General features: G+C 44.0%; 5 protein-coding genes across 12 annotated transcripts; 3 read left to right on the top strand and 2 right to left on the bottom strand.

The window, feature by feature from the left end:
- The first annotated feature begins 6,004 nt into the window (after positions 1-6,004).
- On the top strand, positions 6,005-18,942 carry POP4 (POP4 homolog, ribonuclease P/MRP subunit). Its single transcript, XM_032230269.1, has 7 exons — positions 6,005-6,119; positions 8,006-8,058; positions 10,658-10,881; positions 12,489-12,566; positions 14,752-14,813; positions 16,542-16,643; positions 18,206-18,942. The coding sequence occupies exons 1-7, from the start codon at positions 6,113-6,115 to the stop codon at positions 18,340-18,342; spliced, it is 663 nt and encodes a 220-aa protein (XP_032086160.1). The 5' UTR covers positions 6,005-6,112; the 3' UTR covers positions 18,343-18,942.
- Positions 18,943-32,297: 13,355 nt separating this feature from the next.
- Positions 32,298-45,721, top strand: PLEKHF1 (pleckstrin homology and FYVE domain containing 1). 2 transcript variants are annotated; one of them, XM_032231306.1, is made up of 3 exons: positions 32,298-32,715; positions 41,792-42,132; positions 44,291-45,721. In XM_032231306.1, the coding sequence occupies exon 3, from the start codon at positions 44,304-44,306 to the stop codon at positions 45,111-45,113; it is 810 nt and encodes a 269-aa protein (XP_032087197.1). In that variant the 5' UTR covers positions 32,298-32,715; positions 41,792-42,132; positions 44,291-44,303; the 3' UTR covers positions 45,114-45,721. The 2 variants fall into 2 exon arrangements, with proteins under 2 accessions (XP_032087197.1, XP_032087198.1); XM_032231307.1 differs by lacking the exon at positions 41,792-42,132 and having other exon boundaries at positions 32,300-32,478; positions 32,598-32,715.
- An 8,435-nt stretch (positions 45,722-54,156) lies between these two features.
- C14H19orf12 (chromosome 14 C19orf12 homolog) lies at positions 54,157-57,511 on the bottom strand. The gene is made up of 3 exons (XM_032230947.1): positions 57,107-57,511; positions 55,815-55,990; positions 54,157-55,323 (listed from the first exon to the last, which is right to left on the bottom strand). Exons 2-3 carry the CDS (start codon positions 55,972-55,974, stop codon positions 55,058-55,060), a joined length of 426 nt encoding a protein of 141 aa, XP_032086838.1. The 5' UTR covers positions 55,975-55,990; positions 57,107-57,511; the 3' UTR covers positions 54,157-55,057.
- Positions 57,512-76,879: 19,368 nt separating this feature from the next.
- On the bottom strand, positions 76,880-105,591 carry LOC116517875 (uncharacterized protein F13E9.13, mitochondrial-like). Of its 6 annotated transcripts, none has more exons than XM_032231049.1 (7): positions 105,503-105,585; positions 103,457-103,532; positions 101,804-101,886; positions 93,384-93,564; positions 83,630-83,780; positions 80,851-80,978; positions 76,880-77,828 (listed from the first exon to the last, which is right to left on the bottom strand). In XM_032231049.1, exons 2-7 carry the CDS (start codon positions 103,530-103,532, stop codon positions 77,638-77,640), a joined length of 810 nt encoding a protein of 269 aa, XP_032086940.1. In that variant the 5' UTR covers positions 105,503-105,585; the 3' UTR covers positions 76,880-77,637. The 6 variants fall into 6 exon arrangements, with proteins under 6 accessions (XP_032086940.1, XP_032086941.1, XP_032086942.1 ...); XM_032231050.1 differs by lacking the exon at positions 105,503-105,585 and adding an exon at positions 105,298-105,388; XM_032231051.1 differs by lacking the exon at positions 105,503-105,585 and adding an exon at positions 105,280-105,354.
- A 187-nt stretch (positions 105,592-105,778) lies between these two features.
- CCNE1 (cyclin E1) lies at positions 105,779-123,541 on the top strand. 2 transcript variants are annotated; one of them, XM_032231047.1, is made up of 12 exons: positions 105,779-105,867; positions 107,091-107,142; positions 108,531-108,624; positions 109,831-109,899; positions 112,368-112,507; positions 113,480-113,615; positions 115,754-115,900; positions 117,501-117,596; positions 118,918-119,052; positions 119,905-120,016; positions 120,115-120,272; positions 122,885-123,541. In XM_032231047.1, exons 2-12 carry the CDS (start codon positions 107,129-107,131, stop codon positions 122,999-123,001), a joined length of 1,218 nt encoding a protein of 405 aa, XP_032086938.1. In that variant the 5' UTR covers positions 105,779-105,867; positions 107,091-107,128; the 3' UTR covers positions 123,002-123,541. The 2 variants fall into 2 exon arrangements, with proteins under 2 accessions (XP_032086938.1, XP_032086939.1); XM_032231048.1 differs by lacking the exon at positions 105,779-105,867 and adding an exon at positions 105,911-106,064.
- The last annotated feature ends 19,067 nt before the right edge of the window (positions 123,542-142,608 follow it).

Here is a 142,608-nt window from a genome sequence, read left to right as displayed (position 1 = left end):
TAAATTTGAAATTTGTACAGTTGAGTTCCTATTATCATGTTTGATATTTTTCCTCTTCCCTTCTTCATCCATTTATCTCCTTCCCTTCTCTTTGCTCCCCTTCCCTAACTCTTCATCATCTTTTGAAGAGACATATAATAAAAGAATAAGCCAGCCTCAAACCATCTGAAAATTCTAAACAATTTAAGACATTGTTTCTCGTCTGTGGTTCGAAAATCATGAATTATGAAATACACGATACTAAAGTTCTGATTTTTTTTAATGGAAATTGTTATCAATCAGACTGCTTAGAAATGCATCAGCTTCACTCTTCAATGTGCTTTAAATCATATTTTCCTCTCCCACCTCCACCCTTGGTGCCTGGATTTTTGCAGAAGTTTAAGTAACCTATAACCAATGCATTTCAGTTTGGGCGGTGTCCAATTATTTGTTCAACTTGCAAAACTTATCACACTCTGCCCTCTAGTGCAAAATCACAATGGCTGCACTGCAAATTAAAACCCAGGAACACTTTGCTTAAAGACAAATGAAAAATGAGAAACAGAAATACGCAGTGTTTTCAGAAAAAGAGGCAAAATGCCTATATAACACCTTTTTAGTCCAAATTACAATTCTAAAGGCAAGATTGTGGAAAAGTGACATCCTTAAAATGGCGAAACCATGCCTCCTTTTGTGGACTTTTATGTTGCATAGAATGTCTTTTGTAGACACATTTTTACCTGCATTGCTGTGACAAATTCAAAATACGTAGCCATAAACACTGATATTCAGCCTTGAATAAAAAAATCAATAATTTAGAACCACTCCACCAAATCTATTTTCTTTTTCCATGAAGGCTTTGTATATAGTATTTGTAACAGATGGGTTTGTTCGTTTGTTTTTTGCTTTCCATCTTGTTATAAATGGAATCTTGATTTTATTACTGTATCTAATCCACTAGAGATGGGAACATTGGGCTTTGTCTAGCTCAATTCAGGCCCCCATTAAACTGTGAACCTCTGCATGAATTCAAGAAGTTTTTATTATTTTATTTTATTTATTTTATTTCATTTAGTTTATTAGTTTATTGTTTTATTTTGCTATTTTATTTTGCTTTATTTTGTTTATGTATTTTTCGCCTCTTTGTAGTGCCCATGTCCCTCAGACAGGGATTGTCGGCAGTATAAAACAAAGGATTGAAATATAAGAAGAGTACATACATGTTGTAAAAAAATAAGAAAGTGACAACAATGGAGCTAGACAGCAGTGAGGCAGAGGAACAACTGGAGCCTGTTCCCAGAGTGTGCATGCACAAAGCTGCCAGAAGAAAAGAACAGCTAAGAAATCAGGGTTGACTTGGGAGTAAAGCCACAGGTGGAGGGTGAATGGCTCCTCCCATAGGAAATAAAAGAGGAGCGAAAGGGGAGTGGGCTTTTGCAGAAAACAATTCGTTCATTCATTTGTTCATTCATTTCAGGAGTATGAAGATCTGTCTGTGAATCTCAGAGACTCTGTGCCAAGTCTTTCCTTGCACAGCGCTGCATTTGGAAAACATTTACATGGCAGTTTTCCAAGCTAGATAAGGTCTGTGGTCATAACTTCACCTTTCAAAGACTATTTACCAGGCCTTGGCTGAATGTGAATGAGAGGAATTAACATTCGTTTAATAAAAGGGGTTTTGTCAGGACCAAGAATCTGCTTTGTGCTTTTTGGGGAAACCTAGGTCAGAACAGGCATCCTCCATTCTTTTGAAGTGAAGACACTATGATGCTTTGCCACCCACCACTTCATCACTGCTTTCTGGCTACAGAGAGAACCATGCAACCACACCCTATGCTTGATCCTTTGTTTTAGTTTCCTTCTTTCCCAACATATAAAAGATGTTGATACTCTAGAAAGAGTGGACAGAGCAACAAAGATGAAGGGTAAAACATAGGAAGAATGGTTGCACGACTTAGGTATCTTCTTAATGAAAAGAAGTACCAGGGGAGACATGATAGCAGTGTTCCAATATCTTAGGAGCTGCCACAAAGAACAGGGGGCCAACCTATTCTCCAAAGCACCTGAAGGCAGGACAGGAAACTATGGATGGAAGCTAATCATAGACAGATCCAACCTAGAACTAAGGGGAAATTTCCTAACAGTGAGAACAATTGATCAGTGGAACAACTTGCCTCCAGAAGTTGTGAATGCTCAAACACTGGAAGTCTTTAAGAAGATGTTGGATAACCATTGGTCTGGAATGGTATAGGTTTTCCTGCTTGAGCAGGGGGGGGGGGTGGACTAGAAAACCTCCAAAGTCCCTTCCAACTCTTATTCTGTTATTCTCTCTCCTCAAAAAAAAAAAAGCAAAACCCTTAAGAAAAACTCAACTGGAGCATCAGCTAACCTGTTTTTAGCACTTCCTCTTTTGACAATTCAAGGGATGGTGGCCACTTCTGAAGAAGTTAGGAATGAAGCCGGTAACTATGAGGACGTGGCCTACAGTATTTTTATACTCTTGTGTCCGTCAAGAAAGCAAGAATTTTCAAATGAGATTTTCTTGGCAGATACAAGCTATGGGTTCCCCTACCGTTATCCAATATGTGATTGCTTATGTGAGTGACAATAAAGACCTTGCATTTATCTCTGACTGTGCTTCATCTCTCGCGTGGAATAATCCTTCAGGGAGAAGAGAAGAGGACATTTAAGCATCCTTCATCCCATGATAAATTCTAGCTCATCTGGAAAAGAATGAAGATGTGAAATTGCTGGAAGAGATTGGCTTCCCCCAGGCACCAATTTAGTCTGGATCATTGGATTTACAGCCTGGTATTGCCAATACTGATTTGACTGCTAATGCCTTAAATGCTTCACAAATTATGACATAAATCCAATGAAGGAGCACTCATATGACTCCAAAGACCAATCTCACTTATCTTGATTTTCCATTCATGAAAAATGCTGCTGTTCTTCACGGAGGCAGCCATTCAAGGGGTTAGATCGAATTAAAAGGAAAGGGAATAGATTGCAGATTTTTGGGGTGGTGGCAAGTAGCAAAACGTGGCACAGAATCCAGAAAGAAATTTAAAAGGGAAGAGGGATGGATTGACCTCTCATCTTCTATCTATCTATCTATCTATCTATCTATCTATCTATCTATCTATCTATCTATCTATCTATCATCTATCTATCTATCTATCTATCTATCTATCTATCTAATATATATATATATATATATATATATATATATATATATATATATATATATATATATATATATATATATATATATATATATATATAATGGCTCTGTGTGTGTGGTGTGTGTGTGTGTGTGTTCGACCATAACTCTAAAATGCCTCGAGCAATTTCAATCAAACAGTACACAGATGACTTACCCTCTGGAAACAAATAATGTGGGGGTAAGACACCCCTAACACCTCTCAGGGTGTGTTTTTTGTTAAGATAGAGCCTGTTGTGCCTTAAAATGACTTCTACCATACTGTCTTAAAATGGTTTCTACTGTACAGCATTGTGGAGTTGCCACAGCAACAGCTTCAAAATATTCTACAAGGGGGCTCCCTCTGGTAAGGGGAAAAATGTAACATTAGAAACTGCGGCGACGTTCATGGAAGAGAGTTGGGATAAATAAATACCCAGGCCGTGCTGGATTATCAGTTAGTACCACAATAAAGCCTGGTCTTTTCCATGGGTTAGTTTGGAGAACATTAACCAATACTTCATTCTGGATTTAGAAGCAATCAGACAAAATGTACCCTTTTCTAGGAAGGTTGGAGAAGACAGATGGAATCAGTTCAGGTGCAGAATCTGACTATGATAAACTGGTTTGCTTGATTAAATATAAATCAATAGGTACTTTAATTGGAAACCTTTTATGGACTCTTTGCTGAAAATGATAAAAAGGAACTACAGGTACTCCTCAACTTATTATCACAATTGAGCCCAAAATTTATGTTGCTGAGTGAGAACTTTTTAAAGTGACTTTTGCCCCATTTTACGATTTTTCTTGCCCCATTTGTTCAGTGAATCACTGCAGTTGTTAAATTAGTAACAGTTGTTAAGTGAATCTGGCTTCCCCATCGACTTAGCTTGTCTGAAGGTCGCAAAATGACCTTGGGACACTGCAACCATCATAAATGTGAGTCAGTTGTCAAGCATCCAAATGTAAACTTCAAATGGTCACTAAGCAAGCTGTTGTAAGTCGAGGACTACCTGTAGTGATTTCTGGATCAATTAATTAAAAAGGGTTGAATATGGGAAGGAAAACAACTACATAATGTAATTTTAAAGAGAGAGAAATGATAAAAGCATGTTGGTATCTGGTCTTAACTTCAGATTTGTTTAGGTTTTTTTCCATATTTGTATCTAGCACTTTTTTTTCACATATTGTTTATTTTTAGTATTTGTCTGTTTATATTTCATACTTTTTAACTGCCCAGCTCATAACTGGCTAGCTGGGTGACAGCCCATGCCAAAGTACTTCATATTGCAATATTTTGCTGCAGACACTGTAAAAACAGTTTTCCTTAACACATAGAACCAACAGAAAGACTGCAAAAATCATGAAAACAAACACTTCTGAGCATCTTTCCCCTTCCCAGTTCTTTGCATCCCTCCCCTGAACAGATACGCATGCGCCAATCATTTAAAAAGCTAGAGGTGCATCAGCAACAGAGAATTGCAATTGTTTTGTAGAGGGACAAATACCGCCATGTTATTTTTGAATGTGCTTTTTCCAAGAACATAGGAAGGGAAAATTTAGGAGTGGCACAGTGGCCTGGAGGTGGAGCTCTCGCCTCATAATCAGGAGGCTGTGAGTTCAATCCTAGGTAGAGGCAGATATTTCTCTCTCTGGACACAATGAGAATATATCTGCTGAACAAAACTCTGCACTGGAGACAGGGAGGGCATCCAGCCAGTAAACATTCAGTTCCATTCAGTTGCCCAGACTCCACCCCGCAAAGGATTATGTAGTCATTAAAAGAGGATGATGAGGATAAGGGAAAGTTTAGGATAGTATTTCTCAGCCTTGGAACCTTTTAAAACCTGTGGGTTTTGACACCCAGAATTCCTCAGCCAGAATTCATGCTCAAGTTCAATATGTTGTTCATTGGCATCACAATTATTCCATGCAAAGCTCCCTTTCTTTTCTTTTCTTTTCTTTACATTTTGTTCCATTTTTCCATTTATACATGCAAGCCTTTTTGAACCACCGAATCGTTTTAAACATGCCCCATTCCCCAGATTCCTATGCAGAAATGCAAGGGAGATTTGCACACAAGACCCATATGATTGCATACAGATTAAAAGGCCACTGCCCAATCTCTGTCATGAAAAACCAGGGCTGCAGACAATCCTGTCCACTTTTAAGATGCCTGGACTTCAATTCCCAGAATTCCCCAGCTAGCCAACGTTGAGAAATACTCCCATAGGCCTTCTGAGGTAAAGCAGAGATGGGGAACGCTTTGGCCCCTTCACGACTTGTGGACTTCAACTCCCAGAATTCCTGAGCCAGCACATTGGCACAGAAAGGGAGACGTCTCGAATTCAGGCTTTCGAAAGATTTACTCTCCATCTCCGTCAAAATTTATCCTAAAAAGCCGCAATCAGGCTGAAGAACGACCCCCACCTTCCCCTGTCCTCATCCCGAAGTGAATGAAACGCGCGTGCGTCACGAAGGGAATGAAATGCGCGTGTGTGGCCGCCGCTCTCCCATAGGCTCAGAAGGAAGAGAGGCGGAGGCAAGAAAACCGCCACTAAGAACAAAGTGCGGCGCGAGGGAAGGCTAATTCCATTTACGCGTGCGCGTTTTGATCTTTAGAACACAGGTTGGGAAACCATGGCTCTTTTATGACTTTGAGGACTTCAACTCCCAGAATCCCTGAACCGGCATGGAAGTCCCACTTCCCACCTCTAACGTACTGTATTTCCCTCCCTCCGCCCTTCATTCTTATTGGCGCTTTTGTTGCCTCCGCCTCTCTTCCTTCTAAGCCTATCGGAGAGCGGCGGCCACGCGTGCGCTTTTCATTTTACTTCGTGAAGCGGACAGGCGTGAGAGGCTCTTCAGCCGGGGGTTGATTGCGGCTTTTTTCGCGTTTTTAGGATAATTTTTTTTTTGCCGGAGACGGAGATGGAGAGTAAGTCTTTCGGGAGCCTGAATTCGTGGCCTATTTCTTTCTGTGTTGGCTTGGACAGAGGGGAAAAGTAGCGCTTAATCCGAAGTGACTCCGGTTTGGGTTTAAGAAACGTTTTTTTGGAGAAAAGGAGCCTCGTTTCTCCAAAGGGATGCAAAAATGGTCGTTTTATAGGGTTGAGCCATTGTCTTGGGTGGGGCTTTTCTCTTCTTTTGTCCCTTAGTTGGGGAGACTTAATCCGATTTAATTGACATTGCAAATGTAATTTTTAGAAGCAGATTCTTTCCGTGGGCTAATTAAAGTGGGAAGGGAAAATTAGGGGAGAATTAGGATTAATGAATCCAGGCACGTGTTTGGTCTGGAAGAAGGCACTGCAGAATGTGATCTGCTAGCACAGGGATGGGGCACCACTTGGAAAGCCCAGAATTGTAAGCTAAATTCAGGAGAAAAAAGTGGCGACCCCATTTTTTTGTACTGGTTTTCTACAGGTAGTGCTCAGTTTACGACCACAACGGAGCCCAAAATGTCTTCTTGTTGTGTTGAGATCTTTTTGTTAAGGGAGTTTTGTCCCATTTTGTGACGTTATTTGCCACAGTTGTTAAGTGAATCACCGCAGTTGATAAATTACTAACCCGGTTGTTAAGTGAATCTGGCTTCCCCATTGACTTTGCGTGTCGGAAGGTCGCAAAATGGGATCACATGACTTTGGGACACAGCAACGGTCACAAATATGAACCAGTTCCCACGATCATGGGGTCGTGACTATGAAAAACGGTCATAAGTCCCATTTTTCATTGCCGTTGATCAGTCACTGTTGTAAGTCGAGGACTACCTGTATTATGTGCATTTTGGGTATCTACATATAAGGAGGAGCCCAGCTTGGCTTGTAAAGAGTGAAGTGGTTTGCAATCTTGAATATAATCATTTTGTGCTGCAAATTTGTGTTGCATCCTTCCAGTTTATTGTAACTCAGACATTTAGAGAGCTCAGTTGATTTGAAATCCTCCAAAGGAAGAGGTAAATTTAAGCATAGCTCTAAGGCCAAGAAGTCAACTTGTAGGGGAGATAAGGCAGCATAAAATGGAAGAAGAGGAAGGGAAGAAGGAAAGGAAGGAAAAGAGAGAGAGAAGGGAGGAAGAGAAAAAAGAATGAGGAAGGAAGAGAGAGAAAGAAGAAAGAGAGAAAGAGAAAAAGAATGAGGAAGGAAAGGAAAGGAAGGAAGGAAGGAAAGAAGGAAGGAAAGAAAAAGAAAGAAAGAAAGAAAGAAAGAAAGAAAGAAAGAAAGAAAGAAAGAAAGAAAGAAAGAAGGAAGGAAGAAGCTTTTAGGTGGAATGATGAGGCTATCGGAGATTACTGTGAATAAAACTGTCACCCCCTGAATGCTGGAAGACTTAAGTATAAAAAGAGAGAAGGTAATAGGATATTAGCAATAGTCATTTCCTCAATTGAAATTCTTTTTTTGCTACAATTTTACAAGTTACATTTTCTGGTAACTTTTCAACTGAAACAATAAAGTTGCCTTTTTTGTTTGTTTGGCCTTTTTGAAGACTTTTTTGGTGTTTCATGTTGCAACCTACAGAAACAAAAATGCATATGTGGCAGGAAACATCTTTGTACCAAAACAATTAGCTTCTTAGGCTTGTAACAAAAATCATATTTTGAGTTGGCTTTGGCCTGCGTGCCTCATCTTGAAAAGTCTGGCATAGCTTGTTAGATGTCACTTATACCATAAGAGCAAGCATCTCATGTTCCCTAACTGTTTTGTCTTTATAACAACATGGTTTAGGTTTGTGTTGTTTCATAATTTCAAACAACTTCTGGAGAAAATGGACGTATCCCTGGAACAATATGCTTTGCTTTTTAAAATAAACTATATTTTTATTTTCCAGAGGTGTTATACAAGCAGCTGCCCGAGTCGACAGCAAAACTCGTGAACCTTCAGGTATCTTTATTCTTACTTATTAATTCAATTTATAAAGTTGTCTGATCTCAATGCATGACCCTGGGCTCTGAAATAAATGTATTAGTGGATAAATACATGTGGTGTGTACTTTTCAGTGGAAAGTGGGACATTGATTATGGTCATTATGAAAACAAAGCGAATCAACAGAAAGTCCACTCAAAATTAACTTTCCAGATTTCCTGGGATTTTAGAACCCTTTAAAGCACCGGTCATCAACTGGTGGTCCGCAAGAAAATTTTGGTGGTCTGCAGAAAAATTATTTGCATTTTTTATATTGCGCTATATCAGGGATCCTCAAATTACGGCCCTTGGGCCAGATACCTGCAATGAATGCTTGTGTTGCTGCAGAGAGTCTTTCCCCTTCTGGGTCTTTTTGTGCAGGTAGGAGGGGGGCAGAAATTCCAGCTTGGATCTGCTTCAGCCTCCTGGTGAGGGGCTTTGGGTGAAGGCTGGAGGGAAGCGCTACTGGTGGCGAAGAGCCGGAGGGCCTTGTTCCAGTGGGACTGCATCATGGCCTGGAACTGGCTGACCATCTCAGCCCGCTGAGCCTCCAGGTGCCTGTACCTGCCCTTGCACTCCTGCAGGTCTTCCCTCTGCTTGGAAAGCCTATGCTTCTAGTCCTCAGTGAGGTGATTCTGCTGAGCCTCCTTCTCAGCCAGATCCAATTTGAGCTGTTTTGCCAACTCTTTCTCTTGGTGGCTGCTTAGCTCCAGCAACTGCTTCCGGTTGGGGCCCTAAGGAGCCCAGGCGGGCAGGCAAGGAGTGGCGAGTAGAGGCTGGCAAGGTGCCCCTCAATGTGAGTGACATCAAGTTGGCCATCCCCACCCAGTCACATGACCACCTTCCCACGCCCACCCAGCCGGTCATTAGGCAGATCATATTAGTGGTCCGCGGGATTTAAAATTATGAATTCAGTGGTCCCTGAGGTCTGAAAGATTGGTGACTCCTGGTTTAAACCACAAAATACATGGAGCGTCCATTAGGCTACACGTGATGTTCAGTACTCCTTGGTGGTGGCCCCTTTAAATCATGCCTTGAAGCACACAAAATGGTATTTCCCACTAATTCCTGGGGGAGGGGGGGAAGACATCATTAATGTGTAGGCCGTTTGAAGAATGGCAGGGCTTATCGTAATAGTATGGAAGAAATTCTCGGTGGGATTTTAAGAACATTAGAATTTAGGAAAAGGCTCACAACTCTCTGGAAGGCCTTGATTGGAGTTGACAATTCCTAGTCACTTCAGTAGCTGACTGCACTTATATTTTGGTCAATTATCCATGTATCCAAGGTGAAGCAATGCATATGTTTCACTAATCCAAAATAAATAAAATGTTAATTTGTCCTCATCTTGCTCCCTCGCCTAAAATCTCCTACAAATGTAGTGGTGAAGGACAACTGTGTGTAATTTCTACTGCGGACTCGGGTTAGGATGAATATAGAACCCCTGCTCGTTTGTAAACATTAGGGTTGCTTTGAATTGAATTGAATTTATTGAATTTCTATGCCGCCCTTTTCCCCAAGGGGACTCAGCGCGGCTCACAATCCAAGTCAAGGGGGTGGGGGTACAAATAAGGAATAAAAAGACGAACAGAACAATACACAATTTAAAAGCACACAACAACCATATCATTCGAGGGGGGGACAAAAGCTCATTAGCCCCAGGCCTGTCGGAACAGCCAGGTTTTTAGGGCTTTGCGGAAGGCCTGGAGGGTGGTGAGGGTTCGAATCTCCACGGGGAGCTCGTTCCAGAGGGCCGGAGCAACCACAGAGAAGGCTCTTCTCCGGGTGGTCGCCAGTCGGCACTGGGCAGCGGATGGAATTCGGAGGAGGCCTAATCTGTGGGATCTGATCGGTCTAGTGGAGGTGATTGGCAGCAGGCGGTCTCTCAAGTACCCAGATCCAATACCATGAAGGGCTTTATAAGTGACGACTAGCGCCTTGAAGCGTATCCGAAGCCCAATAGGCAGCCAGTGCAGCTCGCGGAGGATAGGTGTAACGTGGGTGAACCGAGGTGCACCCACAATCGCTCGCGCGGCTGCATTCTGGACAAGCTGAAGTCTCCGAATGCTCTTCAAGGGCTGCCCCATGTAGAGCACGTTGCAGTAGTAGTTTTGAGTCCAGGCAATCAATATGGTTTTAATATTGATTTAATATTGATAATATTGAACCTGAGCAGCATGGTGATCTATTGGAGGAGCTCTAGCCTCACAATCAAGAGGCTGTGAGTTCAATCCTAGGCAGCAGCAGATATTTCTGTCTCAGGGCTCAATGAGTTATTGTCTGCTGAGAACTCCACATAGGTGCCAGGAAGGGCAGCCAGCCAGCAAACGTTCAGCAAGCTTCCTTCAGTCACCCTGACTCCGCCCCCGATGCAAGGGATTACAAAGTCATTAATAGGGGGGGAAAAAACATTGATAATATTGGACCTATTATTACCAGGTTGGAGTCTGCTTGGAGTTAGCAGCCTTAACAAATCTAATAAAATAAAATATTTTACATGGGAGTAAATAATAACTAACCCCCCAAAATAGAACTTGAGCTTTTGCTCAAAGATGCTTCTTTCCTTTCTCTTTCTCAGCCACAAGGATCCAACAAGGCGGAGGCCTTTGTAAACGCCTTTCTAAAACGCAGCATGCCCAGGAAGCGTGAGGAGGACATCGAGAAACACTTCGACCGGAAAGCGGTGGTCCTTGAGCATCCCCAACCGAGGAGTAACAAGCAGCGGATCAAACGGAGGAAAGGATTGTCAGCCAAACAGAGGCGAGAAATGCGTCTCTTTGAGATTGCTCCAGAACAGCAGAGGTGAGAAAGGCAGGCTGGCTCTCCTGTGACTTTGAAAGCCCCCTAAAGGCTCTGCACGGCCATTTTGGTGAAGGCGGCAGGGTTTCGGGAAGCAAAAAATGCTGTATTCAGTGTGTAAGACGCACCCAGATTTTCAGCCTCTTTTTTGAGGGAAAAGGGTGCGTCTTATACTCCGAAAAATACGGTACACAGTATACTATGAACCGAGGTGGCGCAGTGATTAGGGTGCAGTACTGCAGGCCACTTCAGCTGACTGTTATCTGCAGTTCAGCGGTTCTAATCTCACCGGCTCAAGGTTGACTCAGCCTTCCATCCTTCTGAGGTGGGTGAAATGAGGACCCAGACTGTGGGGGCGATATGCTGACTCTGTAAACCGCTTAGAGAGGGCTGAAAGCCCTATGAAGTGGTATATAAGTCTTAACTGCTAACTGCTATTGCTAGCTGTTGTCTGGCATACCCCTGATCTGCAATGGCTCATTTTGAGGGTTATTTTTTGGAATGGTAGTTCACCAGAAGAGGGCAGCAGGGGATACTTTTTTAAAAAAGAAAATATTCCTTCTTTTAAAGCTGTGGCTGTTTTTGCTTTGTTTAAAAAGATTTGAAGAGGTCTGAAGTGCAGTTTAAGGGCCTGCACTTGGCTGAATTTAGAAAGGAGGAAGAGGCTGGAAGCCAATCAATTTGGATTGAGTTGTCCCTTCCCAACAGTCAACACTGCAGGGAGCAAGTGAAATCCAGTAGAAAAAGAAAAAGAGTCCAGAAACAACATTAGCAGATAATTAGCTCAATTGCCATAGAGTTAGAATAAGGGTCTAAGGCCATAATGGCAAGCCTATGGCACGGATGCCACAGGTGGCACACAGAGTCCTCTCTGCGGGCATGCACCCCATTGCCCCAATTCAGCTCTACTGCACAGGTGCACGTACCTCCCCGCCAGCCAGCTGATTTTTGAGACCCTGCTGTGCATGCACAGGGAGGGCACATACAGGAGATATGCACGCAAGTGCGGGGGACGGGGGCTCACGTGCGCATGAGCGGGTGTCGTGTGCGCAAAAGCAGGGGATGTGCACACACACCCGAAGGTTGGGGTGCAGGGGGGGTGGCCCACACACATTGTATTATGGGTGCGCGGGGGGCTGTGGGGAGCCCAGGTGTTACGTGTGCATGCGCAGGAGGTGGAGCGCAGGGTGGAGTCACACGCTCATGTGCAGGGATGGGGCACACATGGGAGGGCTCCGTGCATGCATGGGGGGGGGTGAGTTGTAAGGGGGCGCGAGCGGGCACTTTGCGGCACGCAATGACCAAAAGGTTAGCCGTCACTGGTCTTAAGGTGTCAAGCAGCCTAAATTTTCTTTTCTTTTTTTCGTGTTTCTTAGCAGCCTAAATTTCCAAAGGAAAACTAAAAGCCAACATTAGCAACTGATTATGTTTATTAGTCATAAGTCACTTTTTGCAATGCCATTGCAACTCCGAAGTTCGCTTAAAGGACGGTTGTAAGTCGAGGACCACTCGTAGTTAAACCAGGAACAAATTCCGTTCCAGTGAAATGCATTACAGAAGCCCTGGACAATCGTCCCATAGGGTTCCTTGCTTTTTTGCTTATTCTGCAGGTACGAGATATTCATCCCATTGCACGAGCTTTGGAAGCAGTACATTAAAGAACTCTGCAATGGATTGAAACCCGATGCGTAAGTTCAGTTCTCTTCATTCATTCTTTCTTTTTCTTTTTTGCAAACCGGTTGCTTGTTTAGTGGGAGATGGCGTGACCCGTCAAAAGCGCGTTCCACAAAAGCGCGGTCGACGAAATCGCGTATGTGACGTCATCACAACGCGACGAAAAAGATCGAAAAATTGAAATAAAAATTAAATTACAGCAAGCCGATTCACATAAAGGTAAGGGTTAGATTAAGGGTTAGGGTTAGGGTTAGGTTAAGGGTTAGAGCGTTAGCGTTACGTTTAGCGTTAGGTTAAGGGTTAGCGTTAGGTTTTTCGTTACGTTAAGGGTTAGGTTTAGGGTTAGGTTAAGGGTTAGGTTTAGGGTTAGGTTTAGAGTTAGATTTGGGGGGGTTAGGGGAAGGTTTTAGCTTTATTTTTACATTTTTCGATCTTTTTCGTCGCGCTGTGATGATGTCACATACGCGCTTTCGTCGACCGCGATTTTGTCGTCCGCGGTTTTGTGGTAGAACCGGGAGATGGGGGCCATCCCTGAGAAGGCTGGCGATTTTTTTTTGCGGTGGAAAAAAAAACCTTTCAATAAGACCAAATTTAGTTTAGTTGACTTTATTGTCATTGCGCCTGGCACAACGAAATTAAATGCCATCTTCAGTGTACATTAGACATTAAAAAATAAAACAAAAAGACAATTCTATACAATTGAATTGAAAACAAGTATATTGCATTAATATTGCACGATACCGTAGAATTCAATATAGTCACTGCCTTGGGATAGAAGCTGTTTTTCAGCCTATTCGTCCTTGTTTTTATTATCCTGTACCGTCTGCCAGATGGTAATAGTTAAAAAAAAAAAGGGTGCCCAGGATGAGATGGATCTTTAAGAAGGTTTTGAACTTTCTTAAGGTGGTGGGAGCTCTAAAGCTCTTCCAAAGAGGGGAGGGGGCAACCAATGATCCTCTGGGCAATGATGTTAACCCTTCGGAGCACTGTCCTATCTGCCACAGTGCAATTGGCAAACCATATACAGATGCAGTAAGTTAAAATACTCTCTATGGTGCAGCGGTAGAAGGTCACCAGCAGTTTTTCATTCAGTTGATGTTTCCTGAGAAGTCTCAGGTCGTATCATCTCTGCTGGGCCCTTTTAACCAGGCCTGCAATGTGAGCACCTCATTGGAATTGGCATTCTAGAATTGTTCCCTTTCAGAGCTTGAGAAAGGAAAAGTTTATAACGAGGTTTTCAATTTTTTTTACAAACTTTGAAAATATGGCCATTGAACTTTTTTTTTTTTTTTTTAAAGCACACACATACGCACAAACACTCTTTCCTGGAGTCTCTACAGAACTGGCTGCATTTGAGCGTAGATCGTCTTGTGGGAACAAAACGATCTTTTGGCAAAACACATTTTTAAAAAAAAAAAAAAAAAAACATGGTCTCTGTGAACACTTCCTTAAGTCAGATCTCGTTTATATGAAAACCTAGCTGACGGGGAAGTGTTGAATCGTAGGTTTGTGTGTATAACTATGTTATATAGAAGAATATTTAAACCTGGAACCTCTTAATTCAGAATCTGACCTCAAATAGTTTTGCTAAGCCAGGCACTGGAAGTTGGTTTATTTGATTACTGGGTTGGGGTTATGCTCTGTATTCAATCACTATTATAATCACTGCCGTATTTTTCATGTGAAAATAGCATCTTGTTTAATTGTTGGCGGCGATCAGTGTAATGTAACTCCAAAATTACATCTTGTAATCTTAGTTAAACCTTTTGTTTAACTTCCTGGAAGAATTTTAATATATTTCTACATGCGGTTGCAGTAACTGGGTATGTCCAGTTTAATGAAAAGAAGGACTAGGGGTGACATGATAGCAGTGTTCCAATATCTCAGGGGCTGCCACAAAGAAGAGGGAGCCAAGCTATTCTCCAAACCACCTTTTCAGGCAGGACAAGAATCAATGGGTGGAAACTAATCAAGGAGAGAAGCAACTTAGAGCTAAGGAGAAATTTCCTGACAGTTAGAACAATTAATCAGTGGAACTGCTTGCCTCCAGAAGTTGTGAGTGCTCCAACACTGGAAGTTTTTAAAAAGAGACTGGATAACCATTTGTCTGAATTGGTGTAGGGTTTCCTGCCTAAATGGGGTTGGACTAGAAGACCTCCAAGGTCCCTTCAAACTCTGTTATTCTATTCTATTTTGCAGACAGCCACAGATGATTCAAACCAAATTGCTTAAAGCAGATTTCCACGGAGCACTCGTGACAGGTATTCCCCATGCCTTTTTTTTTTTAATTGAAATTTGGACTACCCCCAAAAAATTAAATCACATTCTCCTCCCCTTAACATTTGGATTTTGTTTGAATTGACTGGCACTCCATATAAAGAAGTCTTTTTTTAAAATTGAAAATTTAACAAGCTTTTACAAATATTTCCCTCCCCTCCCAAACCCTCTCCCCACCTACCTCCCCCCTCTCCTCAACTTCCCAGAGCAAATACAGGGTATAAATCTTTAACAATCATATTCTAAAGTGAACTAAAAAAAAAACTTTAGCATCATCCTCATTTGTACTTTAACTCCTCTTTTGTTAAGCTAACTCTAAACAAGTTACCGTATATACTCGAGTATAGGCCGACCCGAATATAAGCCGAGGCACCTAATTTTACCACAAAAAACTGGAAAAGTTATTGACTCGAGTATAAGCCTAGGGTGGGAAATGCAGCAGCTACCGGTAAATTTCAAAAATAAAAATAGATACCAATAATGTTTTTGAATATTTATTTCAAAGAAAAACAGTAAACTAGCGGTGTATTCAATGAAATACTTCACTCACCTCATGATGCTGATGTCCCGCTGTGATGATGATGTCCCGTGCAGCCGCGGGAGCGATGTCCCGCCTCCTATGACACACGGCACAGTGATTCCTATCATTGGATCACTGTACCAGAGGAGGTGGGACATCGCTATGTGGCTGCTTGCCATAACAAGGAGGAGGTGGGACATCGTTGCAGAGCGGCAGGAGGGGGAGGAAGGGGAATCGTAAGACAGCCCTGCATTACATTAGAACGTGAGGAGGGGGGATGGTGCGGTGCGCGCTGCGCGGCAAACTGACACAGAGGGAGGGGAAACTCACAGGGGCACTGGGCCATTCACGAGTGTCACCCAGCGGCATGGCCCCGCCCCTTTTTCTCCTCCATTTCGGGCAAATTTTTCACTGACTCGAGTATAAGCCGAGGCGGCTTTTTTCAGCCCAAAAAGTGGGCTGAAAAACTAGGCTTATACTCGAGTATATACAGTATGTCATTCCTTGCTTCTTCAGTCAAAAGCTTTCTGGAGTTTCTTAGTCCCATATTTATTTTGAATATAATCAATCCATTTTCTCCATTCCAGCTTATATCTCTCATCTGAATTGTCCTTAGGATATGCTGATATTTTAGCCATCTCTGATAAGTTTGTTACTTTTAACATCCATTCTTGAATAGTAGGCAATTCTTCCTTCTTCCAGTACTGCGCCACCAACAGTCTTGCTGCTGTTGTTAGGTTCAAAATCAAATTAGTCTCTATGACAGTACAATCAGTAGTTATACCTAACAGGAATAACTGAGGGGTAAACTTTATCCTCTTTTTAAAGATATTTTGCATAATCCACCATATTTTTATCCAAAACGCTTTAACCTTTTTGCAAGTCCACCATATATGGTAATATGTAGCAGTAACACAATCATATCTCCCAACATTTAGGTTGTAAATTCCAATACATGCAAGCCAATTTTTTAGGATCTAAGTGTCATCTATAAAACATCTTGTAAAAGTTCTCTCTCAGGTTTTGGGCTTGCGTGAATTTTACATTTCTCACCCATATCTTTTCCCATGTGTCCAGCATTATTAGTTCTTCAAAATTTTGTGCCTGTATGTCAGCTTCATTGATGATCCCTGAGAAGAGTGAAAAGTTCTTTTCGTTTTTACTTCCTCTCTCTCTTCTTTTTTTTTTCCAGTGACCAAATCTAAATGTCCTTCCTACGTTGGCATCACGGGCATCATCGTCCAGGAAACAAAGTACGTTTTCAAAATTGTCACCAAAGAAGACAGGCTGAAAGGTAGGCGAACGGGAAGCCCGACTCCATCAGTAGAGGGTTCCATTGAACTGAAGAGTTGGGCCCTTAAAATTGTGTTTCTCGACTTTGTGAACTTTTAAGATATGTGGACTTCAGCTCCCAGTAGTGTGGGTGCTAAAGGCAGTGTGGGTGCTAAAGGCAGTGTGAGGAATTCTGGGAGTTGAAGTCCACACTTCTTAAAGTTCACAGGGTTGAGAAACCCTGCTTTAAAACATTTATAAAACAGGTTGGTATTTTAAGAATTTTAAAGCAAAAACACCTGGACCAGAGAGCCCTGATTTCCAGTAGTTGTGGCCAAGTGTGCAACATAACCAAGATAAAATTCTAGCAAAATTGAATTATATTTGAAATGTGTTAGAATATTAGTATTAATATCATATTAATTATATTAGAATTGTATTTTTCCTAAATGCACATATCCACTGAAGCCGCTCCTTTTAAACCTGACCATAGAGTGTTGCTGCACTTTGCCCTTCTGCAGTTTTTCCTTTCTTTCTCTTTTTTTCTCCTCCTCCTTCTTTACATAGTCCTGCACTTCTGCATTTTTGCTCCTGGCTTTAACAGTGGAAGGAGTTCTTGTAATATCAGCGGAATTCTATACATTCCAAACTGCTTTTTAAAAACCAAACCCTATACTCCGTGGCTTTTTAGTTCAGTAACCTTTCCTGCAGTTTGTTTAATAAATACACGCTTGCAGTCTGATGCTGGGTGAAATTATTTCATTAGAGTTGCAATTAAGACCCTTAAATCTCTCTTGCATACTAGACCCATCTCTGTTGTGGCCCGCCAGTGGCCAGCAGAGCTGGCAGCAGATTCAGACAGTGAGGAAGTTGGGGAGGAACATGGGCCAGTCCTGGAGTCTTGGAATCTGGGGAAGGCTCTGATGAAGGCTCTGTGTCGGAGGCAGAGAGGGGACCAGAGCCCTATGCCAGTTATCAGCTGCCTTCAGAATCAGGAATCAGTGAGGCAGACGAACAGCTGGAGCCTGTTCCCAGTGTGCACATGTGCAGAGTTGCCAGATGAAGGGAACAGCTAAAGAACAGGGGTCGACTTAGGAGTAAGGCCACAGTTGGACAATGAATGGCCCCTCCCAGAGGAAACAAAAGAGGAGCGAAAGGGGAGTGGAGTTTGCAGGAGACAATTAGTTCACTTAATTGGTTCGTGACTCTCTGAGACTCCTTGCCAAGTTTTGCAGATATCGGCCTGGCAACTCTCCAAGCCAGATAAGGTCTGTGACTGTAAATCCTCCCTTGAAAGACTTTGCTGGATGTGAATAAGCAGAATTCACAGTAAATTGTTTGTTGAGACAAGGAGTTTGCTTCATGCTCTTGGGAAGCCCAGGTCTGAACAGTCTCCAACTGGAATGTTAACAGTCTCTTCCTTGCTATATCCTTTCTCTGTTGTTTTTTTCCCCAGACTTCATTTATATCTACTTCTTGCTTCTAACTTTTTGAGATAGAGAATTTCTCTGTTCGTTCCTTGTAAGATCTGTGCGCTGTGTTCAACCGTTTAACCAAAAAGGCATTTTTCTGGGCTTCTTTCAGTTATTCCAAAGCGGAACAATATCTTCAGCCTTGAAATGGATGGGTTTGTGTCCTACATCTATGGAAGCAGGATCCAGTTTCGAGCAAGTGAGCGTTCTGCGAAAAAGTTCAAGGGGCAAGGGACAATGGATCTCTGATTTGGGGAGGGGGGTTGGGGGTCTGCAAAATTGGAAACTTTTGTTTCCAAGGGTTCAGAGAGTCCACAACCATCTTTTCTTCTAAGAAGAAAGTGAGCACAAGAAGCAGCAGCAGCAAGGATGATTACCTTGTTTATATCTTCCTGAACCCAAAGTGGGTTCTTGCTCGTATTGATTTTGTCTGGCAAAGGCTGGCAATTTTGAGATTGCAATTCTCACATTTTAAGGAGTATAGTTCTAATTCTGTACTTATGCCATGTTGGATTTTGTATTATGTTATTTAAAATGGTCTCGTTTGTAATATGGAATGAAAAATCTTTTGACATTTCTTTTTTAAAAAAATATCCAAAGCAGCAATGTCTCAGAGTTGGCTATCTCTGGTTTATAATAAGCCTTGTCCAGTTGGGTCACGTTTCAGTGGTAAGCATTACACAGGGCTGTCCGGATTCTAGTTAGACCATACAACAGTTGTTAGACCGTACAACAGCTGGTCTAACTATGTTGGGTTAAATGGCATTCTTTTTATTTGCACAATTGTCCCATGGTAATTCTATCATCTATCTAGAACATTTACATTGCTCTAGATAGATAGATAGATAGATAGATAGATAGATAGATAGATAGATAGATAGATAGATAGATAGATAGAGACAGACAGACAGACAGACAGACAGACAGACAGATAGATAATGGAAATAGATGATGGATGTAGATGATAGATAGATGATAGATAGATAGATGATAGATAGATAGATAGATAGATAGATAGATAGATAGATAGATAGATAGATAGATGATAGATAGATAGATAGATAGATGAAATAGATGATGGATGGAGATGATATAGATAGATAGATAGATAGATAGATAGATAGATAGATAGATAGATAGATAGATAGATAGATAGATAATGGAAATAGATGATGGATGAAGATAGAGATAAGTAGGTAGGTAGGTAGATAGATAGGTAGATAATGGAAATAGATAATGGATGGATGGATGGATGAGTAACCTTTGGCCAGTCTCTTTTCAGCCCTAGACAACCTCACAGGGTTGTTTTGGGGAGAATAGGAGAAGGAAGGCGTTATTAGGTATGTTCGCTGCCTTGTGTTATCTATAAAAATAATAAAGGCAGGAAATAAAAATAGATACATAACGGTTATAATATCATATATGTATAGCACCAATTTCCCCTTGAACAATGACTTGACTCTGATTTACTTCCTTCCATGATGTAACATCTAATTAGGACATCTGTTAAATGCCTACCATATTAATTTAATAGGAAGGGCTAATAGAACTTTATTGGCAGAGTCCGGTTAATTAACATTATGGGCCTTTAATGGATGTCTTAAATCAACATCGTTAGGGAAGATGCTATCCAAATTAAAGTAAGGACTGTTTCATTGGACTGTGAAGGGCACACAAAGTGAGGTGTGGATATGCAACTTGATTTATGTCCGACATGCACACTCCGAAACTTATTCTTCAAGGATCTTATTTTACCAATAATTATGTATGCTACCAGATTTCACTAAACTTCTTAAAAATGATTTTACAGCGCCGAAATCCAAGCAAAACGTAACAGACATCCTCACAGCAGAAAGAGGATATATTTCACAAGATTTTTCTCATCTTTTCCTGAGAAGCATTTAACTACTCATGGAGAAGGGCAGCTATGGCTGCAGGGGGGAGGTAAAATGAACATTAATGACCCTGGATCCAATCCAAACCATCGGAGCACCGTTGAGAGGAATATGGAAAGGGACGTTGGCACATCAAGGAAAAGGGAAACGGCATTCACGAAGAGCTACCAAATCAGGGCTGCAACATTCCCAACCACCACTAGGTTGCAGCAAAGATCTGAAAAGCTTTCTGTACCGTATCCGTATCTTTGCTGCCATCTATGAAGTGGTTCAGAGAAGACACGCCAGCAGGCAGTTCATCTGTGGACATGAGAGTGCAGGAGGTCACTGGAAGTCCGATGCCAATTTTTTCATCTGTCAGCCGTCTTCAGAACTGGTGAAGGATTTCCTAACACAGGGCTCATCAGCAACCACAGTTTCTGGTTCCCTTGGCTGGATGTCACCATAGCATAAGGGTTTCTTGTGTAGCTATTGAGTCAGAGGTGGGTTCCTACCAGTTCGCACCTATTCGGTAGAACCGGTTCATCAAATCTACCGAACCGGTTAGAAGAGGTTCCACCAGTGGACCCAGAAAGCAGGCCACACCTACAGAAGAGGTTCCAAAAATTTTTGAAACTCACCACTGACGCACACGCACAGAGACAGACTCACACAGAGAGAAAGAAAGGAAGAAAGAAAAAAAGAAAAAAGTGAGAAATGAAAGGAAAAAGGGACAGAGAGACAAAAGGAAGGAAAGAGAGAGGGAGAGAAAACACATGCCTGGCAAGCCACTCCCACCAGGTCACATGGCTAGCAGCCACTCCCACAAAGAAGACCGCACCCACAGAGTAGGTTCGAAAAAAATTTGAAACCCACCACTGTATTGAGTGGATGATTTTACGGTCTCTTCCCAGTTCACCATATAGCAACTGGCAAGGCGTATGGCCGTGATGGCAAACCCGTGGCACGAATGCCACCTGTGCAGAGCCCTCTCTGCAGGCACACGACCCATCATCTCAGGTCAGCTCCACTGTGCATGAGCGTGCTGCCAGCTGATTTTTGGTTCTCTTCAGCATATGCGGGAGACACGTGTGTATGTGTAAGGGGTGGGGGGCGCATGCATGCATGGGGGCGTCATGCATGGTGGGAGCACAGGGTGGGAAAACAGGTCCGTTGTTTGCAAAAAAAAACAGCATGCAGAGGCTTTGGGAGGCTTGTAGCGTGCTCCTGGGGGCTGGGGGAGGCACAAATCAGCAAAAACCAGCCCGTTTTTCGCTCATTTTTGCCCACCCCCAGGAGCACTTTGCAGCCCCCCCAAACCCTCTGCATGTCCATTTTTGCAAAAGGGGTAGGGTTTCGGGAGGCCAAAAGTGCTGTATTCACTGTATGAGACGCACCCAGATTTTCACCCTCTTTTTTCGCGGGAATGAGGTGCGTCTTATACTCCGAAATATACGGTAATTCAGCCTCCCGGGCGACCACGGCAAGCGAACCACCATGTAAAGCCGGAGGAAACAAGGGTCCTTTTTTTGTCGCTTCCTCGTTGCTTGCCTGGCTAACTACGTTGGCTGTCTACTGGCTTATTTCAAATAATGATGGCGTTGGAACATTCAAGCCGGAGAGCTGGAACCCCTTTGCAGAAGAATTCCGAGGCTCTCTCTGCTTTTCAACACTCCATTAGGTGCCTGCCTAATTAATGTAAATGATCATTACGCCTCTCTCACGGAGGATTATTTCCCTCAGAGGAGCCTCTACCCGTTGCCACAGTAGCCATCAGAGGGTTTTTTTTTTATAGGGGAGCTGGCATGGCGGTTACCCATTGAATAAAAGGTAAGGAGCCATCCCATATAATGCAGATGGAAGGTTTAACGGTCTCAGTAACATATTCCACGGTATTTTATTCCAGGAATTAAGGAGTTTGATTGCAGCCCTGCGCTAATGAGGGGGAAGCCACTTTGGCAAATGGAAGCTTTCAGCGAGGCTGAAATCTGTGAGCAAAGCTCAGGCAGAATATTTCGACAGAGCGGCAAGAAGCGAAGCGGAGAGGAACTCGGGAGACCCTTATAAATCAAAGAAAACAAAATCACACAGCCTGTAGACTTCCTCTCTTCTTGATATAGGTTGTACCAAGTTGGAAAGGTAGTGACAGATATTATTTTCCTGGGCTCCAAGATCACCGCAGATGGGCACTGCAGAGAAGAAATTAAATGGCGCTTGCTCCTGGGGAGGAAAGCTATGGCAAATCTAGACTAAATCTAGACTCCTCCTACTAAAAACAGAGACATCATCCTGCCAACAAAAGTGTGCATAGTCAAAGCTATGGCCGAGGTAGCGCAGTGGTTAGGGTGCAGTACTGCAGGCCACTTCACCTGACTGTTATCTGCAGTTCAGCGGTTCTAATCTCACCGGCTCAAGGTTGACTCAGCCTTCCATCCTTCTGAGGTGGGTAAAATGAGGACCCAGACTGTGGGGGCGATAGGCTGACTCTGTAAACCGCTTAGAGAGGGCTGAAAGCCCTATGAAGCGGTATATAAGTTTAACTGCTATTTTCCCAGTTGCAATGGATGGCTGTGAAAGTTGGACCATAAGGAAGGCTGAGCACCAAAGAATGGAGACCTTTGAACTCTTTCCCTTTGGAGAAGACTCCTGTGAGTCCCTTGGACTGCAAGGCGATCAAACTGGTCAGTCCTAGAGGAGATCAACCCTGACTGCTCTTTAGAAGGCAGATCCTGAAGATGAAACTCCAAATACTTTGGCCACCTATTGAAAAGGAAGGACTCCCTGGAGAAGGGCCTCATGCTGGGAAAGATGGAGGGCAAAAGAAGAAGAGGACGACAGAGAATGAGGTGGCTGGATGGAGTCACCGAAGCAGTAGACATGAGCTTAAATGGACTCCAGAGGATGGTAGAGGACAGGAGGGCCTGGAGGAATGTTGTCCATGGGGTTGTGATGGGTCAGACACGACTTTGCAACTAACAACAACAAAAGTTAGGGAAAGAACTGGTATTTTGGCTTTGGTAAATCAACCGAAGGCAGAGTCACCAACACACATCCATTTATTTTATTTATTTATTTTTTGTCACTAAGAATGTAGGAATTCTGAAAACCAAGCTGCTCCATCAGCCCCAGCAGGTAGAAGAAATCAGATCACATTAACCAAAGAAGAGAATATTTGCAGCTCAGGGTTGAACTGTGGGGTCTCTCCGAGCTTGGTGGTTTGCTTGCAGACGTTTCATTACCAAACTAGGCAACATCATCAGTGCTAGAAGGGAGTGAGGTTTGTTTATATACAGGCAGCTTGCCTTGTCAGTATTGGTGAGAGCGGACTTAATGGCTGTTTGAATCGGCTGTTGTTAACTATTCACTTGTGTGGCTGAACTGCCAATCAAAGAACCATCAAGATCACTCCCAGCCACGTGACTGTGGGACACTACAAACAGCCATAAATGCCGGCCAGTTGCTGAGTGCCTGAAATGCAGTCATGTGTCCGTCAGAACTTTGGAACTCGCACATATGTGCTAGTCATATGTGCACTCTAGGGGGCGGTGCTCATCTCCGTTTCAAAGCCGAAGAGCCAGCACTGTCTGAAGACGTCTCTGTGGTCATGTGGCCGGCATGACTCAATGCCAATGGCGCACGGAATGCTGTTATCTTCCCACCAAAGGTGGTTCCTATTTTTCTACTTGCATTTTTTACTTGCTTTTGAACTGCTAGGTTGGCAGAAGCTGGGACAGGTAACGGGAGCTCACTCCGTTACGCAGTGCTAGGGATTTGAACCGCCAAACTGCCAACCTTTCTGATCGACAAGTTCAGCGTCTTAGCCCCTGAGCCATCGTGTCCCAATTCCAATAATAGGAATCTCTTATTACCAATGTGCCTACCATCCCTGTCCTACTGTCCCCATTTATTTGTACTCATTTCCTTTGTTCATGTCCATGTTTATACTTATACCTGTTATCTTGAACATGTTTGAATGAATGAATGAATGAATGAATGAATGAATGAATGAATGAATGAATGAATGAATGAATGAAACCTTCTCGAGATTTCCCTGTCTCCTGTCCAATCATTTTCTGAAAACCTGGGTGTTCCTATTCCTCCCACCAGGGGGCACATGATACTTTCAAAGTCACTTCCATACATCCTCTAAAACTCATCTGCTTCCAAAACGATATTATAAGGCAATTTCACCTACAATTAAACAAGTCAGCCGAATAATCCTAGAAGAACCTGGAATGATTTTTTTTTTAAAAGAGAGAAATACATCTTTTCATTTGTCTCCTGGAATTTCTCAAAAAATAGGGCCTGTTTTCGGGGTTCCACCACGAAAACGTTAAGCGTTAGGGTTAGGTTTAGGTTAAGGGTTAGCGTTACGTTAAGCGTTAGGGTTAGGTTTAGGGTTAGGTTTAGGGTTAGGTTTAACCCTAAACCTAACCCTTAACCTAACGCTAAACCTAACGCTAACCCTTAACCTAACCCTAACGCTTAACGTAACCCTAAACCTAACCCTAACCCTTAACCTAACCCTAAACCTAACCCTTACCTTTACGTGAATCGGCTTGCTTTAAAAGCGCTTTTTAAAGCGCCCTTTTTTCTCCGCGGTCGTATTTGTCGCGCTGCTGATGACGTCAGTGACGCGCTTTAATCGGGCGTGCTTTAGTGGACCGCGGTTTTGTCGTGCCACGGTTTTCAGCTGCGACTGCCTCCTGCCACCCTCTGCCAGCAAAAACAGAGGGCCACACGAACCCCTCCCGAGTGCCGTTTTCACTAGCAGAGGCACTGCGTGCTGGTCCTTCGCCGTTTCCCAGGCAGCACCGCAGGCCAAATCTAACTACCCTATGGGCTGGATCCGCCCTGCCCCCAGCCTTGAGTTCGACACCCCTGGCTTGGACCAATGTAGATCTTACTTAATAGTTAAATGGTCCGAAGAGGGGGCCGTGCATAAGTGTGCTAGCGTGCCTATCGTCCCTGTCGTTGAATCATTATTCTCTTAATTCTAGTTCTTGTTTCTCTTTGACAAATCCCAATAAATAAATAAATGTTTCTCAATCTTAGCAACTTTAGGATGGGTGGACTTCAACTTCCTGAATTCTCCAGCCAGCAGGCCACACATCTCAAAAGCTGCCAAGGCTGAGAAAGTCCGGCTTGGAGGCTAAGCGTCATGAAGAACGGTTGAAGAACCTGGGTGCGCTTAGCCTAAAGAAGAGGGAAGGTTGAGGAGCAACCCAAGGGTCATCTTCCAATAGTTGAAGAGCCATGACTAGGAAGAAGGTGGAGATTTATCCTCAATGGCTCTCTAGGGAGAACGAATGAGTGGAAGCACTAAAGAGGGAGATCCAGATTCAAAATCAGGAGGTAACTTCCTGATGGTGGATCCAGTTGTCCTTGATATACAACTAATGCCTTGGTAAGGCCACACTTCGATTACTGTATCCAGTTTTGATCGCCACGATGTAAAAAAGATGTAGAGACTCTAGAAAGGGTACAGTGAAGAGCAACAAAGATGATTAGGGGACTGGAGGCTAAAACCTATGAAGATCAATTGCTGGAACTGGGTATGCCTAGTTTAATGAAAAGAAGGACTAGGGGAGACATGATAGCAATGTTCCAATATCTCAGGGGGTGCCACAAAGAAGAGGGAGTCAAACTATTCTCCAAAGCACCTGAAGGTAGAACAAGAAGCAATGGGTGGAAACTAATCAAGGAGAGAAGCAACTTAGAACTGAGGAGAAATTTCCTGACAGTTAGAACAATTAATCAATGGAACAACTTGCCTCCAGAAGTTGTGAATGGGGGGGCGGAGTTTTTAAGATGTTGGATATTCATTTGTCTGAAGTTCTGTAGGGTTTCCTGCCTAAGCAGGGGGTTGGACTAGAAGACCTCCAAGGTCCCTTCCAACTCTGTTATTCTATTCTATTCTATTCTATTCTATTCTATTCTATTCTAAATGTTTGATACTAAGTGATGTCGTCATTGAGCAAGTTGTCCTTGATTTTTAGGAGCTCAAGTTTATTTTTGACTTCTTTTAATCCCCAGCCCTGATTTTCCTCCTACTCGAAAGGAGAAAAGAAGTTGGAAGCTGTTCCTTTGATCCGTGCCAATTTCTCTCCCCTCCCAGCTTTTATTTTTTAAAAAATAAATACATTATTTCTTTAAAAATGGTGCCCTCGCGAACCACGTTTCCACCTATGCCCGTAGCCTCAGCTATCGCTTTCCTTTTTCCTCGCCCCTCCATGATCCTTCGCTTCGTGCCCTTCCTCCTTTCTCGCAATAAGACAAATTTAAGGCAAACCGTCTCCTCTGAGCTCCAGGGAGCCATCATCGTATCACAATCTGGGGGTGATTTGAAGCCGCTCATCGGAACCAAATGCCTTTCCTAACCTTCGCTAGGGGTGATTTTACTGCATGGCAGGGGTAGCCCATCAAGCCTGATGGCTTAATTAAAAACAAATTCTCCAGCAGTTTTTCTCCTCTTTTTTTCTCCCAGGGTTCCATAAAACCATTGCCGCGTGGAGAGCGCCGGAATGCAAATATGCGGGAACCACAGGCCCAATTCTTTGTCTGCTTAGGGTTAAATGGGAAAGCTTTCCCCCATCACTTGCTCGCTGCTGTGAGACCCAGAGGGTAGGAAAGAGGGAGGCATCGTTCAGTCACGGGGTTAGCTTGGGGGAGAATTGAGGATTTCAAGGATGACTCAGCCTTCCATCCTTCCGAGGTGGGTAAAATGAGGACCCAGATTGTTGGGGGCAAGAGGCTGGCTCTGTAAACCACTTAGACGGCGCTGTAAATCACTGTGAAGTGGTATATAAGTATAAGTACTATTGCTATTCCTTCCATCCATGGTGGTACAATGGTTAGAATGCAGTATTGCAGGCTGGCTCTGCCCACAGTCTGCAGTTCAAGCCATTGATTCAACCTTCCATCCTTCCGAGGTGTGTAAAATGAGGACCCAGATTGTTGGGGGCAAGAGGCTGACTCTGTAAACCGCTTAGTCGGGGCTATAAAGCACTGTGAAGCGGTATATAAGTCTAAGTGCTATTGCTATTCCTTCCATCCATGGTGGTACAATGGTTAGAATGCTGTGGCTCTGCCCACAGTCTGGAGTTCAATCCGTTGATTCAGCTTTCCAACCTTCCAAGGTGGGTAAAATGAGGACCCAGATTGTTGGGGGCAATATGCTGACTCTGTAAACCACTTAGTCAGGGCTGTAAAGCACTGTGAAGCGGTATCAGAGGTGGGTTCCTACCAGTTCGCACCTATTTGGTAGAACCGGTTCGTCAAATCTACCGAACCGGTTAGAAGAGGTTCCACCAGTGGACCCGGAAAGCAGGCCACACCTACAGAAGAGGTTCCAAAAATTTTTGAAACCCACCACTGGTCCTTGGATATGATTATTCTACACTATCATGCTCATATTTATAAAACTCAGGGCCTCTGTGAAAGGTAAGGATGACTACTGCGTTTGTGGTGCAATCAGAACATTGCGTGTGTTGAAGTTGTTTTAACGCAAACCAAAGATGCCTTTCAAAAAACAAGTTTACATCATATTCTTATGCATGCCAGTGCTGTGTGTGAGGTAATTGAAGGTGGTCCTGACAAGTGTCGTCGGCATCTTCATATTCGGTCACATGGGCGACAAGCCACTCCCACCCAGTCACATGGGCGGCAAGCCACTCCCACAAAGGAGGCCACACCCACAGAGTAGGTTCGAACAATTTTTGAAACCCACCACTGAGCGGTATATAAGTCTAAGTGCTATTGCTATTAATGAGAACACTTCCAATAATATTGGGCATAATTGTAAAAATTAGGGAGACAAAAAAAAACTACAATTTTGGAAGCTGTATTCCATCTGCAAGGTTTCAGGAAGGGAATAACAGTATTTGGTTCACTGTGCAACTTGGATAGTATAAAACAACTGTTCATGCCATGTGATTTTGACAGTCTCTTAATCAAAAGTTCCTTTACCTTTTAATCAAGCCCATTTTTTTTCTACCTACTCCAGTGAAGATTTGTGCCTATCGTGGCAAACACCGTTACAACTTTTTAAATTAACTTATCATGATTGCAGGCTTGTTCCCGGCAATATTTTTTCTCCCCGTGCTAATATTTGAACTGGCTAATCTACCTAAGCTTTCGTGTTTGAAATATCTAATCATTTTGTCATGATTTCCTTTGTACAATAAAAAAAAGAACCCAAGCAGGGCATAAAAGATGGCTTTTTAAATAAAACAGGTGCAAGAGAAGTTATAAGAATCCGAAAGAGAAATGTTCTCTTTTCTAGTAAGGCTAAAGTCAACAAACGCACAATAAGTGGCTCAGCTGAAGGAAAATGAAACCAGGTTGAAATATTGCTTGCAAACAGCGAGGCTTGGAAATTGATTTTGACACTATGACAACGTCAAAAGATTTACATTACAGGAATATATTTCAGGGAGGGTGAGAGCACAACGCTTTTGAAAGCTCTCAGCAAATGACATCCAACCATTCCTTGGCAACCATTTGTCTGAAGTGGTGTAGGGTTTCCTGCCTAAGCAGGGGGTTGGACTAGAAGACCTCCAAGGTCCCCTTCCAATTCTGTTATTCTACCTTCATTTCTTGAAGCATTTATTTCCATCAAAGGTATCTTGGTCTTTCACCCTGCCTTTATTTTACCCGCGGAAGAAAAAACCCAGAAACTATTTGAAACCAATTTAATATCTTCCTTACCATTGACTTTTTTTGCGGGGGGGGGGGGGGGGGGGGAGATGGTGTTTTCCCCCATTCCGTGTCATGTTCAGTTTTGATTTTAAAACATTTGCAGGTTCACAGTTGGGAATGGAGAATAAGATTCAGATTGGAAGGGATCTTGTAGGTCATCTAGTCCAACCCCCACCCAAACAGGAGACCCCACACCATTTCTGACAGACGGCAGTCCAGTCGCTTCTTGAAAGCTTCCAGTGATGAAGCTCCCACAACTTCCAAAGGCAACTTCTGTTCCATGGGTTGATTGTTCTCACTGTCAGAAAAATTCTCCTTATTTCCAAGTTGAATCTCTCCTTGATCAGCTTCCATTCATTATTCCTTGTCTGGCCTTCAGGTGCTTTGGAGAATAGCTTGACCCTCCTATTGGAGCACTGCTATTGTGTGGCCCCTGGTCCTTCTCTTCACAATAGCAGAGTTGGGGCCTTGGAAATCTTCTAGTCCAACCCCCTACTCAAGCAGGAAACCCTCGACTTGGCATCCTCAAACTATGGCCCGCCAATGCAAAGTATCCAGCCCGTGGAGTAGTGGGATGAAAAGCAGCTGCCAGCTTGTAAAGAAGTGCTTTAAAAGTCTTTAAAAACAGCCTTCCAGATGTTTTTTACAGCCATGTGATCCATTAAAAGTCTTTAAAAGACTTTTAAAAACAGACTTTCAGATGTTTTTCACAACCATGTGATCCATTAAGTCTTTAAAAACAGCCTTTCAGATTTTTTCACAGCCATGTGATCCATTAAAAGACTTTAAAAACAGCCTTTCAGATGTTTTTCACAGCTATGAGATCCATTAAGTCTTTAAAAGACTTTTAAAAACAGCCTTTCAGATGTTTTTCACAGCTATGAGATCCATTAAGTCTTTAAAAGACTTTTAAAAACAGCCTTTTAGATGTTTTTCACAGCCATGTGATCCATTAAAAGTCTTTAAAAAACAGCCTTTCAGATGTTTTTCACAGCCATGTGATCTATTAAAAATCTTTAAAAACAGCCTTTCAGATGTTTTTCACAGCTATGAGATCCATTAAAAGTCTTTAAAAAACAGTCTTTCAAATGTTTTTCACAGCCATGTGATCCAGAGCGGGTGGGTGAGTAGGGGGAGGGGCTGTTTTTAAAGTAGCACTTTAAAAGTGAGTGAGGGGGGGGGGACATGTCTCCATGTCTCCTAGCTTTTTCAAAATCAGCTGAAGTTGGCTAACACTAATTCAAATGCAACCGCAGTATAATGCCTGAAGGAGAATCCACCCACTGCTTTGATTCTTCCCATATATAAAGTACAGCCACCAAATTGGTTGCTGGACAACTTTGGTAGATATTCATGTGTGTATATATACACATGCACAAGTGTGGCAAAAAGCAAATCAGTTTGTGAATTCTCCTCCAGGCTTAAAAGACCTTTAGCCCTGTAATCCCAAATAAGCAGTCCCACACTTCCCATTGAATTAGTGTATTTATGTTGCTTAAAATTGTTCTTCATTTTAAATATTGTATTATTTCATGGGTTTTTTTTGCGTTACAAATGAAGATATACAGTATTCTGAATATACTGCATTCAGTTTTGGTCGCCAGGATGTAGAAAAGATGTGGAGACTCTCGAAAGAGTGCAGAGAAGAGCAACAAAGATGATTAGGGGACTGGAGACTAAAACATATGAAGAACAGTTGCAGGAACTGTCTAGTTTAATGAAAAGAAGGACTAGGGGAGACATGATAGCAGTGTTCTAATATCTCAGGGGTTGCCAGAAAGAAGAGGGAGTCAAGCTATTCTCCAAAATACCTGAAGGCAAAACAAGAAGCAAAGGGTGGAAACTAATCAAGGAGAGGAGCAACTTAGAACTAAGGAGACATTTCCTGACAGTTAGAACAATTAATCAGTGGAACAACTTGCCTCCAGAAGTTGTGAATGCCCCAACACTGGAAGTCTTTAAGAAGATGCTTGATAGCCATTTGTCTGAAGTGGTGTAGGGTTTCCTGCCTAGGCAGGGGGTTGGACTAGAAGACCTCCAAGGTCCCTTCCAACTCTGCTGTTGTATTGTATTGTCTATGTGCAGTGCTCATAGAAATTATTTCATGTTGTTTTTCAAACTATAGTCTGGCCCCAACAGTCTGAGGGACCATTATCCTTCCTTAATTCACCATTGGAGGCTGTGTCTGTGTGTGTTGATTCTCGCCTTCTTCCCCTTGCTTCCAATGTCTCTCAATGCCCATCTTGGGGTTTTTAGTTGCAGTCTTAATTGGCGCAGTTCTCGGTCTGGTTTATTGTGTAGTCATCTGAAAGATATGATCAGGAGTTATTTTGAAGGAAATCCTGTTTGTTTTATTCTTTCTTTAATGGCCTATTTTAAGAATCCTGAATCTGCCGTTGTAATGAAGTTAGGCAAGTGGCAAGAAAGTTTGTGCTCTTTTTCCCTTTGGGGGGATGGGTGGTCTTAAGTAAATAGATTCCTTGGGTTGAGCAAGTAAAGCAAGGACAAAGGCAAAATGGACTGCTAAGTTGGCCACGCCCACCCAGTCACATGACCACCTAGCCACGCTCACCCAGCTGGTCCAGCCCACCCACCCCCAACAGTGTGAGGGACCGTGAACCGGCCCCTTGTTCAAAAACTTTGAGGACTCCTGCCCTAGACCATTTCAGACAAATAGAAGTCCAATCTCGTCTTTAGAAAACCCTCCAGTGTTTGAAATACCCACAACGTCTGGAGGCGGGCGGTTCCACTGAGTAATTGTTCTGACTATCAGGAAAAAGAGAAGAGGTGGAGAGGACACCACTTTCTGGTTCTTGGTCTATCTACTTGGTTCTTCCCCTCCCCCCTGTGAACGTTAATGATGACTTGAGGTTATCAAGAACATCTTCTCAGTGCCGGTTGAGATCAGATGAAGGATATCCCTTTTTCTAAACATGAAGGATATCCCTTTTTCTAAACACAGGACGGGACAACTCCAATCTCGGAAGTGACTCCAATCTTCTCTCCTTTTAAGATCCATTCAGGAAAAATCCACTCCCTTTTTTTGTCACTTGATTTAAACTTCTGCTGGGTTTCTCTTCTCCCCAGATTCGCTTCTTCCTCCCCCCCCCAAAAAAAATATTTTCACCTCCCCACCACACCATTCATCTTTTTTCCTCCTCCCACTCCCCTTTCCTCCTCCTCTTCTTCTTCTCCCCCTCCTTCTCCCCCTCTTCTCCTCTCCTCCCTATTCTTCCTCCTCTCCTCCTCCTCTTATTCTTCTTCTCCTCCCCCTCCTTCCTCCTCCTCTTCTTGGTCTTCTTCTTGTTCTCCTCCTCCCCCTCCCTCCTCTTGTTCTTCTTGTTCTCCTCCTCCTCCTCCTCCTCTTCTTCTTCTTCTCCTCTTCCTCCTCCTCCTTCTTGCCTACCCCCTCTCCCCACCCCAAAAACAAATAAATAAATCACCAGGCTCCGATTGTGCCCTCTCTGATTCGTTTCCTGACGTTTTCTTCCTTTCACGATTGTCCTCGCCTGCTTGGGGGGGGGGGGGGGGGGCGTGGCTAAGCTTTGGAACGCTGAGACTTGAGCGTTCCAGAACCGGACGGTCTGGCTTCCCACTGGCGCCGCGCTGATTGGCTGGGACCCCGACATCAAGGGGAGGGCGTGGAATGTTGGAGAGTTCGTGCGTTCCAAAGATACTTTTTCCCCCGTGTAACTTTTTAGCCCTCGCCGCAGAGATCGCGAATCCGGAAGGAAAAGAAAGAAAGAAAAGGGAGGAAAAATAAAAGCAGGCATTTATTTGATCGTGCGTCTCTATTGGGATCTACTCTGAAGTAAGCGCCGCACAGGATCTGGTTTCCAGCCGGATCCATTAAATCTCTTAGGGGAGATCCTAAATTGCGAGGGGGAACTTCGAGTCTCGGGGTTACAACGACCCGCCTAACTCTTTCAGCGGTTCCAGCAGATCGGAGAGAGAAGATCTTTGAACTGGCCCCTTGGGATCGCAGGGATCGAGAGAGAGCGGCCTCGGCCGCCTCGGTTTGGAGCGGAGCCAAGGAAGTCACAAGAAGGTAGGCTGGGAATTGGGTTTTACCTCGCCCGCGGATCTCCGCCCCGCGGTGGCTTTCAGAATGAAGACCGCGCGGGTGAAACGTACTTTGCACCACTGCTGGGTCCTTGGATTGGGGGAGGGGGGAGGGAGAAAAAGGGGATTTAAATACAATGCACTCCAGTCCCATCCTTTCCTCTCCCCCCACCCCATATCATATAGTTCCAACTTCAACAGAGATTCTTGAAAGAATGCAAAGAAGAGCAACAAAGATGATTAGGGGACTGGAAGCTAAAACATGAAGAACGGTTACAGGAACTGGGTATGTCTAGTTTAATAGAAAGAAGGACTAGGGGAGACATGATAGAAATCTTCCAATATCTCAGGGGTTGCCACAAAGAAGAGGGAGGGAAAATAGTTTATTTTCCAAAGCCCCTGAAGGCAGGACAAGACGCAATGGGTGGAAACTAATCAAGGAGAGAAGCAACTTAGAACCGAGGAGAAATTTCCTGACAGTTAAAACAATTAATCAGTGGAACAACTTCCCTCCAGAAGTTGTAAATGCTCCAACACTGGAAGTTTTTAAGAAGATGTTGGATAACCATTTGTCTGAAGTGGTGTAAGGTTTGCTGCCTAAGAAGGGAGGGGTTGAATAGAAGACCTCCAAGGTCCCTTCCAACTCTGTTATTCTAATATCGAATTCTTATGAGTAGCCACTGACCTGTTCCAACATTTCCCTTGTTTTTCCTTTGGAAAGTTACAAAAATAACCAGGACGGGCAGACCTGAGGGGGGTAATGTGCATACGTATATCCCCAAAGGTGCATTTTCGAAAGGCAGCGAGACTTTGTTTTTCCTTGAAGAGGTTTCGCTTCTCATCCGAGAAGCTTCTTCTGTTCTGACTGAATGGATGCTCCTCCAGCAATCAGAACTGAAAGAAGCTTCTTGGATGAGAAGCGAAACCTCTTCAAGGAAAATTTTTTTTTGAAAAAGCACCTTTGGGACAATCGTGATTTTTGGGTGATTGAGAATCTCCCTAGACATGGTGCACATGTATGTTCGTACAGATGTGATAGACATCTGTGAGGGATGAACAGTGCCCAAGAAATATTCTTTTGACTATGAAGAATCACAAAACGGCCATTCGGTATAGCAGTGTTTCTCAACCTTGGCAACTTGAAGATGTCTGGACTTCAACTCCCAGAATTCCCCAGCCAGCGAATGCTGTACAGTGTAAATGCTTTCATCTGATTTTAAAGTACAGCTAGTCCTTGACTTTTGACCACAATGGACCCCCCCGAATTTCTGTTGTTAAGTGAGACATTTGTTAAGAGAGCTTTACCCCATTTTACGACTTTTCTTGCCACAGTTGTTAAGTGAATCACTGCAGTTGATCAGTCGCTAACCCGGTTGTTAAGTGAATCTGGCTTCCCCATTGACTTTGCTTGTCGGAAGGTCGCTAAAAGTGACCCCATGACCCTGGGACGTAGATATGAACCCATTGCAATAGCAGTTAGACTTATATACCGCTTCATAGGGCTTTCATAGCCTTCTCTAAGCGGTTTACAGAGCCAGCATATTGCCCCCAACAACAGTCTGGGTCCTCATTTTACCCACCTCGGAAGGATGGAAGGCTGAGTCAACCTTGAGCCGGTGAGATTTGAACTGCTGAACTGAAGATAGCAGTCAGCTGAAGTGGCCTGCAGTACTGCACCCTAACCACTGCGCCACCTCGGCTCTTCTTAGAGATGCCAAGCGTCTCAATTTTGATCGCACGATTGTGGGGATGCTGCAAAGATTGTCCCTTTGAAAAACGGCCCTGAGTCATTTTTTGCAGTGCTGCTGAACTGTTGTAAAGTCGAGGATCCTCTGTGTTATAGAGTAAGCCTTGCTTGGTGACCGGGGAATTCTGGGAGTGGATGTGCACACATTTTAAACTTACAGAGGCTGAGCAACGGTGTCTTAAAAACAAGCATTGGAGCCCAGCTGTACATTAGATAAAAGTTAAAATTGGCCATTCAGTTAGAGAAGGAAATTTTTATTTTATTTTATTTTATCAATTTCATATATACATTCACAATTATATGATCTCATAACTGTTATTAATAATATGTATTTATAATAATTTTTTCCCTACAGTTGACAATATACTTGAAGATTGCTTTCTTACCATCCCATAGATCCATCTTATCTTACAACGGTCCTACTTCTTCTTCCCTCCCTCCCTCTTTCCTTCCCTCGTTTCTTCTCTCCTACTCTCCTTCCTTCCTTCCCTCCTTCCTTCCCTCCCTCCTTCCCCCTTCCCTCCTTCTCTCCTTCCTTCCCTCCTTCCTTCCTTCCCTCCTTCTCTCCTTCCTTTCCTCCTTCCTCCCCCCCTTCCTTCTCTCCTACATTCCCTCCTTCCTTCCCTCCTTCTTCTGTCCTTCCTTCCCTCCTTCCTTCCCTCCTTCCTTCCCTCCTTTCTTCTCTCCTTCCTTCCCTCCTTCCTTCCCTCCTTGCTTCCCTCCCTCCTTCCCTCCCTCCTTCCTACCCCCCTTTCTTCTCTTTCTTCCCTCCGAGAAGGAAATTTGATTGCATATAGAGTCTGGGTGTGACAGTACAGAATAGTCTTAATAGTTTGTTTCACGTTTAGCAAGAAAGCTGCCTGTCCTTTCCAAGGGAATTTGGAAGTTGGGGTGCTGTTATTAAAAGGCCTTTTGAATGTATTCCCCCCCCACACACACACACACATACACAAATAGCTTCTCATTAGTACGCGGTGGCTCAGTGGCTAAGATGCTGAGCTTGTTGATCAGAAAGATCAGCAGTTCGGCGGTTTGAATCCCTAGTGCCGCGTAACAGGATGAGCTCCCATTACTTGTCCCAACTTCTGCCAACCTAGCAGTTCGAAAGCATGTAAAAAATGCAAGTAGAAAAATAGGAACCACCTTTGGTGGGAAGGGAAAAGCGCTCTGTGTGCCTTCGGCGTTTCATCATGCCAGCCACATGACCACAGAGACGTCTTCGGACAGCGCTGGCTCTTTGGCTTTGGAACAGAGATGAGCACCGCCCCCTAGAGTCAGGAACAACTAGCACCTATGTGCGAGGGGAACCTTTACCTTTAGCTTCTCATTGTACTGGGGAAAATCCCACTTATGGAAAAGTTTAATAGGTTATAGTATGAGTGTTTAATCTTGTTCAAATAATGGAAGATAGCTTTTCTCATCCTGAGGCCTGTCTACTTTTTACTTCTTCAATGAAAGAGTTCCGGCTAGGAACTGTAGTTTGGAGGATACCAGGTTGAAAATGACAGCTTTGGAGATTCTAAAATCTAAAATATTGGTAGACCCAAAGGAAAAACTTGGGTTGCATCCAGTGTCTTCTAAGAAATCAGTGACTTTGATCTCAAAGGAGACGTCGGATGAAAGTCCCTCTTCCTGTCATGGAAAGAGAATTAAACTTAATCTCAATTGCAGAGCCAGCTTTTTACCCAGCTGCCTTTCACAAACCATGAGTCACCTAAATACTCAGACCTTCCCTTCCCCAAGTGCCCAATTAAAGAGCATCACCAGCAAAATAGGAAGAAACATAACAAGTCATAAAGGTTTCCGCCTTTTTTTTCAGCCACTCTGTTGAGGGTTAATTTAATGGGTTCTAGACAATGTGGAGGGACACAGTGGCTAAGACACCGAGCTTGTCGATCAGAAAGGTCAGTAGTTTGAATCCCTAGCGCTGCGTAACAGGGGGAGCTCCCGTTACTTGTCCCAACTTCTGCCAACCTAGCAGTTCGAAAGCACGTAAAAATGCAAGTAGAAAAATAGGGACCACCTTTGGTGGGAAGGTAACAGTGTTCCGTGCGCCTTCGGCATTTAGTCATGCCGGCCACATGACCATGGAGACATTTTCAGATAGCGCTGGCTCTTCGGCTTTGAAACAGAGATGAGCATCACACTCTAGAGTCGGGAACGACTAGCACATATGTGCGAGGGGAACCTTTACCTTTGCCTTAGACAACCTGTGACCCATTGGGTCATTGCTTCAGAGAGATATATTTCCCTAAACAGAAAAACAAAATTAACACAGCTGAGCAAAAAAAGCAGCGGCAACAGGACTGACATCCGACTTCCTGTTGGCTTCCCCAGTGACGTTCCTTGTAGGAAACTGGCAGGGAACATTGGAAATGATGTCCAACTGAGCACAGCAGTACAGCAGCATTAAGTGGCCAAATTTGAATCCCATGGGTTGTGGTCTTTGGATGCATTCTTTAGGTTAGTTCATTTGAGGTATATCGATTCAAAAATGATTGCCTTAAGATGCATCATTTCAACCAGTTGAAGGTTACCAGCAACCAAACAGAGGCGAGGTAGTTAGTAGTACATAGATATTGTGAAGTAGAGAGCTTGCTTTGTAAGGCGCATTCTTCTGTTGGCAGAGAGACGCCAGCAACAAGAGAGTGGGATGAGGATGGCATACAATGGTTGAATTGACTATGAAATGAAAAAAAAGGGTCAGCTGGTGGAACATGGACAGAATAATGGGTTTTTCATAATCAGAGGGTTAAAATCCATCGCCTTGCAAATCTGAGCAATGAGAAGAAAAATCCCTACTTTTTCTGCCCAATTTAGAGTTAAAGGTAAAGATTCCCCTTGCACATGTGTGCTAGTCGTTCCTGACTCTAGGGGGCGGTGCTCATCTCCGTTTCAAAGCCAAAGAGCCAGCGCTGTCCGAAGACGTCTCCATGGTCATGTGGACAGCATGGCTAAATGTCAAAGGTGGACAGAATGCTGTTACCTTCCCACCAAAGGTGGTTCCTATTTTTTCTACTTGCCCTTTTGCATGCTTTCAAATTGCTAGGTTGGCAGAAGCTGGGACAAATAATGGGAACTCACTCCATTATGTAGCGCTAGGGATTCGAACCACCGAACTGCCGATCTTTCGATCGACAAGCTCAGCATCTTAGGCACTGAGCCACCACATCCCCCTAATTTAGAATTACAAACTTCTATTTTTTTCCCTTTAACTTTTTCCTATCATTTTGAAATAATGGCAGAATTTGGCACAAATAGGTAGAAAGGAGTTGGGACCACTCAAAACAGAAGGATTTGCAAGCATTCTCCTTCTTTGCAGTTTTATCTCTGATGAGTCACAAATTACAGTAATCTGTAGAGGTTAACCTTTGGCAGATAACCCAGCAGCTCCCATCGATTGGAGCAGAATGTTCTGGAGAAGTAAGTGGCCTTTTAAAGTTAGTTCTAGACCAGGGGTGTCAAACTCAAGGCCAGAGAGCTGGAGCCGACTCTTAGATCTGACCCATGGGGCCACCCTGGAAACAGTAAAGGACCAGCCCACGATGCCTCTGCCAGCGAAAACAGAGCTCGGGAGAGCTGTGTGCCGCGCTCCTGAGCTCCGTTTTCACTGGCAGACGGTTGCAGGAGGCTGTCACAGCTGAAAACGGAGCTTAAGAGGCCCACGGGCAACATTCCCAATTGCATTTTCATTGGTTGCAGGAGGCCGTTGCAGCAGGAAACGGAGCTCGGGAGCCTGTTTTCACTGGCAGAATGATCAGGCTGCCACGGGGATGTCAAGCTTGCCACACCCACCCTAGCCATGCCCCCCCCCAGCCCCTCCCCAAGGTCATACCCAAACCCAGATGCGGCCCTCAATGAAATTGAGTTTGACACCCCCTACTCTACCCCTTTATTCTAATGATTCCATCTCAGTCGCGCTTGGCTCATGACGTTTATTCAGAAGCTGGTAGAATTGCAGAGCAGAGAGAAAGGGATTTCCCCCACCACCACACCTCCCCAGGGAAGGTGGGGAGTGATAGATACTCTTAGTCATTCTGCCCAAGTGACATGCAGGGAAGGCCGGGCTCCATTTCTTGACTCATGCTCTTGATTTCTTGGCTAATAGCAACCACCCTTTTCTACGAAATTACCGTATTTTTCGAGCTATAAGATGCAATTTTTTGTCTCCCCAAAGAGGATGAAAATGACTGGGCGTCTTATAGAATGAATATTGCCGAAGCTTCACCCACCTGACGGCCATTTTTTTTTGGGCTTCCACATTCCTCATTTTTTTAGCCTTTTTCAGGCCTTTTTTCAGCCCATTTTCAAGGCTTTTTTGGCCTGTTTTTTAGGCTTTTTAGAGGCTTTTTTCGGTCCATTTTTGAGGCTTTTTTTTACCCATTTTTGAGGCTTTTCTTGGCTCGTTTTCGAGGCTTTTCTTAGCTCGTTTTCGAGGCTTTTCTTAGCCCGTTCAAAAAAAGGTGGACCAAAAAAAAAGCCTCAAAAACAGGCCAAAGAAAGCCTTGAAAATGGGTAGAAAAAAAGGCTGGGAATGGGCCGGAAAAAAGGCCGAAAAAAAGGGCCAAAAATGAGGCACACAGAGGCCATTTTCCTCTTCTAAATTTAGATGCGTCTTATAGTCAGTTGCGTTTTATAATCCAAAAAATACGGTGATTCAATGATATTTAAGTTAGGCAAAGCAATTTAAGGATTTGTTCTACCCTTCGTTCCTGAGTTGGTTTCACGCTAGGGTTTCCAAGACAGCCGAGAAGAGTCCTCCGGTTGTTCTCCTGGGGCTCCCTTAGGACCATGAGACAATTCCTCCCAGAGGCATTCAAACAAACAATTTGTTGCTGAGTGCCATGCATAAAACTCAGGCCTCTTTGGGGTTTATTTCCTTTTTACAGCAAGTTTCCAGATTTTTATGAAGCAAAGACGACATGGACAGTTTGGGAGCAAACCAGAAGCTAAAAACAAAGATTATGATTGTGGGAATTGGCATAGATGGAGTTCTTTGAATTGCAGTGTCCCAAGGTCCTGTGATCACCTGTTGAAGTCAATGGGCTAAGCCAGATTCACTTTTAAAAACCGTGTTACTAATTTAACATGGGCAGTGATTCACTTAACAACTGGGTCAAGAAAGGTGGGGCAAAACTCGCTTAACAACTCTCTCACTTAGCAACACAAAGATACGGAGACTCTAGAAAGAGTGCAGAGAAGAGCAACAAAGAGGATTAGGGGACTGGAGGCTAAAACATATGAAGAGCGGTTGCAGGAACTGGGTGTGTCTAGTTTAATGAAAAGAAGGACTAGGGGAGACATGATAGCAGTCTTCCAATATCTCAGGGGTTGCCACAAAGAAGAGGGAGTCAAACTATCCTCCAAAGAACCTGAGGGTAGGACAAGAAGCAATGGGTGGAAACTAATCAAGGAGAGAAGCAACTTAGAACCCAGGAGAAATTTCTTGACAGTGAGAACAATTAATTAATGGAAGAACTTGCCTCCAGAAGTTGTGAATGCTCCAACACTGGAAGTTTTTGAGATGATGTTGGATAACTATTTCCCTGAATTGATGTAGGATTTCCTGCCTAAGCAGGGAGGGGTTGGACTAGAAGACCTCCAAGGTCCCTTCCAACTCTGTTTATTCTATTCTATTCTATTCTATTCTAATAAGTTTCTCAGCAACATAAATTTTGGGTGCAATTGTGGTTGTGAGGACTACCTGTAAAATAATCTGAGATAAGAAGTCAGTTTATCTTAGTAGAGAAGGCCACTATTTATGCGTATCTACTCTTCCTTCCAAAATATGTCTGCATACAATTCTTTGAAATGAAGTGGCCCTTTTAAGCAGCGGTAAGATAAATACAATTTGGATTTTATTTGTTTGCTGTAGAGATATGGTCACCATTTCACCTAGCTATCGCTCCCTTTGGATAAGGAGCTACAAGCTATATATTTTTTCCCTTTCTGTTCATATCTTCTGAGATTGGGAGGCTTATATGCTGATAAGGAGTTGCAAGTTTGCAACTCCCAGTGGAACAAGATAATAACCCAAGCCCCATTTACACAAAACCATCCTTTACAATTCCATTTGAGGACACTAGGTTCATTCATTCAAAGGTCAGCCTGTGAATGAAACCTGAAAGAATACATAATATTCAAACAAAGGGAAAATTGCACATTCAAATTCCAGTGGCTTGCCTAGCTATCATTAAGTGTCAAACTAGATTTTTATGTAATAAGCTTGAATAAATCTTCTGAGCTGCAATTTAACAAAGAGTCTCGATCCTTTGGTGGCTCAGTGGCTAAGACGCGGAGCTTGTCGATCAGAAAGACCGGCAGTTTGGCGGTTTGAATCCCTAGAACCGTGTAACAGAGTGAGCTCCCATTACTTGTCCCAGTTTCTGCCAATCTAGCAGTTCAAAAGGACATAAAAATGCAGGTAGAAAAATAAGGACCACCTTTGGTGGGAAGGTAACAGCGTTCCATGCGCCTTCGGCGTTGAGTCATGCCAGCCACATGAGCATGGAGACGTCTTTGGACAGCGCTGGCTCTTCGGCTTTGAAATGGAGATGAGCACTGCCCCCTAGAGTTGGGAAGGATTAGTACATATGTGCGTTGGGAACCTTTATATTTACCTATTATTGGAATCTGAGATTTGGGGAGAGTATAAGTCAACCGATGCCTGTATCAGTGATAAGTGCTGTACACTACATAAACCTTCATTCTTATTCCTAATAACGTAGAGGTGTTTAAAATTAATAAAAGGGTTTTTTGTCGGGACACAGAGTTTGCTTCATGCTCTCGGGAAGTCTCGGTCAGAACAGTAACTTTGAACAGTCACTAAGTGAGACGTTATAGGTTGAGGACTACCTGTACTGCATGACGATGATATACTTTAACCCTGGTTTGTTGAATAAGCCGCAAAGGCTGGGATCTTCTAACACGCTACCCAGCCTTTCTCAGCTCGAAATTTGCATAGTTCGTCTGCTGTAACTCTTAGCCATCTTCATGCTGGATGGGAGGAAGGCATGGAAGTTGAAATTAACAGAGACAAAGGATGTGTACAGTGGGAAAAAGCTGTGCTAATCCACGGCCATATAAACCACAATGCAAGTTGCGTGCAAACGTGTGACTTCGTTTTTGTTTCCTGCAAAATATATATATATATATATATTCTCCTCTTTTACTTTCAAAGCATTCAGTTTTGAAGGAGTTGTGGGTTTTAAGTTGTTGGGGGTGGGTTTTTTTTGCAACAGTGGTTGGCTCTCCAACTCAAAGAGACTAGTTATATTGCAAAAGAAAAGCTTTCTTACAAAACGTTTCAACCCAGGCTAAAGCGATCACAATAAGCGTCCTTGAATTTTGCCCAAGTGATCCGTATGATGAAAGACGCCAATTCTGCAGCCTCTGGGAAGGAAGCCCAGCTGAAACGGGAAGCCTAATTTCTAAGAAGGAACATGCAGGACTCTGCTGTGAAAGAGCCTCTTTTAGCCCTTCAAGATCTCTGCCGCTTTTCAAGCCAAAGAACTGGCGCTCTCTTGTTTTAAAGATAAACTTTCCAGAAATTTAAACAAAGTCTTTAAAGCACTGTTTGGGGAGGAGAATAATTGCCTGCCTATAATTGAAGAACTGGAACGTTTTAAGTCAGTTCCTGCAAATGATTTCCAGAAGGTGAATAAAATAGTTACCTAAATATTTTTTACAAAATTTCCTTCCTTTGTTCCTTCCTTCCTCCATCTCTCCCTCCCTACTTCCTCACTCCCTCTATTCTCTTCCCTCCCTCCTCCCTCTATTCTCCTCCCTTCCTCTCTCCCTCCCTCCCTCCATCTATTCTCCTTTCTTCCTCCCTCCCTTTATTCTCCTCCCTCTCTCTCTCTCTATTCTCTTTCCTTCCTCCCTCCCTTCGAAGAGAAAGAAGAGGGGGGAGGGAGGGAGGGAGGGAGGAGGAAAGGAAGGAAGAAAGAGGGAGGAAGAAATGAAGAAAGAAAGAGAGGAAGGAAGGAAGATGGAGGGAGGGAGGAAGAAATGAAGAAAGAGGAAGGAAGATGGCATTGATGTTTACAGAATAGAATACAGAACATTAGGATGGGAAGGTCTTCTAGAGCTAAATTCTGTTGAATGCCAAATCTTTTGCAACTCAAGACTTATCACTGCAGATACATTTCTACCCTCCATGACAAAAGGAATAGCAGGCTGGCACATATGTTTGTGAGCCGGATATAACAAACCACAAGATTGAGGTTGTGTGCTGTAGTCGTTTCCTTGGTTAGAACCTTATTGTTGTGTTTCTTACTTTCTTAAGATGATGGTATCCCTATTACACTCTGTATTCTTACCACTTAGGGATGTAACATTCAGAAAAGTCTCTTTTCTTTAAAAAAAAATGCTTATTTGTACACTCTTTCCAGATAAGAAACCTGCCCTGATAGGACCTTCGTATGTGTTGGCCAACGACCCGTTATATTAGCAGTTGTGTTTGTCTCTGGAAGAGAAATATGGGAACGTTCTCTGTGAACTTCAATTTACCTTTGTTCATGAGGAAATGACTCATATTTCCCACCGCCATATTTCAGAGTGTTTTGCTTGAGACCAGCGCTGTTAAGCTTCGTTTAAACAAACAAAATGTGACATCTAAGTCCCTGGAGCTTGAATCTCGGGCTGCCTAATGACGTTTGCTTAGGATCTTATGGATTCTTCCATGGAAAAATACTTTGGAGATGATCCTGTTTTAGAAATCTTATATCGGGGAGGGACAATCTGTTGAATGAGAATCCCTTTTTTTAAAAAAAACAAAGAACTCTCACATACCCGAAGAAAAGTAGAACAATGTCTCTTTACTATCCTCTTTCCCTGAAAATAAGACCTCCCCAGATAATAAGCCCAATCGGGCTTTTGAGCACATGCGCTAAAATAACCCACCCACCCACCCCGAAAATATTTAAACACAGCAGCAGCCATGAAGTGACCACACTCGCCGCCTCCTGCACCTCTAAAATAATAAGACCTCCCCGAAAATAAGGCCAAGTGCTTAATTCGGGGGTTCCCCCGCACCCTGTTTTGGCTGGCAGAATGTTGCAGGAGGCTGTCCAGGCTGAAAACAGAGCTTGCAGGCTCATTTTCTCTGGCAGAGCGCTTAGGGCCGCTACAGGTGCCCCCAACATGAGTGACGTTGAGCTAGTCATGCCCCCCTGGCCCCCCAAGTTTCAACATAAGCCTGATTCGGCTCTCAATGAAATTGAGTTTGATACCCCGGCTCTAATGTAAGCAGTTTTGTCAGGTAATGAGGATTTAATAGCTGCCAGCTGATGGAAGGTTGTAAGCTGTAATCTGTAAGATGATGCAATGTAATTGTAAGGCTGGTGCATTGAGGCTGATTCATTGCATCTATGGTATCGCCTCTTTAAGACCCTGATAGGAGGTCCACACAAGTTTATATATGGGTGGCTATTAGAAGCTGTTCCTTGGAAGGACAGATACTGAAGATGAAGCTCAGATATAGAATAGAATAGAATAGAATAGAATAGAATAGAATAGAATAACAGTTGAAAGGGACCTTGGAGGTCCTCAAGTCCAACCCCCTGCCTAGACAGGAAACCCTACACCACTTCAGACAAATGGTTATCCAACATCTTCTTAAAAACTTCCACTGTTGGAGCATGCCCCATTTTGGCTGCTAGAGGCACCATGGGCTGATCCATTGCTATTTCCATGCCAGCCCCACGGGCCAGATTTAAGCACCCCACTGGCCTGTGGGTTTTGAGTTTGGCACCCCTGGTGTAGAACAAATCGTACATGATCTTGTCATTTAATCTTTGGGGGTTTTTTGCAGGTGACTTCTCAACATGGTAGACTACCTGGCTAATACGGAGATCAACAGTCAACGGATTGCCGCAGTGGAAAACTGCTTTGGGACCTCCGGCCAGCCCTTAGCCGTGCCAGAAAGGGTCCTTTTGGGCGAAGGGATTTTGACGAAAGAATGCCGTAAGAAAGCCAAGCCCCGAATTTTCTTCCTTTTCAACGACATCCTGGTGTACGGCAGCATTGTGATCAACAAACGGAAGTACAGCTGCCAGCACATCATCCCGCTGGATGAGATCACTCTGGAGATTCTGCCGGACACCTTGCAAATGAAGAACAGATGGATGATCAAGACCTCCAAGAAGTCCTTTGTGGTTTCGGCCGCCTCACTGACCGAGCGCAAAGAGTGGGTCAGTCACCTGGAAGAATGCATTCGGCACCTTTTGTCCAAAACGGGGCAGCAGCCCCCGACGGAATACGCCGCCCCCTGGATTCCAGATAAGGCAACGGATATCTGCATGCGTTGCACCCACACCAAGTTCTCGGCACTCATCCGAAGGCACCACTGTCGAAAGTGTGGCTTCGTGGTATGCAGCGACTGTTCGCGCCAGCGTTTCCTCATGCCTCGGCTCTCCTCCAAACCGTTGAGGGTTTGCAATCTTTGCTACAAGCAGCTGATAGCCAAAAAGAAGGAATCTGGAGATGTGGCAAAACCAGTTCCTTCTCCACTGCCTGGCTATGAGGTTTCTAGCGGGGATGAAAGCGACAAATCTGATGAAGACAAACTGGAACAGTGGCCAGCCGAGACAGAATTTTACACGTCGGATATGAGCTGGTCATCTTTCCACAGTTGATTGCTCCATGGACAACTTCCTTTTAAAGGCTGTCGCACTTTTGAAAATGACCAAGAAGACTGGGTCATTCATGGACTGGCGAGAGGGCTAAACTCATGCTCCACTCCACCTATTTTTTGTTTTAGGAATAACGGAGAACTATCCTCAAGCCAATTTTGATTGGGTCCTCTAAGATTGAGTCATTCCTCTTGAAGCTCCAAATTGGATTAAAATGATATTGTGTATTTTCGAAAAATGTTGGTCCTCTGTATTTAATTTTGAAGATAGTCAGCATCTGTACTCATCAAATGTTGAGGTTTCCATCCTGGGGAACTCAACAGAACTGTTATGTAAAAATATTCCCAAGTTGTGTCTCTTGAAGAAATTGTTTTTTTTTTTTAATATGTAAAAAAACCAGAACATGAATTCTGGCAATCCAGAAATCAAAATAATTTCCAGAAGATCACTTAGCCTTGAAAATTGAGGGTACTTTGTGGGAAGCACTAAATATTGAAGTTATTTGATGAAATTTACAATAGTATTACATTTCAGAAACTGAGCTGTTTATTTAATTTTTTTAATCAACTTGAGATCAAGAAGAATTAAAAACTGACATTGCTTTGACTGTTTTCTTTTGAGAAAAAAAAGTTTGGGGAACTGGGTTTAGATATTTGGGGTCCTTTTCTAGCTTATGTTCATACAATCCACGATACTCTGGTTTGTTGAATGAGTTTTTTACTTGGAGTGTTGCTGAACTTAACCAGTAAACCAAAGTTTACTGCAATTTAGGATTACAACTATTGACTTTCTTGTGATGAGCAGAGAATTTTGATAATTAATGATCCTTTATCATATGAAGCAGATGTCTTGGAACACTAAAAAAAAAGAAGTTGGATGAACAGAAAACTGAGTTGTAGGCAGTATTGAATTATATTTATGAGAAAGAGCCAATTATTTTTAATAAGCTGAGTGTATTTAAATTATGCTTTTAACATATGCTACTTCCTAATAGAATAGTGCCTCCCTTAATAGAGTTATCGTTTTAAAAAAAAACATACACTCTACATGCCAGATATGGACTTTGGTGTTAAGAGATTATTATTGTATGAGTTTGCTTGCAAAGACCTTAATTTTGCCGATCAACTGAAAGCACTTTCATCTTTCCAAATTGAACAGAAATATCAGATGCAGATAGTCAAAGCAAAAAAGTAGCTTTGACCAGCTAGAGCAGGGGTGTCAAACTCAAGTCGTCACAGCGGCATCACGTGATGTATCAGGACATTTTCCCCCTTCGCTAATCTGGGCATGGGCACGGCCAGAGCATGACACATCCAGCCTGTGGGCTGGGGAACTATGGCATCGGTATGACCTGTGGACTTCAACTCCCAAAATTCCTGACTCATCCATGTTCAGGAATCGGATGGACGGATGGATGGATGGATGGATGGATGGGATGGATGGATGGATGGATGGATGGATGGATGGATGGATGGATGGATGGATAGATAGATAGATAGATAGATAGATAGATAGATAGATAGATAATAGGTAGGTAGGTAGGTAGGTAGGTAGGTAGATAAATAGATAGATAGATAGATAATAGGTAGATAGATAGATAATAGGTAGATAGATAGATGATAGATAGATAGATAGATAGATAGATAGATAGATAGATAGATAATAGGTAGGTAGGTAGATAGATAGATAGATAGATAGATAGATAGATAGATAGATAGATAGATAGATAGATAGATAGCAGTAGAAGTAGCAGTAGCAGTTAGACTTATATACCGCTTCATAGGGCTTTCAGCTCTCTCTAAGAGGTTTACAGAGTCAGCATATTGCCCCCAACAATCCAGGTCCTCATCCGATAGATAGATAGATAGATAGATAGATAGATAGATAGATAGATAGATAGATAGATAGATAGATAGATGATGGATGGATGATGGTGAGATGATAGAGATTGGATGATGGATGGATAGATGGATGAGATAGATAGACAGACAGATAAACAAACAAACAGAGGAGTTAAAGTTCACAGGTCATAAAGGCGAGCAAAAAAAAATCAATTTTCTCATAGCTGGTCCTTGCATGTTCCAACCCTCCAAAGCAGCCTTTCCATCTAGATACCCTTCAAATATGTTGGTCTTCCATCCCATAATTGTCATCTTGCTCTACCCACTGACTCCTTGAACTGCAGGGAAGTGTTCTCAATCGTAAGCCAAGAATCCTAAAGATAAATTAAAAACAGACCATCCTTCCTTTTTCTGATGTGGAAATGTTTTTTTCCAATTCAGTCCATTAAAAAAACCAACAATGAAATTTTAACGAGGAAGAGAACATCCTGTTCCAATTGCAACAGTATTGGACCAACGACACCAATGAATTTAACAACATTTGGGTTTTTTTTTTACTTGTTTACCTCCCATCCAGAAGTGAAGAAGATTCTTGGATGAGAAGTGAAACATTTCCAAAGGGGGGGAGGAGTTCAGTTGCCTTTTGGGGGAAAACACCTTTGGGATGTTCCTAGGATGACAGAGGACAAATGATGAAACTTGGCCAATGCATCCCTTTTGCAAAATCAGGCATTGTCTTATTTAATGCAAGATTGTAGTGGGACGCCGTGGCTCAGTAGCTAAGACGCTGAGCTTGTCGATGAGAAAAGTCAGTAGTTCAAACCCCTCATGCCACATAACGGAGTGAGCTCCCATTACTTGTCCCAGCTTCTGCCAACTTAGCAGTTCGAAAGTACATAAAAAATGTAAGTAGAAAAATAGGGACCACCTTTGGTGGGAAGGTAACAGAGTTCTGTGTGCCTTCAGCATTTAGTCATTCCAGCCACATGACCATGGAGACGTCTTCGGACAGAGCTGGCTCTTTGACTTTGAAACGGAGATGAGCACTGCCCCCTAGAGTTGGAAACGACTAGCATGCATGTGCAGGGGAACCTTTACCTTACCGTTGTATCTCCTGGAAACCCATTCAAGCTGCCTTGTATTTTGCAATGCTGCTTTTTTATGTGCCACCCCGTGGCAAACCATGGTGGTCAAAAGGCTTCCCACAGGGTGGCATATCCTGTGGCTATCTCTTGCCCGTGTCAAAAGACAAATGCATTGAGGATCCATCCTCTATTCACACTCAATCAAATCATAGAAAAACAGCAGCACAATTAAGATGAGCATCGGCCAAAAGAAAAAAAGAAGAACTTCTCGCAGGTGATTGTTGGGCAGAAAACGTGGCTTGTGCGGAACAAAAAGGAAACGGAAAAAAAAATCGGAAATCAGCTCTTGAGTTTAAAGGCTGAAGCTACTGATGAAGTGAATACAACTTATCAGTAATCAGATCAGCTAGCAGCACTGTGCACAGCACGCTAAGATCGAAAGGAAAACAGTTTTCTTTTCTTTTGTGTAGTTTTGAGACTCTTTGGGTTTACACGGTTTGGATCTATTCTGCAAAACTGAAAATAAATCACCGTATTTTTCGGAGTATAAGACTCACCATTTTCCCCCAAAATAGAGTGAAAATCTGGGTGCGTCTTATACACTGAATCCTACCCCCTTCACAAAAATGGATGTTTCCCCCATCGGGAAATCACTTCCGCTCATCTTTAACCCCATTGCTGAATTACTGTATTTTTTGGAGTATAAGATGCACCAAGATTTTGGAGAGGTAAATTTAAAAAAAAAGTTTTTGCACTCTGCAGACCTCCCAAATGCTCTGCACACCTTATTTTTTTGTGAAAAACGGGGCATGCAGAGGGTTTGGGAGGCCTGCAAAGTGTTCCTGGAGGCTGGGGAGGGCTGTTTTTGCTCCATTTTGCCCCTCCCAGCCCCCACAAGAAGTTTGCAGGCCTCTCAAACTCTCTGCATGCCCCGTTTTTCACAAAAAAATAAGGTGTGCAGAGCATTTGGGAGGTCTGCAGAGTGCAAAAGCTTTTTTTTTAATTTACCTCTCCAAAATCTTGGTGCGTCTTATACTCCAAAAAATACAGTAATTCAGCAATGGGGTTAAAGATGAGCGGAAGTGATTTCATGATGGGGGAAAGATAACAGGTAAACTGACTTTTAGAAATAAATCTTTTTTAAAATTAATGATGGTTAATGATTAATTTAAGGCAGAGTGACAGAGCTGCCCCATCCTCAAAGAGTTTGTCATCTGGAGCGTTTCTCCACCATTCTTCTGTCTTTCGAAAAAAGGTAGATTTGATCTTATGGACTATGCAGAACTTCAGCTTTTGAGATGAGAATCATGGTTTGGAATTTCTTGTGCTAATTAAGCTATTTCACAAGGAGGGATGTGACTTTTAGGCTTTGGTGCATTTTTCACAAAATGCACCATAGTTAAAATAATTGTAAGTCAACTTAAAATAGTTCACTTAGTGACTGAAGTTCCAATGGCACTGAAAAAAGTGACTTTCAACATTTATGGCCATTGCAGCTTCCCCATGGTTTTGTGTCAAATATGACAACTGGGTCATATGTATGATGGTTGCAGTGTCCTGGAGTCATGTGATCCCCTTTTGCGACCTTCTGACAAGCAATGAGAAAGCAAGATTCACTTAACAAAGGAATTGCTAATTTAAGAACTGCAGAGATTCATTTAACAAACGTGGCGAGAAAAGTCATAAAATGGGACAAAACTCACACGTCTCACTTAGCAATCTAAATTATGGGCTCAATGGTGGTCATAAGTCAAGGACTACCTGTATAAGATATGTCGTCCTCAACTTTCTATCATTAGCTGAGCGACTGCTTGAAGTTACAACAGTGCTGAAAAACGTGACTTGCAACTGGTCCTCGCTTTTATGACCATCACAGCATCCCTGCAGTCATATGATCATGATTCAGGGCTTGGCACCCGGTGTATATGTGTGTGTGTGTGTGTGTTTATATATATATGTGTATATATGTGTATATATGTATATGTATGTACGTACATACATACATACATACATACATACATACATACATACATATATATGTTTGCAGCATCGCATGGTCACATAATTGGCACTTATGACTTTCCCAGCTAGCTTCTGGCAAGCAGTCAACGGAGAAAGCTGGATTGTTGGCATTTGTTGAAGGACTGTGACCAAAAAGGCCATAAAATCAGGCATGACTCACTTAACAACCACCTTGCTTGACAAGAAGAGTTCTGGTCCCAACTGTGGTTGTAAGTCAAGGAGATTCCTATCCACAAAAGATCTGGGTGAGAAAAGTAGTGATGGTACCTAGATTGGGTCTTGGCCAGAAGATGTTGGTTGCATATCTCTTGCCTTAAAGTTTGTCCTGCATCTCAAAGTCTTTTAAGTTTCCTTAAAGTCATTGGTGACTTACATATCTTGGTCGAATAGCTGTAGTTGTTAACAAATTTAGCTTAAAAGAGCCCTCTTGTGCCTCTTCTTAACCATTACACTTAAGTTCAATCCAGTGAGCTTCCTGCCCATCACTCCACCTACTTGGGATGTCTGAAAGCTTCTTCTTCTTGTGCCATATCCGTCATTGAACATTGGCGATTATGTTGGCAATCCTATTTTTGTCAACTGCCACATGAAAAAGTGCTACTGAGTTTTGCCCAAACCAGTCAAACCTTTGGTTTTGAAGCCGTGTTGTTCTTCTGCCTGCACCACATTTGCCTTCAGTCTTTCCCTGGAGCAGTGTTTCTCAACCTTGGCTATTTGAAGATGTCTGGACTTCAACTCCCAGAATTCCCCAGCTGGGGAAGTCCAGACATCTTCAAGTGGCCAAGTTGAGAAACACTGCCCTTGGAGGATTAAGTGAAGGATGTCGTATTTTTCTGGGTGAATAGAATAGAATAGAATAGAATAGAATAGAATAGAATAGAATAGAATAGAATTTTATTATTTGTATGCCGCCCTTCTCCGGGAAGACTCAGGGCGGCAAACAATTCAAGGGGGAAAAGGGGGAACATAAAAGCAAAATACAAATAATAAAAGTAAACAACAGTCGCACAACCATACATGTCGAGAGGGGAGGGAACTCATCACCCCCAGGCCTGCTGGCAAAGCCAGGTTTTGACAGCTTTTCGGAAGGCCTAGAGAGAGGTGAGGGTCCGAATCCCTGCGGGGAGTTCATTCCAGAGGGTCGGAGCCGCCACAGAGAAGGCCCTCCCCCGGGTAATAGCCAGATGGCATTGGCTGGTAGATGGCACCCGGAGGAGGCCAACCCTGTGAGATCTAATGGGTCTGTGGGAGGTAATTGGCAGCAGGCGGTCTCTCAAGGGTGTTGCATCACACGTCCAAAATATTCAAACTTTTGCTTTTTAATGGCTTTGATTATTTCCCTTGGCTTTCCCAGGTGGCTTATCACCTCCTCATTGGTGATTTTGTCAACCCAGCTTCTACGTAACAGCCGCCTGTAAATCCACATTTCAAATGCTTCTCGTTTCTTCAAGAGCAGGATAGAAAAGATATAACAACTGACAAGCCTGATTTTCATACTTAGGCTTAGGTCGTGACTGCAGAAGACCTTTTTCATTTTGAAGAATTCTGTGCGAGCTCTAGTCCAATCTTCTACTTCAGCAGGAGACCCTAGATCATTTCGGGCAAATGGTTATCCAGTCTCTTCTTCAAAACATCCAGTGTTGGATCACCCACAACCTCTGAAGGCAAGCTGTTCCAATGGTTGATCGTCCTCACTATCAGTAAATTTCTGCTTAGTTCTAAGTTGTTTTTCTCCATGATTAGTTTTCACCCATTGCTTCTTGTTCTGTCTTCAGGTGCTTTGGAGAACATGTTCACCCTCTCTTCTTTGTGGCAGCCCCAAAGATATTGGAACACCATTATGACATTCACTAGACTTAAAGGTAAAGGTTCCCCTTGCACATATGTACTAGTCATTCCCGACTCTATGGGGCGGTGTTCATCTCCGTTTCAAAGCTGAAGAGCCAGCACTGTCCAAAGACGTCTCCATAGTCATGTGGCCGGCATGACTAAACACCGAAGATGCACGGAACCCTGTTACCTTCCCGCCAAAGGTGGTCTCTATACTCCCACTAGTCTTAGACATATCCAAATCCTATGGTTCCACCACAAAATCGCGGAGGACAAAATCGCGCTCGACGAAAGCGCGCATTTGATGTCATCACAGTGCGACGAAAACATCGCGCTGTGATCGAAAAATGTAAAAATAAAGCTAAAACCTTACCCTAACCCCCCCAAACCTAACCCTAAACCTAACCCTAAACCTAACCCTTAACCTAACCCTAAATCTAACCCTAAACCTAACCATTAATGTAACGCTAAACCTAACGCTAACCCTTAACCTAACGCTAAACGTAACCCTAACGCTCTAAACCTAACCCTAACCCTTAACCTAACCCTAACCCTAACCCTTACCTTTATGTGAATCGGCTTGGTTTAATTTTAATTTTATTTCAATTTTTTATTTTTTTCATCGCGCTGTGATGACGTCACATGCGCGCTTTCGTCGACCGCGATTTTGTCCTCCGCGGTTTTGACGGGTCACGAATCCTACAACTGTTTTTCATGTTTTAGGAGTGATACTTAAATTTGGAAGGCCACTCACCCACGAAATGCAGACTGACAACTTACCTCCCGATACAACGGCCTCTAAATAAGATGAAGATACACAACTATTAACTTACCAACTTCGTTGGGAGGCTAGCTCTCCATTGCACAAAAAGGACTGATTGTGCAAACACACTACCATTCTCCCTTAGTTGCAGCCTTGAAGTTCTTTCCAAAACAGCCCTTTACAGGAATTCCCTTGTTCCTACCGCCAAATTTATCTACAAGGCTGCCATCCTCACCTAGAGCTCTCTGAAGCACTTTTCAAAGTTTGCATTGTCCCATCATATCTGCCTTTCTGAAGATGTTTCCCCAGGCCCCAATTTCTCGTATGAGATAAGCACCCTGAAGGCCATTTTTCATTGCTCGGTTTCTATGACAGATGGTCCTTGATCTATGGCCAGTGAACCACTGCAGTTGTTAAGTGAATCTGACTTCCCCCATTGACTTCGCTTGTCGAAAGATCGCGAAAGTTGATTACATGACCCTGGAACACTGCAACCGTCACAAATACGAGTCAGTCACCAAGCACCTGAGTTTTGATCACGTGACCATGGGGGTGCTGCAATGGTCGTTAAGTGAAAATGGCCATAAGCAGTCGTGAAATTCAATTTTTTTTACTACCGGTTCTGTGGGCCTGGCTTGGTGGGCGTGGCAGGGCGTGACCCGTCAAAAGCGCGGAGGACAAAATCGCGCTCGACGCAAGCGCGCATGTGACGTCATCACAGCGCGACAAAAAAATTAAAAATTGAAATAAAATTAAAATTAAAGCAAGCCGATTCACATAAAGGTAAGGGTTAGGTTAAGGGTTAGGGTTAGGTTAAGGGTTAGGGTCAGGTTTAGAGCGTTAGCGTTAGGTTTAGCGTTAGGTTAAGGGTTAGCGTTAGGTTTTTCGTTACGTTAACGGTTAGGTTTAGGGTTAGATTTAGGGTTAGGTTAAGGGTTAGGTTTAGGGTTAGGTTTAGGTTTAGGGTTAGGTTTGGGGGGGTTAGGGGAAGGTTTTAGCTTTATTTTTACATTTTTCGATCACAGCGCGATGTTTTCGTCGCGCTGTGATGACGTCAAATGCGCGCTTTCGTCGAGCGCGATTTTGTCCTCCGCGATTTTGTGGTGGAACCGTGGCAGGGAAAGGATACTGCAAAATCTCCATTCCCAGCCCACTCTGGGGCCAGCCAAAAGTGGTATTTGCCCGTTCTCTGAACTACTCAAAATTTCCACCATCTGTTCTCCAGAACGTGTCAGTACCTGCTGAATTCCACTCCTGATCATGTCACTTTTTCAGTGCCATTGTAACTTGGAATGTTCACTAAATGAATTGTTCTAAGCTAAGGACTACCTGTATTTTCATTTGTTAAAAAAAAAACCCCAAACTGTAAAACCTGAATGTTGGACTTTTAATATTCTTTGTTACTCCCAGATCTTTCTTCCTTCTCTCCTCCTGTTGAACGTTCTCAACTGAAAGAAACCCAGTTTAGCATCTCTAAAAGGAAGGGGAATAACAGTCATACAACCTTGGCAGTGAAACACATTAAAATTCAGCTTTATTTTATCTTCAGGAGAAATACCTAAGGTGAATCATCTGCTACATTTTCGGCTTCGGACTATTTCAACTTTTCACTCCTTCACCCTCTCAAAATTAAGGCAGCAGGAGAAGAAAATACATCCCGTGGAGAAGATCATACCCCCCCTGAGAAATTTCAAGTAATTTGATCATTCAAATATGGCCAAGAGGACACTATACAATTCAATCACAGCGCAGCTATCTACATTAGGTTTCTCCAACTTGGTATCCTGAAGATATGTTATCCACCAGCCTGTCTCTCTCCAGCCAAAGAACATACTTGGGTAGGACAATTGATCATAGATTCCCACCCTTGTAACTGGGCAGGAAAGGCTGACACCTGTGCAGTGTATCATTATTCATCTAGAACGATGCACATCAAAGAGCATCAAATGGGGATGTCATCCTAGTGCCAACGCCATGACTTACATCCTTGACTGCAATGCAAGGACGCAACGGTAGCCCTTTGTTGGAAGGCGTCACTGGTACAGAGGCCACTGCTTCTGAGGTCCGATGAATGAGAGGTACTTACTCAGCAAGGCAGTCCAAATCCAGTTTTTGGGATGGCATAAATAGATTTTTAAATAAATACGGTGGACATCGTGGCTCAAACCGATCCACCCTTGGCTGTTGACTAATTATGAAAGAGAAAATAACAAAACCAGAATGGGCAAACCAAAGCTTGCCTTGTTCATTTTCCCAAACAGATTATTCGGGGTAAAAGAAAAATGCACGGTTGCCATCTTCTTATTCCTATTAAAACCGTGATCTTAAGATAATCTAAAACGCCAGAGAAAAGGGGTCAGAAGGGAGCCACAGGTACTCACAACCCCATGAAACACACATCTGGGTCTAGTTTCCGTACTGGATCTCCCCTCTGAGTTCAGTGGTGATGTAGCTTGTCAGGACTCCGAGCACTTTCTCTTGAAGGGCACCGTTGGCCATGACCAAGGCTGTGAGCTGGGCTACGTCGGTCCAGTCCAGATTCTGAATAATGGCACAGACGTTTTGGTAAAGCCTTTGCTGCTCCACAGGAGGCAGTTCCAGGATAATCTGAGGAATGGGCTTGAACTGTCCGGAGGTCATCCAGGCCCCCAGCAAGCCACCAATGGCACCTCCTGGAAAAACAGAACAGATAAGGCAGCTTTCAACTTTCTCTGGCAAACCATTACTGAATGATTAGAATCCCTTGACTGTTTGCAAAGGCGAGCAGCATTGTTCTGGAGGCAGATAAGGGCTCTGTGAGATTTTTAAGTTGCCTTGTCCTATTTTATATCTATTTATAGATATATAAGGCCCGTGGTGGCACGGTGGGTAGAATGCAGTACTGCAGGCCACTTCTGGGACTGCCGGCTGCCTGCACTGGCTCAAGGTTGACTCAGCCTTCCATCCTTCTGAGGTCAGTAAAATGAGGATCCAGATTGTTGGGGGCAAGAGGCTGACTCTGTAAACCGCTTAGAGAGGGCTGTAAAAGCACTGTGAAGTGGTATATAAGTCTAAGGGCTATTGCTATGTCCGTCCCCCCCGCCTCATATTAAAAGCTAGAGTTTTGTGCATCCATCCAAAACTCCTGGATGCATTTATGCACATAGCCGAAGCATTAATTTACCAACAGCAAGGCCAGGCGGGCCTGCCATCAAACCACCGAAGAAAGCTGTCGTTCCCACCACCAAGGCGCCTCGCCCGGAGTGCTTGAAGGCTGCTTTCATTTTTCGCTCTTCAGAAATATGGCAGAGGAGCTGCATCACGTCCCTGATGTCGATAGGCATTGTGACTTTTTTGGACCTGAAATAAGTGTAAAAGAACCTTAATCCAGTTATCTCTCTGTGTGTCTCTCTTTCCCTCCCCTCCTCCTCCTCCTTCTTCTTCGCAGGTAGAGTTTAAAGCTGCTTGTTTATATTTGTAGGTGTGCCTTATAATTCGTTCATTCATTCACACACACAGAGACACTTAATAGTCACTGAACAGCCCCATTATTGTTGGGTCATCCTTTCAGAGATAGTTCACTGCCTAAACTGAGAAACAGAAGAATCAAGGGCAAAAGGAGAAGGGAAGTGACTTCTGATTTCCTGCTGGCTTCCCCACTGACTTTCTTAATAGGAAGCTGATAGGGGTTATTGGAAAACGAAAATCACAAGACTGTGGCTCACTGCAGTAGGGCAGCAACACTGAAGCAGACACAACTTTGCCAAACTACAATCCCCCAGGAGTGATGTCCGGATTTTGAACGCATTCTGTAAGGGAAAACTATTTGAGGCACGTTGACTCAAAAACTGTTGCCCCGTGATGCACTATTTCACCCAAAGGAAGATTACAAACAATCAAACAGACACAACAGTCTTAACTGTATTTAAATGTCTGTATCTATGATCTATGGTGGCTCAGACGCTGAGCTTGTCGATCAGAAAGGTCTGCAGTTCAGCAGTTCGAATCCCTAGTGCTGTGTAACAGAGTGAGCTCATGTTACTTGTCCCAGCTTTTGCCAACCTAGCAGTTCGAAAGCAAGTTAAAAATGCAAGTAGTAAAATAGGAACCACCTTTGGTGGGAAGGTAACAGTGCTCTGCGAGCCTTCGGCATTGAGTCATGCTGGCCACATGACCATGGAGACTTTGGACAGCGCTGACTCTTCAGCTTTGAAACAGAGATGAGCACCACCCCCTAGAGTCGGGAACGTAGTACTTGAATACCAGAATCATACATGTCTAAACAGTAAAACACCCCTCCCTCCTTTCTTCCCCCTTTCCCTTTTGCTTTCCCTTTCTTCTCCTTCTGTTCTCTGCCGGTTGAGGGGGGAGGAACACCATCTCCTTTCTTTCCCTTTCCGACAGCTTGCAAGGCCGGCCTCCGTTTGCCCAGCCGCCTCCCTCCACACCACCCCCTTGGCTGTCCATGCTGCCTACCTCGAGCCGGGGCCCGGGCAGATCCTGGCGCCGGCAAGGCCGCGAAGGGAGCGCCGACCAGAGATCCTGAAAGGGAGCGCAAAGGGCGGATTGTGCCTTGCTTGGCTTGGACCGTGGAAGGCAGAGCTCCCGGGCCTTTCAACCCCCTTCCTCCGCCGGCAGGGCTTCTGCAGGGGGGGAACCTGGGCAGCCTGGCTCCCCTTCAAGGCGGAAAAAGGGGCGCAGGATGCCCGCCACCAGCGTTGCCGAGCTGCGCCCTCTGGGTCCGGTTCCTCCCCGAAAGCGCAGGCGCCTGGCGCAAAGCCCCTCGTATCACCGGCTGGGTGGTTGCGGCGCCCGATTACGCTGCGAATGAGTAAAGCTCATAGTCCGGCTTCCCGACCGATCACAGGTTGGCAGGGACCTTTCGCCGGGTTGCGTCACGGTGCAAACGGGCGAGTAAACACAGTCTCCTCTGGGTTCATGTGACCAGCCGGGAAGAGGAGGAGGAGGAGGAGGAGGAAGGAGGAAGAGGAGGTGCCTCCTTTAGAAAAGGTGTCGCCCTTCAGGTGGTCGGTGGAGACCCAGGAGAACCTCAGGAGCCCCCCTGGCGCTTTGGCTTTGCAAGAAGAATCAAATAGGAAACAGCTGAGAGGGAAAAAGAAGAAGAATTTCCACGTTATAACTAGCAAGGTGAATGAAAGGTTGTGTCCTAGTTGACTCTTGGTGGAATTGAAGTCAGTGCAACCTGGAATCGTCCTCCTCTCCCTAGTAGGGGTGTGTGTGTTTTTGTGTGTATCTCCCCCCCCACACACACACAGAATCTCTGTCTCTCTTTCACACACAGACCCTGTCTGTCTTTGACTGTTTCTCTCTTTCACGCGCGCGCACACACACAAACATAGGAAATCTTTCTATCTCTCTCACACACAAAGCCCCCCCTCTCTCATACACACACACACACACACAAACACACACACACAAAACATAGAAAATCTTTCTATCTCACATACAAAGCCCCCCTCTCTCTCATACACACACACACACAAACATAGGAAATCTTTCTATCTCTCTCACACACAAATCCTCTCTCTCTCTCTCTCAGACAGACAGACAGACAGACACACACACACACAAAACAGAAAATCTTTCTATCTCTCTCATACAGAAAGCCCCCTCTCTCTCTGTCATACACACACACACACGCACACACAAACATAGGGAATCTTTCTATCTCACACACAAAGCCTCTCTCTCTCTCAGACACACACATACACACACACACAAACATAGGGAATCTTTCTATCTCTCTCACACAGAAAGCCCCTCCGTCTCTCTCTCACACACAAACAAACATAGGAAATCTTTCTCTCTATCTCTCTCACACACAGAGCCCCCCCCTCTGACACACGCACACAAACATAGGAAATCTTTCTATCTCTCTCACACAGAAAGCCTCTCTCTCTCTGTCTCTGTCTCTCTCTCTCAGACACACATACACACACAAAAACATAGGAAATCTTTCTCTCTCACACACACACAAAGCCCCCCCCTCTCTCTCTTTCAGACACACACATGGGAATCTCTCTCTCTCTCTCTCTCTCTCTCTCTCTCACACACACACACACACAGGGAATCTGTCTCTCTCTCTCACACCCCTCACACACATACAGAGCCTCTCTCCCTCTCTCTCTCTCTCACACACACACACACAGACACATATATTTTCAAACACACTCATTTTATTAAATTCATGGTATTGAAGATGGGAAGGGCTGGCAGAGGTTCACTTCCCCACGATGAACCCAGGCATCTTTGAGTGTAAATCTTGATGTCTTCTTGGACAAATCCATGGAGAAGGATCCCCTCTTTTGCCTGAGGATACATTCAGGGGTTGCAAATGTCTGCCTTTGAGATACACCCGAGATACATTTTCATGCCATACATTTTTTATGAATGACATCTGTAGTTGTGGACTGTTGTTTTCCTGTCTTGTCGTCTTGGGTGAACCAGGCAGGAAGCCAGAGCGGATGAGCAAAATCTACCTTATTGGAAGGCCATATTCCTAGATTCTTGCCAGTCTGAAAGTATAAACTTCCTGTCGCCCCTTTTAACTGCTAGATGCAGTAGGGCGGGTCTATCTTAAGTTTTTTTTCTCTAACCTGGAAAGAATAAAGTGTTATTCTATAACTCTTAAGCGACAGCCTCCTTTCTCTCATAGTTTCATAGGGAGAGACGGTAGGAAGAAGGAAGGAAGAAAAGAAGGAGAAAGAGGAAAGGAAGGAAGAGAAAGAAAGAAAGAAAAGCACTTTGCTCCAAAAGCAGAATGCTTTGGAGGAAAAGGAAGGAAGGAAGGGAGGAAGGAAGGCATTTCACTCCAAAAGCAGAATGCTTTGGATAAAGAAAGAAACAAAGACAGAGAGAGAGAGAGAGAGAGAGAGAGAGAGAGAGAGAGAGAGAGAGAGAGAGAGAGAGGCACTTCATTCCAAAAGCAGAATGCTTTGGAGAAAGGAAGGAAAGAAGGAAGGAAGGAAGGAAGGCATTTCACTCCAAAAGCAGAATGCTTTGGAGAAAGAAAGAAAGAAGGAAGGAAAGAAAGAAAGAAAGAAAGAAAGAAAGAAAGAGAAAGAAAGGCACTTCATTCCAAAAGCAGAATGCTTTGGAGAAAGGAAGGAAAGAAGGAAGGAAGGAAGGAAGGCATTTCACTCCAAAAGCAGAATGCTTTGGAGAAAGAAAGAAAGAAGGAAGAGAATACAGAACTAAAGAAAGAAAACAGAAAGAAAGAAATAGAAAGAAATAAAGTGAAAGGCCTTCATTCCAAAAGCAGAATTCGTTTAGAAAGGAAGAAAGAGGAAGGAGGAAGGAAGGCATTTCACCTCGCAAAAGCAGAATGGCTTTGAGAAAGAAAGAAGAAGAAGGAATGAAAGGAAAGAAGAAAGAAGAAGAAATAAAGAAAGAAAGAAGAAAGCAGAAAGAAAGAAAGAAAGAGAAAGAAAGAGAAAGGCACTTCTTCCAAAAAGCAGAATGCTTTGGAGAAAGGAAGGAAAGAAGGAAGGAAGGAGGAAGGCATTTCACTCCAAAAGCAGATGCTTTGGCGAAAGAAAGAAAAGATAAAGAAAGAAAGAAAGAAAGAAAGAAAGAAAGAAAGAAAGAAGAAAGAAAGAAAGAAAGAAAAGAGGAAAAGAAGAAGAAAGAGGGAGTGAGGAAGATATACTGGGAAATTTAGAAAAGTTAAAAAACAGAAATGAAGCCAACACGTTTAGGAATGGGGTGAAGGAAAAAAGTTTTTTCAAGGAAAGAAAGAGGAAGGAAGGAAGGAAAAAAGGAGAGAAAAAAGGGAAGGAGGGAGGGAAAAAATAGAGGAAAGCCAAATCACACTGGAATAGCTGTTGCAGAAAAAGAAGTCACAATGTCTCAGAAATGTCATTTTTATTACACAAAGAGCGCTCTCTTGTGGAAACATTAAAGGCAGCCTTATAATGTATCTGAAACAATTTAAAATACTGTAGATCAGTGGCCCCCAAACCTTTGGGCATCAGGGACCGGTAAATAACAATCCAGAGTGAACCCATTGTTTGGCATTTGCTTGAGAACTGCTGCTGCAAAACAGGTCGTGGAATTGGGTTGATCTTGTGGGTGACCAGATTTATGACAGTCATGAATTACGACCGTGACGGGCAGAGTCCATTATAGTCATAACACGAGGAGTACCTGTATACAGTAGCTCAGCTTCTGCCATCAGATGAATTCTGGACCTGGCATGAAATATGAAACTGGCAAGCACGTCTTTTTTCATTCTGATTAGTTTGGCATCCTTAGGGGATAAAATCACCCCCATATTCATTCTGCCCTTTTTATAATGTTAAGAAATCAAGATAATGCCAACTGAAATAGATTTTACAAACGACTATCTCCGACATCAAAAGGAAAAAAACAGGGAGACCAAGATCTCAGAATTCTTCATTCCTTTCTTCTAGCACAGGGGTTGGCAACAAAGAACCACAAAGGTCCTAACTGGGAGCCACCCATTCAATTCTGAAGCTGACTGGAAGTCTGGTTCCCCCACCATAGAGTCTCCTCCCCGCGTGGCATCCTTTTTCCTCTCCTGATAGGAAGTCCGGTTCCCCCACCATAGAGTCTCCTCCCCACGTGGCTTCCTTTTTCCTCTCCTGATAGGAAGTCCGGTTTCCCCACCATAGAGTCTCCTCCCCGCATGGCGTCCTTTTTCCTCTGCTGATAGGAAGTCCGGTTCCCCCACCATAGAGTCTCCTCCTAGCCCAGCATCCTTTTTCCTCTGCCTCTCCTAACCGAAAGCCCTATCCATTATGGAGCTGACCGGTGACAGGGAGCCGCAGCAGAGGGATGAAAAAGCCACATGTGGCTCCAGAGCCGCAGGTTGCTGACCCCTGTACTAGCAGAATGAACCCCATATAAACTACTTGGACTTCTGAATCAATGGGCCTTGTACCAAACCTAGTATACTATGATGCAAATTACTACAAAGAGTTTCAACTACTGGGCAGATTCAAACTGCGTATCCATAAATACTGGGTTTACCTAGCTAATTTTGACACCATGGCCTGAATGCTTTATTGGAAACCTGTTAACAAAATGCATCTTGTCAGACTGATTCAGATTGCAGACAAGTTTTTACATTCTTCACTGCATTGTGAAAAACTCCCTGCCTGCAGAGAGCTAACCCTTCAGTGATAAATTCGCACCAAACTTTTCTCAGTGACTTCTTTAAGTAAAAAGTAGGTTTAAAAAAAAGAAAGAATCTGCCTTTTCTTATAGAATTAATCCCAGAAGTTTTTTTTTATTTACACTGTACAGACATGCTCGTAGCGGGTTGCAGGGGACAACAGAAATGTTTTAGCAAGCAGACAGACTTAAACGCAGCAATGTTGCAGAGACACAAATAGAAGTAAAAGAGTTCCTTTGCGATCTGTTCAGACAGTAGATGTCTCCCTTTGCTTGCGGCTGTGTGTGTGATGCACTTCGCCACGCACACCAGGCAAACATCAACAACAGCCAGTGTGAATTATTTTTCCTTTTCCAGGCTAACGTTCCCATCATGCTTTGCAGAAAACCCACAAGGGAGAGGAGATAATGTGGAGTACAAGCACCGCAGACAGAGCATCATGAAAGCAACAAATTATAACCTTCACTAAAAAGCAACACACACACACACAGACACACAATCAACCTTCGGTTAACAGGATCACAAGCCCAGGTCTTGAGCTGACAGCTCGCTGCTTGCCAGCAGATTCAAGAGAATCCTTGGCATGACTTAAGTGATTCCTTTCAATCGAAGGATTCTTGTGACAACCTCAAGAGCGACCAAATGGATTACAGGGGACAAATGGGGAAGAGATGCAGCTTTCGGAAGAATGCAGCCAAGATAATAGAGTTACTGTACCGTTAGCGGAGCAAAATGCAAAGGGGAATTGCCGTGAAAAGAGAAGCGACGTAGCTGTAAACCTTGGAGGACTCTTGCACATTGTGAAACTTGGCAGAACTTGGATATATTTTTTTTTCCCCGTGGCGGCTCTAGTCCTTGAACAATGAGGCTAAAACCCATGTGGGTAAGAGTCAGCGGTGTAGTAGCAAAAAGAGGGGGGGCAAACACCCAACCCCAAAACAAAACCCCTTATCTAATCACATTGCATGAAAAATCAGGAGGAACAAAAGCGCCACGGACTGGTTTCTCCCAACCCTGGAGAGATATTAAGGATGAATGAAAATGCTGGTGGGTTGGAACGGAATGCAAAAACCTTCGGAACCATTGTTTTCCTGGAGCGAAAGCGTCCTCCCCGTCTGCAAAACTCTCTGCGAGTAGGAAAAAAAAAATACGCCCTGCATTTAAATAAAACGATTTGCATGAGGGCAAAACGTTTTGTTCTGTTTGCCTAAGCACACAAAGCTGTTCACATTATTGGGCACATAATCTGGCATCCATGAAAGAAAGAAAGAAAGAAAGAAAGAAAGAAAGAAAGAAAAAAGAGGAAGAATAGATTTAGAATCTCTTAAGGCTACAAAAGACAGACAGTTTAGTTTTAAGAGTTAAAATGCTGAACTAGGAGACCATGAATTCTAGTCCCACTTTAGGCATAAGGCCAGCTGGATAACCTTGGGCCAACCCATCCCTCTCTCTTAGCCCAAGGAAGAAGAGTAAGGATACCATGGAGATAGAGAACGATCGAAAAGAAAGGAAAAGATAAAACTTTCCCCTGCCCAGTTGTGTCGGACTTAAGGGAACGGTGCTCAAATCCATTTCTTGGCCAAGGGAGATGGTGTTGTCCAAAGATGTTTCTGTGGTCATGTGGCCAGCATGACTATACACCGAAGCGCAGGGAATGCGATTATCTTCCCACCAAAGTGGTACCTATTTATCTACTTGCATCATGCTTTCGAACTCCTAGGTGGGCAGCCTGTGGAGCCGGGCAGCAGAGTCGGACAGTTAGGAGGTTGGGGAGGAACATGGGCCAGTCCTGGAGTCTGGGGAAGGGTCGGATGAGGGCTTTGCATTGGAGGTAAAGAGGGGGCGGAGGCCATCTGGTAGTGATGTGTTGCCCCTGGAGTTTGACATCAGCGAGGCAGAAGAACAGTGTGAGCCTATTCCCAGTATGCACATGCACAGAGCTGCCAGAAGACAAGAACAGTAAAGACAAAAGAGGCAACTTGGGAGTAAGTCCTGGAGATGATTGGCCCCTCCCATAAGCCATAAAAGAGGAGCAAACAGCCGTGAGCCTTTGCAGGAAGCGATTTGTTCATCCTGGTCGGTTCAAACTCTGAGAAGCTGTGTTTGACTCTATGCTCCATTTGGCCTTGCAAAACTAACTGGCAGCGTTTCAAGGAAGATAAAGGTGGGTGCTTATCAGCATTACCCTGAAAGACTGTGGCAGACTTCTGTCGGACTCTTCACAGACTGAATCATTACGGGCTGTGAATGACCATAATTCACAGCCTTTTAAATAAAAGAGGGTTTTCGGGACTAAGCATGTGATTTATGCTTTATCAGGAAGCTTAGGTCAGAACAGGCAGGAGCTGGAGCAAGGAGCGGCAGCTCACCCCATCATCACACAGCACCTGGGTCTCGAACGCCCAACTGTCAGCTTTCCAGCTGAGAAATCCAGCAATCTTTAACCACTTAGACATCATGATCCCATTGTTGAAAAGAAGCAGCCAAAATATAATCTGTGATGTTGTGAGGCGATTTCAGCCATAGGTTTTCATACCATGCCATATGGTGGTATAGCATCAATCTGGACCAAAGTTCCTGCACTTCACATAAATCAAGCTTATTTAGCCAGAACACTCTGGCAGTGCTTCAAGCCTGCTGCCCAGTCTCACTTTCGGTTCAGTGTGTGTGTGTGTGTGTGTGTGAGAGAGAGAGAGAGAGAGAGGGAGGGAGGGAGGGAGGGAGGGAGAGAGAGAAGCTAGGGATCATTGGTGAAATTCTAATTTTTTTACTACTGGTTCTGTGGGCGTGGCTCGGTGGGCACTCCTGGGGGAAGGATACTGCAAAATCTCCATTCTCTCCCCACTCCTGCAGGAAGGATACTGCAAAATCTCCATTCTCTCCCCACTCCTGGGGGGAAGGATACTGCAAAATCTCCATCCCCACCGCACTCCTGGGGGAAGGATAATGCAAAATCCCCATTCTCTCCCCACTCCTGGAGGAAGGATATTGCAAAATCTCCATCCCCACCCCACTCCTGGGGGGAAGGATACTGCAAAATCTCCATTCTCTCCCCACTCCTGGGGGGAAGGATACTGCAAAATCTCCATTCTCTCCCCACTCCTGGAGGAAGGATACTGCAAAATCTCCATCCCCACCACACTCCTGGGGGAAGGATACTGCAAAATCTCCATTCTCTCCCCACTTCTGGAGGAAGGATACTGCAAAATCTCCATCCCCACCGCACTCTGGGGCCAGCCAGAGGTGGTACTTGCCGGTTCTCCAGACTACTCAGAATTTCCGCTACCGGTTTCTCCAGAACCTGCTGAATTTCAGCCCCGCTGGGGAGGTTTTTCAAATCTACATCTACAGAGCCTACAAATGGTGCACAAAATGGCAAGCAGACTAGTTTAATTCGTCAACTTTGGTTTTACAGCTTCCAAACAGACTTCTACTTCGTCATTTTTTTTCCTACTCTACTCTTAATAAGAATATTGCCGACATTTAACCTTTCAGTCATTGTCAATATCACATGGTCTTTAAGATCTGCTTCGGAGCCTTGTTCAGGATGGGGCCAGGATAGCCCAAAGGTGCTTTTTCAAGAGGCAACTGGGCTATCTTTTTTTCTTTTTTCAAAGGTGTTTTGCTTCTTACGGAGCGGTGTGGTGGCCTGGAGTGGAGCTCTTGCCTCACAATCAGGAAGTTGTGAGTTCAATCCTAGGTAGAGGCAGATATTTCTCTCTCTGGGCACAATGAGAATAGATCTGCTGAACAAAACTCCGCAATGGCGACAAGAAAGGCATCTGGTCAGTAAAAACACTCTGCTGGCTCCATTCAGTTGCTCAGATTCCACCCGCAAGGCATTATGGGGGCGTTAAAAGAAGATGGTGTTTCGCTTCTTATCCAAGCAGTTTCTTCAGCTCTGCAGAAGAAGCTTCTTGGATGAGAAGTGGAACTTCTTCGAAGAAAAGCAAAGACAGCCCAGTTGCCTCTTGAAAAAGCACCTTTGGGGCAACCATGACCTGGATGACTGAGAATCTCCATAGACTTTGGAACCAGGACAAATACCTGGGGAACAGCTGGATTCTCTTCTTTGGAAGACTGCAAGTAGATACACCTGAGTTCTCTTACCTGCCAAGGTGTATCCAATATTTTAAACAACCGCAATCCAGTATATTGCCTTCATATATTGCCATTTAGCAACACGAGCTCATCATAATTTCAACATGCCAGTTGTTGAGGAGGAAAGAAAGCTCACCCTGCCTAAGTTTTGTTTTATAATTTCTTGATATCACTAGAGTGTGCTGCAGTTCACAAAATCTTAACAGAGCGACAGGGTTCTTAATGAACCATCTTAGTTAGGCTATTCGGTATTTGAAATTCAGTCAAAACATCTCCAACCGACCAGGCATCTAGGTTTGAAACAATGCATATTGATGAGAGCGGGATATGAGCAGGACACAAATTGTGTTCATCAGCCTGTACTGTAGTTTAAGAACACAGCATGTCCAAGTCTCCATAACATTTATATCATCATTCATACTACTTAATGCCATCTACCAGTGAGAAGAAGGATGAGGTGGCTCAGTGGCTAAGATGCTGAGCTTGTCAATAAGAAAGGCTGGCAGTTCGAATCCCCAGCGCCGTGTCATGGAGTGAGCTCCCGTGACTTGTCCCAGCTTCTGCCAACCTAGCGGTTCGGAAGCATGTAAAAATGCAAGTAGAAAAATAGGGACCACTTTGGTGGGAAGGTAACAGCGTTCTGTGCGCCTTTGGTGTTGAGTCATGCCACCCACATGACCATGGAGATGTCTTCAGACAGTGCTGGCTCTTTGGCTTTGAAACGGAGATGAGCACCGCCCCCTATAGGCAGGAACAACTAGCATGCATGTGAGAGGGGAACCTTTACCTTTTCTCCAGTGAGAACTCAAAGTGGTTTGTGTAGAGCAGGGGTGTCAAACTGGATTTCTTCGACGGCTGGATCAGCATTGTAATTATCTGCGGGCCAGTGAAGGGTGGGTCCAAACAGTCATCGGGAGTCAAGACAGATTCAAAAGCACCCCTTCCCCACAATCATACCAGACATCAATGTGAGGTTACTTAGTTCAAATCCAAAGCTATGGTTGTAGACTTACAGAGCCAGTATGCTGTAGTGGTTAAAGCATCAGGTTTGAAACCAGGAGGTTTCGGTGACTAATACTCTGAGCTTGTCAATAAGAAAGATTGGCAGTTTGGCGGTTCGAATCCCTAGTGCTGCATAATGGAGTGAGCTCCCACTACTTGTCCCAGCTTCTGCCAACCTAGCAGTTCGGAAGCACGTAAAAATGCAAGTAGAAAAATAGGGACCACCTTTGGTGGGAAGGTAACAGCGTTCCGTGCGCCTTTGGCATTGAGTCATGCCGGCCACATGATCATGGAGATGTCTTCGGGCAATACTGGCTCTTTGGCTTTGAAACGGAGATGAGCACCACCCCCTAGAGTCGGGAACGACTAGCATGCATGCAAGAGAGAATTCTAGTCTCGCCTTAGGCAAAAAGCCAGCTGGGTGAGCTTGAGCCAGTCCCTTTCTCTCAGCCCCGGGAAGGAGGCAATGGCAAACTACTTTTGAAAAAAAAAACTTGCCAAGAAACCTGCAGGGCTTTATCCCAGCAGCCTCTGAGAATCAGACAGGAGGGAAGGAAAGGGGGGGGGGAAATTAAGTACACCTAGACAAACTGGACATAAGACGCTTTGGCTGCGAGTCAACGACAACACAGTTTGCTTTAGTGCTGGAAGTGAAGTGTCGATGGAGACATTTGCGAAGTGTCAAAGGACCGCTGATTTCCCCAAGGGCCTCCTGCAAAGGGAGAGAAGGACCTTTGGAACAGAGTAAAAGCGGTGTAGCTTGCTTCAGGCTGGTAAAAGTGACACACTGCTTCGACTTCCCGATTGAAACAGGCTTGCCGCTGTGCTTCATCCTTTTCGGCCAGCATGTCAACTGTAAAATGTTTTGAGCCCTCTATTAATAGGCAATTAAAACACATCCTTTTTTGATCGGGCAAAATTCCCCTTTTTTTAGTCACATTATTTTATTTCCTGGGATTTACAGGACACTCCGGTCCTGTTTTTTTCGGAAGCTGGGTCGAAAAACGAGAAAGAGACGGCTGAGTCTGTGCGGGCAAAATAGAGAGGACAAGATAGACGCAGTGTCCTGTGACACCTGAATTTTGGTCCTTTGAGCAATTGTTTGTACAGATTGAATGGATTACAGATTTGGTCATATTATGGGTGGCAGTTAAACCCGCCATCCTGGGCCCAATGCTTGGGAAGCCAGGCTCTGCCTGTCACAAGCCAGGACAAAGGGTGAGTGATGGAGGAGTAACACCTCCTTAAAAAAACCTTGGTCCAGCTGGCCCGGCTGGGAGCACCTTGTAAGGGCCCCTTTCTAGGGTTACAGGAGAAGACGGTCAACGATTTTGAAGGCGGAAGAGGGCTCTACGCCCCAACGGCAGATCAAGCAGCAGAACCGTCTTCTAGGAGAAGGGAAACTCTGATTCCAAACCTCCACTGCCTTGTGGCTGCATCCACTACTAGAAAAGGCTTCAGGAGTCAACCTCCAGGCAAAATCCGGAGCCGGAGTCCCGGAAGCAGTTTGTGACTCTGTACAACCACATTCTGCTAACTCCTGTGATGCAGCTGGAACCAATCGTATTGGCTCTGCTATTCCATTGGACTATTTCAGCGATGTGGAAATAGGGGGATCTGCTGCTTGGGTAAAAGTCTATCCTCCATATTAATCTACCCAGGCCTTGTGCTGGAGAGGACACTCCAGTTTTGACCAATTTCCAGAGCATGATTCCATACTCTTTTGAGACTGAAGGATGCCAATGCAATGGGTGGCAATTACACCAATCCAAGACAAAGGTTGGAAACAATGGACGATGTATGCTAAAATGAGTGCAGCCAAGTATGAAACAACAAGAATTGCGGAAGAAAAGCATCCCATTGGTCCCGAGATGCCTCTTATAATAATTTTTAGGGGACAGTTCCTCTGCTGTATTTTATTTATCATGTCCCATTTTCCGTTAAGATACTGCCTTTCAAACTTAATTTATTGGAAACTAAAGATGTTTTCTAAAAATAACTTGGAAGCTGCTAAAAAATGCAGCTTTCCACTTGTAAGTTTCCACCAGCTGGGCCTGTCTGGTTTAGAAATGACACCCTTGAGAATTCAAAATAAGATTTAAAATTGCGAGGGGCGGGGGAAGCAGGAGGAGGAATGGCTTATGGAAAAACGATAAGATTCTATTATCATCCCATTACCTAAATATTACCTAGAATCCACTTTACGAAAAACTTAGGTGATTTTTAAATGCTGGGTTAAACAGTGTGATGGAAAGAGCCGAGGTGGTGCAGTGGTTAGAATGCAGTACTGCAGACTACTTCAGCTGACTGTTAGCTGCAGTTTGGCGGTTCGAATCTCACCAGCTCAAAGTTGACTCAGCCTTCCATCCTTCCGAGATGGGTAAAATGAGGACCCAGATTGTCGGGGGCAAGAGGCTGACTCTGTAAACCGCTTAGAGAGGGCTGTAAAAGCACTGTGAAGCAGTATATAAGTCTAAGTGCTATGGATATTGCTATTATCAGGCCCAAAGAACCAAGAATGACACCAGGAGTTACTTCTAAGGACTGTCATTTCTTTATTGTTGTTTGCCTATGGACAGAATCTTGCCAGATTAAAGCAACAATCTAGATGACTATGGATATACTCTATGAATTGCTAAGGCAGGCTTGGCTTTGCTGTCTTCCTGCCCACCAGACATTCCAAGTTCTATTGCCATGTGAAAGCAGCCATTCCCTCTTGCAACTTTGACTCCATTCAACCACAGATAATCCTAAAGACGCTTTTTCATAAGACACAGTATTACACTTTACTTAAGAGGAGGGAACCCCTGCCGTAAGGAATCTTTTGGTGCCACTTGCATACTTCTTTAAACCAGTATGTTTTGTCCTTCCCATTGTTTTAGGGTGTGCAAATCAGTGCAAATGATTACTACGTTGATATAATTGGTTGGCTAAAATGCTTTTCACAGCCTAATCACACTGGTACACGACTACTTGAATCCTCACACAGAGCTGTCGAAAGAAAAAAAAAAGATTGTGAACACAACACTTTCTCTACCGTGTAAAGTAAAATTGGGCTATTTTTTTTTTGTGACCCGACAATTGCGCGCCCGACAAAACCGTGCCCACAAAAGCGCGGTTAGGGTTAGGGTTGTAATGTTGTTTTCGCGTCCCATTATGTTGTTTGTTGATGGCGCACTTTTGATGGCGTGGTTTTGTCGCCGCGGTTTTGTCGGCGTGCATTTCTCGGGTGCGCGTTTGTCGGTGAACCATTTTTTTAATATATATATATTTTTAAAAAAACAGACAAGGACAAACAATACATAAAATCATCATCAATTAAATATACATATAGAATGTTGTTTGGTTACAAATCGCTTGTGCATCACTGCTTTCAATTATATATAAAGTCACAGACTATCCATCAGGTATTCATAGGTACATTATTGTCATTGTAAATCATGTATTCAATTACAATTGTTATTCCTTCATTTTAAACCAACATTCTAAGGATTAGGTTCATGTATATACTGTACCAACATTCCATTGCATCATTATTAGTCTATTTAGCAATAATATGTCTTCATAGTATCACCCTTTTCATTCTATTGTTCTTACAATATGGAAGAATACTTAGGCATCACCATTTTCGATTGTATATAAAATCGCAAATTATCCATCAATTATCATTGTACGTCATATGTTCAATTACAGTTGCTATTCCTTTATTTTAAGTAAAGTATTCTAAATATTTGATTCAGATGTATACCAATATTTCATTACATCATACTTCTTTAAACCAGTATGTTTTGTCTTTGCCATTGTTTTAGGGTGTGCAAATCTGTGCAAATGATCACTACGTTGATATAATTCGTTGGCTAAAATGCTTTTCACAGCCTAATCACACTGGTACATGACTACTTGAATCCTCACACAGAGCTGTGAAAAGAAAAACAGATTGTGAACGCAACACACTCTCTACCATGTAAAATAATATTGGGCTATTTTTAAGTGCGGGGCAAAACGCTTTAACTAAATAAACACTGGTTTTTTTTTCCAAATCAATTTTTACTCGTTCATCATCTTCCAAAACGTTTTTAGATGTTCCTTATGGATGCGATAGACAGGGGAAAAAAAACTACTTCTAATCTAATCCGAGCAAGTTCTCTACAGCATCAGCTTTGGTACTGAACGAAAGGAGGAAGATGAAATTGGAAAATGAAGGGAAAACAGATTCATATTCCTTGGCAAAATCCCTTCTGCTTTTCTTCTTCATCGTACAACTAGTCCTGGACTTAACGACTCCAATTGAGCCCCTAAATTCCCATGGCTAATCGAGACAGTGGTTAAAAGTGAGTTTTGACCCATTTTACGACCTTTCTTGCCACAGCTGTTAAGTGAAACTCTGCAGTTGTTAAAAGCTAGTCACACGGGTGTTAATTGAATCTGGCTCCCCCCACCCCCGACTTTGCTCATCAGAAAGTCGCAAAAGTGGATCACATGACCCTTCCCCTGGGATACTGCAGCCGTCACAAAGACGAGTCAGTAGCCAAGAATCTGAATTTGGATCATGTGACCATGGGGATGCTACATCAGCAAACGGGCTGCATTTACAGACACTGCAGTCTGTAACCATGTGACCACATTTTACGATAGTTTTGCTCGAAATTGGCATTTATTATCCGTTTTTCGTAAAACCGTGCCCTAAAGAGCCATGGCGGTGCAGTGGTTAGAATGCAGTATTGCAGGCTAACTCTGCCCACAGCCAAGAGTTTGATTCTGACTGGCTCAAGGTTGATTCAGCCTTCCATCCTTCCGAGGTGGGTAAAATGAGGACCCAGATTGGTGGGGGCAAGAGGCTGACCCTGTAAACCGCTTAGAGAGGGCTGTAAAGCATTGTAAAGTGGTATATAAGTCTAATTGCAATTCCTACTCCTTCCTTTCTTCCTGTTGCAGTGGTTAGAATGCCATAATGCAAGTTAGCTCTGCCCATGGCCAGGAGTTCTTGACTCAGCCTTCCATCCTTCCAAGGTGGGTAAAATGAGGACCTAGATTGTTGGGGGCAATAGGCTAACTCTGTAAGATGCTTAGAAAGAGCTGTAAAGCACTGTGAAGTGTTATATAAGTCTAAGTGCTATTGCTATTCCTTCCTTCCTTCCTTCCTTCCTTCCTTCCTTCCTTCCTTCCGTGGTGGTACAATGGTTAGAATGCTGTATTGCAGGCTGACTCTGCCCAATGTCTGGAGTTCCATCTGTTGACTCAGCCTTCCATCCTTCTGAGGTCAGTAAAATGAGGACCCAGATTGTTGGGGGCAAGAGGCTGATTCTACAAACTGCTTAGAGAGGGCTGTAAAAGCACTATGAAGAGGTATATAAGCCTCAGTGCTATGGCTATTGCTAAATCAGTGTTTTTTTTTTCAAACTTGGCAAGCTGGCTGGGGGATTCTGGGAGTTGAAGCCCACATATTTAAAGTTGGTGAGTTTGAAAAATGGACTCCAGATGGACTCAGTTTCATACTTCTCAGCTTATCCTCCTGGATGTTATGGCCCGCGGAGCTGGCAGCAGATTTGGATACTAAGGAGGTTGGGGAGGAACATGGGCCAGTCCTAAAGACTGGAGAAGGCTCTAATGAGGGCTCTGTGTCAGAGGCAGAGAGGGGCCCAGAGTAACCTGAGAGTTAACAACTGCTTTTGGAGTCAGACATCAATGAGGGAGAGGAACAGCTGGAGCCTGTTCCCAGTGTGTGCATGCGCAGAGTTGCCAGACGAAGGGAACAGCTAAAGAACAGGTGTTGACTTGGGAGTAAGGCCACAGGTGGACGGCGAATGGCCACTCCCAGAGGAAAGGGGAGCGAAAGGGGAGTGGAGTTTGCAGGAGACAATTGGTTCGCTTCATTGGTTCATGACTCTCTGAGACAAGTTTTGCAGATATCGGTCTGGCAGCTCTCCAAGCCAGATAAGGTCTGCGACTGAAAATCCTCCCTTGAAAGACTTTGCTGGATGTGAATGAGCAGAATTCACAGTAAATCAATAAAAGGGGTTTTTATCGGGACCTGGAGTTTGCTTCATATTCTTAGGAAGCCTCGGTCAGAACACTGAAAGTCCTGTGAAGTTCAGTGGTCTCACCTAATAATGAGAGTAAATCAGAGTCATACACCAATTTCCACCAGTCTTACACGGAGTTTAAACCTTCCTACATAAATATTCACCACCGAAATAAATCAGCCCCATTAGCAGGAGGCCTGCCAAATGAAACAACAGGAGTCTTGACGATTATCAAGCCAGTTAACAGAACAAACCTATTAAATAAATAAATTTGTTCTCCCCCACCCCTCCCCAATTTATGGCGGTGCTATACTTAAAGTGAAACCTTTTAAATGAACAGATTTACTGTGCCCGGAGATCTCCACAGGGTCTGGGTAATTATGCAAAAGCAAGGCATTACTTTTAAAGGGGAGGAATCGGCTTGGTACTTGTCATGATTTACAGCCAGACGCCAGGAAAAAGAAATGGTAATGGCACAAAATAAGCTTTTGCAAACCTTTCCTGGCAGACAGAAAATGCTTGATTTACCTAGGGCATCCATCAGCTTCTGTATTTTAGATTAAAGCAGATAGATAGCAAGGAAAGTGCGTGCGATTGTGCTGCACGAACAGTTGAGGGATGGGACTGCTTTTGCTGTCCATATTGGTATGAAGGGGGGGATTCTATTGCGTCCATGGAAGGGAATCAACGTGTCATTTTCTAGACTCCTGGCATCGCAGGAACACGAGTTGCGTTCCATTCTGTCCTGTTTAACTTCAGGCCAGTTAGCAGAAGCAGCTGTTAGATGCAAGCAATCATATTCATACATGTAAGTATGAATGTAAGTACCGTATTTTTGGAGTATAAGACGCACCTTAGTTTTTGGGGAGGAAAATGGGGGTGGTGGTGGAAATCTGCCTACCAGGTATTCATCTTAGCGTCCTTAGTCTGATCAGCTTCAGCACATAGGTTTGTTGGTTTTGAGCACTGGTCGGGATTAAAAAAAACAGCTTCTAAAGCACAGCTGATCAGCAGAGAGAGAAGCAGTGAGAAAAGCAGACAAAACTTAGCGCCTCATTAGGGCTGGAAAAAAAAAGCTACATTCAGAGTATAAGATGCAGGCAAATTTTCAGCCTCTTTTAGGGAGGAAAAAGTCTGTCTCATACTCTGAAAAATATGGTACTTTATTATATTCTGCCTGTTATACAGGAATCTTCCCAGGCTGTCTCCTTTCTCCTGGAAATAGATAATGTTCTAGCGAACTTAAGCAGGGATGAGTCCTGCGTCTTTTGCAGCTGCGCAAGGCTGCCAGGCTAATTCTCTACTTGAGACCTCCCTCCTTGATTGGGTATTTCCCAATATAACCCTACTCGATAAATCTGTTGTCGCCAATTTATGGCACTTCCATCTGCACCAACCATGGGTGTTCGGCCTCTCCTTTTTCAGCAGCCCAGGTGGAACGTCCCAGGCAATGGCAAGAGTTTTTTCATGGGGAAGTGACAGGCCTCTCTCTTGCCAGCTGCTGCAGTATTTTTCTGGTAAGATTTCTGAGAACTTTGAGTTTAGTTTAGTTTAGTTTTATTTGTCTTGTATGCCGCCCACTCCAGAAGGACTCCGGGCGGCTTACAATAAACAAGGGAGGGGATAAATAAACAAAACAATACTTTAAAATCCACAACAGTCACAGTTTCCGAGGGGCTGGATATTTCGAAAGCCCCCCGGCCTGCTGGAGCAGCCAGGACTTAACGGCTTTGCGGAAGGCTGGGAGGGTAGTAAGGGTCCGGATCTCCACAGGGAGATCGTTCCAGAGGGCTGGAGCTGCGACAGAGAAGGCTCTCCCCCGGGGAGTCGCCAGCCGACATTGGCTGGCAGATGGAATCCGGGGAAGATCTAACCTGTGAGATCTAATCGGTCTATGGGAGGTAATCGGCAGGAGGTGGTCTCTCAGGTACCCAGGTCCGATGCCATGTAGGGCTTTATAGGTAACGACCAGCACCTTGAAGCGGGTCCGGAGACTAATGGGTAACCAGTGCAGCTCGGGAAGGATAGGTGTGATGTGGGTGTACCTGGGTGCACCCACAATCGCTTGCGTGGCTGTGTTCTGGACCAGCTGAAGTCTTCGAACACTCTTCAAGGGCAGCCCCATGTAGAGCGTGTTACAGTAATCCAGTCTTGAGGTCACAAGGGCATGAGTGACTGTCTGAAGGGCCTCCCGATCCAGGTAGGGTCGCAATTGGTGAGTCTATCCTTATAGTACCCAAGGGAACTTCCAATCATGACTTTGGGTAATTTCCCTGCCTAATTTTACTATTGGGAGGAGAGGAGCAAAATTCCCTTAGGATATGAGAGAGAATGGGGGGGAGGGAGGGAGAGAGAGAAAGAAGGAGGGGAAAAAAGAGAAAGAAGCAGAGGCAGAGAGATACACAGAGAGACAGACAGGCAGAGACAGAGAGAGAGGCAGAGATAGACGGGGGGGGCAGAGAGGCACAGAAAGAGAGAAAGACAGACAGACAGAGACAGACAGAAACAGAGAGACTTACTTTCATTTCCCTTCCCCCCTCCATATCCATTCCTCTCCCTCCCTTTCTCTTTCTAGACTAGTTATCTCTTCTGGAAATAAAAGATTGTACAGAGGTTTTCCCACAATCCAGACACTTTATTTCCAGCAATTATTGTGCCACATTCTTTAAGCCTAGAAAGAAAAATCCATGCCATTTGGAAGCATGAGACTTTCTGGGCTGTACCTAACAGATTTATGTAGCTGAACATGCTGACGTCCTTTGACCTGCTTAGGAATAAATACAGCTGACCAAATTGTCATTTTTATGGATATTTACAGCCAAGTACTTTTGTAAACCTAAGAACTAATTTCCCCCAAAGGAAATCTGTACTCTATAACCTTGATAAACTGTCAAAAACACGAGCCATGACTGGACCTGCCGTTTCTCTTGCCAACAATGTGCGCTTCCAAGAAGCTTATGAAGATTCAGTGTGACAAATGGATGGGATGAACTTCCTCCCAGATGAGTTGGAAATGGTGTACAACGTGAGGGTCTTTCTAGCTTCTCAGGTCCAGTAGAGAACAGTTGTGGCCAGAAGGGCCAATGCACAGATCCCTCTCCTACATCAGGTGCGCCCATTCTCAACCGGAGGCCCGTACTCGCAAATACACTTGGGTTGCTTCCCAATTAGATTAACAGCTGCACTAGAGGTGGTATTCAGCCAGTTCTGACAGGTTCTGGAGAGCAGGTAGCAGGAACTTTGAGTAGTTAGGAGAACCGGCAAAGAGGCTGGCCCCGCCCCTGCTGCCTCCCAGCCGATCTTCTTCTGTTGTCCTGAACAGGAGAACGGAGCTGGAAAGCAGGTTAGTGGGTTGGGGAGGGAATGGGGATTTTGCAGTATCCTTCCCTTCCATCAGAGGTGGTATTCAGCCAGTTCTGACAGGTTCTGGAGAACTGATAGCAGAAATTTTGAGTAGTTCGGAGAACCGGCAAAGAGGCTGGCCCTGCCCCCGCTGCCTCCCAGCCAATCTTCTTCTGTTGCCCTGAACAGCAAAATGGAGCTGGAAAGCAGGTTAGTGGGTTAGGGCGGGAATGGGGATTTTGCAGTATGCTTCCCTTCCATCAGAGGTAGTATTCCTCCAGTTCTGACAGGTTCTGGAGAACTGATAGCGGAAATTTTGAGTAGTTCGGAGAACCGGCAAAGTGGCTGGCCCCGCCCCCACTGCCTCCCAGCTGATCTTTTGTTGCCCTGAACAGCAAAACAAAGCTGGAAAGTGGGTTAGTGGGGAGGGGATGGAATGGGGGTTTTGCAGCATCCTTCCCCTGCCACACCCACATAGCCACACCCACAGAACTGGTAGTAAAAACTTTTGAGTCCCACCACTGAACTGCATCTCTTAGTAATGGAACCACCAGTTCAAATTTGAGGTCATAAATCAAGGATTACCAGTATATATACAGACAAAAAACTCTGAAGACATACAACCATGGCTTCCAGTGCTTTAATTAGGAAAGAAGAGAGAGTAACCATACCTTTTGGTTGACGATGTTGAATGTTCATGTCACCAGTTAGAAGTCACAGATTCAGGTTCAATTCCTCGGAATGGCATGGACAAATGTTTTCTTTTTGATTTTGTCTCTTGTAATAACTATAACTCTGCCAAGGACACACCTGTAATCTGTCTGATCTCAATCATTTGGTAGTCAGAGCAGCAGATTCCCAACTTAAAATACAGGGAGACACTGCATTTTTACATGCTCCTACGCAGCAAACTTCGGATGTAACAGACAAAATCGGAGTTCATCTGAGATTTCACCAAATGTTGTTTATTGGTAACTCAATCTGAAAAAAATCTGTATGTTTTATGTACACAAATTACTAAAATTTTTGCAGATAATTTTAAATTTTACCTTTTATTAATGTAAAAGTATATATAAGTATTTTTCCTTCCAATTGGGCTATAAGACTAAGAATTTATTGTTACCTGGACACTGGAATTTTATCAGCTTTCCATATGACCTACTCTCATAATATTTTCAGAACCATTCTCCCTATATATTTTTCCTCCAGTGTTCCATCTAATACAAGGAGATGAACATATATTTGTGCGTCACGCGTGCCTTTAATTTTGAATTCAGAAAAAAATCCTCTGTCTTAAGCATAAAAAGACTTGGAAAATTGCAAAATAAGAGAATTGGTGCAGTTGTGCTTCAATTGTAAACTGACAGCAGAAGCGAACACATTTACACTCTTAGTTTGCCAATATAATCCATAAACTTCTTCACACGATCCAGATCAATGCCATTTGCCCAATGGCCTTCTTTCTTGAAATAGGAACCAATGATCAAGGCATTTGCACTTAAGTAGTCCTTCACATTATCCAAAGTCACACCAGACCCCACCAATACTGGAATCTTCACCGCAGATCTGACTTCTGGAGAAAGCAAAGAAGGAAATTCGTAATGGAATTTAGGGTAAAAGTTTTTTTACTCTCTCCAGCAAAACCACCACCAAAAGCCCAATGCTCTGACTCTCCTGCCCTATGACTAGTGCCAAAAACGGCATTAGCCATGCTGGAAATGAGATAATATAATCTCACCCCTTTTCAGTGCAGCTTTCATAGAGACAAGCGCGAAGATCAAAAAAAGCCCATCGGTTGTAAGCCGCTCAATGGGCTTATTTGGTTAGATGATGAAAGGCCTATGCTTAAGCAGCTGCAGGAATTCCAAAGGGAGAGTGAGGATCAATTTGCTCCTGTAGAACAATTACATGGCCATTTCATTCTTTTCTTTTCTTTTTTCTTTTTCCTGAAGAAAACCCTGCCTACTAAGGGTTTAGGGTTTAGCGTTTAGGGTTCCTCTTATCTTGGTTACTTGTGAGATCATTCTTGTCGCTGAAGAAACACTGAATGTCCTCAGGCAGATGTAACTGTGCGTGCGTGTGTGTGTGTTGATATCTATCTATCTACAGTATCTATATTTATATCTATCTATCTATCTATCTATCTATCTATCTATCTATCTATCTATCTATCTATCTATCTATCTATCTATCATCTATTTACGGTATCTATCTACAATATCTATCTATCTATCTATCTATCTATCTATCTATCTATCTATCTATCTATCTATCTATCTATCTATCTATCTATCTATCATCTATTTACGGTATCTATCTACAATATCTATCTATCTATCTATCTATCATCTATCTATCTATCTATCTATCTATCTATCTATCTATCTATCTATCTATCTATCTATCTATCTATCTATCTATCTAATATCTATAAATTAATTTTCTCTCTCCATATATCTTCTTACCAATCTATATATCTCTCTCTGTATCTCTCTCTCTCTAATCTATACATCTATCATACTCTCTCCATCCATATCTATCTGTCTGTCTGTCTGTCTGTCTATCTATCTATCTGTCATCTATAATATCTATAAATCAATTTTTTCTCTCCATCCATATATCTTACCTATCTATGTATCTCTCTCTGTATCTCTCTCTAATCTATACATCTATCCTTCTCTCTCCATCCATATCTATCTATCTATCTATCTATCTATCTATCTATCTATCTATCTATCTATCTATCTATCTATCTATCATCTCCATCTCTCTCTTTGTATCCCCATATCTATCCTCTCCGTACATCTCTCCTAGCTACCTACTTCCTACCTATATCCACCCATCTCTTTTCTCCATCCTTCCTCCATTTCCATCTCCATCTGTCTGTCTCTATTTCTATCTCTGTCCCTGTCCTGAAACAAGCATTTCCCCTGTATTCATGTTATCCCCTTTTCAACTATTTCAAAAGAAAAATAAAACAAACACAATGAACCTCTGATTGAACTTGCATTCGTGTTTAGACTTTATCCCTGGTGCAACATTTCTGAAGATGTTATTTTTCCTAACGGAGCATCTATTTCAGAGCTATATATACTATCTCCCACCTTCTGCACTTTAATATTTTTATTAGTCAAAACCTTTCAAAAGGTTTCAAAACGATTATAAAGAGCACCGTTATTAATGCCTTACAGCTATCAGTAATTAAACCTTTCTATTTCCCCCCTTTTTATTTAATTAAGAAAAATGAGAAATATATACACTCTATTATACAGTTATATACTCCAAATTAAGTTCAAGCATGTCATATGAAAACCAACATAGTTTTGTGGTTACGGCCACAAAAGGTGCTAATAATATTTGTTTTTAAATGAGCTACTCATTTATCTAGACCAGGGGTATCAAACCAAGGCACGCGGGCTTGATCCAGCCCATCGAGTGCTTAGATCTGGCCTGGGGAGAGAAAGAAAAGGAGAGATAGTAGGAAAGGAAGAGGAAGAGTGGAGGAGAGGTAAGGGAAGAAGAAAGAGGTAAGGAGAGGTGGGTGGAAGGGAAAGAAAGAGAAGGAGAGGGGGGAGGAAGGGAGAGAAAGAGAAGGAGAGAGGGTAGGAAGGGGAAGAGAGAGGGTAGGAGTAGGGGAGAGGTAAGGGAAGAAAGAAGGGGAAGGAGAGGAGGAAGGAAGTAGAGAAGGAAGGGAAAGAAGAAAGGAAAGAAAGAGAAAATAAGGTGGTGTCACAGCAGGCGCTAGGGATGGTAAACAAAGCAATCCAAACTGTACCATATAACATTTTAAATGGAATAACAATAGTGTAAGAATGGCAAAGAAAAAGAATAGCCATGTGAATGTACATCTATAATTGTATGTAAGAGAATAAATGACAGTAAGACTATAAAGCACAATATAGGTAAACAATATTTGGTTAGAAATAGCTAAGTATAAATAAATATAGAATAGTACATAAAAATGGATAACGAATAAGGAGACCATGAATGCAAGATAGAAATGTATAGAAGGGAAAACACTAACTGCAAAGAAACCGATACGGAACTGCTGTATGATATACGATGGAACTTCTTGTTCCTATGTTGTTTTAAGTCATGTGTTTGTTTTTGTTGATGTGTTTATGTGTTTAAAATAAAAATTTATAAAAAATAAAATAAAATAATAAAAAGATCTGGCCTGTGGGGCCATCCTGGAAACATTGATGAACCAGCCCATAGTGCCACTGTCAGTGAAAACAGAGCTCGGGAGGTGCCCCCTGGGCTCCGTTTTCTCAGGCAGAGGGCTGCAGGAGGCTATCATGACCAAAAACGGAGCCTCAATGAGTGAATGTGGAACTAGTCTTGCCCCCCCCGTCCCCCGCCAAGGTCAAACACAACCCTCAATGAAATCGAGTTTTGATGCCCTTGATCTAGACAGAGAGACAGATTTCAACAGATCTGAAGAAGAAGCAGCAGCTGGATTTTGAAATGTAAGGTTTTACAAAGATGACAGGAGCAGAGCGGTGTCTTTTGAGGGAGGTGATGTAGAAATGTCATCCTACATAAATAACCAACCAACCATTGGAATCCCTCCATGTGGCCTTTACAGTTCTTACCTTCTAGTTCTTTGGGATCCGCCTCTGACCCAGTTGCAATCCCAGTCAACACAACCCCATCGGCCAGAAAGAATTCAGCAGCCTTCGCGGTTTCCGCCACCGTGACGTCAGCGGTCAGGGCATGAGCACTGGGGAGAACCCGGATACAACCTTTGTAACGTTATCAGTGGCCACTTTACTCTTGAGGTCTCTTCTTATACCAATTCCTTATGATTTCCTTGACTTGATAAATCAAGGGCAAGTGCAATGGCATTTCCTGATTAGTGGTTGTCAAAACATGAGATAGCCAGAAGGTGCTGGATAAAACCAGGAGTCAGTGAGTTCTAGGCCTCCCTCGGGTATGAAAGCTGGCAAGGTGTCTTGGAGCTCGGTCTCAGATCAACCGATCTCACAGAGAATCATGAACATAGGAGGTAGAAATATTAGATATCCCTTAGATATGAGGATATGTTTGCCACTTTGAGACATCTGCCTGTCTATATATCTCTAGATCTATGTCTATATGTATTTATCATCCATACATACATAACTTCATTTTTATGACCTTACAATCCCTTAATTCAGGGTAGAGTTAGGGGAGTGGATGGAGATGAGCGTTTACTGGCCGGATGCCCTTCCTGATGCCACACAGAGTTCACAGCAGATTTTTTTTTCTTTGCACCCTAGGAAAGAGAAAATCTGTCACTATCTAGGATTGAACTCTCAACCTTCCTAATGGGAAGCAAACGTCTTCACTGATAGATTACACCACTACTCTGTGTCTATCCATTCTCTCTCATTCTCTCTCTCTCTCTCTCTCTCTCTCTCTCTCTCTCTCTCTCTCCCTATCTATCTATCTATCTATCTATCTATCTATCTATCTATCTATCTATCATCTATCATCTATCCATCCATCCATCCATCCATCTCTAGCCATCTATATCTATCCATCCATCCATCCATCCATCCATCCATCCATCCATCCATCCAGAATCTCTTCAACATGTCCAGTTTTTGGGGACTGTTAAGGAGCCAAGGTGGCGCAGTGGTTAAATGCAGCACTGCAGGCTACTGCTAGATCAGCAGGTCAGCGGTTCAAATCTCACCGGCTCAGGGTTGACTCAGCCTTCCATCCTTCCGAGGTGGGTAAAATGAGGACCCGGATTGTTGTTGGGGGCAATATGCTGACTCTCTGTAAACCGCTTAGAGAGGCCTGAAAGGCCTATGAAGCGGTATATAAGTCTACTGCTATGTAAACTGCTTAGAGAGGGCTGAAAGCCCTATGAAGCGGTATATAAGTCTAACTGCTATTGCTATTGCTCAGATAGGTTTTTCAGAAGGGGTTAGGTAACTCTATGTGGGACTAGAACTCATGATCTCCCAGTTTCTAATCTGATGCCTTAAGCACTACACCAGGGGTGTGGAACCTTGACCCATTTATGACTCATGGACTTCAACTCCCAGAATCCATGCTGGCCCAAGAATTCTTGGAGTTGAAGTTCACAAGTCATCAAAAGGCCAAAGTTTCCCACCCCTGCACTATAGCAAACTGCCCCACTTTATTTATCTATCTATAGTGGGATAGAATGGTGATGATAATGATAGCTGGATTTGTGTATTCACAAAGTCGTGGTTCAACTGGCTCAGTTCATATAGTGCACGACATCATCTTGTGATGTGTATTTAGTGTATCATGACCAGTTCATGCAACACTCCAAGCCAAAATTGAATAGGTTGTGCTGCAGCTTAATGCACTGTATAAATACTAAAACAGTGCCCTTTATTGCTGGATTTGTAGCAGCTGTTCAATTTAATCAGCGATGTGGTCAGAAAACAAGGACATTGTTGTATTTACATGTATTCACACGTAAGAATGCAAGGGCATTCCACGCTGTTTCAAACTCTCCCAAGATTTTTTTAACCAATGTCCTTCGCTGCCATATCTCACCTAAAGATTCACTTGGTAAATAGGAACTCTGTCATTTGTGAATGACGTGCATGGAAACAAGAAGATCACCACAATACACACACACAAAAAGATGTTGAGATCCTAGAAAGAGTGCAGAGAAGAGCAACGAGGTTGATAAGAGATCTGGAGGCTAAACGTTATTATGGACGGTTGTGGGAACTAGCTGATGTCTAATCTAGTGAAGAGAAGGACTTCGGATGACTTGATAGCTGTCTTTCAATACTTTGAGGGGCTGACCCAGAGAAGATGGGATCAACCTGTTCTCCAAAGCACCTGAGGGCAGGACAAGAAGTAACAGGTGGGAGGTCATTAAAGAGCGATCCAACCTAGAACTAAGGAAAAATTTCCCGGCAGTGAGAATGAAGAGTCAATGGAACACCTTGCTTCCAGAAATTGTGGAGGCTCCATCACTGGGGTTTTCAAGAGATTGGACAACCATTTGTCCAGAATAGCATAAGGCCTCCTGCATGAGCAGGAGGTTGGACTAGAAACCCTTCAAGATCCCTTCCAAGCCTATGCTCTCTGCCAGAAGGAAGAGGAGGAAGAGCAGAAGAAGAAGAGGAGGAGGAGGAGGAGGAGGAGGAGGAGGAGGAGGAGGAGGAAGAGGAAGAAGAAAAGGAGAAGTAGTTTTTATCTTAAGTGGTTCCTGTGGCCAAATAAATATTGATTTATGGAATTACTTAATATTTTGCTCACCATGATAGTGCCTTACTGTCCATAGCAGACAGTAAATGTTCATATAAAATGAACATTTAAGAGACTTTAGAAATTAAAACCACACCAGTCGGAATACAGAACAGGCATATTGTTTTCAGAAGGGATCCCATTTACCTGTGCTTCTTTTTAATATCAGCAAAAACCTGGATGTGTTCGGCTCCGATTTGCTTGCGGTATCTTAGCAAGTTCCCAGCACAAGCGTTCAGAATCCCTTCGTCAGCCACCTGAGAGAAAATGAAGCCTTCAACTCGAACAAAATCCGCACCTAGAAATAGCAATAAACAAATAAATAATCAGTGCTGTTGATAAAGCTAATTAATTCTGCTTGGTCCTCAATTATGTCTAATTACGTTTTCCCAGATGATGCCCGAAACAAAATAGGTTACGTTAGAAAGACCAAGCAAGCTAAACACAGATAAAGATGTCGTGGGAATAAAATGTCAGTTCAGTCTTTCCCCCCTTCTTCTTCTTCTTCTTCTTCTTTTCTCCTCCTCCTCTTTTTCTTCTTCATTTTGCTTCTCCCTCTCCTCCTCCTCCCATCTCTTACCACGTAAAGTTATTTTAAGAATGCATGTAGTAACTTCGCAATTCTGCATATAATTTTGAAAGAACACCCCAAAAGGAACATCTTTGCAAAACAAATGTGACCAGGCTGTGTTTCTTTATATATATATATATATGTGTGTGTGTGTGTGTGTGTGTGTTTAATATAAGGAATTTATTTTGCAGATTTTTTTTAATTTTTCTACACCACCTTACAGTCATTACATCAACATTGTTATGTCATCATACCTGTACATAACACCTATCCTCCGCGAGCTGCGCTGGCTACCTGTTGATCTCCGGGTGCGCTTCAAGGTGCTACTTGTCACTCATAAAGCCCTTCATGGTAGTGGGTCTGCGTACTTGAGAGACCGCCTCCTGCCAATTACCTCCCTGCGACCAATAAGATCACATAGATTAGGCCTCCTCCGAGTTCCATCTGCCAGTCAGTGCCGACTGGCAACTACACGGAGGAGAGCCTTTTCAGTAGTAGCTCCGACCCTTTGGAACGATCTCCCCGTGGAGATTCGTACCCTCACCACCGTCCAGACCTTCCGCACAGCCCTTAAGACCTGGCTAGCCCGTCAGGCCTGGGGACAAAGATAACTGTCCCCACCCGAATGATGAATGAATGTTGCTTACTATTTTACTTCTATGTATTGTTTGTGTCTATTGTCTGTATACCCCCCCCCCTCATTTTATGTAAGCCGCCCTGAGTCCCCTCAGGGAAAAGGGCGGCCTATAAGTATTAATAAATACTCAAATACTCAAATACATGTATATAATATTTCGCTTCTATATTTACACACCTTTGTGTGTATATTTATATATAGTTATTTGGCTTAATTAATTTTATTCTTGTTTTGCAGCCATTTGTACCAATTGTTCCAAATTTCATAATATTCCGATTCTTCTTCATCTTTTAATTTCAGTGTTAATTTGTCCATCTCTGCACAATCCAAAGTTTTTTTTAATCACTAATTCGTCCGAGGGGGTATTATTTTGTTTCCAGCATTGGGCAAATGCTATTCTAGCTGTAGTTAGCAGATGTATTAATATGTACTTAATTTTCTTTGTATATTTCCCTTTGATTATTCCCAGTAGAAAGATTTCGGGTTTGTATTTTATCTGTTCTCCTGTAATTTCTTGCAGCCATTTCCAAATTTTTGTCCAATATTTTTGTGTTCCCGGGCAGGTCCAGACCAGGCTGTGTTTCTAGGGATACAAACTCAAGAATTATCAATGAAACAAAAGATAATTTTTGTAGCATAAGGAGATTTCTGACATCACCCAATTTAACAAGTCAGTGTCTCCTCTTTCAGCAGCTTGTATGAACAACAACTTGCTGTTTTATTTTGCTAAAAAGTTGCTCTTTAGCACAACACGTTACACTGTCAGGTTTCAAAGAAAGGGAGACTTTGGTGTATTGTAAGCCCAGGAGTCTCATTTGATTGCTGGAAACTCTAGGATCATCCTAGAGTTCCCACACCATAGAGTCCCCTCCTAACGCAGCATCCTTTTCCCTCTATCTGTCCTAACCGAAAGCCCTATCAATTGTGGAGGCGACTGGTGACAGGGAGCCACAGCAGAAGGATGAAAGAGACACATGCAGCTCCAGAGCCACAGATTGCTGATCCCTGCTTTAGATGATGATCGCAATGCAGGCAACTTTGTAAACCGGATTACCAACTGCAGAGCATTAGAAGAGCAGGATACAAGTATTGGCTTCTGTCGTTAATGTAACGTGGTCTAATTTTTCAATTACAACATCAGATAGGAAAGAAACAGAGAAGGGAAGGTGGAGGAGAAGAAGTGTTTGTAAGAAATGGGACCGGAGTGCTTTTGAGCATCACCAAGAAGATAAGCAAAATAATAGCTGCCGAGCAGGAGACGTTTATGGTTGTATATCTTTACCGATGCCAGGAATAGTCCGCAAGTCAATAACACACACACACTATTCTATGCAGCCTCAAACAGATGTGGTTAATTAAATCAGGAACTCTGCGCAGGAAATTATGCACTGCTGAAAAACACATGGTACACCTGTTAATAATGAAACAGTTGGGAAGACAGCTTGGCAAACGGTTCCAGACCCAGGAGAAACGCTCAGTGTGTTCCTGCTCAGAAACAAGGGGAAAAAATCCAAGAGGAAACACACTTCCGGATAAGCCCGGTTAATACTTTGGGTTAAAAAACAAATGATTCTCCTCTATAGGCATCCCTCAAATCAAGAAAGAGAAGAGGTTGCAGGGATCTGGAGTCCCTCAAACTGCTTGCGAGGGCAGTAATTTTAAAACAGCTGCCCATCCTTATGAGCTTCTTTTATTTCTTCGTTCCTGTTCCTACTTTTCCTAGCATTAGGACTGATCACTTTGTTCAGAATCGGAACAGAGCTGGAAGGGACCTTGGTGGTCTTCTAGTCCAACCCCCTGCTCAAGCAGGAGACCCCATGCCATTTCAGACACGTGACAGTCCAGTCTCTTCTTAAAAACCTCCAGTGATGAAGCCCCCACAACTTCTGAAGGCAAAGCTGTTCCACTGGTTAATTGTTCTGTCAGGAAATGACTCCTTAATTCCAGTTTGCTTCTCTCCTTGATTAGTTTCCAACCATTGTTCCTTGTCCTGCCCTCTGCTGCTTTGGAAAATAAGTTGACCCCTTTCTTTTTGTGGCAACCTCTCAAATACTGGAATATTGCTATCATGTCCACCCTGGTTCTTTTCTCTAGACTAGCCAAACCCAAATTCTGCAGCGGTTCTTCATATGTTGTCTTCAGACCTTTTATAATCTTAGTTGCTCTTCTTTGCGCTTTTTCCAAAGTCTCAACATCTTTTTTTAATGTGACGACCAAAACTGGATGCAGTATTCCAGGTATGGAATCCTTACTACTTGTTTGTATCTTATTATTTATGATTGTGCATCTTATGATTTATTTACTTTGTTCTTTAAATGTACACTGAGAACTTATGCACCAAAGACAAATTCATCGTGTGTCCAATCACATTTAGCCAATAAAGAATATTCTGTAAAGAATAAAAAATATTGTATTCTAGCAGTAGGATTTCAAATTCTTCCAGGGCTTTTGTGAAGATACGTACTTCTTATTCATGATTTCTACAAATATTTGCAAGTAACTGGATGCTGGAAACAGAAGCTGCACATTTTTGGATTCTGGTGGATTTATTCTTAATTACCCATGCATAAAATCAAGAATCCAAGTGGCACCAAAAGTTTCAGAAATCTTTGCATACTTCACAGTTACAGGTATTCGCTGATGTACGACCACAACTGAACACAAAATTTATGTTGCTAAGTGAGACATTTGTTCGGTGAATTTTACCACATTTTAACGACCTTTCTTGCCACGGTTGTTAAGTGAATCACTGCAGTTCTTAAATTAGTAACACGGTTGTTAAGTGAATCTGGCTTCCTCGTTGACTTTGTCAGGAGGTCGCGAAATGGGATCACATGACCCTGGGACATGTCATAAATATGAGTCAGTTGCCAAGCATCTGAATTTTGGTCATGACCATGGGAACGTTGCAATGGTCATAAGTGTGAAAAAAGTCAGAGCTCACTTTTTTTCAGTGCCGTTGTAACTTTGAATGGTCCCTAAGTGAACTGTTGCAAGTCGAGGACTACGGTACCTGTTGTGGCCCAGCAGGATCCGGTGGAGCTGCTGATGGACTCGGATAGCGAGGAACCATATGAGTCTGCCATGGAAGATGTGGAGGATCCTGTGCAGGGTTCAGACTCAGAGTAGGGACTAGAGAGGCTGGTTGGCCACCAGGAGGTTCCTGAGGCATGGAGCAGTGGAGAGGATCAAAGGCAGTTTGTCCCTGATGCCAGGTTAAGAAGGGCTGAGAAACGTAGGCAGTCTCATAGAAGATAATTAAGCACAGGTGGTTGTGGATTGGCCCCTCCCAATAGAGTTTATAAGTGAGGCGTTGGGAGGGGACATTTGCAGGAAACAACCGTTCGAATTAATAGTGAAGAAAATCTGTCTGTATTCTAGCCCTGTCTGTTCGTTTGGATTATCTGCGTTGCTTCATTTGAACTATCTGGGTTGCTGCCAAGCTATTCTACTGAATGTGAGTTGTCTGGGCCCTCAGCCAAGGAATTCGTTATCTCATTAATTAAATAGTGGCAAACAGCCAAGCCTGTGTTGTGGTTTATTCACAGGCCAGGGGTGGGGGTGTCAGAACGGTACCTGTACTAGAAATTGCACAAATGTGGAGAAAAATATTCAGAAGTCACCTTAATTCAGAGTAAATGAATACAAAGAGCCATCCCTGAGTTTTTTTTTTAAAGAGCATTTGCATTTAAAGTCTTTAAAAAAATTATAAGAAAAATATTAGAGAAAACAAAACAGCCGAGTTATGAAGTGCATTTTAATATAAAGACATATCTGCTGTCTAATCAGTTTTGCTTATGGACTGAAGTGCTTAATTGTTTAAGTAAAGCAATGCAATAATCTGCAACACTAAAGGGGGGGGGAATGGCATTATCGTTTCTGAAAACAAAATGTAATAGAAAAAGTAGTGCCAAAGCTAGAGAACAGATGTTAGGTATAATAGACAATTCATCTGTCACAGTCAACATCAAGATACATTTAAAAAACGTATAAAAGTAATATATGTCCTCAATATTTATCATCTTTTATACATACGCCATATACCGTACAAATGAAACGCTTAAATTTTAATTCACCGTGCCAGCCAAGCACAGCCAAGGCTCTGTGGGTAGAATTTTTTGATTATTAATGCTCCAGCCATAAAGTAAGTCAGCTTCGTTAAAATATGCAGCCATCCTTTCTGTCTGAAATGCACCAAAAGCAAATTAAAGTCTAATTATTGGTTTGACAAAGGATGTCTGACTGGCATGGTGCCTTCAAATGCATGTTGTCCAAAGCGCTAAAAAATATTTCCATCAGCCCTACAATTTGTTGTTGTTAGTTGTGAAGTCGTGTCTGATCCACCGCAACCCCATGGACAACGTTCCTCCAGGCCTTCCTGTCTTCTACCATCCCCTGGAATCCATTTAAGCTCACACTGGCTGCTTCGATGACTCCATCCAGCCACTTCATTTTCTGCCATCCCCTTCTTCTTCTGCCCTCCATCTTTCCCAGCATGAGGCTCTTCCCCAGGGAGTCCTTCCTTCTCATTAGGTGGCCAAAGTATATGAGTTTCCTCTTCAGGCCTTCTAAAGAGCAGTCAGGGTTGATCTCCTCTAGGACTGACCGGTTTGATGGCCTTGCAGTCCAAGGGACTCACAGGAGTCTTCTCCAGCACCAGAATTCAAATGCCTCTATTCTTTGGCGCTCAGCCTTTCTTCTGGTCCAACTTTCACAGCCATACATTGCAACTGGGAAAACCATCGCCTTGACTATAACCCTACAATAACCCTGTGCAAAAGGTTGGTGATTTATTGTTCCCCTTTTACAAAGACGCAAAGGCTAAAAAGTCGATCCGTACCAAAGTCCACCTCACTGAACAGGTTATATCAGGTTATAATCATTCATTATTCATCATTATTCATTATCATTATATAATGAAATGTAGTCATATCCTGGTGTGTGTGTGTGTGTGTGTGTGTGCGTGCGTGCGCGCGCGCGCAGACGTCAGAACTCCAGAACAGGGTCATTGGTAGCTTTCAGGGGAATCTTTATAACTTGGAATAACAATAAGTACTTAGATCTATTAGTCCTGTATACTGCTTTACAGTGCTTTACAGTCCTCTAGTAAGCGGTTTTTGCACAGCAGTGGAAAAACAGAGATATGTAAATGAATAAATATTACAATGTGCAGGAATAAATAAATTGACAATTAAAATCAAGAAGGCTTTGAATACTTTTTCACGTGGAATTGGTTTTAGCAATTGCCAACTAACGGAAACAGAAATTAGAAATCCAAAACATGAAAGAAAACACCAATTATGTAAGGAAAGGTCCCTAAAATGTATAAGGAAATATTAGTAGATCATTATTAATGCGTAGATAACTGCGGGACATTACACACCCACCAGTGGTGGGTTTCAAAATTTTTTGGAACCTCTTCTGTAGGTGTGGCCTGCTTTCCGGCTCCACTGGTGGAACCTCTTCTAACCGGTTCGGTAGATTTGACGAACCAGTTCTACCGAATAGGTGCGAACTGGTAGGAACCCACCTCCGGTGTGCAGGAGGGAAGGAGGAGTAGGGATCAGAAAACGTATGGCATAATCCAGGCTTTGAACTGTGTTCTCCTAGAGCCGATTTTGGGTTGTTGTTTTTTGTAAAGTTAGGAATTATGCCAACATCAGGAGAATACAGAGGCCGGGAGAACGAGCATTAAATAATCACAAAGAGAAAGTCGCAGCTCTCAAGTTGGTGCTATAACGTAATTTATTTCATGGAAAGACAGCAAAATGTGTTGCAACTTGTGTCTTTCTCAGGACAAAGTTGATATATTATTTTAAGTGAATTGCTTTTGTTGTGCTGAAAAATAGAAAGGGCTGCCGGAGAAGACGGGAGGGTAGAAACACGACAAACGACAATCATAAAATACAACTTTGCAGCTATTCCATCTGTCACTCCTTAATGGATTTTTTTTTGCTGGAAATAATAATAATAAAAAAAGAGACCACAGTGGTAGAAAAACAAAGGTTAGGAAATGAAAAACGACCCTGCTCGCATCCCTCTTGTGTACTATGCTTGAAACAAGCAACTGCTCCATAAAAGCCATAACGAGAAGCATTTGAGTCGTATGAAAAGCTTGCTCCTCTAAGGAAACCCACAGTAAAAATTATATATCCAGGCAGTATTTATCAACGGTTCCCATCAACAGTTGAGATCCGTCAACTCTTCCCACCTGTTGGGGCCCTTCAGTGAGGAGGTTGGGGAGGAACACGGGGCAGTCCTGGCGTCTGGGGAAGGCTCTGATGAGGGCTCTGTGTCGGAGGCAGAGTGGGGGACAGAGCCATATACCAGTTATCATGTCAGAGTCAGACATCAGTGAGGCAGACGAACAGCTGGAGCCTGTTCCCAGTGCACTCATGAGCAGAGTTGCCAGATGAAGGAAACAGCTAAAGAACAGGTGTTGACTTGGGAGTAAGGCCATAGGTGGACCATGAATGGCCCCTCCCAGAGGAAATAAAAGAGGAGCGAAAGGGGAGTGGAGTTTGCAGGAGACAATTAGTTCAATTAATTCGCCTGTGACGCTCCATGACTCATTGCCAAGTTTTGCAGATATCGGCCTGGCAGCTCTCCAAGCCAGGTAAGGTCTGTGACTGTAAATCCTCCCTTGAAAGAGACTTTGCTGGATGTGAATGAGCAGAATTCACAGCAAATTAATACAAGGGTTTTTTGTCAGGACAAGGAGTTTGATTCATGGTCTTGGGAAGCCTCGGTCAGAACAGCCTTCCCATCCCCTCCCACTCCTTACTACATTCGTACTCCCATGTTGCACAGCCCTTGTGACACATGGCTACACAGTTCCAAAGGTGTCTATGGATTCTATGCTTGAGGTGGAAAAAGACAAAACTATGATTTTGGGTTTTACCAATTAGATAGGTTTGTTGTTATAGAAATGGCTAGTTTGTACTATTGTTGGTGTTAGTTCCAAAGTCGTGTCTGACCCATCGTGTCCCCATGGACAACGTTCCTCCAAGCCTTCCTCTGGAGTCCATTTAAGCTCACACCGACTGCTTCAGTGACTCCATCCAGCCACCTCCTTCTCTGCCATCCCCTTCTTCTTTTGCCCTCCATCTTTCCCAGCATGAGGCTCTTCTCCAGAAAGTCCTTTCTTCTCATTAGGTGGCCAAAGTACTTGAGTTTCCTCTTCGGGATCTGGCCTTCTAAAGAGCAGTCAGGGTTGATCTCCTTTAGGACAGACTGGTCCCTTGGACTTGGCAGTCCAAGGGACTCGCAGGAGTCTTCTCCAGCATCATAGTTCAAAGGCCTCCATTCTTTGACGCTCAGCCTTCCTTATGGTCCAACTTTCACAGCCATACATTGCAACTGGGAAAACCATAGCCTTGACTATGCACACTTTTGTGCAAACAATAGTTTGCACTATTTTGTAAAAGTAAAAAGTGGAGGCTTGATGTTGCTATCTTATTCTACTGCACCAAAGGGAGTTGGAAGTCAACACCTTTCTCTTTCCCTTCTTTTCTACACTTTTCCCTTTCCTTTTCTCTCCCCTGTTTTTCCGATTATTTACTTTTGTATTTTTATATTATAAACTAATAACAGAAAATGTCTCTGGAGATTTTCAATCATCCACGTCATGGTTTCCCAAAGGTGCTTTTTCCAGAAGGCCACTGGATTTTCTTGGTGTTTTCTTTGAAAACGTTTTGCTTCTCAGCGAAGAAGCTTCTTCAGTTCTGATTTCTTTGTTGCTTTGACTTCTTGGATGAGAAGCAAAATGTTTTCAGGGCAAAAAAGAAAAAATAACCCAAGAAAGTCCAATTGCCTTTTTGCGGGGAAAGAAATATGGTGATACCTGTATTGCTGAATCATCCTCATCGGATCCATTTGCAGCTTACAACCTTACATCAGCTGGCAGCTATTAAATCCTCATTACCTGACAAAAAACACCATTTGGGACAGTTCCCAAGGGTTTTGCAAGAACCTTCAGTGAGCTGGAAGAAGCTTGCTTTTGTTTGGTGTAGTCTTGCAAGGTTCCTAGCTAGGTTACTTCAGAAATGAGGAGGTGATAACCTGCCCGGGAAAGCCAAGGGAAATCATCAAAAAACCATAAAAAAGTGAAAGTTAGAATATTTTGGACATGTGATGTGACACCCAGAAAAATACAGCGTATTTCACATAATCCTCCAAGGAAAGATTGAAGGCAAACAAGGTCCTGGAAGAAGAAGAAGAAGAAGAAGAAGAAGAAGAAGAAGAAGAAGAAGAAGAAGAAGAAGAAGAAGAAGAAGAAGAAGAAGAAGAAGAAGATGGTGATGGTGATGATCATGGCTTCAAAATCTAAAGGACTGGTTTGGACAAAACTCAGCGGCACATTTTCGTGAGGCTGTTGATAAAAATAGGATCACCAACATCCAATGTCGGATATGGTAAAAGGAGGAGGAGGAGGAGGAAGAAGAGGAGGAGAAGAAGAAAAGAAGTGGAGGAGAAGAAGTAGAAGAAGAGGGGAAGGAGAAGAAGAGGAAGAGGAGAAGAAGAAGAAAAGGAGAAGGAGAAGAAGGGAAAAAAGAAGAGGAGAAAAGAAGAGGAGAAGTAGAAGAATAGGGGAAGTAGAAGAAGAGGAGGAGGAGAAGAAAAGGAGATGGAGAAGGAGGAGGAAAAGAAGAGGAGGAGGAGGAGGAGGAGGAGGAGGAAGTTCCTTCACTTACCTGACGCAAGGGCAACAGCTAAAGCTGGCTGATTTGCAGCAGAAAGTATCTGAACCCCAACAGGGAGAGTGGGACACGCCTGTTTTACCGAGGCACAAATCACCGCCATAGCCGCTGTAACCTCTGCACCAACGTCGAATGTGTAAGGCCGGTCGTGCATATTTTCAACAATCAAGCCGTCCTGCAGGAATAAATGCAGAAGGCATTTCTATTTCAAGTCAGAACAACTTTGGAAAACGGCTTGGGAAAAAGGAATCAGAACTACTACAAAACAGATAGACCGGACAGTCTCTTCCTGACTTATGACCGTAATGGAGCCTGCTTGTTTATGCCACGGTCTTTAAGCGAAGCCATTGTTCGCTATGGGGCAAAACTGGAAGTTCAATACTGGTTTTTTGGCAAAAACGTAATAAATTGTGGTTCCACCACAAAACCGCGTTCGACTAAACCGCGCTCGACTAAACCGCGTAGCTGACGTCATCAACAGGGCGACAACATCACGGAGACAGAAGCACGCTGTAAACGCTAAACCTAAAATTAACCCCTAAACCTAACCCCCCCTAAACCTAATCCTAAACCTAACCCTAAACCTAACCCTTAACCTAACCCTAAACCTAATCCTAACTCTTAACCTAACCCTAAACCTAATCCTAACTCTTAACCTAACCCTAAACCTAACCCTTAACCTAACCCTAACCCTAAACCTAATCCTAATCCTAACCCTTAACCTAACCCTAACCCTTAACCTAACCCTAACCCTTAACCTAACCCTAAAGCTAACCCTAAAGCTAACCCTTACCTTAAGTTGAATCGGCTTGCTTTCAAAGCGCTATTTAAAGCACCCTTCTTTCTCCGCGCTGGCTGTTGTCGCCCTGTTGATGACGTCAGCGACGCGGTTTAATCGGGCACGGCTTAGTTGAGTGCGGTTTTGACGGGTCACGATAAATTGTAGCCATGGGACTCCCAATGCTGCAAACTGTTGTAAATGCAAGCTGGTTGCCGAGGCTCCAAAATGCAGGTATGTGTTAAAGTTATGGAGGTTTGGGGATGAAACCAGAGTCAGGTAGAGCATTCCAGGCATTGACCACTCTGTTGTCGTATTTTCTGCAATCGAGTTTGGAGCAGTTTGTATTAAATTTGTATCTATTGTTTCTCCATGTATTAATGCGGTTGAAGCTGAAGTAGTCATTGACAGGTAAAACGTTGTAGCGGACAATTTTGTGTACTACACTTATGTCAGACCTGAGTTGGCGTAGTTCTAGGTCAGTGATGGCGAACCTATGACACGCGTGTCAGTGCTGACACGCGTAGCCATTTGGGGTGACACGCACAGGATTCATCCCTAAGGTGACCAGACGTTCCGCTGTTGGGACGCGATGCATCTGTAGTGGAGGAGCGGGATCCCGAGGGAGGCTGTTGCAGAAGGGCGAAATCTGAGATTTCTTCGCTTCTGCGGCAGGATAACATTTGTTCTTTAGAGGAAGGGGGGGAGAGACCACTACAGTTGCATTTCTTTTCTTGCTGGGGATTTAGAAGTCTTATGTTCACTTTTATTCCCGGGGAAAAAAACAAACCCGAGCCTCCGCCGTTGTCCAACCCTCGCGTTTCCTGGCAAGAAATCCATCCCCCATTATGACGAGGTACGCCGGCTTTCGATTGGTAAGGCATCCTCGGCATCCCCCGGGTGATCTCCGGGCCCCCGGCTTCCCCATCTCCTCTCCTATGGGGAGACGTGCATCATAATGTTGTAAGCTGCCCGGAGTTACCTGTGTGTGAGGTGGGCTGCCCTATGCATTTGCGTTTGTGTGCTGGAGAGAGAGTGAAAAAGAGAGGGAGAATTATATTAATTAGAAGCGGCGGTGGCGGACGTCAGCAGCGACTGTAACGACTGCTCGGGCGAGGTGCGGAGGAAGAACGGAAGGTCCCTCCTGCCCGCGACGACGGCTCCAGCCATGGACGACCAGGCTGGCCCCAACAACAACGCACTGCTCTTGCCGCCACCTCCGGATGGGAAGCAACCACGCCTGTGCGGCCCCTGTGCTGAGGTGGGAAGCGAGTTGGCAAGGCGTGGTTGCTTCCCACCCGGAGGTGGCGGCAAGAGCAGCGCGTTGTTGTTGTTGTTGAAGAAGACGCCGGGGCCAGCCTGCTCGTCCATGGCTGGAGCCGTCGTCGCGGGCGGGAGGGACCTTCCGTTCTTCCTCCGCACCTCGCCCGTGCGGTCGTTACAGTCGCTGCTGACATCCGCCACCGCCGCTTCCCTCGTCCGTCTCGATTGCTGGAAGCAGTAACAAACGGCGCGTCTGCTCCGCTGTCAGCGCCTTGACAGCCACCCCAGCCGGCGGCTACCGGGCCTCGCTGGAGTCAATTGCAAAACCGCGTTCAGCGCTTTGAGGACCTGAGGCATCTTGGGAAATGCAGTTCCCTATCGGAAAGAATGGAGTAGCTGCGAATTTGTAACAACAGAAGATAATAACTTGGTGCTTCGCAGGTTACGAAAATCTCAAGTTTGATTTGCACACTGTTTTTTAAAAGTTAGATAAAGAAATTATGCTGTGAAAGCGACTAGAAAGCCTCCCCTCCCCTTCCTGTGTGCGAGAAAGGGAAGGAGAGGAAGGAAGGAGGGAGGGGGGAAGGAAAAGAAGAAGGGAGGGGGGAGAAGATGGAAGGAGAAAAGATGGATGGAAGGAGAAAGAATGGGAGGAGAAGGAGGAAGATGGAATAAAAAAAGAAGAAAAAGAAGAAGGGAGGGAGAAAAGAGGGAAGGAGGTAGGAAGAAAAGGGGAAGAGAGGGAAAGAGCAGAAAGACAAAGAGGATGAAGTTGATAGGCAAGAGGAAAGAGGAAGGAAGGAAAAAAGAAAAAGGGAGGGAGAGAGGAAAGAAGAAAAGATGGAACTAGAAAGGAAAGAAGGGAGGGAGGGAGGAAAGGGGAAGACAGGGAAAGAGCAGAAAGACAGAGAAGGTGAAGGTAGATAGGCAGAAGGAAGGAAGAAGGAAGAAATAGGGAAGGAGGGAAGGAGGAAGGAACAGAAGCGAAGAGGAAGAGAGAAATGGAAAGAGCAGAAAGACAGAGAAGGTAGATAGGCAAAAGAAATGAAGCTGAAAGAATGGAAGGAGGAAGGAAGAGGAAAGGAGGAAGGGAGTGAGTGAGGAAAGAAGAGAGGATGGAAGGAGAAAGGAAGGAAGAGAGGGAAAGAGCAGAAGACAGATAAGGTGAAGGTAGATAAGCAAGAGGAATGAAGGAAGAAGTGAGGAGTCTCGAGGAGGGGGAAAACATTTAGTGACCAGAGTTACAATGGCATTGAAAAAAGTGACTGATGAACAAAGAAGTTACTAAGCAGGTATGTTAAATAATTTGTTTTTGGTTTATTAAATACAATTATATTGCAATTATATATTTTTGTAGTTTAAACTATAAATTGCGCAAAATTATGTTTTTGTCGAAGTGACACACAACGCGAGTTATGCTCGATTTTTTGCCGATTTTTGACACACCACCCCAAAAAGGTTGCCCATCACTGTTCTAGGTGGTCCTAGCCCAAAATTTCAAGCCTAGTGGCATAAGGGATTCTGTTGTGAGCAGAGGAGTGGAGGACTCTTCTCATGAAATACCTCTGGACCCGCTCAATTGTATTAATGTCCGATATACAGTGTGGATTCCAGACAGACGAGCTGTATTCGAGAATTGGTCTGGGAAAGGTTTTTATATGCCCTAGTTAGCAATACAATGTTACCGGAGAAGAAGCTTCTCAAAATTAGGTTAACAACTCTTAATGCCTTTTGGGCAATGCTGTTGCAGTGGGCTTCTCGCTGTGGCTTCTCGCTGGCGTGAAAATAAAAGACTTCTAGGTCTCTAGGTAGAAGACGTCGCAGAAGTTAACAGCAAAAGCTTAGAAGATGATGGAGAAAGATATTTTCCCAATATTTTTCAAAGCAGCTTGGCAAAGTGAAAACAGGCACTGGGCTCCCTATTCAGCCTTCCTTCCACCAACTCATGTATCCTATATATCGCATATATTTTTCTGGCTGTGTTGGAAGGATCACATCCTGACTTAATAGGGTCTTAATAAAGACTTAATGTGAACAGGTTTTTTTTTTTTTTTTGGACTGGTGCACTTTGATTTTTCTCATTCCTCCTTTTGAGCGTGTAATAATTAACCTTTGAAGTTCTCAATTAGCTAAACTTCTTCGTGATGTATGAACTGGGAAACGGTGGTTGCTGGTTTCAGAGAAAAAGTAAAAAGATTTTGGAATCTTCATCTACCTTCCCTGGTTTAAGATCCTTTTTTTCCCCAAAGATTTTTTTTAATTTTTTTTATTCTCTTAAATACCATTTTAAGTATGCATTCACATAATTGTTATTCTTCTTTACATTTATCATTCTTATACATTTATTATTTCATTTAATAAGTTATAATGTACATTTTGGGTTGCTTTATTCACCATCCCTTCCTTCTTTTGTAACACTTCCTTGTTTTCCCTTTCTTTTCTCCCTCCCTTCTCTACTTTCATCCTTCCTCCTCTCCTTTCCCTTCCTTCTTCCCTTAACTTTCTCCTACTCCTGCTCTTCCCCTTCCTACCCTCTCTCCTTCTCTTCCTCTCCCTTTCATCCTCCTCTCCTTACCTCTTTCTTCTTTCCCCCATCTTCCTTTCATTCTCTCCTCCTCTCTCCCTTTCTTTTTCTATTATTGTTGGTGTATATTTCAAACCTCAGTGTATGTTTCCTTAGGAGCTGGTTTAAGATCCTTGATGCATTTCCCAATTATTTCCCAGTTCAGGCGTAACAAGAAAACTTATTAATGGAAAGCTCCCTGAATTATTTTAGTCAAATCATGTCACTCTGTAAGGACTGGGGGGGGGGGGGATAGCTACAGCGTGTCAAGAATCATGGGGTATGGGACATCTGTTCTTCTACTCAGCTTCAAATCAAGCATAAGAAGAAAGGAAGATTGCTCTTAAATATGGGAGCTCTATCAGTGGAGGTTTGTAAAAAGAGATCGGACAGCCATTTGTCCGGAATGGTAGAGGATCTCTGCTTGAGCAGGAGGGTGGACTAGAAGACCTCCAAAGTTCCTTCCAACTCTATTATTCTGTATTAGCTGGATACCGTGCTTTGCGACAAAACTATGTGATCGGGCTATGCAGGAGAAATTCGGTTCACACTGTTATCTCAGTGATGGTCGGTGATTTAAAAAAAAAAAGGAATATCACTTCTGTTGCCTTGAGTCCGGAAGCAGTTCCATAGATGGAAGGAGTAGACATGTTGGTGTGGTATTGATGTTTAGTACTGTAAGGAGGCCCAGACCGCCCTTGAGTGAAGGAGTGGAACATCTGCCAGTTTGAACTGAGGTAACGGAATGTGAGGCAACTGGCAGTCGGAAAAGAGTTCTTTTAAGGTGGGGAGGGGGGAGTAGAAATGTCTAACTCCTTAGCATCTGACCATGTTAATACAAGGCAATTGGCAGTTGGAACAGAGTTCTTTTCAGGTGGGGAGGGGGAGTAGAATTCCTTAGCATCAGAGCATGTTAATTACTGTGTAAGAAATACTAATGATGGATGGTCATTTTGAAAAATCCTTTCTTAGCGAGCCCCTAGAAGCCAAGAGGAACATAGGTGCCAAATTTCAAGTTTGTAGGCTTTATGGTTCTGGAGATTTTGTGATGAGTGAGTGGTATTTGATGTCTATATATATAGATTCTGTAACATTTTCATAGATGAATTCAATAATAGAGCTTTGGAGGTTAGTGTCACTATTAATGAATTGAAAATAATACTAACAAATGAACTTAAGGTAATATTACATAGGGAGATATAATATATTCGCATCTATGTCCCCAAACAGAAAAAAAGAGCATATTTAGCCCAAATGTCATCAGTAATCCTCATCTTCAAAAATGTAACTTTACACAAGTAGCCACCATCAATGTATAAACATTGTGAAGTTCAACACACAGATACTTATAATTATGTCAACCACATCTTTTACAAAGTAATAGCCACAAATAGTTAATAAAGGTAGTAAGCTTCAACCCATCGACACTTAATTATATCGCTGGCCTCTTTCCAAAGCAATAGCAATAGCAGTAGACTTATATACCGCTTCATAGGGCTTTCAGCCCTCTCTAAGCGGTTTACAGAGAGTCAGCATATTGCCCCCAACAATCTGGGTCCTCATTTTACCCACCTCGGAAGGATGGAAGGCTGAGTCAACCCTGAGCCGGTGAGATTTGAACCGCTGAACTGCTGATCTAGCAGTAGCCTGCAGTGCTGCATTTAACCACTGCGCCACCTTGGCTCTTTGCCAGCTTCTGATATTGTTGTTCTAAAAGAATTTTGAAAGAAATTTTTAAAAGAAAGAAGATGTTAAACTCTGTTGGTCTTGAATTATAGCTGCCATTTTCATTAATAGTAATCCCTTCTCTTCACACTATGCGTAAATTTTGTAGGAAGAATTAGGACGGAGTAAAGATACTTGGGGATAATACATCACCGACATCTGAAGTTATGGCTTCTCCAGTAACATTAATGATGAGTTACAGATATTTTACAGACAAATATTAGTAATTCTATAAAAAATGCCACTGTGTTTCCTCCCCACCACTACCAAAATTCTTTTAGAACAACAATATCAGAAGCTGGCAGAATTGAGAGCGCTCTAAACTCCTTGGGATCTGTCACCGCATATAATCTTGTCATGGCAATTTTGATTGTGTTTGGCAAAACAAGCTCAGAGCAGCTATAATTTTTCAGCACAGATGGCATCATGTCTGAGCATTCACTTGTTTTCATTTATGCGCTCCAACATTATAAATCTTCCATATTTATTACGTTCTTTTTAAAAAGAATCACTAATGCATCAAACGAGGCACCTTAAAAAAAAAAGGAAAACTGAAGATGTCCTTTCATCAGTCATGTCTGCACACTCTTAAAAAAAAAAGCATGATGCACATGTGATTTATTTTGTGTGGGGGGGGGGGGGTTAGTTATTTTTCTATTTCAGTTTCAGCACTCCTTATCCCAAATAGAGGCTTAGGAAAAAGCTCAGGACAGCTGCGAAACGAAATAGTTATCAACTAAAATGTGATAAAATTAGAGGCAAGCTTTTCAATTCTCCAGAAAGCCTATAAAGCTAAATGTTAACCAAGAACAGAGTTGGGGAAAATATTAAGAATTATGGACTTGCATCCCAAGTCTGCAAATTACAGGTATGTTATACTGAAATACAGGGATGAGGCCCTATGGAACGATCTCCCCGTTGAGATCCGGACCCTTACTACCCTTCTGGCCTTCCGCAAAACGACGAAGAGCTGGCTGTTCCGGCAGGCCTGGGGCTGTTGATTATCCAGCCCCATCTTAAGTTATGAATGTTGTCGAATTTTAATGTTGTTTGTATTCTTGTATGTCCTCCCCTTTCCTTTTTTACCTGTAAGCCGCCCAGAATCTTCCGAGATTGGGTGGCATACAAACCAAATAAATACAAATACAAATAAATAAACCAGATGGCTCAATGGCTAAGATGCTGAGCTTGTCGATCAGAAAGGTCGGCAGTTCTGTGGTTCGAATCCCTAGTGCCGCGTAACTGAGTGAGCTCCAGTTACTTGTCCCAGCTTCTGCCAACCTAGCAGTTCGCAAGCATGTAAAAATGCAAGTAGAAAAATAGGAACCACCTTTAGTGGGAAGGTAACAGCGTTCGGCGTTTAGTCATATGACATGTAAGATGTCCATGCATATTGTTAGTGGCACGGCAAACATGGTTTGCCAATGTCTTTTTCTAGAATGATTTTTAAACATTCTTTCAACGGTTGAATCTCAAGATATGTTGATAAGTCTCCAAGCGCAATCATGATGCTAGTTACTTTTAAAGCCCTACATGGTATTGGACCTGGCTACCTGAGAGACCGCCTCCTGCCATTTACCTCCCAACGACCAATAAGATCACACAGGTTGGGCCTCCTCCGGGTGCCGTCGACCAGACAATGCCAGCTGGCGGCCCCCCGAGGGAGGGCCTTCTCTGTAGCTACGCCGGCCTTATGGAACGAGCTACCCACGGAGATCCGGACCCTTACCACTCTCCCGGCCTTCCGTAAAGCGACCAAGATCTGGCTGTTCCGGCAGGCCTGGGGCTGTTGATTAAAATCCAGCCCCACGTGATTGAATGGATTATTTTGTTTTAAATAATTGTACTTTTAATATTCTATGTTTTTGCTTTTGTTGTGAGCTGCCCAGAGTCCCTAGGGAGTGGGTGGCATACAAATCTTATTAAAGTTGCAAAGTTACGCCTGGCCCTGCATAGCTTCCAGACCCACTCAAGATAAGTCAGCCGTTGTTATCTTGAATGCTTTGCACTCACATCTATAGAAGAAGTAAGATTAAGAACAAAGAACATTCAAAAACGGGAAAGGAAGTAAAAGAAAGGACTTACGACACCAGCAGCCCTGTACATTTCAGCCTCTCCACAGGCTTCTTCAATGATCTGAGCCAAAGGCAAGGTACCACAAGGTGATCCTACAAAGATGAAGATGCCACTTCAGATATACATGAGGGCACTCATTAAACTTGGCCATACTCAAAGGCAAGTCTTTCAAAAAGGAAGCAAACAATCACCAAACCTTTTCTTTAAATCACTTGTATGCTGATTATTATGGTTTTCCCAGTTGCAATGGATGGCTGTGAAAGTTGGACCATAAGGAAGGCTGAGGACCAAAGAATGGAGGCCTTTGAAGTATGGTACTGGTGACGACTCATATGAGTCCCTTGGACTGCAAGGGGATCAAACCGGTGAGTCCTAGAGGAGATCAACCCTGACTGCTCTTTAGAAGGCCAGATCCTGAAGAGGAAACTCAAATGCTTTGGCCACCTAATGAGAATAAAGGACTCCCTGGAGAAGAGCCCAATGCTGGGAACAATTGAGGGGAAAAACAGAAGGGGACAACAGAGAATGAGGTGGCTGGATGGAGTCACTGAAGCAGTGGGCGTGAGCTTGAATGGACTCCAGAGGATGGTAGAGGACAGATAGGCCTGGGGGAACGTTGTCCATGAGGTCGCAACAACAACAATGCTAATTATTTCCTCTGGCATTAAAGATCCATATTTTTATTTATTTATTTGGCCAAGTGTGGTGAGACAGACAAGGAATTTGTCTCTAACAAAAGCACTCAAGTGTATTACTGAACTGAGTTAATTTGATAGCCCTATTTCATATTATATGGACTGCCTTCAGAAATAAACACAAAGCGTTGGCCATCCTATTTATGAATTTCCTTTCCTTCAAGACTAGATCATATAAGTTGATACAGCTTTGGGAGTAGGTTTTAAGGTAGACTTGGTCTGTAAACACAGTGGAAGAAGAAAACCGGGAGAAACAGAGGCAATAGCAATAGCAGTTAGACTTATATACCACTTCATAGGGCTTTCAGCCCTCTCCTAGCAGTTTACAGAGTCAGCATATCGTCCCCACAGTCTGGGTCCTCATTTTACCCACCTCGGAAGGATGGAAGGCTGAGTCAACCCTGAGCCGGTGAGATTTGAACCGCCGAACTGCAGATAACAGTCAGCTGAAGTGGCCTGCAGTACTGCACTCTAACCACTGCGCCACCTCGGCAGACCAAGCTAATGGGCACAGTCCAATATAATGCAAGGATCCAGTGGTATTGTCCATACTTTGCAAACAAAAGGTCCCCTATTTGAACTCCTGGTCAGCTGGGAGAGATGTTAGACATAAATTTATTGGAGATTTACTTTACATCTACCAAGGTGGGTGGATCAATTGGTCTACTGAGCCAGGATGGCGAAGTGGTTAGAATGCGCTATTGCCAACTGCCAGCAGTTCGATTCCCACTGGCTCAAAGTTGATTAAGCCTTCCATCCTTCCAAGGTTGGTAAAATGAGGACCCAGATTGTTGGAGGCAACATGCTGACTCACTTAGAGAGGGCTGTGAAGCACTATGAAGCGGTATATAAGTGCTAATGCTACTGAATAGGAGGAAAACTATATTTTACCGTCCCACCGCTCCTTGTTAACACCTTCATTTTTCCTATGTCTTTTAAAGAGAAACAACAAACAGAAAGCATTTACCTGGCAGTGCCCTGACATGGACCATGCCAAGGACAACCGATTTCAGCCGCCCGAAAAGCTGCAGAAACTTCTGCATCTGGAAAGAAGAGAAAAACATTGACATCAAGTCCTGTCCAGCCAGCTGTCTTTAAAGGTCTATATATCGTATTTTTCAGAGTATAAGGCACACCTTTTTCCTTCAAAAAAGAGGGTGAAAATTTGCAAAAATGGCCATGCATAGCCTTTAGGAGGTTTGTAAAGTGCTCCTGGGGGCTGGGGAGGGGACAAATGAGCAAAAAATGGGCTAACCGGAGCCTCCTAAAGGCTATGTATGCCTTTTTTTTTTTTTTTGATAAAAAACGGGCCCGTTTATCCTGAAAAATGGGCCATTTTTGGAAGGTCTGCAGAGTGCAAAAACTTTTTTTAAAAATTTACCTCTTCAAAATCTTGGTGCGTCTTATACTCCAGTGCGTCTTATACTCAGAAAAATAAAGTAATCCTTTGGACAAAGCTCTTAGGATGATATGTATCCAGACAAAATTAAAGGTAATAAAAATGGAGGACAGTTAAATGTAATTTAACAAAGAGCGGTCATGGACAGAATTTAGTACAGCTAATCCTCGACTTACAACAGTTCATTTAGTGACAGCGACCTTGGCAACTGTTTCATATTTATGACGCTTGCAGTATTTCTGTGGTCATGCAGCCACCTTTTGTGACCTTTTGACAAGCAAAGTCAATGAGGAAGCTACATTTGCTTAACAACTGGGCTACTAACTTATCGACTGCAGTGATTCACTTACCAACTGGGGCAAGAAAGGTCATAACATGAGGACAGCACTCACTTAACAAATGTCACACTTAATCACAGAAAGTTGGGGCTCAATTGTGCTCATAAGTCACGTATTGCCTGTATAGTAAACATTTGAATTTTAAAACTAATTCAGGCCAGGGGAAAAAACCTGTCTCGTAACATATATACCAGCTGCAGCCTTTTAAACATGCAGAGGACAATTAGTTCCAACACTGAAAAAGGAACTGGAGCTGCCTCTTTGTCTATTTTGGGAAAATGAGATGCCATGATGACTGGCACCTCCCGCCAGCAGATGGGCTGGGGGGGGGGGGGTTGCAATTCCTAAGCCCAGTTCAGGAGTCTGCAACCCGCAGCTCTGGGAGCCACATGTGGCTTTCATCCCTCTGCTGTGGCTCCCAGTCGCTCAAAATATGCGTCACAACTGCCAATGTGCAATACATGCCAGCACACGATTTATTGAGGTTTCCGACTCATCTCCCCCCCCTTCCGAGTTCAAAATGTTTTTGTTGCATGCAGAAATAAACACTTGTTTTCTCTGTAGCAGTTCATTGATTTCATAAAGGCAACACTATATATATATATATATATATATATATATATATATATATATATATATATATATATATATATATTATATATATATATAATATAATATATATAATAGTATATAGTATATAATATATATACTATATATATATATATTATATTACACTATATATATATATACACACACACACACAGCATAGCATAAAGGTAAAACAATAATAATATATGCAGTGCTATCTTCATTTTAGATGTCAAAAAGAGTTTTGTGGCTCCCTGTGTGTGTGTTTGTTTGTGTGTGTGTGTTTTCTGTGGGAGACGGGTCCAAATGGCACTGAGTGTTTAAGGTTGCCCACCAGAGATTTGCAAGGGAGCGCTTGGGATCTCTCCAAAGTCTGCGCCCAGGAATGCACTTTGGCAGCCCCCCTTTTTTCTCTTCCATGGGATCCCCCCTCCCAAACTGGGGACCGAGTTTCCTCCCACCCACCTTCGGGGATTCCCCCACCTCCTTCGCTCCCACGCGCGCTCGGCAAAGCGGGAGGATCCTCCCCGCTGCCGTCTCCACCGCTTATTCGCGCTCAGCCCGAACTTTACGCACTGGGTCCTCCGCGCCCCGCCTCCGCAGGAGCCCCGCCTCTCCCGGGGGGTTCCCTCCGCCTCCTCCACCCCCCCCCCCTCCGAAGCCCTGCTGGCCGGTTCCCTGCGCTCACCTGGATGGGGGTCCCTCCGCCCCCCACTTGCCGGACCCCCGGCGCGGAGAGGAGGAAGAGGCGTCGTTGCGCGCGGCTGGATCCCCTTGGAGAGACCCGCGCAGGCTGCGGGCGCTGCGTAAATGCCCTCGCTCGGGGCCTGGGCCCGCCCTGTGCGCCAAAAAGCCGCGCTTGCGAGCCGCGCAGGGGACCAGCCGCGCTGCGAGGAGGTGCCCAACGCAGGCCCAGACGAGCCCGCCTTCCTCTCCGCCCGCCCGCCAGCCCGCCAACGCCTCAGGGGCGCACGCCAGCGCCGGCAGCCAGAAGGGGCCTCCTTCCCTCCTTGCGAATTTGGGGAAGGGGCTTCTCTGGGGCTGTTTGCAGAGGTATCTTTAAAAGAGGGGAAGGGGGGACGGCAGTTAGCCTTCTCTAGCCATCCCCTCCCTTAAATTATTGCATTTATGTATTAAATTTATTATGTTTGAAAAATTGGGGAGGGGGCTTCCTATCTATCGTCAGTCGCGGGCACATGTTGACTGAGCCATATTTGGGGAGAAGGGGCTTCTGGAAGCTGTTTGCAGAGGTATCTTTAAAAGAGGGGAAGGGGGGGACGACAGATAGCCTGCTCTAGCCATCCCCTCCCTTAAATTTTTGCATTTATGTATTAAATTTATTATGCTTGAATAATTGGTGGGAGGGGGGCTTCTTATCTACCGTCAGTCACGGCACATGTTGGTTGAGCCATATTTGGGCTTCTTGGGGTGTTTGCAGAGATGTCTTTAAAAAGAGGAAGGGGGAAGTTGGATGGCAGGGCCTATCTACCCCCCCCCCCCAATAACCATTGCATTTATTTGTTCTGTCTGTTACATGGTTTTGATTAAATGCGGTGGGGGGGAAGTCTTCCTAGACACCATTAGTGCCGGCACATGTTGGGGGAGTTGAGGCTGAGCCAATATTGGGGGGAAGGGGTTTCTGGGGTTGTTTGCAAAGGTATCTTTTAAAGAGGAGAAGGGGGCTGTCCTAGTTTCCCTCCCCTTATAACCATTGCATTTATTATGTCTATGATATCCTTGAAGGCTGGGGAGGGGGCTTCCTGTCCCCATCAGTCATGGACACATGTTGGGAGAGTTGTGGCTAAGCCATCTTTTTTTTGGGGGGGGAAGGGGCTTATTCAGGGTGCCTAATGGTTCCTATGAGATTTTGATTACTTTGGAGGATGCCTAAATTTACATGGTCCTTGGGGCTTGCTGATATATTTTTTAAAATACCTATATGAATAAGTGTAACATTTTAAATATAGATACACGGTTTCTGAATAGTTTCCTTGTTTTTTTTTCCTTTTCAGTTCTTTGCTGTTGTGGAGCTTCTCCAGTTAGGCCAGCAATATTTTTTTCTTTCCTTTCCTAATAATTTTTCCCCCTCTGGCCATGCTTCAGTGGCCTTTTTTTTAAAAGCAATCCCTATGTAGGCTTTGCATCTAGGAATGATTTGTTCTTTTTTCTTCCCTTCTTTTAAAAAATCAAGTTGCTTTAATAGCTTGCAATACTTTTACAACTGATTTAGTGAAGAAGAAGAAAATATCTGCAACCTTTTTCTTTCTCTCTTTCAGTTTCTGGCTGGGCCTTATCTTGATTTCTCCAAACCACCATGCCTGGTGAGAGGTGAGTTGCATATTTGTCTATGCTCCACCCTTCTGAAACCTGGTTTCTGAAACTAGGCCCTTTGCTGTCTTCAGTAAATTAGAAAGACATTTTCTGACTCCAATTCAATAATGAAGATTCGGCTTATTGTTAGGTGTGGCTCCTCCCTTTCCTCCTCCCTTGCTTTATTTCACTTTTATCCCACCTTGATTACTTTATAATCTCTCCTCCTCCTATTTTCCCCACAGCAACCCTGTGAGGTGAGTTAGGCTGAGAAGGTGACCCAAGGTCACCCAGCGGGCTTTTACGACTAAGGTGGGGCTAGAACTCACCATCTCCTGGTGATTGTCCCAAAGTCACCCCTGTAGCTTCCATACATAAGTTAGGACTAGAAGTCGCCATCTCCTAGTTTCTAGGCTAGCACCTTAACTATGCTGAGAGGAAGATGATTAAGTAAGGTCTATTTATTTATAAACAAATGACTGAGAGACCGCCTCCTGCCAATTACCTCCCTGAGACCTATTAGATCGCACAGATTAGGCCTCCTCCAGATTCCATCAGCTGGTCAGTGTCGGCTGCCAACTCCCCGGGGGAGGGCCTTCTCTGTAGCTGCTCCGGCCCTATGGAACGATCTCCCCGTTGAGATCCGGATCCTTACTACCCTTCCGGCCTTCCGCAAAACGACGAAGACCTAGCTGTTCCGGCAGGCCTGGGGCTGTTGATTATCCAGCCCCATCTTAAGTTATGAATGTTAATGTTGTTTGTATTCTTGTATATCCTCCCCTTTCCTTTTTTACCTGTAAGCCGCCCAGAATCTTCCGAGATTGGGCGGCATACAAACCAAATAAATACAAATACAAATAAATAAACCAGGTGGCTCAATGGCTAAGATGCTGAGCTTGTCGATCAGAAAGGTTGGCAGTTTGGTTCGAATCCCTAGCGCTGCGTAATGGAGTGAGCTCCTGTTACTTGTCCCAGCTTCTGCCAACCTCGCAGTCGAAAAGCATGTAAAAGAGCAAGTAGAAAAATAGGGACCACCTTCGTTGGGAAGGTAACAGTGTTCCATGTGCCTTCGGCTTTTAGTCATGCCACATGACCACGGAGACATTTTGGACAGCGCTGGCTCTTTGGCTTTGAAACGGAGATGAGCACTGCCCCCCCCTAGAGTTGGGAACGACTAGCACATATGTGCGAGGGGAACCTTTACCTTATGCCATGGAGGACTTTACGAGTGATGACAGCACCTTGAATTATACCTGGGAACCAATGTAGTTTGCAGAAGTTAATGGCATTATGAAAAATGCCCAAGATTGCTTATTGCAACATTGTGGAACAACTGCAGCTTCTTAGTGCTCTTCAAGGGCAGCCCCATGCCGATTGTGTCACAGTAATCCAAATGTCTCTTGTAGTGACTGCAAGGACAAGGGACTTGAGAAAACCGAGAAGGATGGTGCTCCTGAGTTTGTTGTTCGAACCCGCAAAAGAAAAGCGGACGTCGTCGTAGTAAGTACCCAATTGTAAGGGATTGTTCTCTGTTGTAAAATAAGCACGTAGCTGTCTTGAGTGGAGTAAGATGGTGGTATGATCCAAGACAACTGGAGGATGCAGGGTTGATGGAAACGGGAGGGAGGGAGAGAAAAAGAGAGAGAGGGAGAGAGAAAAGGATTGATTGGCCACTAACCATACTGCATCAAGGGACACTGTGGCTCAGTGGCTAAGATGCTGAGCTCATCGATCAGAAAGGTGGGCAGTTCAGCCGTTCAAATCCCTAGCACTGCATCACGGGGTGAGTGCTCGTTACTTGTCCCAGCTTCTGCCAACCTAGCAGTTCGAAAGCAAGTAGAAAAATAGGGACACCCCCCTTTGGTGGGAAGGTAACAGCATTCCGTGTGCCCTTGGCGTTTAGTCATACCGGCCACATGACCACGGAGACGTCTTCGGACAGCGCTGGCTCTTCGGCTTAAAAACAGAGATGAGCACCGCCCCCTAGAGTTGGGAATGACTAGCACATATGCGCGAGGGGAACCTTTACCATTACCTTTTAATAACACCAGACCAGGCCTCTCATCTCCCTTGTTCTGCTCTGTTTTATCCAGAAGGATGCTAAATTCATGGTGGGAGGGAGGGAAGGAAGGAAGGAAGGAAGGAAGGAAGGAAGGAAGGAAGGAAGGAAGAAAGAAGAAGGGTGGGAGAGAGGGGACCTGTAGGTTCTCCTGTAACTTGAGGGTAGAAGATCTTACTGATCAGTAGGGTTAAATATTTCTGGAGATACCAGGGATTGGAGGTGAAATCTTTCTGTGTCTCTTTTACATACATAACACAAAACTGTTAGATTGGAAGTTTTTCCTCTTGGCATCCATTTTCCTTGCCATAGAAGTGGGGGCCTGTTTTCTATCTCCGCTGTTGATCTACTCTGTGAAGGATTTGATTCCAGTCTAGAAACATTAACTTCTTAACAGTTAATGTGGTTGCTGCAGGCCATTGAGTTTGTTTTTGTACTTAAGAGAAAGTAGCAAATCCTCTGAAGTGAGGCAAGGCATACCAAAGTAGTAACAATTGAAGTAAGTACTTTTTAACTATGATAACAAGTGGTGTTTCAAAGTCAGCTGAAGAGACTTAGGTCAAGTAGAATAAAATCTAATTTCAATAGTACATCTCCCCTATTTTTTACACTGCAAATCTTAATCCTGAATTACCTTTTTCTTTCAGTTTTTACAAGATCCAGATGAAGATACTTCCGGCATAAACGCAACCAACAGGAAATCAAATGAAAGTCAGGTAACTTTAGCACCTTAACATCCCCAGAATGCTAATCCAGAATGCAGCCGCGCGAGCGATATTGGGTGTACCAAGGTACACCCACATCACACCTATCCTCCACGAGCTGCACTGGCTTCCCATTGGTCTCCGGGCGCAATTCAAGGTGCTGGTTATCACCTTTAAAGCCCTACATGGCCTAGGACCCGGATATCTGCGAGACCGTCTTCTGCCACAGACTTCCCAACGACTGATAAGATCGCACAGGGAGGGCCTTCTCCGGGTGCCGTCAGCCAGACAATGTCAGCTGGCAACTACCCGGGGGAGGGCCTTCTCTGTAGCCGCTCCGACCCTCTGGAATAAACTGCCCCCAGAGACCCTACCCGGACCCTACCCACTCTCATGGCCTTCTGAAAGGCTCTTTTAAGACCTGGCTATTCCAGCAGGCCCCGGGCTGTTGAACTCACGATTGAGTTCCAGCCTCAATTAGACTGGGTGTATGTTGTGGTCTTTTTAATCTATGTTTCTGTGTTTCTAACTTCTATTTTTAAATGTATTGTTGTAAGCCGCCCGGAGTCCTTCGGGATTGGGCGGCCTATAAATTCATTCAACATCAACATCGCCAGACAAATTATGACGAAGGTTTCATGAATGGGAAGTTACTTCATTAGGCATGAAACCTTATTCTTTTTCTGTGCATAAATCTGCAAAATAATAGTTTTGTTCAATTTTTGTGTCCGCCACAAAATTTCTTATATCTGATAATTATTTGGGTTGGCATGACGTTTAGGTTAAGGATTGACTTTGATCAGAATAAACTGGCCTAATTGTCAATCAGCCTTTAAAATGTTAACCTCTTGAGCTTTCTCAAATGAAAAGAACACTTGCTGATGTTCAGCATCAGGTAATATAGATTTAATTGTATTTGGAAAGAAATTGTGAGATATCTTTCATCTGTTTCTTTCTTCCATCTGGCCCATTTTGCTACTCCTAAAACAGGCATCCTCGTTCCAGTGGATCTAATCAACTTGTGTCTTAGTATTGCATGTTGCTGTGTATCTCAATATTGCAGTACTGAAACAGAAGTGGCTCATTTCTCTATTCCTTAAAAAAGACAATGTATAAGTATGTATGTACGCATCTATAGGTAAAGGTAAAGGTTCCCCTTGCACATATGTGCTAGTCGTTCCCGACTCTAGGGGGCAGTGCTCATTTCCATGCCAAAGAGGCAAAGAGCCAGTGCTGTCCGAAGACGTCTCTGTGGTCATGTGGCCAGCATGACTCAATGCCGAAGGCACACAAACACTCTTACCTTCCCACCAAAGGTGGTTCCTATTTTTCTACTTGCATTTTTTATGTGATTTCGAACTGCTAGGTTGGCAGAAGCTGGGACAAGTAATGGGAGCTCACTCCATTACGTGGCACTAGGGATTCGAACCACCGACCTTTCTGATCGACAAGCTTAATGTCTTAGCCACTGAGTCATATATCTATACATATGTACAATATATGTATAAGGAACATGTATTTTAGAATTAGCGCTATTTGGGCCGCCGAGTTCTTTGGCAATTACTGCCAATGAATGTTTGCTGCAGTGCGTTATTTCACAGCTTCTTTCAAGTATGTGCCCTTTTAATGATGCTGTCATGTATCAAGGATGAGCCGAGGTGGCGCAGTGGTTAAATGCAGCACTGCAGGCTACTGCTAGATCAGCAGGTCAGCGGTTCAAATCTCACCGGCTCAGGGTTGACTCAGCCTTCCATCCTTCCGAGGTGGGTAAAATGAGGACCCAGATTGTTGGGGGCAATATGCTGACTCTCTGTAAACCGCTTAGAGAGGGCTGAAAGCCCTATGAAGCGGTATATAAGTCTATTGCTATTGCTATAAGGAGAGCAGTCCTTTTGTGTCTGGCTTGTCTATGCATTGAATGAAAACAATCTTTAAAAAAAGAGAGAGAAGGGGAGATTGCGTTCTTACTTTCTCAAAAGTTTATTTACCTTTAAAAAATATCAGGAGTAGCAGTTTGGGATTTTCCTATGTTTTCTTCCTATCCGAATCCTTCTGTATCTTATTTTTCTCCCATCACAACGGAGTTTTGCCATCAGATGGGAAATAAACAGATGAGATTCTAAAATAGAAGTCCCCTTTTCCATCTGCAGAATATCTTTTTGTCTGGTGAAGCAACTCCAGCGTAGCAAGTTCTCTTAACTATATGAGCTGCTGCTTCGGTGACCCTTTACTATATTCTTGAAGTCACCAAAGTTTTTGCAATGGGAACGTAAGCGGAATAACCCCCCCCCCCTTGCAAACAATCATTTTGGAGAAGCAGTTGCAGAGTAAAGAGGGCGGGGGGGGGGTGTAAATCCCAATCTTTTAACTTGTAAACCTGTTGGAACTTGTAATTGTTGGAAAATTAATCTGTAGTTCAGTAAACTTCCGTGGAACTTTGGACTTTGACTCTCTCTACCGTTGCTTTTTTCCCCCGATAGTCAAATTATGCTGCGTGTCCTTATTCACACTTGCTGATCCCGACACCAGAGAAAGATGAAGAACTGGAGAATGCAAACTTTGCAGCTTCTAAGCATCAAAGGCTGGTTTCGGCTAAGGAGACACCCTTGCCTGTTTTGGGGTAAGTTTCTCACCATTTTGGCATCAGCTGTTTTTTTTTCTTGTTAGTTATTAAACTGCTTAATTCAGGCAATGAGCAACTGAGCATTTTTACTTTTCATTTTGGGGTGGCATTACGAGAGTAAGCCAGAAGTAAATTGTCACGAGGCTTGGGGGACCTTAAGCTTTTAAATTACTGTATTTTTCAGAGTATAAGATGTACCTTTATCCCCCCAAAAAGAGAGTGAAAATCTGGGTGCATCTTATAGATGGAGTACAGCATTTTTGGCCTCCCGAAACCCTGTTCCCTTCCCAAAAATGGATGTGCAGAGGGTTTGGGAGTCCTGCAAACTGCTCCTCGGGGCTGGGGAGGGCAAAAACGAGCGAAAAATGGGCCGTTTTTTGCTCATTTTCCCCCCCAACTCCCAGGAGCACTCTACAAGCCTCCCACAAAAAACGAGGTGTGCAGAGGGTTTGGGAGGCTTGCAGGAGTGCAAAACCTTTTTTTAAAAAATTTACCTCTTCAAAATCTTGGTGCGTCTTATACTCCAGTGCGTCTTATAGTCTGAAAAATGTGGTACTTGGTCACTTGTTAACCAACTTTGTTTGCCTCTGAGAATCCATGGCAAATTGTGCTTCCATTCAGCAATTAGCTGCAGAGCAGGGATGAAATTCAGCAGGTTCCAGTAGGTTCTGGAGAACCGGTAGCGGAAATTTTGAGTAGTTCAGAGAACCGGCAAATACCACTTCTGGCTGGCCCTAGAGTGGGGTGGGAATGGAGATTTTGCAATATCCTTCACTCAGGAGTGGGGGGGGGATGGAGATTTTGCAGTATCCTTCCCCTGCCATGCCCACCCAGCCATGCCCACAGAACCGTTAATAAAAAAAAATTGAATCTCACCACTGCTGCAGTCTCAAATTTCTATGAGATGCTGAAGGGGAGATTCAGAAAGGGTGGGAAATTTAATCCAGCTCTGTTCTTTCTTTTTGTTAGTTGGGCAAATAGAGATGAACTATGGCAAAACATGCTCAATAAGGAACAGAAGTACGCAAGAGATAAACTTTATATGGAAAAGCATCCACTCTTGGAACCTAAAATGCGAGTGATTCTCCTAGATTGGCTGATGGAGGTGAGACATGGTTTTTTTTCATGCAAACATACAAGACTGATTTGATTATCTATTTTGAGCTATTTTCAAGGTCTGTCATTCCCGCCGTATAATTCTATCTGTGGGGTTTGCTACCTTATTTAGTTCCCCTTGGTTTGAAAAGTGCATCTAATCAAACCCTTTAGCTGATCAACCTTTTGAGGTTGTTCATTGATCCACAACATTTCTTATATGAAACTAATCTTTCTTTCTTCCTCCTCCTCTTTCTTTTTCTTCTATAAAAATGGCTGTGTGTCTGCATGTTCCAGCATAACTCTGGAACGCCTTGAACAATTTCAACCAAACTTGATACACAGATGACTTACTCTTTGGAGAGAAAAACTGTGGGGGTAAGACACCCCTAACGCCCCTCGGGTTGTGTGTTCTGTTAAGATACAGCCTGTTGTGCCTTAAAATGGCTTCTACTGTACTGCTGTAAAATGGCTTCTACTGTACAGCGCAGTGGAGTTGCCATGGTAACGGTTTCACAGTACTCCACAAGGGGGCTCCCTCTGGTAAGGGGAAAAATCCAACATTGGAAATTACACTTGTTCTGGACATTTTTCCCCTTATAAATAAATACCCGGGCAGCTCCTGGTTATCAACTAGTAACACTATAAATCAGGCATGTTCACTTTGACAATTTTTAAGACCTGCGGACTTCAACACCAATAATTCAACCTACAAGCCATGGGGATCTGAGAGTTGAAGTGTCCCATTCTTAAAATGGCAAAGTTGGACACCTGTTGTGGCCCAGCAGGAGTCGTTGGAGCTGCCACCAGACTCCGACAGCGAGGGGTCCTATGAATCGGCTCTGGAGGATGTGGAGGACCCTGGACAGGGTTCCGACTCCGAGCAGGGCGCAGAGAGGAGGCGCCTGGTGGGGAGGAGACAAGGGAGTGGGGAGGAGACAAGGGAGTGTGAGCCTGAGGTCAGCAGTGAGTTGTTCCCGGATGCCCGGCACCGAAGAGCTAATAGGCATCAGGAACAGTTGCGCAGTTACAGGAGGTAATTGCACTCAGCTGGTGGTCATTAGGCTCCTCTCCAGACTATAATAAGGACTGCTTGTGCACATGCCCCTCTTGCAGAAGTCAACGCAGGAACTAATATCAGAGAACATTATTGTGAGCTTGGCAGGCTGGATTGCTGCCACGGCTTATCTGTGCTGGATTGCTGCCCAAGCTTGTCTGTGCCGGTTTGCTGCCAAGGACCTGTCTGTCTGTTAATTAAATGCCGTAACTTATCTTTGTCTGACATTTCCAACTCTGGGTAACTGAGTGACCACTAGCCAAGAACCTTACCTTCAGGACTTGTAGCTGGTGTGGAGTTCTCAGAAGCCCCAAAAGATTAATTGACCTCAATTGACCTTCCATTATTTATTGATTCTCAATTCCTTGGATAGTCCCATTAAACTTAGGGTCCAATATGGGCCATTTTGAGGAACCCTGATCTCATGGTTGGTTGCAAAAGGAAATAACAAGTTGGAATAAGATTCTTGATGGTCTCACTGCCATTGCAAAAAACCCACCAAAATGTATTCTTTCTCCAAGAACAAATCTTATGTTACATTCTGGACTCCTGCAGCCACCTTATGGGACGGGGAACACCTTAGTGTAGCACGATACGGTTCATGTTATTTCAGCACCCACAAAATGTTGCAATACAGCTAGCCTACAGTTACTGACTGCCTCGTTTAGCAACCACTCACAGTTACCACTTTGTGTTCAATCCTTACATGGATGACTGCCGCAGGATCCCGTGGTCACTATTTGCATCCCACCATTTGCATCAAGCAGAATTAACAGAGAAACAAACACAGTAAAAAAAATATGTATCACAATTTGCGGTTGTGTGATTTTTCTCTTAACGACTGTGATTCTGGGTGGTGGAGCTGCCGGTTCCAATTGTCGCTAAGCAAGGACTACCTGTGTTTATTGAGCTCTGAAAAAAGATAAGCAAGGAAATTTACTGCAAAGAATAAAATAGCTGTTGGGTTGCAAGAATACATTTGTGTTACAGAGAAGGCAAATGTAGATCTAATTCGATCTCTTAACCATGTGGATTTCTTACAAGGGCAGAGTCATGCTGATGTAAAGCATTGTTCATTTGTTGTGTTGCAGGTTTGTGAGGTCCACAGGCTTCACAGGGAGACGTTTTATTTGGCTCAGGATTTCTTCGATCGGTTTATGTCAACACAACAGAATGTTGTTAAGACGCTCCTTCAGCTGATTGGGATAACGTCTTTATTTATCGCTGCTAAATTGGAGGTAAAATCTCGCTCTGCGGTACATGAGCCAAGCTGTAAAGGCACCATTTCTCAAATTGGCAAAGCTAAAGAGGGTGGGTTTCAGTGGTGGGTTCCAAATTTTTTAACAACCTGTTCTCTGCTGGTGGGATGGAAGCTGGCGGGGAGGGGTGTTACGTGACTGAGTGGGCATGGCCAACTCTACGTCACTTGTGCAGGTGGTACATGTATGGGACAGGCACGGTTGGGGGGAGGGAATCCAGGGGTCTCCAATGCGGGGGGAGGAAAAAAGATCCAACCTCTGTGTGTGTGAGGGGGAGGGGAAGGAGAGGGAGGGAGGGAGTCAAGCTAGACTGGGAAAGCTGGCTGCAAGAGGAAGAGAAGCTGGGTAAGCTGTTTTTGGGGGCATTTTTCAGGCTGTTTTCAGGCCTTTTGGGGGGCTGTTTCCAGACCATTTTCCAGGCCAATTTTGGCAGGAAAAATGGCCTGAAAACGGTCTAAAAAATTGCCTGTTTGTTGGCCATTTTCTGGGTCATTTTCAGGCCGTTTTTGGGGACTGTTTTCAGGCTGATTTTTGGCCCAAAAAACAGGCAGGGGCGGGGCCAGCCAGTAGTCTAATTTGCCTGTTCTCCGAACTGCGCAGAATCAGAACTACCAGTTCGGGCAAACTGACCTAAACTGGCAGCATCCACTCCCAGAATTCCCCAAGGAGAAGAAAAAGGTAGAAAATGCAACCAGTTGAAGAAACTGCAGGGGGAAAAAAAAACAGCAGTTGCTGTTTTGGTTTGATGGATTGTTTAACAAAAAATGATTTATCTTGGCTGGCCTTAAGACGTTTTTTATATCTGGCAAGATCCAGGTTATATAAAGCTGCTCTTCTGTGTTATTTGTCATTAACGGTTGGCTTCAGTTGATGAAGGCTCAGAAAAAGTCCCCTTCATGTTCAAATTAGTTTTTATTATCCAAAATGTAAATCCCTGTGAGATAAGCACCTGGCTTTGCCAGTTTGCCACCTTTTCATACAACAGAATAGGGCCAGCGTTGTGGCCCAGCAGGAGCAGTTGGAGCTGCAAACAGACTCCGATAGCGAGGAGCCCTATGAGTCTGTTCTGGAAGATGTGGAGGACCCTGGACAGGGTTCAGACTCCGAGCAGGGACCAGAGAGGCTGATGGGTCACCAGGAGGCGGTGAAAGCCAAAGGGAGTGTGCTCATGACGTCAGGGCCTGGAGTAGTGGTGAAGACGTCAGGCCTTGGAGCAGTGGGGAGGAGCTAAGGGAGTTGGTCCCGGACGCCAGGCAAAGGCGGGCAGATAAGCAACGACAGCAACTACGCAGATACAAGAGATACTTGGACCCAGGTGGTTGTAATTAGGCTCCTCCCAAGAGAGTATATAAGGAGAGACTTTGGGAGGAGGTTGTTTGCAGGATTCAACTAATATACCAACGCTGGAGAAGCTCTCGTGTGTATTTCTTATCTTGGAAGTCTGGAGTGCTGCCAAAATCTTGTCGGTGTGTTAATTTACTATGAATAAATTGTCTAGCAGTAATCTTGTCTTGGAGTGCCTCGGCGTACGGAGGGGGGGTCAGAACAGCCAGTATATTGATTCTCTTCCTTATTGCAGGAGATCTACCCACCAAAGCTTCATCAGTTTGCCTATGTCACCGATGGTGCTTGCACAGAAGATGACATTATTAGCATGGAACTCATTATTATGAAGGTTGGTAGGACACTCTGTGTGCTTTTGAAAGCAATGAAAAAAAGCAACTGTTGTTTGTGGCTAGTTGTGAACTCATGTCCAACCCATTGCGACCCCTTGGACAACGTTCCTCCGGGCCTTCCAGTCCTCTTCCATCCTCTGGAGTCCATTTAAGCTCACACCGACTGCTTCGGTGACTCCATCCAGCCACCTCATTCTCTGCCATCCCCTTTTTCTTTTGCCCTCCATCTTTCCCAGCATGAGACTCTTCTCCAATGAGTCCTTCCTTCTCATCAGGTGGCCAAAGAACTTGAGTTTCCTCTTCGGGATGTGGCCTTCTAAAGAGCAATCAGGGTTGGTCTCCTCTTCGACTGACTGGTTGGATGGCCTTGCAGTCCAAGGGACTCGCAGGAGTTTTCTCCAGCACCAGTTCAAAGGCCCCAATTCTGTGGCCCAGAGCTCTGTTTCCTCTGGCAGTGTGTTGCAGGAGGCCCAGGGGTGGGTTCCTTCCAGTTCTAACCTCTTCTATAGAAGAGGTTCAACAAATCTACAGTGCCGTTTAGAACCGGTTCCAGCTCCCTCCCCTCGCCCGTCCGCACATCATTAAGATGAAGAGCGAGAGGAGGAATTCTGGGAGTTTAAGTCCACAAGTCTTAAAGCTGTCAAGTTTGAACACCCCTGGGAGTTTTTTCCTAAAGGGTTAGGGGTGCAAGGGTCTTGTAACTTGACAGCTTTAAGACTTGCACACTTCAATGCCAGAGTTCCTGAGGCAACATGACTGGAGGAGGAATTCTGGGAGTTGAAGTCCACAAGTCTTAAAGCTGCCAAGTTTGAACACCCCTGGGTTTTTTTTTTCTAAAGGGTTAGGGGTACAAGGGTCTTGTAACTTGACAGCTTTAAGACTTGCATGCTTCAATGCCAGAGTTACTGAGCCAACATTTTGGTTGCTAAGCAAGAGCGTTGTTAAGTGAGTTTCACCACATTTTACAAGTTGGCCATGCCCACCCAGTCACATGGCTGGCAAGCCACTCCCACCCGGTCACATGGCCAGCAAGCCACTCCCACAAAGCAGGCCACACCTACAGGAGAGGTTCTAAAAAATTTTGAAACCCACCACTGAGGAGGCCGTTCTAGCAGAAAATGGAGCTTGGGAGCCTATTTTCTCTGGCAGAGCACTCCGGCCACTACAGGCCCCCCAACACAAGTGACACCAAGGTGGCCACGCCCACCCCAGCCCCCCTAGTTCAAACACAATCCTGATGCAGCCCTCAATGAAATCGAGTTTGACACTCCTGATAAAGAGTATGTCCACCTTTTCCCATTTTTTCTTTCCTTCCTCCAGGCGCTGAATTGGAATCTGAGTCCCCTGACGACCGTGTCCTGGCTAAATATATACATGCAGGTTGCATATCTAAATGAGATTTGTGAAATGTTGCTGCCCCAGTATTCTCAAGAGATATTCGTGCAAGTTGCAGAGGTAACGATAGAACCTACTGCAAAACCTTTTCCTCTCTCAGCCTGAAAATGGTCTTGTTCTGACTGAGGCTTCCCAAGAGTATGAAGCAGACTCCTCTTTTATTAATTGACTGTGAATTCTTCTCATTCACATCCAGCAAAATCTTTCCAGGGAGGATTTAGAGTCACAGACCTTATCTGGCTTGGAAAGCTGCCAGGACGATATCTGCAAAACTTGGCAAGGAGTCTCAGAGAGTCACAAGTCAATTAAGCGAACTAACTGTCTCCTGCAAACTCCACTCCCCTTTTGCTCCTCTTTTATTTCCTCTGGGAGGGGCCATTCATTGTCCCCCTGTGGTCTTACTCCTAAGTCAACCCCTGTTCCTTAGCTGTTCCTTTCGTCTGGCAGCCTCTACCTAGGATCGAACTCATTGCCTCCTGATTGTGAGGCGAGAGCTCCACCTCTAGGCCACGGCACCACTCCACAGCATCCCCACGATCACGTGATCAAAATTTAGGAGCTTGGAACCAGCACAGATAGTTGCAGTGTCCAAGGGTTGCTATTTCTGACCTCAGTGGGCTTCTGAAAAGCAGTGTCAATGGGTGGAAGCCGGATTCACTTAATGATTGCACGCTGGGAACAGGCTCCAGCTGTTCGTCTGCCTCACTGATGTCTGACTCTGAAGGCAGCTGATAACTGGCATACGACCCTGGCCCCCTCTCTGCCTCCGATGCAGAACCCTCATCAGAGCCTTCCCCAGACTCCAGGACTGGCCCATGTTCCTCCCCGACCTCCTTAGTGTCCAAATCTGCTGCCAGCTCTGCTGGCGGGCCACAACAGGTCTTCTGATCTCTGACGTTCTTCTTTTCTCAGCTCTTGGACCTGTGTGTCCTTGATGTGGGCTGCTTGGAGTACACGTATGGTGTCCTGGCTGCTTCGGCGTTGTATCATTTCTCCTCTCGCGAGTTGATGCAGCGGGTTTCGGGTAAGGCGTCGTGTTAAGATGATGTACATTCAAGACTGGGAAGTAAAAGCAGTATAGAAGATGCAGGAATTTTGTCTCTGGTTTTGTTGTTTTTCCAGGATACGAACTGAGCGACATTGAGGAGTGTGTGAAATGGATGGTCCCCTTTGCAATGGCTATCAAGGAAGTTGGGAGTTCGGTGCTGAAGCACTTTAGAGGAGTCCCTGCTGAAGATTTGCACAATATACAAACGCACATAAACACCTTCGACTTGCTGGTAAGTTAACAAGTAACCAGAAAAGGTTGTTAACCTTGTTAATTACTGGTAGTCCTTTACTTATTCACTGTTTATTTAGCCACTGTTGGAAGTTACAATGAGGCTTACAACTGGTACTCGCACTTAAAACCATCACAGCATCCCACAATCATCATCATCTTTTTAATGACCCTATAATGCCTTGCGAGGTGGAGTCTGGGCAACTGAATGGAGCTAGCAAAGTGTTTACTGGCCGGATGCTCTACCCGTTGCCAGTGCGGAGTTTTGTTCAGCAGATATATTCTCATTGTGCCCAAAGAAAGAAATACCTGCCTCTACCTAGGATCGAACTCATTGCCTCCTGATTGTGAGGCGAGAGCTCCACCTCTAGGCCACTGCACCACTCCACAGCATCCCCACGATCACATGATCAAAATTTAGGAGCTTGGAACCAGCACGGATAAGTTGCAGTGTCCAAGGGTTGCTATTTCTGAGCTCAGTGGGCTTTTGAAAAGCAGTGTCAATGGGTGGAAGCCGGATTCACTTAATGATTGCATGATTCCCCTAATGACTAGTGATTCTCTTAATGACCATAGTAAAAAGGGGATAAAATCAGGGTCAACTCACTTAACAAAGTGCTTCGTCTAGCAACAAAAAATTCCGGTCCCAGTTGTGATCGTAAGTTGAGGACTACCTGTATCTAAATTGCCGTTTCTATTTGCAACTTTATCCCTAATGGAGCAATAGTGTATTTCCAATGTACAGCACACTAAGCCATAATGTACTTTATGCACTTTTGCTAGTGAGTGTCTCCTTGTTCAGTTTCCATCCATTGTTCCTTGTCTGGCCTTCAGCTGCTTTGGAAAATAGGTTGCCCCCTCCTCCTTGTTGTAGCCCCTCAAATATTGGAAGATTGCTATCATGTCTCCTCTGGTGCTTCTCTTCACCACACTGGCCAATGCCCAGTTCCTATATCCGTTCATCGTATGCTTTAGTCCCTAATAATCTTAGCTGCTCTTGTCTGCACTCTCTAGAGTCCCAACGTATTTTTAAAGTGTGGTGACCAGTGGTGGGTTTCAAAATTTTTTAGAAGCCCTTCTGTAGGTGTGGCCTGCTTTGTGGGAGTGGCTTGCCGGCCATGTGACCGGGTGGGTGTGGCTTGCCGGCCATGTGACTGGGTGGGAGTGGCTTGCCAGCCATGTGACTGGGTGGGTGTGGCCAACTTGTAAAATGTGGGGAAACTCACTTAACAATGCTCTTGCTTAGCAACCAAAATGTTGGCTCAGAAACTCTGGCATTTGAAGCATGCAAGTCTTAAATCTGTCAAGTTACAAGACCCTTGCACCCCTAACCCTTTAGAAAAAAAACCCAGGGGTGTTCACACTTGACAGCTTTAAGACTTGTGGACTTCATCTCCCAGAATTCCTCCTCCAGTCATGTTGGCTCAGGAACTCTGGCATTGAAGTGTGCAAGTCTTAAATCTGTCAAGTTACAAGACCCTTGCACCCCTAACACTTTAGAAAAAAAACCCAAGGGTGCTCAAACTTGACAGCTTTAAGACTTGTGGACTTAAACTCCCAGAATTCCTCCTCTCGCTCTTCATCTTGATGATGGGCGGATGGGCGGGGTGAGGGAGCATGAACCGGTTCTAAACGGCATGGAAGATTTGTGGAACCTCTTCTATAGAAGAGGTTAGAACTGGCAGGGACCCACCCCTAGTGGTGACCAAAACTAGATGCAATATTCTAGGTGTGGTCTTACTAAGGCTTTCTAGAGTGGTATCAGTACCTCACCTGATCTTGAGTGTATCCCTCTGTTAATGCAATTTAGGATTGCGTTGGCTTTTTTTGGCCGCCACATGGTTGATTCATATTTAATTGGTTGTCCACCAAGATCCCTCTCACAGTTACTGCTTTTGTAAGCTGCTTGGATGAGAAGCGAAATGTTGTCAAGGAAAAAATAAGGAAGTCCAGGTGCCTCTTGAAAAAGCAAAGCTCCTTTGGGGCTACCTTTTCATTTGTATCAGTGGTGGGTTTCAAAAATTGTTTGAATCTACTCTGTGGGTGTGGCCTCCTTTGTGGGAGTGGCTTGCCACCCATGTGACCGGATGGGAGTGGCTTGCCGCCCATGTAACCGGATATGAAGATGCCGACGACACTTGTCAGAACCACCTTAAATTACCTCACACACAGCACTGGCATGCATAAGAATATGATGTAAACTTGTTTTTTAAAAGGCATCGTTGGTTTGCGTTAAAACAACTTCAACACACGCAATGTTCTGATTGCACCACAAACGCAGTAGTCATCCTTACCTTTCACAGAGGCACTGAGTTTTATAAATATGAGCATGATAGTGTAGAATAATCATATCGAAGGACCAGTGGTGGGTTTCAAAAATTTTTGGAACCTCTTCTGTAGGTGTGGCCTGCTTTCCGGGTCCACTGGTGGAACCTCTTCTAACCGGTTCGGTAGATTTGACGAACCGGTTCTACTGAATAGGTGCGAATTGGTAGGAACCCACCTCTGATTTGTATATATATCTGCTTTGCAAATCTCATAGCTGTACAATCCATTCGGTGCATTTGAATGGGTGAGTAACAATGGTTCCCTTTTGGCATTCTTCTTTTCCAGGACAAAGCTCGAGCCAAACAAGCTATGTTAGCTGAGAAAAACAGGCGTTCGCCTTTGCCCACAGGTGTCCTCACCCCACCTCAGAGCAGCAAGAAACTCTCTCGGACCTCAAAATAGCTAAAGCTGCTACGGAAGCTGCTCCTTCTCCTGATCGGCTGCTTTTTTTAAAACACACAACTCCCTTGTTCTGTGTTTTTATTTTCACAATTCTGCATTATTATTATTATTTTTGCCCGATGCTGCCAATGACTCCCGATGAATGCTAGAATGGGGAAGGGGAGGAAAAAATATTTTATGTATTTTTATGGAAGAAACTGACCAGATTTGAAAGTTGGTTTTCCTTTTTCCTTTCCTTTCCTTTTTTTAATGGAATGTCTGTCTTGAAATGAACTCTTCGTATATACCAGGCACCTCAAACAGGGATGTGCTTGGATTGCTGCTAAGGGAAGAGTTATTTTGGATGTGCTGATCCGAAAAATAAAAAAAGAGGTTTTGCCCCCACTGGTGCTGGGAAGACCCAACAATGCGCTGGTTGCAATTAGCCATGGAAGGAAAAAAACCTCTTCGTAGATTTGAGTTTACAGCCTGATTTTTTTTTTAAAAAAAAAATCCTTTGTAAATGCTCTTATGTATCTCTAATTTTTTTTTTTAAATAAAGTGCAGTCTTTGGTAATGGCACTTTGAATTAATGTCAGAATGGCTGAAGGTTGAGAACGGAGCGGATTTATTTAACTGCCAGAAAGGAACACTTTGTTATAGAGTTAGCGGCACTAACAGGTGGTAAAATGGGACAGAACTCACTTAACAACAGAAACCTGGGGCTTCATTGCAATGGTAAGTTTGAGGACCGCCTGTATAATTCCTTTGCCGCCGCCCCCCCCCCAAAAGGACAATATTTTTTTTATATAGCTGTGCAACTTCTCAACTTTCTAGGGCATGTTAAGTTAGGAGGATTTGTAGGTTTGGTTGGTGTTGTGCAGGGAAGCAGCTGGAGTTTCTGATCTGCGAAAACGGCGACGGTGGTGGAACTAAGTATAGCCTTGGCTGAGAATCGAACTGCTTGCTCTCCGCTGTGAACGTAAGGAGCGGCAGAAGCCAAAGCACTTCCGTGTCTTTTGAAAAAGTTGACAAGCCGCTTCCAGCTGCTTTCTAGAAAAGGCTTTTGCAGAGCGATGGGTTGTCTCCCAGTTGAGCAACTCTGCACCGTGTCAACAGTTCCGCCTATTATTTCAAGCCCAAAGTGTTAGGGGGGGGGGGGCTTTAAAGGTTTCTACTCTGTGTTGTTAGATCGATGTTAACTTCCAGCAGTGTTTAAGGGAGGGCAGAATGAAGGTTATTTTTATAGATTCCATGCAAAACACTTTATTTTAAAGAGAAGGCAGGGGGCTGTGGCCTAGAGGTGATGCTCTCACCTCACAATCAAGAGATGGGAGTTTGATCCTAAGTAGAGGCAGATGTAGGGTCTTCTGCTTGTACGGGGTTGGACTAGATGACCTGGAAGGTCCCTTCCAACTCTGTTGATCTGTTAAGGCTATAGAACCCCATGCCTTGCCTGGTATACATACACCTACGCTTATGGGGATCAGTGGCCATCAGCCAGCATTTGTGAATATTCTTCCGAAAAGTACCCTTCTGAAGAATCGTAGTTAGTTAGTACCCAGACAATCCAGTAGTAGGTAGTAGACTATTACTCAGACAATCCAGTAGTAGGTAGAATAGTAGGCCCAGACAATCCAGTAGTCGGTAGTATTCTACTACCCAGACAATCCAACGGTAGGTTGTAGTAGAATAGGAGGCCCAGACAATCCAGTAGTAGGTAGTTCTCTACTACCCAGATAATCCAATGGTAGGTAGTAGTAGAATAGGAGGCCCAGACAATCCAGTAGTAGGTAGTAGTAGAATAGTAGTGCCCAGACAAGCCTCCATAATGTGAGAAAAACAATTCACCCCTTGTTACCTGGTTCATCTATAACTGTTGGGGAACCTTTTTGCCACGGAGTGCCAAAATGGGAGTGCCAGAAACTGGAACAGCAGTTCCCTGGTGTGCATGCACACGCCAGGAGGCTGAGCTGCCGGTTTCTGATGCACATGCACACGAGAAGACCAGCTGTCTGGCACGCATGCATGCACCGGAAACCGAAAGCTTAGGTTCCCGGTGTGCGTAGATTTGACGAACCGGTTCTACCAAATAGGTGCAAACTGGTAGGAACCCACCTCTGCTATAAAGTAAATACTTGATTTATGACTTGATTTCTGCGGCCCTCCCAATCTCCATTTTCACTGGCAGAGGCACCGTAGGCCGGTTCCCAGGGTAGCCCCCCAGGCCAGATCTAAGCACCCCGCGGGCCAGATCCGGCCCCTGGGCCTTAAGTTTGACACCCCTGCTTTACAATGCAACGAATTCACCTGCTTTTCCAGATTAATTAAAGGACAGCAGAGAAAAGGAGAAGCAACAGAATGAGATCGACTACCTGCTTCATTTGTTACCCGTCGTAAGATTCTGATTCCCTCTCTGCCCTCCCCACCCACCCACCCCTCCCGCACCGTGAATGCTCGCACAAGCTAGCTTCTTGCCATACATTCACAAGGATTTCACTAAAATATTTCTTGTTTTCTCAAGTTTACATCTCCCAGCCTTTCACGGTTGCTATGAGGCAGTCTGCCCGAGAGATGAAAATAAATCTGTGTCATTTTTATTTTTCCCCTCCTTCCCTTATGTGTGAAGTTCATTTCCGCTTATTTCTCCCACACATATAGGCGGGTTGTGCTGGCTTTGTAAACGGATTGCGTTCTTCTCGTGCTCTTTCAGTGAACGGATACATATGCACCAAAACTCTGTTCTTGGAAGACCATATGCTCAGGTCTGTCAGCTTAAAATACCCACAGCCAAGCGATGCTTTCATTCCAAGAAGCTTCGCCTTTGTTCACCATCTATCTTGCGAGGTTAATTAATCAGCCTTAAAATATTGAAAAGTGATAGGCAGGAGCGAGAGCTTCCAACTTGTTCACGTTTCTGGCTCCTTAAAATGCTTTTACTTTGCTTCCAACTCCAAGATGAGGCTGCCCGATTTGACTGCTGTTTTTTCTTTGATACTACAGGACTGAAAAATCAATTTTTAGCCGCGCAAACAGGCCGGGTTCATGGATGGCGGGCAGGCATGGTTCACTGTTGGGGAGGGGCGCTTCCTTCACTAGCCTCGTTTCGGTGAGGCCAAAAGTCTTCTGGAGTGGTGCTTTTGTCTATTTTGGGCCGGGGGGGAGAAGTGGAAGATTCAGAGTAAAAGTTTGTACTTGAAGTACAGATAGAATAGAATAAGAAGAGTTGGAAGGGACCTTGAAGGTCTTCTAGTCCAACCCCCTGCTTATGCAGGAAACACGATAGCATTTCAGGCAAATGGTTATCCAATCTCTTCTTAAAAGTTTCCAGTGTTGGAGCATTCACAGCTTCTGGAGGCAAGCTGTTCCGCTGATTAATTGTTCTAATCTGTCAGGAAATTTCTCCTGGGTTCTAAGTTGCTTCTCTCCTTGATTAGTTTTCACCCATTGCTTCTTGTCCTGCCCTCAGGTGCTTTGGAGAATAGTTTGACTCCCTCTTCTTTGTGGCAGCCCCTCACATATTAGAAGACTGCTATCATGTCTCCCCGTGTCCTTTTTTCATTAAACTAGACCTAACCGTTCTTTATATGTTTTAGCCTCCAGTCCCCTCATCCTCTTTGTTGCTCTTCTCTGCCCTCTTTCTAGAGTCTAGAAGTGATGTGTTCTGTCCCTTAACTGCCTCTTCCTCTAGAACAGGGTTAGGGTTAGGTGAGCAGAGAGAAAGTGACTAGCCTAAAGTCACTCAAAAACCTTTCATACCTAGGTGGGACAAGAACTCTCAGCCTCCTGGTTTCTAGTCTGGTGCCTTAACCACTGCAGAACACCCCACTCTTATGGCATTCCAGAGGTTGCTGAACAACTGGCTTTTCCAGTTGTTTGCTTGTGTAGTCTTCAGTCTCAGTATTAGTGAACTTCCATTATCGCATTCTTTCTTATTATTATTATAATAAAGGTAATGGTTCCCCTCGGACATATGTGCTAGTCATTCCCGACTCTAGGGGGCAGTGCTCATCTCCGTTTTAAAGCCAAAGAGCCAGCACTATCCAAAGATGTCTCCGTGGTCCTGTGGCCGGCATGACGGAACGCTGTTACCTTCCCACCAAAGGTGGCTCCTATTTTTTCTACTTGCATATTTTTACATGCTTTCGAACTGCTAGGTTGGCAGAAGCTGGGACAAGTAACAGGAGCTCACTTCGTTAGGCAGTGCCAGGGATTCCAACCGCCAAATTGCCAACCTTTCTGATCCGTGACCCGTCAAAAACGCGGAGGACAAAATCGCGCTCGCCGAAAGCGCGCATTTGACGTCATCACAGCGCGACAAAAAAAATTAAAAATTGAAATAAAAATAAAATTAAAGCAAGCCGATTCACATAAAGGTAAGGGTTAGGTTTAGGGTTAGGGTAAGGGTTAGGGTTAGGTTTAGAGCGTTAGGGTTACGTTTAGCGTTAGGTTAAGGGTAGCGTTAGGTTTAGCGTTAGGTTAAGGGTTACGTTTAGGGTTAGATTTAGGGTTAGGTTAAGGGTTAGGTTTAGGGTTAGGTTTAGGGTTAGGTTTGGGGGGGTTAGGGTAAGGTTTTTGCTTTATTTTTACATTTTTCGATCACAGCGCGATGTTTTCGTTGCGCTATGATGACGTCAAATGCGCGCTTTCGGCGAGCGCGATTTTGTCCTCCGCGATTTTGTGGTAGAACCTTCTGATCAACAAGCTCAGTGTCTTAGCCACTGAGCCACTGCGTCCCTCTCAATTATTATTATTAGAGGATTGTTTTATTTTATACTGAATATCCGTTCCCTTCCTGCAGTCTGTTAGGCATGAGGGCGTACAGCCTCATCAACTAATGTAGCTTGTGGAAGTGTGAACCTCATCTGTTTCTCCTTACCTTATTTCCGCACCTAACAGGGAATATTTGCATTTTTGCCTAATATTAAGGGTAGATTTGAATAATGTCTGGATTGTATGTTTTCCACCAGGACTGATTGACACACTGCACTAATCCTAGCACAGTTGGGTACCAGCACCTATTGTGCGAAAGCAATCATTGAGTGATTTCCCACCCACCCCCACTCCCCAACAATAGAAGAATACTTAAAGTTTTCCCAATATTTAGCAATACCTAATACAGCTTGTCTCCTCTAGTAACTTCTAGGTGTGGCATTAAAATGTCCATGTTTCGCAATGTTTCTTCCCCATCCCTTCTTTTTTAAAAAAAAAAAAATGGCAACAAACTACAGGTTTGAAAAGAAATGAGTGGAAGGTTGAAATATGGTATTTAAAATCCATTCCTGGGATAAAAGCTTGCAGATCGTTTTGTTGTTTAGTTCTACACCTTTTGGAATAGGGCTCTCTGCTAAGTTTCATGGGCTGACCCCCTGGGATTTGGGGGTCATTTTTTGTTGTTGCAGAAGATGGCTTAATACCGGGGTCTCCAAACTTGGCACCTTTAAGCCTCATGGAGTACAACTCCCAGAATTCATCAGCCAGCCGTTTTGTTGACCTGAAGTCAGCAAGTCTTAAAGTTGCCAAGTTTGGAGCGCTCTGGTTTTAAGGTTTTTGTGGGGCTGTTCCCCCCCTCAAAAAAAGATGTTTTGCACTTCGTTTCATTTTCATTTTGTTTCGTTTCGTTTTATTGAGCTTGTATGCCGCCCACTCCTGAAGGACTCCAGGCGGCTTACAATAAAACAAGGGAGGGGGATAATACACAAGACAACATATTAAAATATACAACAGTCACAATTTCCGAGGGGCTGGATATTTCGAAAGCCCCCCGGCCTGCTGGAGCAGCCAGGACTTAACGGCTTTGCGGAAGGCCGGGAGGGTAGTGAGGGTCCGGATCTCCACGGGGAGATCGTTCCAGAGGGCTGGAGCTGCAACAGAGAAGGCTCTCCCCCGGGGAGTCGCCAGCCGACACTGGCTGGCAGATGGGATCCGGAGAAGGCCTAACCTGTGTGATCTAATCGGTCTATGGGAGGTAATCGGCAGGAGGCCGTCTCTTCAGGAAATCTCTTGTGGTTTGTTTACTCTTTGGGTTTGCATCCCTCAAAAGAAACCTCCTTGTTATATATACGGAAACATCTACAATTCAATCATGTAGGCAAAGCATTGGCATCCTTCCATCTCAAAAGACTATGGTGTCGTGCTCTGGAAAGAGGTCCTAACGCAGCATCTGGTGTGGCTAAAAAGTCCAATTCGGGAATGGAAATCCCTTCCACACTGAGGACAGATACATTTTGTCCCCTGCCCACCCCCCAGATTTCGCTGGTTCCTGGACTTCCTCTTTGCCTCAGCCTGCCGAACAAGCATCTCTTCAAATTGGAGAAGGCCATGATGTGTCTTTAGCCCCCAAGCTGAACAGATCAGAGGTCAAGATTCCCCAGCTGTTAACGTCCATTCCAAAGGCCTTTAGATCCCTCTTGCAGATATCCTTATATCACAGCTGTGGTCTCCCTCTGGGGCGCTTTCCCTGCACTAATTCTCCCTACAGGAGATCTTTCGGAATCCCACCATCAGCCATTCTCACCAAGCCAGCAGAGACATCACTGTTTCAACAGTGTATGCTTGCTAGAGATTCCAGCGTGTTCCAAGACTGCGCTATTTGGAAATTTGTCATACCAGGTGATGCCAAGAATACGTCAGAGACAGCACCTATGAAAGGTGTTCAACTTGGTTCCACCACAAATGCGCAAACGACAAAAGCGTGCCTGACTAAACCGCGGTGACAAAACCGTGCCGACAAAACCATGCCGACGAATGAGCGCTGAAGCACGCCAACAACAGCGCGCAGACAGAAGCGCGCTGTAACCTAACCCTAAAAATAACCCTAAACCTAACCCTAACCCTAAACCTAAACCTAACCCTAACCCTAAACCTTACCTTAACTTAAATCACGCTTCTGTCAGCGCGCTGTTGTCGGCGCGCTGTTGTCGGCACGCTTTTGACATCGCGGTTTTAGCGCCGCGGTTTTGTCGCCGCGGTTTTGTCATTCGCGCATTTGTCGGGTCACGGTTCAACTTTCCCTCCTGCCGTGCGTAAAGAGTCCAAGACTCACTGCAGTACGAGAGAGAACTCAGGATGCAGGCTCTATAGAGCTGGATCTTTGTATGTTCCATCAGCTACTTATTAAGCCATACTCTCTTTGTAAGTCTGGCAAGGACAGAGCAGATAATCTCTGGGTCTCCCTAATCTTTTCTCCCAATCTTCTTGTTCCTCAGCTTACCATCCTTTATCTCTTAACTGGATTTGCATCAGAGAGCGTTTAAGTAACAGGATTACCCCTAAAGGGCTTTCTAAGGAAGGACTATCTGTAAAGAAAGGACACATTTCACTTAGAATCTGGCTGGAGATTCTACTGCATTCTTTAAAACTGTTCTTTTTTTTACCAGTGGAAAATACAATATGATACTATAGCAGAGTTGGAAGGGACCTTGGAGGTCTTCTAGTCCAACCCTCTGCCTAGGCAGGAAACCCTATACCGTTTCAGACAAATGGCTATCCAACATCTTCTTAAAGGCTTCCAGTGTTGGGGCATTCACAACTTCTGGAGGCAACTTCTGTTCCACTGATTAATTGTTCTAAGTGTCAGGAAATTTCTCCTCAGTTCTAAATTGATTAGTTTCCACCCATTGCTGCTTGTTCTACACTCGGGTGCCTTGGAGAATAGTTTGACTCCCTCTTCTTTGTGGCAACCCCTGAGATATGGGAAGACTGCTATCATGACTCCCCTAGTCCTCCTTTTCATTAAACTAGACATACCCAGTTCCTGCAACCGTTCTTCATATCTTTTGGCCTCCATTCCCCTTATCATCTTTGTTGCTCTTCTCTGCACTCTTTCTAGAGTCTCCACATCCATTGTGGCAACCAAAACTGAATATATTCCAAGTGTGGCCTTACCAAGGCATTATAAAGTGGTATTAACACTTCACGTGATCTCAATTCTATCCCCCTGTTTAGGCAGCCTAGAACTGTGTTGGCTTTTTTGGCAGCTGCTGCACACTGCTGGCTCCTATTTAAATGGTTGTCTACTAGGACTCCAAGATCCCTCTCACAGTCACAACTATTGGGCAAGGTACCACCTATACTGTACCTGTGCATTTCGTTTTTCTTGCCTAAATGTAGAACCTGACTCTTTTCACCATTGAATTTCATTTTATTAGATCATGCCCAATGTTCATGTTTGTCAACATCCTTCCGTATCTTAGAAATTGCTTATATTCTTCTGCCAAAACACCAAAGGAAAACTAGACTCAGAGGTGCTGTGTGGGTTCATTTGAAGGTTGTTGACCTTACTAGTTTTCCTTATTTATGCATATTTATTTATTAGATTGTACTCCCCCCCCCATCTCACCTAGTTCCCATCATCAAATATCCTACAGCCGCATTCCTATCAAAGAGGCAACAAGGAGTCAAAATAGGGAGCGCCCGATCAAATCCAGCATTACCAGCGTTGTCCCCCAAGGCAATGTTTTGGGACCCATATTCTTTCTGCTTTACATTAACGACCTATGCAATCATATTACAAGCAGCTGCATCCTCTTCGCTGATGACGTAAAATTATTCAACACCACTGACAATATTACTACGTTACAAAGCCACCTTGACCATCTGTCTGAATGGTCGTGCAATTGGCAACTCCAAATCTCGACTAATAAACGTGACCCGACAAAAGCGAGAACGTCATAAGCGCGCCGACAACACTGCGGTGCTAAAACCGCGATGTCAAAAGCACGCCGACAACAGCATGCCGACAACAACGCGCCGACAGAAGCGCGATTTAATTTAAGGTAAGGTTTAGGGTTAGGTTTAGGGTTAGGGTTAGGTTTAGGGTTAGGTTTAGGGTTAGGTTTAGGGTTAGGTTTAAGGTTAAGTTTAGGGTTAGGTTTAGGGTTAGGTTTAGGGTTAGGTTTAGGGTTAGGTTTAGGGTTCCGTTACAGCGTTTCTGTCGGCGCGCTTTTGTCGGCGCGCTTTAGGGCTAATTAGTCGCTCATTCGTCGCGCGGTTTTGTCACCACGCTTTAGTCACCGCGCTTTAGTCAGGCGCGCTTTTGTTGTGTGCGCATTTGTGGTGGAACCCTAATAAAGACTCTGTCCTACACATTGCCCCCCCCAAAATCAGAACACCAAATACAAGCTGGGTGGATACGACCTCATAGACGACCCTCACTCTGTCAAGGACCAAGGAGTACTCACGTCAAACAATCTAAGCCCCAGAGCATCTCTCCCCCCCCCCCCCGCTTTTCATTTTTTGCCCAGGACTTCAAACCGTGTGACCATGTCCACCATGAAACCATCTTTCCAAGCAGCCTCCATGTCTTCCTTCCCACTTGGAACTGAACCCAGAAGGACATTTCTTCCTACCCTGTAACGTCTAAGGCACTCTGGGAAAGATGCAAAAAAGCTGGAGCATCTTTCCAAGCAGGGGGTTGGGGTGGAAAAGTTTTCGGGAGAGTAGAAAGAGAGATTTTGGCACGCTGCTAAACCTAGCAGGGAGCAGAAAATTGGCTGCCTAACTTTTCAACGAACGGGGGCACACCAATTCATCTTGTGTCCATCTCATCAACCGTCTGGATCGGAGAGACTCGCGTCCATCGGAGGGACATAAACATTTCCGTTAATAGGACTAAGCCTAGTTGATGCTAAGCCTCGATCCAGCTTTGGTTACTTATTAATGAGGCTGCAAAGTGCCTCCACTTTAGACTTCGCTTAGCTGGGGGGGGGGGGTTGGGGGTGCCTTTCGCACATCAATTTGACTTCTATTAAATGACTAATGGCCACCGAGGCAAAATGTCCTCGCAGCAGAGATCACGTCCTATTTAGGATTTAATGTTTAAATATTTAATTAATTTAAACACTGCCAAATATTTAATTAAATGCCATCAAAGCTATCCTGACATTTCTGCTGGGCGAAAGGGGGGGGAGTGGGGAAGGGAGAGAAAGAAGGAGAGAGAGGGGGGGAGGGGAGGGAAATGAGCTCTCTAGCAGAATCGGGGAATCTTGGTTTGTCATAAGGGCGCATCTGGGAAACACCAGGCAGGGGAAGATTGCAGGGGACACAGAACAATGGAAGGGGTTACGGGTTTCTTTTTAAGGCAGAGAGACCATGTTCCCAAAAAAGATGGGGTGGAGGCAGGAAAAAGAACACCTTAAATTTGATTCAGTTTAATTTACATTGAAATATAATGGATATTATTATATATATGATACCATTGACACATTTAGCTTCTAGCTATGTTTTTTAACCATTGCCATCGGCCCTTGAAAATCAAGGGAAAGTCTTAAGTCAAAGTCAACTTTCTAACTAGGACACTTACGCATAGAGTGATTTGTCAATGCTTTTCTTCAGGATGCTTTCTCCACATCTCAATCTGTGCAAAAGAGACAATGAAAGGCTGTTTAGAACAGGGGTCCCCAACCTTTTGGATCTCAAAGACCACTAAATTCATAATTTAAAACCCTGCGGACCACTAATATGATCTGCCTAATGACTGGGTGAGTGGGCGTGGCTAGGTGGTCATGTGACTGGGTGGCCAACTCGCTGTCACTCACGTGGAGGGGTGCCTCCCCAGTGGTGGGTTTAAAAAATTTTTGGAACCTCTTCTGTAGGTGTGGCCTGCTTTCCGGGTCCACTGGTGGAATCTCTTCTAACTGGTTCGGTAGATTTGACGAACTGGTTCTACTGAACCGGTGCGAACCAGTAGGAACCCACCTCTGGCCTCGCCGGCCTCTACTCGCCACTCCCCTCCCAGCCACTCTTCGCTTGCCTGCCCGGACTCCTTAGGGCCTCAACAGGAAGCAGTTGCTGGAGCAAAGCAGCCACCATGGGAAAGAGTTGGCAAAACAGCTAAGTTCAAATTGGATCTGACCGAGAAGGAGGCTCAGCAGAAGCATCTCATTTAGGACTATGAAGCTTTCCAAGCAGAGGGGAGACGTGCAGGAGTGCAAGGCCAGGAACCTGGATCTGGAGGCTCAGTGGACTGAGATGGTCAGCCAGTTCCAGGCCATGATGCAGTCCCACTGGAACAAGGCCCTCCGCTTCTTCGCCACCAGCACACTTCCCTCCAGCCTTCGCCCAAAGCCCCCCACCAGGAGGCTGAAGCAGACCCCAAGTTGGAATTACTCTCCCCCACCTCCGACCCAGACAAAAGGACCCTGAAGGGGGAGATTCTCTGCAGCAACACAAGCATTCATTGCACATATCTGTCCCAGGGGGCGTATTTTGAGGACCCCTGATTTAGTGCAATATAACAAATGCAAATAATTTTCCTGCGGAGCACCAACATTTTCTCATGGACCACCAGTTGGTGATTTAGAAGATGATTCTATGTGGGTGGGGTTTGCGGAATGGTTAAAATCAGAGAAACGTCTTGTAGAGGAAGCTCCGTGCTGTGAATTGGGGTCCAAATAAGCATGAAGGCTAGTGGTAGGCATTCAGTCCTGCCTGGGAAGGAAGGAGGCTCTTTGGCAGAATATGGGCTTTTAAATATTTAAAAGCAAGTGAGTTCTCCTTGCTAGAGGAGACCTGCCAAGAGTTTATGCCAGTCTCACTTAAATATTTACTTTGTTGTTTGTTAAAATACAAAGTGAAATATTTACTTTGCTGCTTAATAAAAAATGAATTCGTTAAGGGAATAGGTGGAAGACACATTGTAACACCATAGAATGGCCTGAATCCTCCGGAAGGTTTGGGTTTTGGGGGGGGGGGGGGAGTGAAGTGAGCAAATGCTAGATGAGTGCATCTGTTCTGTTAATGTGGTAGGCCTTCTTGGCTTAATGCTGGTTTATTTAACAAACCACAGTTGGATGGGTGGCGTCGGCCAGACAATGTCAGCAAACGACCCCCAGGGGGAGAGCCTTCTCTGTGGGAGTGCCTTCCCTCTGGAATGAGCTGCCCCGGAGCTTCGCATAATCCCCGACCTCCGGTCCTTCCGATGCGCCCTAAAAAGTTGGCTTTTCCAGCAATCTGGCCTGGCCTGAACAAAATAAAAGAAATGATATATTATTGTTAATTTTAATCGAATTTTAAATGTTATTGTTAATCTTAATTGGGTTTGTTTTTTGGATACTCTATCTATATTTTTTTAAAACTTTTGTAATATGTTTCTTTTTTAATGTTGTACGCTGCCCTGAGTTCTTGGGAGAAGGGCGGCATATAAATCCAATAAACAAACAAACAAACAAACAAACAATGGGTACAGTCACACAAAGCCACAAACTGCATTTGGGGTGTGTAATGGTTGGATTCTACTGTGATCAGCTTAGGGCAGGGGAATGCACAGCCCCTTGACTGTCATCTTCCTGGTAGACCTGATATATGATATAGAGCATTGACAATGGGTTTGTCCTTGTTTGTGTAAGATTGGACCATGTATTTTCATATTTGAATCTCTCTCTCTCTCTCTCTCTCTCTCTCTCTCTCTCTCTCTCTCTCTCTCCCTCCCTCCCTCCCTCCCTCCCTCCCTCCCTCCCTCCCTCCCTCTTTTACAAATCGTACTTCTGAATGCTGAGTTCCCTAATTACTGGAAACTGGTTGGTTTCACCTACCTTATTAAGCCAAATACAGTTTCCTTCTTTATGGCTGAACAGAATAATCTGTGAATTCAACTAAAGTGTTTTGTAAAGTACATTTTATGGGTGAACAGGTGAATCAGAGGTTTGTTATTCCATGAAACCATGGTTAAACAATCCAGAGTTTACTATATTGGGTTTACGTACCTATTGGATGACATCTGTCTGTAAATAGGTCTCCAAGCTTCCTAAATGGGATAACAACCCATAACAGTATGAAATTTCATAAATTAGATTGATAAACACGACAGTTGTCTTTTCCTGCTTTCACAATATCTGTGTCCCCGCCCTCCTCCTAAATTAATGGTTATTCAGCTGTAGTACAAACAGGGTTTGTGTTCTCAATGAAGAGGCTAGACATGCATACAGACATACTCAAGCTTTACTTATACCATAATTGGAATAGGAAGTTACACACTCTTCCTTTTCAAGAAGCCTTTTGGAGAGATACTGTTGATTACCCAAATAGAGCATTTCAAAGATTCTACTGCCACCTTGTGGACATGTAGACCTTATATTTATTTAGTCTGCATATGAATGAAATGTCCTTTAAAAAAAAAAACAATGAGAATTGAAAAATTATGGATGAGCTTTCAGGAAAGATCTTCACCATACTCCCAGGAATAGATTTTTGATGTCATCTCAAAGTTTATGGAAACACAGATGATACATAATTAAAAAAAACCCAATAATAATAACTATAATGTAATAACACATTACAATTAATGTAATAATTAACTGTAATAATAGAGCTCCTCTGATACATTTATTATATGATGGCTGGTATATGGATCCACCTTTTGTCACTAGAGGTTCTAGTTCTAGCCAAGACTTGGCTGTGTTCATACATCACACAAAGACAAATCTAGTAAACCGTTGTTAATTCTATAAATCATCATTAGCTGGATTCACATAACACACTACTCCCTAAAACTAGGAGTTCTCTGTCCCATTAGGAACTATGGTGCGGGCACACTCACAAAATGGTTGTTGAGTCCCGCCCACTCACAAACAGCTCCCACCAAGAACAAGGGGCTTAGATACCGGAATGTTATTGGCAACTTCTTAACCAGATTTTGCAGACCAATGACAACCTGCAAAGGAAAGGAATCAGAGGTGGGTTCCTACCAGTTCGCACCTTTTCGGTAGAACCAGTTCGTCAAATCTACCGAACCGGTTAGAAGAGGTTCCACCAGTGGACCCGGAAAGCAGGCCACACCTACAGAAGAGGTTCCAAACTTTTTTGAAACCCACCACTGGTCCTTGGATATGATTATTCTACACTATCATGCTCCTATTTATAAAACTCAGTGCCTCTGTGAAAGGTAAGGATGATTACTGCGTTTGTGGTGCAATCAGAACATTGCGTGTGTTGGAGTTGTTTTAACGCAAACCAAAGATGCCTTTTAAGAAACAAGTTTACATCCTATTCTTATGCATGCCAGTGCTGTGTGGGAGGTAATTTAAGGTGGTTCTGACAAGTGTCGTTGGCATCTTTATATCCGGTCACATGGGCGGCAAGCCACTCCCATCCGGTCACATGGGTGACAAGCCACTCCCACAAAGGAGGCCACACCCACAGATAGGTTCGAACAATTTTTGAAACCCACCACTGAAAGGAACATAAAACCACTTAAGTGACCAGGATCAGGTAAAATCCCTTGGGAATGAAGATCAGTGCCATCTGTGTGAAGATGCTCATGGATCATCCTGGAGGGGGTGAGATGGGTGGCAAACAAATTTAATAAATAAATGCTGTTCAACAGGTTGATTAAGCACGGATGTTGGTGATGAACAGTTGATAATAGATAGGTTTAAAAGAGGTGCATCAAACTCAAGGCCCGGAAGCTGAAGCCGACCAGGGTGTGCTTAGATCTGGCTTGGACACAGGGGAGGACCAGCCCATGGTGCCTCTGCCAGTGAAAATAAAGCTTGGGGGGGGGCATTTTTCCTGGCAGAGGGTCGCAGTTGGAAATGCAGCTCAGGAGCCCGTTTTTGCTGGCAGAGGGCTCGGCCCACCAAAGGCGTCCCCAACGCGAGTGATGTTGAGCTGGCCACACCCACCCTGACCACGCCCACCCAGTCCCCTGAGGTTCAACACAACCCTGATGTGGCCCTCAACGAAATCGAGTTTGACACCCCTGGTTTAAAAGATTAATAATGATCAGGGACAGACTTGTACGTGAACTCAGACAAACAAAGGCAGGGCCCTGGGGTGCAAACCTCTGCCTGGGGAGGGTGCCTTCATCAGTGGTAGTATTCAGCCAATTCGGACTGGTTCAGGCAAACTGATAGTGGCAACCTAGGCGCCCCCACCCCACCCCATCACTATACCATCCTATTTAGCCACGTTTTATAAGCCACATGCAATACAATATGATACAATACAATAGCAGAGTTGGAAGGGACCTTGGAGGTCTTCTAGTCCAACCACCTGCCTATCCAGGAAACCCTACACCACTTCAGACAAATGGCTATCCAACATCTTCTTAAAGACTTCCAGTGTTGGGACATTCACAACTTCTGGAGGCAAGTTGTTCCACTGATTAATTGTTCTAACTGTCAGAAAATTTCTCCTCAATTCTAAGTTGCTTCTCTCCTTGATTACCGTATTTTCACCCATATAACCCGCCCACGCAAACAACCCGCCCACGCGAATAACCCGCGGGTTTTCGGGATCGTGTAAAATATTTTCCGTATACCCCGCCCACGCATATAACCCGCGACGAGTAAGAGAGAAGGGAAACAGCTGAGATGGGGGGGGGGGGGAAGAAACGGAGAAAGAAGCCTGCGCAAGCTGGGGAAGAGGAAAGGAACGGAGGAGAAGGAAACAGCTGAGATCGGGGTGGGGGAAGAAACGGAGAAAGAAGCCTGCGCAAGCTGGGGAAGAGGAAAGGAACGGAGGAGAAGGAAACAGCTGAGATCGGGGTGGGGGAAGAAACGGAGAAAGAAGCCTGTGCAAGCCTCCGATCGTGCAAAATATTTTCCGTATACCCCGCCCACGCATATAACCCGCAGGGGGCGCTGTGCATGTAAAAAACCGCATATAACCCGCGGGTTATATGGGTGAAAATACGGTAGTTTCCACCCATTGCTTCTTGTTCTACCCTCAGGTGCCTTGGAGAATAGTTTGACTCCCTCTTCTTTGTGGCAGCCCCTGAGATATTGGAAGACTGCTATCATGTCTCCCCTAGTCCTTCTTTCTATTCAACTAGACATACCCAGTTCCTGCAACCGTTCTTCATATGTTTTAGTCTCCAGTCCCCTATTCATCTTTCTTGCTCTTCTCTGCACTCTTTCTACAGTCTCAACATCTTTTCTACATCGTGGCGACCAAAACTGAATGCAGTATTCCAAGTGCGGCCTTCCCAAGGCCTTGTAAAGTGGTATTAACACTTCACAGGATCTTGATTCTATCACTCTGTTTATGTAGCCTAGAACTGCAAGCCACATGCATGAGTGCAAGCATGCACGGAAGGCCATGCGGATGTGTGGAAGGCACAGCTCACATTTTTGGCGTGTGGCGAACCGGTGGTAAAAATATGTGAAACCCACCTCTGGACTTCATGGATAAACCTGGTGAATTAAATATCTAACAAGGTTAAGGCACCAATAAGGGCTCTTCAAAGTAATCCAACTGCAAAAAACCAGACTTCCTTGGGTTCTACTCAAGAGAATTGGGAAGACAGATCAAACAGAGGCTGGCCCACATTTTTTATAACTCTGTTGTACATCTTCAAAGTCTGTTGGGCATTTGTGAGCCATGCAGGATCACTCTACGCCCTGGTCTGAGCAGAATGGTTAGCTGATAATTGACCCCTCCTCTCTTGCAGTTGGGACATGGTGGTTCAAGCGGCTAAGATGCTGAGCTTGTTGCTCAGAAAGGCCGGCAGTTCAGCGGTTCGAATCCCTTGCGCCACGTAACGGAGTGAGCTCGCGTTACTTGTCCCAGCTTCTGCCAACCTAGCAGTTTGAAAGCACATAAAAAATGCAAGTAGAAAAATAGGAGCCACCTTTGGTGGGAAGGTGTTGTGACTCAGCAGTTCTGCTGAGAGTTTTTTCGGGATACAAAATTCAGTATGCAGCTGGGGCTTGTGGGAGGAAGTTTGGAGATAAAAGGAGGGATGCTGGAAGGGACGCCCCAGTCGCTGGAGTCAATGTCGTTCCTTCGTGTGTTCCGTGTTTGGTAAAACATTGTTTGATTACTAATCGTGATTTATGCCTGTTACACTTGGATAAGTGCTTTGGTGTTTCATGTAAACCTGATCCGTGGAGCTGTTGGAAGAACTGCAGCGTTTGTAAGAGCGTTTGTTTTGAATTCTTGTCGGAGATTTGTGTTTATGTTATTTTTTGGGCTTGAAGCCAATTTGAACTGTGAACTGATAAAGAAAAGTCCTTTTAAGTTTGCCTGCCTGCGTTTGTTAACGAGCCGGGAAGGGGGGGGACAGAACAGGAAGGTAACAGCATTCTGTGTGCCTTTGGCATTTAGTCATGCCGGCCACATGACCATGGAGACGTCTTCGGACAACCCTGGCTCTTCGGCTTTGAAACGGAGATGAGCACCGCCCTCTAGAGTTGGGAATGACTAGCACATATGTGCGAGGCGAACCTTTACCCTTACTTTACAGTGGCTCCCGTGTTTCAATTGCTGGGAAAACATCAGAAATTCAGGAACAGATTTCTCCACCCCAATAACGCACCTGCCTGAAAAGAAATTATTCTCTCATTTATATGAAAGGCACCTCCTGAATTTTGAAATGTTGGCAAGTAGGAACATGGGTTGTTGTTTTTTTTTTTTGAATGGGCATTATTTTTCTGTTCTCCTATTACGGATGAACATCTTTTCTTAATAGAGGGAAGCGACGAGAAAGGATCAGGATTCGGCAGTGCAAATTGATGTTTTGGCAAGTACAACAGAGGGTTTTTTTTTACTGGAAATGGTAGAATGGCTTAAGAATCCACACAATTCTGTTGTTATTTCCGATGGAAATAGTAAATTACTTGGTTGGAGTTTTTTTTTTTAAACTGGGTGTTTTGTTTTTTTTTCATCTGTAGTAATGCATGCATCTCGGTTAAGAGATATGCAAAAATTGAGGCAGAATGCCAGATTTTCAATAAAACAGTCACATAATGTTGTTCAAGCAATCTGCCAGCTTCCTAATACAGACATAGTCATCCCAAAAAAACAGCACAGCTGTAGTGAGGTGGCTAAAGAGAACAACTACAAAAACAATATTGTTGGTTCTGGTGACTCTGACTTTGGAGTAAAATAATGGTTGGACTGGAAGACCTCCAAGGTCCCTTCCAACTCTGATTCTCTTCTCTTCCCTTCCTCTCCATTTCACTCCACTCCATTCCGTGGTTTCCATTTTTTTTACTACTGGTTTGCTCATGCGCACATGCACGATGCTTTTGTGCATGCGCAGAAGCATCCGGTTGGGTAGGTGGAGCATCCTACTGCCTCTACTACTGGTTCACCCGATCTGGGCCGAACCAGGAACCATCCACCTCTGATTCCATTCCATTCCATTCCATTCCATTCCATTCCATTCCATTCCATTCCATTCCATTCCATTCTATTCTATTCTATTCTATTCTATTCTATTCTCTTTGACTCTGGTGGGTAATGTTAGTAAAGATAAAGGTTTCCCTGTCCAATCATGTCTGACTCTAGTGCTCACCTCCGAAGCCAGCGTTGTCTGAAGACATTTTCCCTGGTCATGTAGCGAGCATGGCTATATGCCAAAGGCACATGGAACACTGCTACTTTCCCAACAAAGTGGTACCTATTAATCTACTCGCATTTGCATGTTTTCAGACTGCTAGGTGGGCAGGAGCTGAAGCAAGAATGGGAGCTCACCTGTTCCACAGCGCTCGGGTCTCGAACCTGGGATGACAGCTCTTCAGCTGACAAGTTCAGCGTCTTTAACCACTGAGTCTGACCCTAACTGTAGAGTAAAATAATGGGCTCTGGTGGCTGATGCTAGAGAGTGATTATTGTCCTTTCATTCTTGACCATTCCTGTATCTTTGGGGTAGAGTTGGGTTTGTTATGCTCAATCATCCTTCAGAGACATCTCCAAAATGTAGGTGACCTCAGAGAGCTTCAAAAGATGTCACCAAGAGCTGAGGTGGTGCAGTGGTTAGGGTGCAGTACTGCCGGCCACTTCAACTGACTGTTATCTGCAGTTCAGCGGTTCTAATCTCACCAGCTCAAGGTTGACTCAGCCTTCCATCCTTCCGAGGTGGGTGAAATGAGGACCCAGACTGGGGGGGCAATATGCTGACTCTGTAAACCGCTTAGAGAGGGCTGAAAGCCCTATGAAGCTGTATATAAGTCTAACTACTATTGCTATTGCTAAGTTGTAGGAAATCATGAAGTACATGACTAACAACAATGTGATTCACTAAATTTAATATTTAATACAAAGGGCATAACATTAGGGCTGGTCCCATAATACAATGGGATACAATAATAACGTTATTCTATAATAACATTAATAATGTTGGGGCTGGTCCCATCCCGTGAACCAGAAATGGAATACATCAGGGGTGAAATTCAGCAGGTTCTGACAGGTTCTGGAGAACCGGTAGTGGAAATTTTGAGTAGTTCGGAGAACCGGCAAATACCACCTCTGGCTGGCCCCAGAGTGGGGAGGGAGTGGGGATTTTGCAGTATCCTTCCCCTGCCACGCCCACCAAGCCATGCCCACAGAACCAGTAGAATATATATTTTTTTGAATTTCACTACTGAGATACATCCATGAATTTAATTCTCTTAAGCAGCCACAGCTGGAATGGCAAATGGTGAAAGATTCCGGATGATGTAGTTTGACAGCATCTGGAGAGTAACAGTGCTTTGGGATAAAGTTTGGTTTCTAAATATTTTCTTACTGAATTACAGTCCACAAAATTTCAGGCAGCGAGTAATAAATCATCGGCGTCATTTTAGAGGATTCCCCCCTTCTTCCATTTTTGTCACCCAAGTGATAACATTGACAAAGCTAAATGGGAAATATTAGTGGCTTAACACAGTTGTTATCGCTTTATCCTTTTCTAAATTATACAGAGG

This window comes from Thamnophis elegans, chromosome 14 (genome assembly GCF_009769535.1).
Source record: "Thamnophis elegans isolate rThaEle1 chromosome 14, rThaEle1.pri, whole genome shotgun sequence".
Taxonomy (NCBI): Eukaryota; Metazoa; Chordata; class Lepidosauria; order Squamata; family Colubridae; genus Thamnophis; species Thamnophis elegans.
This window is presented reverse-complemented; position numbering and strand designations above follow the sequence as displayed.

Coding starts and splice junctions, on each gene's coding strand:
- POP4 (XM_032230269.1), top strand. Junction 10,882..12,488: donor ATTGCTCCAGAACAGCAGAG/GTGAGAAAGGCA, acceptor CTTATTCTGCAG/GTACGAGATATTCATCCCAT. Junction 16,644..18,205: donor CAAAGAAGACAGGCTGAAAG/GTAGGCGAACGG, acceptor GGCTTCTTTCAG/TTATTCCAAAGCGGAACAAT.
- CCNE1 (XM_032231047.1), top strand. Junction 115,901..117,500: donor TTATCGCTGCTAAATTGGAG/GTAAAATCTCGC, acceptor TCCTTATTGCAG/GAGATCTACCCACCAAAGCT. Junction 117,597..118,917: donor TGGAACTCATTATTATGAAG/GTTGGTAGGACA, acceptor TCCTTCCTCCAG/GCGCTGAATTGGAATCTGAG.
- PLEKHF1 (XM_032231306.1), top strand. CDS start 44,304: ATGGTAGACTACCTGGCTAATACGGAGATCAACAGTCAACGGATTGCC.
- LOC116517875 (XM_032231049.1), bottom strand. CDS start 103,532: ATGCAGAAGTTTCTGCAGCTTTTCGGGCGGCTGAAATCGGTTGTCCTT. Junction 93,565..101,803: donor TGTACAGGGCTGCTGGTGTC/GTAAGTCCTTTC, acceptor TTATTCCTGCAG/GACGGCTTGATTGTTGAAAA. Junction 80,979..83,629: donor GATATTAAAAAGAAGCACAG/GTAAATGGGATC, acceptor GGTTCTCCCCAG/TGCTCATGCCCTGACCGCTG.
- C14H19orf12 (XM_032230947.1), bottom strand. CDS start 55,974: ATGCCTATCGACATCAGGGACGTGATGCAGCTCCTCTGCCATATTTCT. Junction 55,324..55,814: donor CCCGCCTGGCCTTGCTGTTG/GTAAATTAATGC, acceptor CTGTTTTTCCAG/GAGGTGCCATTGGTGGCTTG.